This window comes from Carassius gibelio, chromosome A11 (genome assembly GCF_023724105.1).
Source record: "Carassius gibelio isolate Cgi1373 ecotype wild population from Czech Republic chromosome A11, carGib1.2-hapl.c, whole genome shotgun sequence".
Lineage (NCBI taxonomy): Eukaryota > Metazoa > Chordata > Actinopteri > Cypriniformes > Cyprinidae > Carassius > Carassius gibelio.
This window is the reverse complement of record NC_068381.1, coordinates 16,140,530-16,282,790: the sequence shown is the minus strand read 5'-3', so window position 1 is coordinate 16,282,790 and position 142,261 is coordinate 16,140,530. Positions and strand designations below refer to the sequence as shown.

The following is a 142,261-nucleotide window of genomic DNA, read 5'->3' as shown; positions in this document are numbered from 1 at the left end:
GACAGGTTACACAAGGGACAAACCAGATTGTGATGAACTGTGCTGATATAGACATAATTACTGCTTCTTTTGTGCCTGAAGGGGGGGAAGGTGAGTGCCAAACTCTGAAAACCACCCGTAATCCACATTCAGTCGATGTATTTGCTTGACTTCTGCCTGATTGCTGGTTCGACCTGCATTAAATGCTTTACAGCCTGGTTTATTTCTAGGATTAACTGTGCTCATTTTTCTCCCCGTCCATTTAGAAATTAACGCGACGGGATTTAACTATCAGAATGAGGATGAGAAGGTGACCCTATGTTTCCCCAGCATTCTGCAAAAAGGTAAAGACCTCCTAAAGCTGTCCTAGACGGAGCCTGCTGCGGTCATGTCAACAATCTCTGTGTAATTAGTTGCTATAGAGGGTTTATTGTCTCATTGAGGTGGCTTGAACAGCTTCCTGTTAAAAGATGAATGGGCCTTCCTTTCTCTGTCCTTCTGTTTTATGTTCCTTTTTTTTTTTTTTTTAATCATGGGCGACTTGTTTTTCAGGGTCGGGATCATTGAAAATAGACTTTGTTGGAGAGCTGAACGACAAAATGAAAGGCTTTTACAGGAGTAAATACACGACTCCTTCGGGAGAGAACCGCTACGCTGCCGTCACACAGTTTGAGGTAAACTCATATCAGAGGACGCCGTTCATTCATTTGTTTGCTCGTTGGCTTTCTCTGCCACTGTTTGCTTTAGCCCTGTCATTTGTCATGCCCCCCCTCTCATTCCTTTGAGATCTTGACCGTTTCTCTCGACAAAGACGATTTCACATTCACATAATCATTCAGCGTACGCTTTTATACTTGGAAACGAGGAAAAACAAGCAATTTATTCTACTGGAGCTCATAATGGAGACATGCAGAAGTAAAATTGTAATCAAATTAAACCTGTTACATAATGTGTTGCTTGGCCTTTGATATCACGTGTATTGTGCCGTTTTAATATATTTATGTGTTCCACTATGATGCCTACAATACAAATCCATTAATCCAAGTCATTTAGATACACTCCAGTTTTTTATTTTTGTACTTGATAGATTTTAATTTGGAAGGAGTAATTAACTGAAGGTTTAGCCTCTTAACTTGAGCTGAAAGTTAACTTAAAGATGAAGGTAACTTAATCAGGGCTCAATGATAAGGATGTTCCTGCTGGCTCGGGGCCAGCGTGAGAAGGTTGATGGAAAAGTAATTGGTTCTTTCGGTTTAGTGCTGAGTTACCTCTAAAAAATGTACATGCATTGATCTTGTACGTCCATTTTATGCCTTGTCGAGCCTAAATGTTTGGTTTTCAGTGATGTAACCATACATTTTGCTGATTTATTTGTCTGCAAGGTAATGTTATCTAGCTGACTAACAGAAATGGCAGCTTTTTATAATCAGTCTTGTTATTTGTTTTATTTAATCACCTATTGCAAATTTTCTAAAAAAGGACCAAAAAATTATAACCAAAACATTTATATTATAGCAGTAATATATAATAATAATGATAATAATAATAATAATAACAATGATACATGTGTATATATAATTATTGCAAAAATAAAAATACATTTAAAAAGTAATAAAATAACATGTTTTGTCACTGGGCCAGTAAAAATGTTAGCAGGGCAATCAATAATGTTTTTTCTATTGTTTTCAAGAAAAACCTTACCAAAATGTTTTGTGAAACTTACAAAAATGTAATGAATAAAAACAACAACAACTTTGTTATGAATAAAAATGAACACTGAGCCAAGTGAAAACGTTGGCAGGGCAGTGTTTTGGATTTCGGCCTAATGTTTACTAGCAAAAATGTGTGGTTTTTTTTTAGTGGAGTTATATAACAGCTGTATATTTTCCAGCTTGTTGCATTTTCTTTTCTTTTTTTCTTTAAAAGAACTGCCAACCAAAATGGTTTGTGAATTTAATGAAGAATGAAACAAAAATAAGAAATAAAAACACTGCATAAAAATAGACCAAATTCTTTTGTCACTGAGCCAGTGAAAATGTTGGCAGGGCAGGGGAAAATCCAAACGGCTGACCTGACTGGGCCATAATAAAAAAAGAAAGAAAGAAAGGATCTTTTTTTTGTGCATCTTTGTGTTTTTATGCCATGCAAATATCCCTGCACGTGTTTAAATCACTGCACCCCATGCTTAACCCTGAATCGTCTCTTCCCATCTCACTGTCTCTCACCTCCAGGCCACGGATGCACGTCGAGCTTTCCCTTGCTGGGACGAACCCGCTATCAAAGCCACTTTTGACATCACCCTTATCATCCCAAAGGACAGAATAGCCTTGTCAAATATGGTACGTCTCAATTTTCTTTTTTTTTAAACGCTTGCCTCTGGAAACAAACGTCCTTAAATGAGTTGATTCACATTACTGTCAGACGTGTGCATTATCTAACACGGGCCCAGAGGCATTGTGCCTCCCCAAGCTGATGTATATTCTCTGAGTCATGAAGTTTTGACATGGGATGTTCACCAGTCACATTCCTTCTCTCTTTTGAAAATGAATTGTGTACCATTGTATTGATTTAATAACCTCTACTACTGGTTTTGAGCATTCTTTGGAAGTGATTTGTTTTTGTGGTTTCATCGATTTACATGTAAAGTGTCCAACCACAGTTTATTTACATGTCATTCAACCTGCCCCTTCCACACTGTGGCCAAAAAAAGCTGCGAATTGAACCTGACTTTCCTTTTTCTGTGCAGAATGTCATTGATCGAAAGCCATATCCAGAGGATCAGAGTCTGGTGGAGGTGAAGTTTGCCACTACACCCATCATGTCCACCTACCTGGTGGCGTTTGTCATTGGCGAGTATGACTTTGTGGAGAGTCAGTCATCAGACGGTGTGACGGTCCGAGTGTACACACCTGTCGGAAAGGCAGAGCAAGGGAAATTTGCGCTGGAGGTATGAGAACTGCTCTCTCAGTTTGTGACTGTTTGCATGTTTTGGCATTTCAAATGTCAATTGGTTTAGATCTTTGTAGTCCAAACGCCAAAACCACATCAAAGCTGATTGGTTTAACAAAATTTATATTTGTAAAATGTATTTTTTTTATGTTTTATTTCAAAACATCTGATTTGGAAATATGCTCTATCATTCAAAAGTTTGTGGTCGGTACAATATTTTATTTATTCTTTTTTTGTTGTTGTTGTTGAAAAAATGAACGTAAAAAGTTTAATATTGTTCAAATGATGTTGTTTTATACTTTCTATTCTTCAGAAAATCCTGGAAAAATTTATTGTTTCAAAAAAATATTAACATTGATTATAGAAAACAGTTATTTTAAAATGTAATATTTCCCAGTGTTTTACTGTATTTTTAAATCAACCTTGATGAGTAGAACAGACTTCACTGATCCCAGACTTTTGAACTCTATATATTTAAAAAATTATTTATTATTTTTTGTAATATTATTAACAATATGATGTTTATACCATAAGAAGACTAACTATACATATATATATATATATATATATATATATATATATATATATATATATATATATATATATATATATATATATTAATAATATATATATTTTTTTTTTACTTAATGTTAATAACACTTTTTTTCGGAAAGTATTCACTTGTGAATTTATTTTTATTTCTTTTTTTCAGGTTGCCACAAAGACCCTTCCGTTCTATAAAGATTATTTCAGTGTTCCTTATCCATTGCCTAAAATTGATCTAATTGCTATTGCCGATTTTGCTGCTGGTTAGTATCATTTTCTTGAAATATCAAATGGCTCGTAGACCTGGTTATATTCAGTTTTAACCTTTGGTACTCTTGTGTCCCATAGGTGCCATGGAAAACTGGGGCCTTGTTACTTACAGGTGACTTTTGAATTAAATGATTTAATAGAAACTTGAGGGTTCACAAATCAACATGGAAACGCAGAACCATCTGATTTTTGAAAGCAGCCATTCAGCAGAACCTCACTTAATATTTGATCTGTCTTGGTAGCATGTTAATCCCCAGCCGTATCTGAACAATATGAACCACATTTTGTTCTGCACTCTGTTCTTATGCAGTTTTAATTGGCTTTTTTGAATGTTGTGTTCATCCCCTCACAGGGAGACGGCCCTGCTGATTGACCCAAAGAACTCGTGTGCGTCGTCCCGCCAGTGGGTCGCTCTGGTGGTCGGCCACGAGCTGGCACATCAGTGGTTTGGGAACCTGGTGACCATGGTGAGTGTCCAAATGTTCTGTGTGGAAAGTACGCCACATATAGTTTTTGTAGGTCACAGTGATATTTGAATGTCATTCAGGGTGCTGAGAAAATGTCTGTTGCTGCAGGAATGGTGGACTCATTTGTGGCTTAACGAAGGTTTCGCGTCCTGGATCGAGTATCTTTGTGTGGACCACTGTTTCCCAGAATACGACATCTGGACCCAGTTTGTATCTGCGGACTACACTAGAGCTCTGGACCTGGATGCGTTAGATAACAGCCACCCTATCGAGGTCTGCACCAGATGAGTGCATCTCTCTCATTACCAAGAGAGCAAGAAGTTTTGATGTGCACTTTTTTTGTCAGTCTGTTTGTTTACCCAGCCTCATCACTTACAGCATTTAAATTGCAGACCCAGATTTAGCCTGATGAAATATTGACCGGAGTCATGTTTCAGAGCTCGTGTGTTTTAAATCGCAGGTTGATGTCGGACACCCTTCAGAAGTGGATGAAATATTTGATGCCATATCCTACAGCAAAGGGGCCTCTGTCATCCGCATGCTGCATAACTACATCGGCGATGAGGTGAGGGGTCGCGTTCAGCCGGCTGCTGAGAGACATTCACAGTGTAAATCTGTCAGACAGGAGCTTGCACATCTGTCTGTTCAGCAAGAGTCTGTGAGGAATCTGATAAGACGACCAGCCCTTCTTAATACTGACTTATAGATTCATTTACAGTTCTGGTTTTGAATCATTTCTGATTAAAATTATCTTTCTTTTAGGATTTTAGAAAGGGAATGAATGCTTACCTTTTGAAATTTCAGCACAAAAATGCATCTACAGGTAAGTCAACATGACAGTCTTTGTGTAGATTAAGCTTTGACCCTCTAATAATTTTCATCTTGGTGATTAAACAGCCTAATGTCCTTGTAAACCCAATATTTTTATATTAGTGTTTAGGCTTATTATGATTATACACATCACTGCCTCTTCACAATTATTTGTTTACAGTTTTTACATATCTTATAGTTTCTATTTTAAATTAAATAACAAACAAGTCTGAGTTGTTTGATGTAATACATATACCCAAGTCACCATCCTACATTTTTTTCCAACGATCTGTTACACTCAGATGTGCATTAGAAAACATAGGTCACCACTTTCATTTCATCGCAACATTAGATCTGAATAAAATAGATTTTGAAGTCTGTAAGTTATAGGCTTAGACTTTATTTGACATGAAGAAAACTCTATTAAGTTGCTCAGATCAGTTTAAACATCTTCATCTGCATTTCATATTAGTTTGTTTTTTGCAACCTAAATCATTTTAATACATTGTTAGAAATTATACTTGTAAACTTTATAATTGAGAACACATCCTGGAACTCAGCACAATTGTAAGAAAAAAAAAAACTATATATATATATATATATATATATATATATACATACATACATACATACATACATACATACATACATACATACATACATAAAACCATACATTTTCACTTGTGCTTAGTGTATGTAGGAAAATGTCTCTGTGAGGAAATGATTCCACATACAGCGACAGTCTGATCCAAACAACAAGGATTACAGCTGTAGTAATCACATAGTGTGTTACATTGTAATTCTGACACAAAATAGTGTGTGGCTGGAGTGTTGTGGGTGTGTGTGTGATCATGCATCAGTGTTATTGTGCTTTGTTAATTGTTGTGTAGTCAGAAATAACAGGTGTCGTCTCTCTTTCTCTATCCCAGAGGACCTTTGGGAGTGTTTGGAGCAAGCAAGTGGGAAGCCTATTGCTGCAGTGATGAGTTCCTGGACCAAACAAATGGGCTTCCCGATTATAGTAGTGGATCAAGAGCAGGTAACATTTACAAACCCATTCTCATAAACATCATGGTTTGATTTTGTGTTTTGTTTTGATCCGACCCGGCACTGTGGGATTGTGTGTGTGTGTGTGTTTTTTCTGGATGTTTTTTTCCCCTAAAGTTTCAAATATAATTGAAAAACCCATCGGGGTATTGAGAAGTCTAACTGAGATAGACTCTGAGCTTCTCAGGGATCGTCTGGTAGTAACAACTGTTGTCTTGGCAGTGCCAGATTTAATCAGAGCTGAATTATGTATATATTTATTTTTTCTCCTCCAGCATGGCAGTGACCGCGTGCTGAAAATCTCTCAGAAGAAGTTCTGTGCCAGTGGACCACGTAATGGTACGTGCAAATAAGGAGCAGTTAAACTACTGGATCTGCTGACTTTAACCATTTATTTATTAGTCTTTTTCTGACTCCGTTATACCCTAATATCTGTTTTTATGTGCTAGATGAGAACTGCCCTAATTGGATGGTTCCCATCAGCATCTGCACCAGTGAGGACCCGAGCTGCACCAAGATGAAGGTTCTGCTGGACCAGCCCGAAACCACAGTTAACATCACCAACATCGCACCTGACCAATGGATCAAGGTCAGATTGCTGTGTTTTATGCATTTCACGTAAAAGGCGATTTATAATGTAAATAACAATGAAGCTTGAAATGACATGCAGAGATTGATGATCGGTCTTCTGTGCACGTATAAAAATGTGCATCTTCTTCCATGTTGCAGATTAATCCCGGTACCGTGGGATTCTACAGGATCCAGTACAGCTCAGCCATGCTGGAAAGTTTGCTGCCTGGTATCAGAGACCTCACTCTGCTGCCTGTGGACCGCCTGGGTCTGCAAAATGACCTCTTCTCTCTGGTGAGACGCTACACATGCGTCTGAATCATTGATTTGCCAGTCAGAGTAGAGGCTCAGATCTCCACCTGGAGTCAAGTCTCAAGGATTGATGGTTAAGACTTGAGTGAAGTGACTTGTGGAAGTCATGTTCAGTGTTGCTGAAATGTTTCTTGAGAAAAGCAATTTCAACAGTATCAGTATTGGTTTCTGTTTGTCCTCCCATCCGTCCGGTTTTGACAGTGTTGTGCTGTGTCTCTGTCTGTAATGCCCTCAGGCTCGAGCAGGTATGATCAGTACTGTGGAGGTGTTGAAGGTGATGGAAGCCTTTGTGAATGAGCCGAACTACACGGTGTGGAGTGACCTGAGCTGTAATCTGGGTGTTCTGTCCTCTCTGCTCTCACACACCGACTTCCACGAGGACATCCAGGAGTTCATCCGAGATCTCTTCACCCCTATCGGCATGAAGCTGGGCTGGGACAGCAAAAGCGGAGAGGGTGAGAGCCAGAACTCACAGTTCATGAAGGCATATGAACATTCTGCCGTAAAGAGTCACGCTCATGTCATTCCAAACCTCTTTGACTTTCTTTTAATGTGTGGAACATATGTTATTTTAAAGAGGCTATTGACTTCCACTGTATTGACTTTTTGAGTGAACTATTCCTTTAAAGGTTTCATACTCTGCACTTTTGTGGCATGTTTTCCACTTATACTAAAACAGATTTGACCAGTTTCTTGCCCTTTTCTATTTAAACAGGCTGTTTTTATATGTTCCCTATGTAAATGAGCTCGGTTATGAGTGCAATGAGTGACAGAGCTCCTGTCAAGTTATTAAAAATTGAAAGGTGTTGGTTATGTAAATGTGATGTCATAACCATGGCGATTTCACAAGCCAAATATTAATATATTTTAATAATCTGCTTTTAATATATGGTTGGGATTACCAAAATACAAGTTTTTTTTTTTTTTTTACTAGAAAACAGGAACAGTGATATTGCACTGTGCATTTTTTTTTAAACCAATTTTGATACTAACTTCAAAATAAATATGATTCGTATAAATATTAATATAAATATTAATAAATAAATGTAAATAATAACCATGAATAAATCTATTTTACATTTAAAAATGACATGTAGCATTCAAGCATTTCTTATTTAAATATATAAATATAACTATTTGAAATAGGCATCAAAATTGCATGTATTAAAAGATGTGAGGATGTAATGTTAAAGATAAGCGCTACAGATCATGAGAGGCATTGACACATATCTTATATTGTATAATATCATTGTAATCCGTGGTTGCTCTTCTCCCCATGTCTCTCGTTCAGGACATTTGGACGCCCTGCTGCGGGGTCTGGTGCTGGGGAAGCTGGGTAAAGCGGGGCACAAGGCCACTCTGGAAGAGGCCCGGCGGAGATTCAAAGAACATGTGGAGGGTAAACAGATCCTGCCCGCAGACCTCAGGAGTCCAGTGAGTCGTCTCGCATTTCTGTTTATAATACGGACACTTTTGCATCAGTGTGCCAGTGATGCACCAACATTTGGACAACTGACGTTTTGGTGATTAAAAAATACCAAGCGTTTTTCAGAGGGTGCGTGTTGGCCGTCTTATTGTTTATTTTGCGCTACACATGGATAAACTACAACAGGTGTACATGTCAGCTGTGAGGACGCTAGTGCTGGAATAACAGTATCTAGTTCCTATCAAACCGTCCTAAATGTTTGGTGGTTTGCTTTCAGCTGACAATGTTTGATTTGGTGCATCGCCAGGACATGTGGTTATACTTATTTTAAGGTGTGCTTATTACAGTGTAATTATGCATTGAAGTACTGAATACTATTACTTAACTACATGTACTTACTATATGGTTAGGGTTAGAATAAGGGTTACTAGCATGTAATTATGCATAGATAATTGTTATTATATCAGTAAGTGCATATAACATTAAATAAAGTGTAACTGGACATGTTTTTCAGCTGATTTTGTAAATGTTGTTCCTGGAGTTTTTATTAGTATTGGCTCGACATGTTCCTGTTAAACATAGGTGTTTCTGCATTTCCTCTAGGTGTACCTAACAGTTCTGAAGCACGGAGACAGCACAACGCTCGACACCATGCTCAAGGTGATAGTTAGCACGTGTCTGAACATCACACAGCGACAGCCTTGAAGGTGCGGATGAATAAACTGCATCTCTCGTGTTCTGTGTTCAGCTTCATAAGCAGGCAGACATGCAGGAGGAGAAGAACCGCATCGAGAGAGTGCTGGGAGCCATTCCCGCCCCTGACCTCATCCAGAGAGTGCTTAACTTTGCCCTGTCGGTACGAAAGCACACCCACACACTTACTGTAGAAAAGAGGACAGACTGTGGGAACTTTTAAAGCACCAGAAACACACTTGTTTAAAGCTGCAAAGCATCAGTTTGCCTCGGGAGATCGATAAAGCACCATTTTCATCTCTCTCAGCATTCTCACTAGAAACCTTATCTGACACTCATTCTCTGAGCTCTAATCTGAGTCTGTGGGAATTAAAAGTCTCCAGAAGTGTGAACAGTGACGCTGAGTGTGGTTGTGGTATTTTTAGGAGGAGGTTCGTCCCCAGGATACGGTGTCTGTAATCGGGGGCGTAGCTGGAAGCAGCAAACAGGGGCGCAAAGCTGCATGGAAATTTGTTAAGGACAACTGGGAAGAACTTCATAACCGTTACCAGGGCGGCTTCCTCATATCAAGACTCATCAAGGTGAAAGAAGTACAGTACACAATTAAGATGGGAAATACAGTAGCAGACCGAGTTTATTGATTGTGAATCATGAATATATGTATACAGTTTTGATGTGTGTTCATTTTGTTTCTTCACTGCAGCTGACAGCAGATGGGTTTGCAATAGATAAAATGGCTGCTGAAGTTAAGGTGAGCATTGCCACTTACAAAATCATTTTAGACAGACAAGTGAATGTAATGTACATTTTCTAGTTATTTTTTGCTCTAAAATATAATGTAGACTGGATAGCGCACTTGGGGAGAATAGAACTTGCTTGCAAAACCATAAGGTTATAAGCAAATTGTTTATTTGTATTGGATTTGTGTGTGTGTGTGTGTGAATAAGTGGAACCAGTTAACAAATAAATAGTCATTAAAATTCATTAGGAAATGATTCTAAATTATTTTATTTTTGGGAGGCTAATTAATATACATTTCCATTCAAAAGTTGGGGTTTTAAAATAAATTACTGAGCAAAGATACATTAAATTGATCAAAGTGAACATAAATACATTTCTAATGTTAAAGACATGGTTCACCTTTAGTTGCTGGTCCCCATTGATTTTCATAGTATGGAAAACTATGGAAGTCAATGGGGACCAGTTTATGGAAGAGGATTAGGACCAAGCAATAATAAAAAAATAAAACCATCTCGAAAGTCATTAAATTTTGAGAAAAAGTCGTTCAGTTTGAGAAAAAAGTCGAGAAAAATGTTGAGATTAAACTCATTAAATTTCGAGAATAAAGTTATGTTTATGTTATGCAAGACGCAAGTGTTTATTCTCAACTTTTTTTCTCCCAATTCAATAACTTTTCTCGTAATTTATTCTGAGGCCAGGGGAGTTAATTAATCTCGTTGGATGCGTTGGATTAATTAACGTCTTCGGTGGGGTGGGTTGGAGTGTAATGCGTTGGGGAGTAGCGACTGATGCGATCGACTGGGTTCATCTTTTTCCAAACTCGCTTTTCTTCATCAAATATTACATCGGAAAATTTTTAATCAATTGCTTATCTTGTTTTTGAATAATAATGTATTATTTAGGTAGGTTTAGTGTTAATACAGTAAATCCATTGTAAATATAAATTTGTGGATTGAGAAGTATTCTAACTGCATCTGACGCGTCAATGTTGTTGAGAATGGCACAGAGGTTTCATCTGGTTGTCACTCATGTTTTACTGATACATCTGGGCTAAAATTTAGTGGTATCACCTTGTGTTAACTTTGTGAAACATGTGGTGGGCCAAATATAATAGCCTACAATTCAATAGACAAGCTGCGGGCCATATTTTGCCTGCGGCTAGACTTAGGACACCCGTCAGTTGCTATTTACAGTGGAAAAAGTTATATGTACTATTTACACTAAGTGACAACGGCAGCATTTTAGATGTGTGGTATTTACACTAAGTGTAAATAGCCATTGTATTTGTGTTATGTTAAAGTAGCAGATCTTTGCAATAGGCTAAGTGTAAATAAATAGTAGCTAATTAGATGCTTTTTATACTTCTAGTGGCAGATACAATTTGCACCTCAGTATTGTTGTAAATTAACAGGATGCAATAATAACATTGATTTATAATAATTTTATTGAAATTATTAAATAGATGCTGCTATATTAGGACAACAAAGCCCTCCCTATAGCCTACCCCTTATTAATACATTACTATTAAACACTTGTTAAGCAACGGATTTCCACTTTTCTTATGTGATATTTGATGAAAAAAGGACGAAGAGTGAGTTTTGCAAAAGTAAAATACACTACTCCCCAGTAAATTACTGTCTAACCTCCGACGCTGAATAACACTGTCCAACGAGATGAAATTAACATGAAATCAGTGTTTATTCTCAGATTATTTTTGTTCTATTTCAAATCATTGCTGTTCTTTTGAACTTCCTATCCATCAAAGTATCTCTCAAATTTTTTCTTGAAATTCAGTGAGTTTATTCTCAACATTTTATTTATAAATTTTTTGTCGAAATTTAATGATTTTTTTTTCTCAATGTAATAACATTTTTCATGTCATTTAACGTGTTTATTCTCAATATTTTATATCGACTTTTTTCTTGAAATTTAACAAGTTTTTCTCTTATTTAACGAGTTTAATCGCAACATTTTATTTTGACTTTTTTTCTCGAAATTTTTTCTTGTAATTTAATGAGTTTAACCCTAACATTTTACTTAGACTTTTTTTTTTTCTCAACTATAAATAGTTTTTCTCAAAATTTAAAGACTTTAATTTTGAGATGGTTTGGTTTTTTTTATTATTGCGTGGCCCTAATCATCTTCCGTACCAGCTACTCAAGGTGAACTATCAGATTAAAAAACTTTGGTTCTATTTCAAATAATTGCTGTTCTTTTGAACATTCTATTCATCAAATAAACTGCAGAATCATGAAAATAAATTGCTATATTTACATTTTTTATTATATTCAAGTAAAAATTTTAATTTCAAGTATGTCATTTTGAATGATATTAATATTTCACAATATCACAGTTTTCACAGGATTTTTTGAAAATATAATGCAAGCAAACATTTCAAACAAAACCTGAAATAGGTTTGTTTGGTTTTAAATGATAAAAACAATATATATCATGATCAATGTACAGTGATCCAGATGATCTGAGTTTGAAGAGAGACTGATAACCAGCACATGTTGCAGTTCTTAACGAGAATGTCGGTGGTTTTTCTGTTTTCAGAGTTTCTTTGAAAGTCATCACGCTCCAGCGGCCGAGCGCACGGTACAGCAGTGCTGCGAGAACATTCTCCTGAACGCTGCCTGGCTCAAGAGAGACGAAGAAAACATCCACCAGTACCTGCTGCAGCGGAAAGCACCCCCCGTCTGACCTCTGAACTCTGACCCCTCCCTGACCTGCTCCCTCACTCCAAAATGAGCATCATCTTCAGCGAAAACCGAAACGATTACAAAACTGCAACTCCATCTTAAAAATTACCCAAGAGTCAGTACAGAGAAGTGAGACTAGGAAACTGTGAGACTGTGATTCCCCTAGTACCCCATTCTGCAAGTGCACTCGAGCAGAGCTGTGACTGAAACACATGTTATTTTATGAGCTGGTAATGCATGTACACACATGGTTTCTCCTCTCTTACAGTCTCCTACAGTGGAATTATTACACAATCATCTCACTTTCCTTACATTCACAGATAGAAAAAAAAACAAGCATGATGTTGAATATCCTTCCGTTTTAAATTTAAGTTTTCTTTTGTTCTGTACAAATGACGATCTCCACCTCTTTTATTAGTATTTGGCTGTATATGCATTTTACCCATAATCCTCTGTGGCGTGACTGGGCAGAATGGGGTTTAAAGGTTGGGATGCACTACTGACTGAACAGACTCTGAATCCCATCGTTAGTGACGGTTAGGACTGAAGACGCATAAGCATGGTACTGTGTGTATATTGTAAACTGCGAGCATTAGTTCCGAGACCTTCAGTTAATCTGAAATGTGATTATATATACACAAGCGTATTATCTCTGATCTTTGCCCTTGTCTCCTGTACGTCACTGTCACCTTTTCTGCGGCACTTCCAGTGGTTTATACCTCCAGAACCTGCAAAAGAAATGAACCCGATGGCTGTTCAAGAAACATTTCATAAGATGTATTAAATGATTAACTAATGTTGTTAAAATCAAAAATAGCAATCTAGACTAGTTTGCCCCCCCCCAAAAAAAAATCATGATTCAACCTGGTTTCAAACTCAGAGGCCTTAAATTGGGGAATGATTATTCGCTGACAAGCCGAGACGCAATGGGCTCATATAATCATTGTTGAACATCAAACCAGGAGAATTGAATATCAGATATGCGCCCAACGCAGGGTTCGTGATCATCAAATTCTGTCTAAATCTGTCCCTGAAATGTGCTTTTGTTTTAAAATACGATTGATGTTCATTAAAGAAGATGAGAAAAAGAGAAACATTGGGCACAACTGCATTGTGGGAAGGCTTTGTTGGGTTGGTACATGTACTGTATGACTCCTCGAGCTCTTATATTTCATATTTGTGTGCATTTTTTAAACTATATACAGATGAGCATGTAACCCCATGAGGTTCACACTGTTCTGATAAGTGTTTCAAAGACACATAACTTACAAATATACATGCAAATAATGATTTAAATCATGTGCAGCGGGAGGAAAGACGAGGACTTTGGTTTTATCAGAATCACAGGTGCTCCGTTTTGGGACACTGAAGCACAGATGTAACGATGAAAGTTTTCTTGTGTGTGCACAGATTTTCTGTTGGGAGCTTGTGTTCACTGCAACATGCGGCCTGCCTGGGGTTTGCATGAGTGAATTTGAACGGCAGACTTCAAACAGCAATGATAGTGCCAGAATATGATTTCTCAAGATTTTTATTGCATTATTGCCGGAGATGACATAGAAATAAGGCAATCGCATCCGATGCAAGACAGAAACCTTGTGCAATGGATTGCTTGCATATGCAAAGCTAATTAAAAAGACAATTTACAATTGTCATAGTTAAATCATATAAAATGGTTAATTCCTTTATGAAATATGTTTTTTTTAGATATGCTCAGGTATGAAATATTGTATCAGCTGTAAATTGTTTGAGGGTATAAAATGATATTGTAAAATCTTAAATCTGCCCGGTTTCAGAATCAAATCACTTAAGGTGCTCTACTTCTAATTTGACATACTGTATATTTTTGTCCCATTCATTGCTATAGTTACTCTATGTCAGTCATTTCAGATATGCAGAGTGGATCCCGCGAGAGGGTCCGATACTGTACGGTGCACGGTAGGGGTGTCAGACTCAGCTCCTGGAGGGCCGGGGTGCTGCAGAGTTTCGTTCCAAACCTGCTCCTACACACACATCATGTGGTGCTCGAGGTCAGTTAGTGTAGTACATCTCCTCTCCACCGGAGAGCGATAATGACAGATTCACAAACCGTCGCTGTTTTTCATTTACAAGAAGGAGTCAGTGACTTCCATATGTTTTTTTTTTTTTTTTTTTTTTTTTTTTTTTTTTTTTTATTCAGTTCCATCACACAAAGAATTAATGTGAACGGAAAAACATTGCACATCTCAAAGCATGCAAAATAACTGCAGCAACAACAAAAATTACAATTGAATACAAACGTATGTTGTGTTCTACCATTAGGTTTTCGGGGGTTACGAAGGGGTTAAGTTTTGCCTGCTGTTTTTACGCATGCGTGTGAGTGAGTGGGAGAACTAGTAAAGTGATTATCCGTTCAGCCGTGTGTGCTTCATGTTTAATGGCTAACTGAAATACCAACATAACATTGGCGACGAAGATGGCTGAGTTTAGCTTACCACCGCCGGCCCCTTTTCTTCCCGTGCCTGGTGAACCGCCTATTCCATGGGCGAGCTGGATCGATGGCTTCACGGTGTACCTCGAGGCCATGGACTATGTTGACATACCAGATCGGAGGAAAATCGCTCTGCTTCGTCACTGCCTCGGGGCGGAGGGACAGAGAATATATCGCGCGCTCGGCGAAGCTGAGACGTATGAGGAAGCGGTTGCTCTTCTCGCACGCCACTTCACGGGCCAACAGCGAGTCATACTCCGCCGATATAAACTACGCAAGCGTCTTCAGCGACCGGGTGAGTCCGTGCAAGATTACGTGACTAATCTGCGTGACATGGCGCGCTCATGCAATTATGGGACACTTCAAGATCAGATTGTTCGTGATCAGTTTATTGAAGGCATACTATGTGACAAGACTCGAGAAAAACTGTTATTAGAACCTGACGAATTAACACTAAACCAAGCAGTTGTAATTGCACAGCAAGTGGAGGCTGCTCTGGAATGCTCAACACTACTTGCTGACGCGCGCCTCCCTGTGGACGTTTCCACGCAACAGTTGCGATCTTCCTGCCATTCAGGCCACTGCCATTTACCCACAGAAAAGACTGCAGATAGCAATGAAGGTTTTCCAGTGCAGCTTGCACAATTACAGAGAAACCAACGCAGTTTGAGCTTCTGTGGCAACTGTGGCTCCAGTTTGCACAATTCAAAAGCCCAAAATTGCCCTGCACGTGGACAGACATGCAGGAAGTGTCTTAAAAAAAATCACTTTGCCAAAGTTTGCCGGTCAGCTCCTGCTACACAAGCAGCACGGAGGAGACTCTCACCTGTCCGTAACGACTACACTGAGATAAGGCATGTATCATCTGGCCAGGTAGCTTTTAGGACGTGTACTGTGCTGCTGGAGGAGGTAAGCCTTCCACTCCTGATGGATACGGGAGCAGCGGCATCGTTGCTTAATGCCAGTACGTATCACAAGTTTTTCTCACATCTGCCATTACAACAACCCTGCACTTCCCTCTGTGGTTATGACAGCTCTAAGATTGTGATGCTCGGCGTTCTACGGGTCTCAGTACGTTATGGCTCTAAACATCTGCCATCATTTCCCTTCTACATTACTGAGCGGGGAGCCAACCTTCTTGGACTTGATCTATTTACAAGCTTGGGATTCACACTTCGAGATGAAAAGGGCTCTGATATCCACCATGTCACCTCCACCTGGCAACAGAGATGGCCATCACTGTTCGACGGACTGGGCTGCCTTACAACATTCACCCATAGGCCTTTGGTTGACCCTGTTGTGCCGCCGGTCATACAGCCCCTGCGCAGAATTCCCCTAGCCCTGCGGGATGAAGTTACTGCGGAGCTTCAAATGATACTGGACATGGGAATTATTGAGCCGGTCAATGCATCTCCCTGGATTTCTAACCTGGTCATTGCAAAAAAAAAATCAGGAGGAATACGAGTATGTGTCGACCTGCGCTCTGTAAATAAGGCGGTTATCCCAGATAAGTACCCCTTACCCACAGCTGAGGAGCTCACTGCTTACTTCTATGGTTCAACAGTCTTCTCAAAACTGGACCTGCGCCAAGGTTATCTGCAGGTGCCACTTCACCCTTCTAGCAGAGATCTCACAGCATTCGTCACACACGCTGGGGTATTTCGATATACTCGTATGCCGTTTGGCCTAAGCTCCGCCCCCAGCTGCTTTCAAAAGGTAATGACCACCATTTTGGCTGGAATTCCCGGAGTTGGAGTATTCCTGGATGATATAGTAGTCCATGCGCCAGATGTCCAGACCCATAACGACCGTCTCAGCAGGGTGGCCAGTGCTCTCATGGCACATAACCTTACATTAAATGGAGAGAAATGCACTTTTGCAGCCTCAGCCATAGACTTTGTTGGGTACCGCCTCACGTCTAGGGGCATCGCCCCTCTTCAGTCAAATATTGAGGCGATACACAGAATCCCAGAGCCCACCTCTTCCTCACAGGTGGCCTCATTTCTTGGCATGACGGCCTATTACCTTCGTTTCTTGCCTCAGTACTCCCAAACCACGGCACCCCTTCGCCAGTTACTAAAGAAAGAAGAGCCATGGAACTGGACTAGTGCATGCTCCGAGGCCGTCAGAACACTAAAGTCCCAGCTTACCACTCCTCCTGTCTTAGCTCACTTCAATCCTGATAGTCAGCCTATCGTCACCTGCGATGCCTCTACACAGGCACTGGGAGCAGTGCTGTCGCAGATGCAGCATGGAGTGGAAAGACCTATAGCATTTGCCTCCAGAGCTTTGACACCCACTGAACAGCGCTACTCTGTAGGTGAACGTGAGGCCCTTGCTTGTGTCTGGGCAACTGAACGATGGCATTTCTTTCTCTATGGTCGGCATTTCACTCTCCGCACGGACCATCAGGCTCTGACCACACTCTTGTCGGCCTCTGGCTCAGGTCATAAACCCCTGCGTCTGCACAGATGGGGTGAGCGTCTAAGGCAGTATGACTATCAACTCAAGTTCACGCCAGGGAGGGACAACGTTGTTGCTGATCTGCTATCTCGATCAATTGAGGCACCCACACCAGCAGCCTCGCCAGGAAATTATGACATGGAGTCAGACCTCATTCAGATGCTTCACACACCTCTGCAAGAATCGGTCTCCTTGGAGCAGTTGCAGAGGGAGTCCAAGTGTGACCCCACACTTACAACACTGCGCACATACATACGCTCAGGATGGCCAGCACGAGTGCCCGAGGAGCTAAAACCTTTTGCTAAAATACAAAATGAACTGTCATGTTGGGGCGATGTGTGTGTCTCTAGAGGCCTGTGTACAGTGGTGCCACGCTGCCTGCGCGCACGTGTCTTATCAATGGCGCATGAGGGGCACTTGGGTATTGTAAAGGTTAAGCAAAGATGCCGGGACCTGGTTTGGTGGCCAGGCATTGATCGTGACATTGAAGGACTGGTCAGAGATTGTGAACCATGTCTACTCAGTGGAAAGACTGGACAACCGGTCTCACCCCCTTTGCAGCCTGTTCCATGGCCATCTCACCCATGGGAGCACCTTCAACTTGACATCTGTGGGGAAATTCATGGCCATGGCGTTCCCCACCATCAGCGCTTTCTGGTGGTCGTGTATGATCTCCATTCTAAATGGCCTGAGGTAATACCAGCCGGGACAGTTACCACACAGACCATCACTCAGATACTGGAGAGTCTGTTCGCTCGCTGGGGCATGCCCGTGCCATCACTACTGACAATGGGCCGCAGTTTACCTCTGCAGACTTCTCCAATTTCCTGTGCAGTAAAGGAATTAAGCATTTCCGTGCCGCACTCTACCATCCCCAGGCAAATGGTGGGGTTGAAAGATTCAATCAAAGCCTTAAGAATGGCATTCGTGCACACCAGGCCCAGGGGTATACATTCCAAACAGCACTCAACTTAACGCTTATGCATTACAGAGCTAGCCAGCACACCACCACTCAGGCCTCTCCTGCTCTGCTTATGCTTGGCCGAGAGATGGACTTGCCATTGGACAGACTGAGACCACAGGAATTGTCAGCTACAGCCTCAGACGGCACCTGGGCAGCAGCCAAAGCTGCTGTAACTTCAAACCAGAAGCGAATGAAGGCCAACTTTGACAGAAGACACAAGGCCAAACCTAGTAATATAACAGTTCTAGACTGGGTTCGGGTCCGGAGACCACACCGTAGCAATAAAATGGCATCGTTTTGGTCTGAACCCCTCCAGGTGGATTGTCAGTTAGGGCCTGCCACATTCTTGTTGAGCGATGGTTCTCGCTGGAATGCTAGCAGACTGCGGAAAGTGCCAAACCCTTTCAACTCACACATGTGCTCACAAACAAAGGAGCTTAGTGGAGGGCCAACACACAGCTCTGTTTTTGCACCACCGCCACCGCTGCCAGTACAACCACGGGCAGACCGAGTGCATCAAGGTTCCCCTGTCAGGGTGGTCCCGCATCAATCTCCACCAGCTGTGGGGCCTCAACCTCTTTATCCACTGCCTGATGGGAATCAGGAGGGCCAAGCAGTGCCGCAGTCAACAGTAACTGAGAGTCGGCCGATTCGAGCAAGAGCTCGTCCCGCATACCTAAAGGACTTTATCACAGAGTTTAATGCTTAGGTGTTTGGTAATTTCCTATGGTTACAGCTTAAGAGAGCACAGTTTTGTTCTTTGAAAGGGGGGGGAAATGTTGTGTTCTACCATTAGGTTTTCGGGGGTTACGAAGGGGTTAAGTTTTGCCTGCTGTTTTTACGCATGCGTGTGAGTGAGTGGGAGAACTAGTAAAGTGATTATCCGTTCAGCCGTGTGTGCTTCATGTTTAATGGCTAACTGAAATACCAACATAACAACGTACATATAAACAAAGACAAAAATAAGATGACAAAAAAAGATACAAATTAAATAAAAACTGCATTAGGGCAATTACATAAATTTGAAAAGCTTTAGAATTTGTATTGTTTTTAAAAGCTGCTTATTTTGTGATCTTATTAGAAAGGGTTTCAAAATATATTTTAAGATCAGTGTTACAAAATGTAATATATGATGGTTTCTTTTGAAATACTTTTGACTTATGAATATAAAACTTCGGTTGAAGGTATTTCAACTTCCTACATATGGAGGTCGCGTCTATTTCTTTTTGGGTTGACTTTAAAATAGACATAACAAAAAAAAAAAATAAACAAAGTCCTTAATTTAGAACCTCACGATATTTTACTTTGTTATCAAAACCCATCTTTTTCTGATAAACGAATTAAAATTTTATTCCAACAAGGAATCTTTCACAAATATACAGTGTAATTTTTTTTTTTTTTTTTTTACGTTTTCCAATGGAAAAGCAGCATAAAAATAAATTGATTAAAATATACATTTAATCTACACTCGAAACGTCTCCACGATCACGCAGAGCTCCGCGTCGTTGCTGCTTCCGGTCCGCACAAAGAAGCGCTACTTCATTCCTCAGCGGGGGTGGTGGTCCGGCAACAGTACATAGAGAGAGCCATCTCATGCACCGGTACACAGGTCTAACTACTGCCTGAGCATTACTATGCAAACTCCTCCAGTACAAAGTCTGGGCTCACCTGCTCATTCTTTAGTTATACATTTACTTATACTAATAATAAGAATATACTTTTTAATCAAATAAAAAAAAAAAAAAACTATTTTTTTTTATATTAGTGCTCATTCAGCCATAGGGTGTTTCATTGTTTCATTATAATAGTGTATAGGATAAAGGACAAAATGTTGAATGTTATAAGCTTCTCACCATCTTACATCAGGATTCAACAGATTGTTTTGATTCCTGGTCCTATGCTGAAGCCCGAGGAGGAGTTCGAGGATCTGCATTACCAGGTACCAAAGCCAACGGCAGTGCAGTGGCACAAGTAAATCTGAATGTGATGCCTTACTCCATCCGACACAGTTACACTCTGTACAGACTGATTTCAGATAATCCAAATAAATATTGCTGTATTTATAAAAATCTCGGGTTGTTGGTTTTTTTAAACACATTTGGCTTTAGCAGAGTTAAACTCAAGTACTCTCAGATACCTACAAATGTAAATATTGATTTGTTACATGCAGTGATCAACATGGTTTTACTTTAATTACACATGAAACTTGATGAAAATCAACAACTTACAGTTGAAAATTTTATTTCCGAAAGCTTAATGGAAAGTTAATGGAAACGTCCTTTGGCTACTGTTGAAAATTGACAAGCAGTCTTTATTTTCCTGGTTTCAAAAGCTAATGTTGCAAGTACAACATTTAAAACTTAACTTATTAACTTGTTTTGTTATTCCCAATAAATGCCTTTATTTTAATACAAGCGAAACCTGCTACAAATGCTGTTTATCCTGGTATGTTTGGCTAGACCATTTAAGTAGGGACAGAAACCAAAGAGCTTTTTAACATGTACAGCGTTTAAAGAGTAGCGACATGGATGTGTGTGTGTGTGTGTCTGTGTATTAAGCAATCCACGACAGCTTGTCTCTTAAAGGGGACGTCGGATGCTAATTTTCCACAAGTTGGTATGATTCTTTAGGCTCTTCATGAAATGTCTGTAACATACTTTGGTTAAAATTCCTCAAAATCTTGTAAAACAACATCCTTTTTTCCTTGTCAAAAATAGCTGTTCACAGCGACCCATTTCGGTGTATGTCTCTTTAAATGATAAGGAGCTACTGCTCACCCCGCCCCTCTCTTCTGTTTTTTTGTGTACTAGTTGGTCTGATGTCGGGAGAAAATGAAATCTCTTGTGTTCACTTTTACATGCAACTTCAAAACTCCTGCAGTGCTTAAAAGGCCTGTCACTATAGCTGCTGGACGCTTCTACGTGCTTGGAGCAGTCGAATGAGGCATATATAGGGAGAGAACAGCATGATTTTTCTTTTTTTCTTTTTTTTGCAATAAGGCTTTGTTTCTTGGGAGAAGGAGAAAACGATAGGAAAGGGGGTATATCGGGAGATAAAGAAAGCGTTTTTCTAGAGAAACTGCTGGACATCAATAACATCGACCTGTATGACCTGCCAGCTACAGAATGGACAAAAGACCCGGAAGCACTACCACCTCTCTTATGAATTAAGACAGTGATATTGAAAGTTAAAATTTTGGGCCCATTTGTTTTTCTGCACATCCAGTAGTATGCTTTATTGGTAAGGTGTGCACAGAATGTGGTCTTTTAAGATCTCGATTAATGAAGCATTTTCTTTATTAGAGAGGAAAAATGCTTAAAGTGTAAATAAACACAATGCGTTCACATTTTGGGTTTCTATATACGTATATTATGCTTAACATTTTTGTCTTTATCACTGTCTTGGTACATTAAGCCACATTTTTAGAATGTCCCTGTTCAAGTTCTGCTAATTCACAAGCGAAGTGAGAGTCAAAATAGCTAAACATAATGTTAATTATTAAACAAAACAAAATCTAAATGTTCAAAAACACCCAGCAATGTGATTATTTTATTGAGTGATAGGCAGTGGGTTTAATCAGTGACATTATTAATAGATTTACTATCCGAAGTCATCTCCACAATCTGCATACCTTGGTGTTTTTACAAATAGAAAAGGTGAAAAAACGTATTGCATTGAGTTATTGTTGCAATTCTCGATGCAGCATGAATGACATACATTGGCAATGACATTTTTTACAATCACGACAGAAAATCTAAATACTACCCTAAACTTAATAGTGGATTTTTATCATTGTAGGGTAGTTTGTCCACACACTGCTACAACACATTTATATGCAAAGTGAATTTTGCATCCGATGTCCCCTTTAACTTGCAATAATTTTTGACTGACAATGTGTGAAATTGAACATTCTAAATGTTCCACCCAGGGTGTATTAATGATGCAGGTTTTAATGACAGTATAAGCTACATAGCCATATGAACACAAATACACACAAAACAATACTAAATTAAACAGGGAGTTTGTGATAATGTAAGGCCAAAGGGGAATATGCACAGGAGAACAGTCTGTCTTGACGTCAGTTTTTCGATATGGTTTAGTAAGCTGAGGAAAGAGAAAGCTGCCATACAGTAGGTGCAATCCTTTCTTAAAGGGTTAGTTCACCCAAAATGAAGGTGCTTTCACACTTGGTTCACTTGCCTGGTCCGAACCCAAGTTCGGTTGCTCCCCCCTCCCCCTGCCCCCACTAGACTGTGTTCATATTATAATATTTTGAGTCCGAACCGCAGTTAGCTTGCGTCATCAAGCCAGCAGCTGTTTACCCCGTTGCTTGGTAACGACAGCACAGGAGAAGGCGGCAAATGCATAAAATTACTCTCTGCACTTTTATGTATTAGGTATTTGAACTGTTCGTTTGGTTGATAAAGCTTCGGTACATAACGGCACTTGCGTCAGTCTTACGAATTTACTGAAAATGCTCCAAAAAAACGTTGAAGACGAACATAAATGAGATGTACAGCTCTCTGCTTGCAGCGTGTCAGTCACGCTCATCAGGAAAGTGAGTGAAACACACACACAAACACACATTTTCATCAAATAATTTGTCATTAAAAGCGATTCACTTCCGCAATTTGGTACGATTGTGTTCACATGAGCAGCGAACCGTACCAGAGTTCACATGAAGTGTACCCCAGACCACCGTTTTTAAGCTCGGGTACGGTTCATGGGTGCGCATCTGAGTACGGAAGACAGCATTCACATCATCCAAACGAACTGAATTCTGACGTCAATTGACCCCGGGTGTGCACCAAAAGTGCTAGTGTGAAAGCACCCTGAAAATTAGGTAAAAACATTTTGCTCACCCCAGAGTAGGGCTGCACGATATTGGGAAAAAATGACATTGCGATATTTTATTTTTCTGCGATATATATTGCGATTTTTTCTTACAAACAAAAATGGGGTGAGCACACTTACATTCTCATTTTAAATGATTTAAACATCGACACCATCGTGTCAATTGATTAATATGCGCGAGGGAGCGAGAGCAAGACGTGTGACCTCATACGTCATCAGCCCAGAATTGCTTCTGTGTAGAACTGTTGGCACAAGCTAGATTAAAGTGATTATGACATTTTGAATATGGATATTATTTTTTTTTCAAAAATGCATGGATTCATTACAGGAGGCCTTTGTTCACCCCCTGCAGCCATGTGAGACACTTTTTTATATGGATAGGTGCCTTTCATTTCACATCTTTTGGACTGAAGCACTGCAACACCCACTGACTGCAATGATAGAGCTTGGAATGGCCAGGACAATTTTTTATTTAACTCTGACTGGATTTGTCTGAAAGAAGAAAGTCATATACACCTAAGATGCACCTGGGGTGAGTAAAATAGCCTAATTTTCATTTTTGGGTGAACCAATCCTTAAAATAACAGTATATGTGAAGTGTGCTGATGACATTGGAGTGGCATTCTGAATAAACCTGCAAAGTGTGACCAGTGATGCATTTTGTCACAACAAGTCTTTCAAGCCATATAAAGCACAGTGATACTGCCCTCACAGTTCACAAGTCTGGTGGGAAGATGAAAGCCTCTGCAGCAGTTTCTGCATCACCGTCATCTTCCTCTGGTATGGTCTCCTCCCAAGTGAAGACATCTGAATTATCATGCACAGTTATAGATTCCTGTCTGCCCCCTCCCATTTCCCAAGCGCACAGTGCATCATGCCGAACCAGAGGAGGGTTAACTCTTATCTCTTCTGCTGTATGTGTGCATGTGTCTGAAGGCTGTAACTCACTTCTACTTGGGACAATTTGACTTGTACTGCTTTCTGTTGTTGGTTGTGCTCCCATGTCATTTTCTCTCGGACAGACAGAGTCTTGAGCACTGTCTTGCCTTTTCAATGGGAGAGCATGAGTGCAGTCTTGTAGCACAGATTGTTTGAGTGATTGTTTTGCCTCCCACGGACAGACATCTGAGTTGACACTTTCTTGTTTTTGCAAGGTCTTGACTGGCTCACCTGTCTTCCATGGACAGATATCTGCATGGACACTTTCTTGCTTTTGCAAGGTCTTTACTGGCTCACCTGTTTCCCATGGACAAACATCTGCAAGAACACTCTGTTCAATCTGCATTGCCTTTGTTGGTTCCCCTGACTCCCAAGGACAAACATCTACATGGATATTTTCTTGCTTCTGCAATATTTTGACTGGCTCACCTGTCTCCCATGGACAGACATCTGCACGGACACTTTCTTGCTTCTGTAAGGTTTTGACTGGCTCGCCTGTCTCCCAAGGACAGACATCAACATGGACACTTTCTTGCTTCTGTAGGGTCTTGACTGGCTCGCCTGTCTCCCAAGGACAGACATCTGCACGGACACTTTCTTGCTTCTGTAAGGTTTTGACTGGCTCGCCTGTCTCCCAAGGACAGACATCAACATGGACACTTTCTTGCTTCTGTAAGGTCTTGACTGGCTCACCTGTTTCCCATGGACAGACATCTGCACGGACACTTTCTTGCTTCCGTAAGGTCTTGACTGGCTCACTTGTCTCCCATGGACAGACATCTGCAAGAACACTATCTTGTTTCTGCATAGTCTTTGTTGGTTCTCTTGTCTCCCAAGGACAAACATCTGCATGGATACTTTCTTGTTTCTGCAAAGTCTTGACTGGCTCTCCTGTCTCCCATGGACAAACATCTGCACGTATACTATCTTGTTTCTGCAATTTCTTTGTTATCTCTTCTGTTTCCCAAGGGCAAACATTTTCAAGACCTTCTAATTTCTGTAAATGTTTGACTGATACACTTGTCTCCCATGGACACACATTTACATGAACATTTTCTTGTTTATGGTCTACTTTTATTGGTCCCTTGTTTGTAGAATCCTGCCTCTCAGAATCCTCTGTTTCCAATGGACAAACAGTTGCTTTCTTAATCATTGGCTCTTTTAAAGACTTACTTGTGGCGTCTTTTGTGTCTGGCTCCCAAGGTCTTACATCAGTTACAGGAGGGGGTGGTTCAGGAAAATCACTTTCTTCTTGTTTCAGTTTATGACTTGTTTCCTCTGAAGCTGCATCTCCCTGGGGAAGTTCTTGGTCTATTGGACTTTGTTTTGAATTAACATAAATGACCCTTTCACCAGGTTTTATTGTGTCATTAGGGTTTTTGATCGATCCCTGTCTACCCTGAGAGATATTTGTGTCAAGTACAGAAGAGCATGCTTCACCCTTCACAATTACCTGCTTCTGGGTGTCTTCAGACATAGGTTCTTCAATATTCATATTACATATATTGTCTTCAGTGACTCTTGATGGGTCACCATCGGTTTCCCAAGGACAAACATCAGTATTTATGCACTTGGTTTGCAATTGCTCTACTTCCACAACCTCCCAAGGACAAACTTCAGAAATGCTGGTTTGATGAAAAGGTTTTGGGACATCCCATGGACACACTTCTGTATTAGGAACAGCCAATAATGATATAAGTTGGGGTTTGAAGACATCATTACTTACTGTCACAGATAGTTCTTGCTTGCCACTGTATTGTCTTTGTAATACACTGTCATTCACAATCTGCTTCTTGACCTCCAAGATCACCTCCTCTGACTCCCATGGACAGATGTGAACTGGAGCAGTTTGTTTGGGGCTCCTTTCAGGAGAGTCAGTAGATGGCAGCCGTATTGCTATTTGTTTGACAAGGCAAGGTTTTGTGCCTACAGTAGTCATAGCCCGTCTGTGTGTCTGTGGGGTACGCTTGTCTGAAGCTGCACTGCCTGGGAACAATCTCATGGATGTGGACAGGGATTTCTGTAGTGTACCCTCCTTAACATTACTCTCTTGTAAGCTTTTTTCTTTGCTCATACTTCTTCCAACTTCCACAATGCCCTTTGCTGTCAGGAGACTTTGGGTAGTGGAGCGGAAAGAGAAAACCCGAAAGTCCTTTGGCTTGCCAGAGATTGTATGTGGTGACCCTGGAGCGCTACAGGAGATTGGAGGCTTAGGTTTTGTGGACTCAACATCTGACTGTATACCATTCCCAGTTTCTGTTGCAGGAGGAGTAGGAGGTGGCAAGAATTCCCATGGACAAACATATAACAGCGTTGGTGATGAGGTAGCACCAGGTGATTTGGGTTCTTCTTGTTTTGAAATAGAATATGTGACATGTTTTTGATTCTTGTTTGCTGGCAGTTCATCTGGAACCTCCCATGGGCATACTTCGGCCTTGTCAAACGACTCCGAGAGCAAGGCACTTGAAGTCTGCCTCTTTATATCAACATCCACAATTGGCTGGGGCTTTTCTGCTGGGGCAGCTTTACCAGCAAGTGACACATTTTCAGTGATCCTACAAGGAGACACAGAGCGATGGTCATTGCGTTCTATGACACTAAGTGACTTTTGAAACCTGGTGGGCTCTGGAAGTAGAAGGTTAGTGTCTAGCGATAGATTGTGGGCACTTGCAGACTTGCAGACTAACAGTGTTGCATTGATGGACCCTGAGTCAGAATGCAGTGAAACCCTTTTCTCAGTGCTTCTTATGGAAGAGTTTAATAGGGAGACCTCTTGTTCTGGGGTACAATCATAGGCACTATGGGACTTCCGTAGTTTTGGAGATGGCTGCATTAAAGTTTCAGTCATCTTGTTAATGCTTGTGGTTTGATGGCATTTGTAATAAGATCCTGATCGGGTTATACTTCCTATTGCAGCATTGACATCCTTATCTTCACGACTGCATTGCCTGCTTAAACTTTCTGGAATCTCACTGATCCGTTTTATAAGGGACCGTCCAATACTGAGGCGAGAGCTGCGCTTCTTCGGAAGGTGGGGATTACTGTTTGCCATCCTCTTGGTCTTGTGGACTTCCAGCTGAGAATACAGTTTCTTCAGCTCACCCTGGCACAGAGGAGAAAAAGGGTTTCAGTTGGGGAAAGTACAGTGGGATGTTTTTTTTTTGATGGTATGTCACATGATGTTCAAAAGGCACCAAGTTAGAGGGAAATATTTCAAAAGAGGGCAAATGGAAGCAGAGGAGGAGATTAACATCATTAATAATTCTGTAATTCTTTTTAAGTTGATTTTTAATAATAAAATTGTTCAGGCTCATGGGTAGGGTGACCAGACATCTCATTTTTTCCCGGGGACAGTCCCGTTTTTCAGCTCTATTTTTATTGTTCTGACTTATTTTGGAAAAAATCATGTTTTGTCCCTTATTTCAAAAGATCAGATCAGAGTTAGTAGGCTAGTGTTCTGTTACATGAGAACAGCCTAATCAAAGGTAACCAAGCTCATGGTAAAACAAAATTTCCATACAATCACAATTTTTTTTGAAGTTCAAAAAAGGTTCCCAACCCCTAGTATATTACAGTCATTCGGTCTTAAAGGGACAGCAGCCTAATTGAATACCTGTCTGTCTCTTTAATGTTAATCAAACAACAAAATATGTTAAATAAATATATTCATAATAAATATTTACATGTTAAAACAAGTTTATTTATTATTTAATATGTATCTATTGTATTTGTCTAATGGTTTGTAAGTTTTTATTGAATAAATATATGGTCATTTCTGGTACATAACGTGGTCATATATGACGCAGCCCCACCGCCCCATCCCGTATTGAACAATGAGAAATCTGGTCTCTTGTCATTATTTTGATATGTTTGATGTTTATGAAAGTTATACTGGAGTTTAGACTTAGTTTATATTAGTTTATATACTAATTTACTCTATTTGAAAAAGTCAAATTAATGCTATTTTATTTAAATTTGTCAGTATACATTGTCATAAAATGTTAGTGTGTGTGATTTTCATAATATGGAAGTGAGTTAGTAGGGCTGCTGCAGATCAAGGTGTTTTACCCGAATGTCATCAGCGTCCAAGCTCTGGTCACTCCAGCAGTTAGAGTTGAAACTACTGTTGAGGTAAGAACATGAGCGTCGCAAGTCCACTTCATCCTCATAAACCTCTGCAGCTATTTCCTCTTGGCCAGTCGGTGACATGTGGAGAAACTGCAACAGACACCAATGCTGATTACTTGGAACAGCCTACATAACATAAATGTGAGAAATGTGGGCCCTACAATCTAATGCAACTTTTTAAGGTTTAGGCTGCATCCATTTTGAATACTTATGCTATTTATTGAAAATATGTATGTATATAATATATATGTACGTACTTTGCTAAAATATGTACATACTTATAAGTGTTTCATAAAGCTTCAAATTTGGACGCAGGAGATGTTTTAATGTGTCATTTACATATCTAAATTTATATCAGGACTTGTTCAACCACTGATGTCATTGAAAAGGCTAAAATAAAAAAGGTTAAAATAACACTGCAATCTTACACAATACCTTAGGTACAAATAGAAGGCCAAGTGTTACAGTAATTGTCACATGCGTGTGAGTGAAGAACAGCAAGAGCATCCAGTCAGGATGAATTGATGGCCTAGCGAATCTGAAAGTGACAACGACGAAGAAGTCAATAGAACAGCCTCTTATGATTAGTTTTAAATCAGAACAACTTTATTCCCCCACCTGAGAAGATGAAACACTGAGGAGAGCAGTAGCTCATTATGGATAGCGATGCTGATGTAACGTGGTTCATGAAATGCTGAAGGTACCGTCTTCACTGCACTGCACAGGAAAGTGCCCCAGCACAGAAATAACAGCTCCGCTGATAGAGAAAAAACAACCAGTTTTTAACTTTAAAGGTTTTATTTGGCACGTAAACAAATTTACACATAAGGAAGTGAAATGTTTTATAATTTCCTTGTCCTTTTTATGATGAAAAAAGGTGCAAAAACAACATGATTTTCTTTTTCTTTTCTTTTTTTTTAAAGAATAAATATCAAGTTTTCTTAAGGTTACTCCATTTGATATGAACTAATGTTGCTTTTTTTTCCCAAGGAAAAAACATTTCATTCATAAAATAAAAGACATTGGCATGGTTATGAGGGTTAATAGAAGTTCTCTCTGTGATATTATTTCCTGTTTTATGGTTTTCTTGTCTCATGAAAATTGTTTTGAATTAGTACATGGCAACTAACAATAGTCTTTAAGTGAGATTTTTTTATTTGATAAATATATAATCAATTCAATAATTACTTAAAATTAAGATCTCCAGACAGTTACACCAGCTATAACTTTGAGCCCTACAAAAATATTGAAATTATTTTAACTTAGGCATTTAAAACATTAATCATCGAAGAGATGTATTTAAGTTCTTGACTATTTTATATTATTGTATCTTAAAAAAATCTAACACATCCAGGTCAGACATTAAGTATCACATAATTAACCCTTGACAAAATCAAAACTAAAGTTATTTATGAACAACATAAATATAAGTTACAAATCAAAACAAACAAGAAGGAAGAAAATATTCCATGTTAAGTACTATAGTGTCGCAGTAAATGTTGGTTGTGTAAGTTGTCTTTGATTCTGAATGTGCCAGAATGATTGTGTAAATCTATTTTATCTCCCGGTGTCATTTCAGATTAGTCCCTCATTTACTTACTCTAATTTATGACATTATAGCAGTAACATTATTATTATTTATTGTGGTATGTTATTAATATGGTAGGTAGCGGTTAATGCTGATTCATATCCAATGACAACAGTTAACAGTGTTCAAATCATCAGCTAAATGCTTCAAAGAACATTAAATTATCCAGGACCATTCATCCTTTCATTTGTCTGATCTACTAATGTGCCCCAGTTTCAATTAATCTCTCTGCCAGACACCCAAGAAAACCAATGGACTACTTCCACCGGTCGAAACTGACATCACTCACCCACAGCCATCATGTAGTCCCACCGGTCCAGGTCACACACCCTGAAGCCTTGTCCTTCTGAGGTGGAGGAAATTATCAGAAGTGGAACATTTCGGTCTCGATTCTGCAGGACGCCCGCTGTCCATGCACACAGGAACCAGCTGACAGTAAGCACTATAACTCCCAGCATCCTCAGCACACCTGTGGTAGTAATATATGGCACTCTCTGGGCTGTTCGGGACAGGAACACCCTCAAAACCCTGGAAACACACATAATCGTGTAGACTGATACATTATGGGAGTTTAATTTGTTTGCAGATTATAGAATTCTAGGTGCAGTCAATATATATATAGTATAATATAATATATAGTGCAAGTGTATTGGAAGGGAAGGCTGACAGGACTGAAGTGATACAGACCGGTACATCTTGAGCAACAGAGTCCCATAAACGATAGCGAAGCCAAGCAGACGGACCCAACGGAGCAGAATACACCGGAAAGTGCTGGGATTGAAGTATAAAATGAAGACCTGAAAACACAGTCAAGAACAGTCTTAGAAAGAGCTGGAAAAAAAATTATTATGTCATTACATTTTTAACTGATGTCATTTTAAGCCCATGTGTTTTTTCTTGACAACATGAAGATAATTATTATGATCAAATGCCATGTGTGAACTACACTAAGTTTGGGTCATTTTTAATGGTTTTGAAAGAAGTCTCTTCTCCTCACCAAGGTGCGTGTATTTGATCAGAAATGCAGTAAAAACAGTAATATTGTGAAATATTATAACAATTTAAAATAATACATTTGATGTATTTAAAAAAAAAAGTCTTTTATTCCTGTGATGCGAAGCTGAATTTTAAGTATCATTACACCAGTCTTCAGTGTGACATCATCCTTCAGAAATCTTTATAATATGCTGATTTACTGCTCTAGAAAAGCTTCCTATTATTAAGAATATTGAAAACAGTGGTGCTTAATATTTTGGTGGAAACTGTGACATTTTTGGGAATTCTTTGAATAGAAAGAGAAGGTACAGTGTTTATTTGAAATAGAAAGCATTTAGAACATTATAAATGTGATCAAATGAGTGCATCTTTGCTAAATAAGTCTAAGTTAATTCACTGACCCAAACTATTAGAATATTAGAAATTAGAATGTTATTATTTGTTAGAGTAGGTACTGGTGTCTTAAATGTGTGATTTGTAGCATTAGCATACTAACCTCACTTATATCCTAATTCACATTTGTAGCATAATTACTAATATAGTTAATTTGTTAGATGTTATTTTGTTATTGCAGTTGGTTATCTCATTAGTAAGCACTAAGTGTGTAATTTCTTGATCATTTTCTGCTTCCTAAGGGGCAGTGATGATTTCATCTGTAGTCCAATAATCTGAAAAGAAGATTTGATTCACACACTCACCGGGAAGTAAAGCAACAGAGAGCCACACAAGATCATCTCCAGCAGCAAAAGCCCGGATGATCGGATCCGCTGAGAGATAGAAAGACGGAGATCGGAAGCAGAGGTGAAATTACTAAAGCTGTCAAGCATGCATGAAGTTACTACACCTGTGGGACCTGTTTGAGAGTGTGTTTGAAATCATGCATCATAAAACATAGCAAGATATACCATTAAATTTAAGATATATAGCCTATTTGCTTAATCGGGTGCTAAATCTTACCTTGGTTCTCCTGCACTGATATGCCATCAGCATGCTGAGAAGAACAAGGACCATGAAGAGGCCCTGCACAGCCAGGACGGCCGTCCTCAGGAGCCAGTCTTCCTGCACCCAACACGGGACCCCATCCTCACACTCATCACAGCCGGGCCAACAGGGCAGACACACAGGGACTTCTGGGTAACAAGCTCGGGTACTATTCCCTGTAACACCATATATCACAATAATACTTCATATACTAAAATCCTTCATATAAAAACATTCTAAATTTATTTAAATTTATATTAAAATATATATATATATTAATAAATAAATAAATGGAAGCTGAACTTTACAGTCAGTGATTGCCATGCAGTTTTTGATTTTAATTTAATATTTAACATTTGTAACCCTGGACCACAAAACTAGCCTGAAGTCGCTATTGCATATTTGTAGCAACAGCTAAAAATACATTGTATGGGTCAAAATTCAAAATCATTAGGATATTAAGTAAAGAAGTAAAGATTTTGTAAATTTACTACCGTAAATAGATCAAAACGTAATTTTTGATTAGTAATATGCATTGCAAAGAACTTTATTTGGACAAATTTAAAGGTTTCAGATGTTCAAATAGTTGTATCTCGGCCAAATTTTGTCCGATCCTAATAAACCATACATCAATGAATTGATTGTTTATCCAGCTTTTATATTATGTATAAATCTCAATTTTGACAAATTTGACGTTTTGTGGACCAGGGTCACATTAAATTTTAAATTAATACTTTCACCTATAATAATAAGACAGCTTAATTATGAAATTATGAGTATAATAGTTTAAGCATTAATAATTAACTTATTGTCACCCGTCCCTGAGAAAACAGAAAACAAGTAGCATACAAAAATATGTCAAAGCTAATATTTTACTGCCTTTCTACTATAACTTTGACTCCTGTCCGATCAATCATTAATAATAAATAAACAAATCAAATCTAAACTGCAGCTGAACGTGACAGTCAGTGTTGATAGCCATGTATTTGTTGATTTTAATGTACATTTTTAACATTTAACATTTTAAACAAACTTCCACCCATACAGCTTAATTAACAAATATACAAATAACTTCAGTTTAAACATTATTTCAGATACTATCATATGGGATCATGTTAGATATATATTGACAAATAAAATAAGACTGAACCCACTGTATGTGACTGATTCTTGATCGTTTCAAGATTCTTACTTTTGTTTTCCATGTCTGGATTTGGACTGTAGTAGCCCTTCTTACATCGGCAGCAGTACTGACCCATCCGGAAGCCCTGCTGCGGGATGGACTCGCACTGAGAGGATGAGAAAGAAAGAGACACAAAGTCATGAGTCTGCTCAAATGTGTACATGAAAAGCTGTGTAAGAAAATATCTTGCTCTCAGAAAGGGGAACTCCACCCTGATTTTTCTGCCAGCAATTGTTTGATTGTGTTCTCTCTGCTTTCTGCCATTAATTGCATGTGCAGTCCCTCATCAGCAGTTTATCGGCGAGAGTCGGCTGACCCACACATCAGACTCACTCTTGAGTTAATCTAAGCTAAATCCTAAATGGAGGGGTAATGCCTCTAGTGACAGAGCTTTATCTTTTTTATTCATGCAAATCCAGCACTGTTCACATACAAGATTTATGTTATATTCTTAATGTAATTCTACCATTATTTAATAAGGCGAGTCACTTAAGAATAAGAATCTTAATTATAATCAGATATTATTAGCACCAAGTTGTTCCAAATCTGTATGAGTTTCTTTATTCTGTTAAACATAGAAGATATTTTGAAGAATTGTTAGTAACTAAACAGTTGTTGATTCCCATCGACTTCCATGGTTTTTTGCTCATAATAAACAAGTCAGTGGAGACCAGCAACTGTTTGGTTATCAACGATCTTCAAAATATCTTCTTTTGTTTTCAACAGAAGAAAGAAACTGATAGAGGTTTGGAACAACTTGGTGTTGAGGAAATTACGACAATGTTCATTTTTGGGTGAACTATTTCTTTAAAGGTTTGTGTTTATTGTACTGTTGTTGACACTGTATCTGACATGTAAAAGTTTGTGAAACTATACATTTATGTACAGCAAACAACAACAATATTTTACAGATCTTTACAGTATCAAGTAATTGTTAATTAAAACCAGCATTCATTCTTCTCTCTGTCATTGTACTTAATGTCTGTTTAAATCAACAGACAATAAACAGAGTTTGTATCCAACATCAAATGTAATCATCAAATTCAAATATGAATGCATCATGTCAATCTAATGTTTCATGCAATTAATGCATCATCATGACACTGTTCTATTAATATGCTGCTCCTTTCATTTAAAGGCGGATCAACTCAATTCTCATTAAATTCATTCAGTGTGCCAAATTCTGCAATTGCTTAACCTGCCAACACCTGGGATCTTGTGCTCTAGCAGGACGGGATGATGGTGGGCGGGGGGGGGTTCTGGGTCTTGTGAAAGGGGGCTAAATTAAAGGGGGTGAGATTTGGGTGGGGGGTGAGTTGTTTTGTGGTGTGTGAGCATCACAGGATTATCAACCTAATCCTTCAGATCATCCTGCACCCAGTGCTTACATCTTTAAATAGAAGGTCTGGATAGAAGTGGGAGGATGATGATGGAAAACATATATAACAGTGCAGAAAAATAATGGGTAAAGCAGGTGATGTATAGAAAGCTTTCAAACTTAAATCCAGAAAACAAATAGAGAGATGTGCCAGATCTGAAGGCGACAGGCATTATAAAACAGTGGGTGGTTTAAAAGTCAAAAGATTAATTAATCCAATGAAAGCTCATCATTTATTTCCCCTCGTGTTATTCCAAGCATGCTTGATTTTCTTCAGCAGAGCACAGAAGAAAATATGGTGGTATCCGAAACTGACTTCCATTGTATGATTTATTATTATTTTTTTTTTTAAAGAAAACCTGAAACATTTCTTAATGTATCTTTTTTTTTATATCGAAAGTCATACAGGTTTGGAACAACATAAGAGGGAGTAAAGTAAGTGCCCAGGTATACAAATAATATAACTGTCAATATTTAAGAAATGTTAATCCAAAAAAAAAAAAATGATCCTGGGATGTAATTTACAGGAACAATATTAGACGAGAGCATGATAACAAAATTCAAATGCTAACATAATAGATTACAGTGGAGAATAGAGACGCATACAAAAATGAATCACTTCACCACAGATGTTCTCTTAGCAAGTGTTTTGAGTGGCTCTCTGCTTTGGCTCTGCTTGGCCCTGGGAAGTGAAATCTTCCCATGCACAGCCTTTAATATATTGTTGTATTCATTGTGGGTTAAAGTTCCTCTGTGTTTCTTATTCCAAGTGATACTAACATTTCATCCTAAACATGTATAGAAGAGTGTACAATGTAACAACAACTTTTATGACCGTGGAAAACACGATGAACTAACAATCCTACAGCATTTTATTAATTTATGTTATGTTCATTTCTAAACATACTAATACATTTTTAATCCTAAACACTGATACATTCTTTAAAATGTATATTTTTCGCAGAAAAGATAAAGTGTTAAAGGTTAGGAATGACGTGAGGGTGAGTAATTGTTTCCATTTTTACTACTATCATTTTAAATAGTGTTAAGAAATTGAGCTTTATTGTAAAGTAGGCTTGACATTGGAATTAAGCCCAGTGAGGTGCCTGCTTTTAGTCCTATTTGGAAGAATTGAATCTGATGTCAGTGTACACTCACCTCCATGGTGGTCCGATTACACTGATGTGTGTTTGCAAACCAGAAGTCTCCATTGGCACACTGATCCAAATTGAACCCCTGGATGTTGGCGTCGACACGGATCACACCCCTACCAACAGAGAGGCAACAAAGATACAGTAATGACAACAAAATAGCAGTAATGATTGAAGACTTGAAAGAAGTAATGCAATTAATTGAATAATTCAACCAAAGATGAACACTCTTGACTTCCTTTCTTCTGTGAAATACAAAAGAATATATATATATATATATTTTTGTCCATAAAACAAAAGTCAAGGGTTACGTTTTAGAATTGTTCCTGTTCTAAAAAGTTCATCTTTTGTGTTCAACAGAAAGTAATCAAGGTGAATAATGAATAAATTATTAACAGAATGTCATTTTTTTTGCTGAACTGTCCCTTCAAGAGAATGGACACTGAGAGATGTTTTGAAAGACGTTATGAGTACAATAACTTGAACACACAAAAATGAGAAACCACTTCGAGAAGAAAGTGCACTGACCTGAACTCTGGGCTGAGGTCTGGCTTCAACCCATAAAATGGCATTGACAGACTGAGTAACCACCCTGGCAAAAACCGGCCATCAACGCACTCAAGAAAAGGGGCTTCACCCCACTGAACTCTGCTGCTATTGATCACATAACTATCCCCACGTGCCCACTTTGGAGTGTCTAGAGTGCTCAAGTCATTTAGAAGAACCCGTTTAGACAAGGCATGGAGGGGTGGAGAGCTAAACTTAAACGTATCAAACCAGCTTTGGTCAGGAGCCGGTGGACGGAAGCCGCTCCAGGCAGATGTCAGGTCCTGCAGGATAATGTCCTTGGTTGTGCCTTTGGAGGCACGGAGCACCAGTTGGGGGTGTTGGATCGCGGGGTCAGCGTCGAATGTTAGAAAAGCTCGTCTGACCAGGCTTGGCGTGTCCCCTTCGAGCATGGCCCGCACCAGTGCATGGTACCACTCGATATCTTCTTGTACACTCGTTTCTCTCAGCTCACTAGCTTGGAATATCAGGTTGAGAAAGTTGGCAGCATTGGTCAGAGAAGCTATGGCTTGGTGCAGGAGAGGGAGAAGGTCTCTAGGTGGAGATCCCAGTCGAACAGGCAGCTGGAAACTCTGTGTACAGGTAGAGGCAGCCAAAGAGGATGAATTGCCAGTGTAGAGGTAGTTCTCTGTGGCAGACCGGTCCTCCTCCGTGCTCACTTTTACTGGAGCCAGACCGGTGGGTAGAGCACTAGAAGACAAGCTCTTCCCTGCTGTGGTGTTTGGGTCAGTAGGACGAGGAGTTGGGGTGAACGCCAAGCTGGAGGTGTCCTCAAGTTCTGACACAGTGGTGAGCTGAGCAGAAAGCAGGCTAGGAAGCAGCTGCAGTAGAGGCAGCAGACCAGCACACGGGCCCATCCTTATTACAACTGCTCCTCCAATGCTTTTTGTGAAGGAATAGGTCAGATTCCTGTTTTCTCACATCCTGAAAGATGCTTTCAAAGTGCGGGCCGCCATGTATTTTCTAGACCTGGCTTTGTATCTCCTTTCCTCTTTTTGTTAACCGATTGACAGGTGTCAGCGGTGATAGGCAACCTCACTTTGCTGCCAACAGCGATGTTGATGTCACGCAAAAAAGTGTGCATTCATAGTTCATACACAGACTGACAAGCACTGCTCATTTTCAAAGCTCAAAGAGGAGCCAGCGCTAAAACTCCTGCAGTCCGATAAGTCTGATTTGGTCAGGTCCACCCTTGATGTGATGCTGCTGAAACCGCGAAGACTTTGATCTCCAGCCAGTGTGGAGTTAATCGGCCTGCAAGAAACTGGAGTGAGAAACAGAGATCAACAAGAACCGACAACATGCGTAATACCACCGTTTCGCTCCCTGCTTACCTCTTCACTTACTCTCCAGCCCTCCTGTAAAACTCCCATCTCTTTCGCCCCCTCTCCCAATCTCCAAGTAATGGTGAGTGCTGAGAGAGGCACATCTGTTAATGTTGGATTGTTATGATGAGTCTATGTGCATGAGGTTGGGTTGATGGATGAGAGGATGGGAGGGTAATCCTCTCTGTTGGGGAATGAATCAGAATCTCGCCGCTTTGTGGATTAACCCAACACTCTCCGAGTGGGTCAGTCGTGAGTGGTCTTTTATGGACTGTGTATGTGTGTGCCACTTTGTGCATCTGTGAATATGTGCATGCAGAGGTTTACAAGTCGTCTGCATCTTGTAAACCTCTAAAGTGCACTGAAATGTTAATCTCTGATAAATAAATTGCGTTAAGAACTGCCAACGTTTTATGCAACAATCAGGGAAATGAAAAAAAGTAAAGGAAGAAGAAAACATGCTCCACATGTGTACTACATGAATGAGTGTGTGTGTGTGTGTGTGTGAGAGAGAGAGAGAGAGAGAGAGAGAGAGAGAGAGAGAGAGAGATGATTCAGACAAATCCTGTCATACTGGGTAATGCAGGCGAATCCTTGTTTTGGTGCCATGGAAACAGGGTTTGAGATTCAACACTCAGGACTGCAGAGGGGGCTGTGTGTATCCCCTTGTACACTTAAAAGTGCATCTATATGCATGCACACAGTTGTCAAAACCTAAACAGTGTAAATGTTTTTTTTTATGGATGAATATGTGTGTTTATGTGTATGGTGAGTTCAGGTATGGTCAACAATATTGTTTCCATTTAATGGGGGAGGATGTTGTCAATGCATGTAATATTTCTCTGATGACATACTGTAAAAACACATTTTCCTTGACTGTAATAAACTCCGCTTTTTGTGATGTGAGATGGCAGGTTTTAAAGGTATCCGTGTGTAAATGTTTGTGTACAGCGACAGCGTTCGGTCCATCAATGAAATTGCATGTCAAAAATACAGCGCAAATGAAAAGTCTTGACCACAGAACAATGGGAGAATGTAAACAGTAACTGTATTTTATCTTTATATGCCTTTTAATGTGCATATACAAACCGTGCGGTGATTTAAAAAATATCTATGGGAGTAGATGACATGAAACACTTTTGGAAAGTTGTCGAGTCCTGCAGTTTGACATGCCATGTTCCATATAAAACTAAACAGATTTTTTTTTTCCACATTCTTTAAAAATTATTATAACATATTAATTTAAATGCATTATATGAAACGGTTACCTTTTACATTCCTATAAACCTTGTTGGTTAAAATTTCCCATTTTATGCGTCAATAATAGGAAAATAAATTATATAAAAAATAATGTTTTTTTTGTGTTTTTGTTTAAATAAGTAATATTTTATATATTATTCATAATAAAATGTCCTTTATTATGATGTTATCTCTCTTGGTTGTATATAGGCCTTGTGTTTGACATAATGCTTTACATTTTAGTAGGCTAACCTATATGAGGATGAGAGTCATTATTCAGATGATGATATCATGCAAGTCATTTGTCTTTGACTCATAACGCAACCGATTTGCCACAACAATTGATGCATCATAAACATCAGTTAGTAAGGCCATCTCCCAGATAACAGCACGGTAAATGACATGAAAGCTGCATGGTGCACGTCACTAGGGGACAGCACATATCCTGCAGCCAAGTGGACAGCAATGGCACCGATAAGACCAAACACGAAACGCATCGAATTTGCGGAAGTGAGCGGGCGGGTGGGGCCTCGACGGTAATGTGACCACAGTCGCCGTTAGGATTGCGTGGAACCAAGCGTTATGTATGACCCTACAAAGCCCCGTGGAGATTTTTAAGGCCGGACGCGAAATGAGACGAGGACGTGCGCAATGTTGAAGGAGCGACTGAAATAGGGTTTATATGCTCTAATTGTCTGGCGCTGAGTGAGGGAGCTAAGAAACACCAGGAGGATTTACCATCATCATCATCATCATCATCATCACACAAGCGAGATCTCATGACTGGAGCAATGTGAAACGCTGATATCGCTCATTCCTTCAATATATTGAGGAATAATAATGAACAACGCGCAAGATATGTCTCCCGATTTTGTCTTGATGCGCCTGGTCTCCGCGGCCGAGGATGACCGCTTGGACGAGGAGAATGGGAATCTATCGTCGTGCACTGGACTGACGGTGGCTATCAAGGGGAACTATGACTGCACGCAGAATCACGGCCACATTTCGGCGGTGAACAAAGCTCCGCAGACCAGCGGAACGGAGGCACCTGACGCGGGAGTGATGGCGACTAGACCTGCGCTGTCTATGCCGCCTCCTCCTCTTCATTCAGCCGAGGCCCACGGGTACGATCTCACCCACCGAGGTGGAATGGGGCCTCAGCTGTTGGTATTCAGAAACATATCGAGAGACTCTGAAGGATTTGCCGAGAACAAGACGGAGGATCAGCGCAGGGCTTTTGAGGACCAAGCGGTACTCGCTTCCGAGCCCGGCGCTATGGACGCTCAGCATCCGCCTACATGGACGCTGCATCCTCATGTTGCTACGGACACGGATGGAGGCGAGCTGTGCCACCGGCATCGCTTGATCACAGACAAACAAGACTGGCCTCCGGTGGTGGATCACAAAACGAGCTCGATGACAGAGCCGGGCTGGAGCTGCACGACGGCGCAGCGGCAGCTCCAGCTGCCCGACGGTCCCGTGCTGGAGCTGGCGAGGAAATTCGGCGAGCTGGGAGTCGCTCCGGTACCCGAGTTTCTGCTCAAGGATGGCGAGCTGCAGCGCTGCTCGTGTCAAAGCGTGCTGGGCTCGGCTGGAATCAGACAGGGAGAGGACCCGACCGAGACCAGTGATGCGCTGCTGGTGCTGGAGGGCCTCGGGTCAGAGGAGGTGAACGGCCTGGGCATCAATGCCTGTCAGAAGGCCGAGTCTCAGAACGCGGAGCCGGGGGCGTTCGCTCTCAAGTGTTTCCCGTCGGTGCTGTCTGGACAAGCTATAGGGGTGTCCGGGAGACTTTGCTCGCCGGCGTGTTGTTTGTTACGAGACTCGGTAAACACCAGGCCTCAGGCTCCTACCAGCGACAAACTGTCTCCCGAGGTCCTGTCCCAAGCCGAACCCAGCCAGAACACCCCGTGCTCCAGCCAGGCGTCCACACCGAAGGCCCGGCCGGACAGGAGCACGACCCGGGCGCATCTTTCCGCTGCGAGCGGAGGAGAGAAGACTCTGAAAGTACCGGGGAAATCCAGGAAGGGCTCGCTTAAAATCCGCCTGAGTAAACTTTTCAGAACTAAAAGCTGTAGTGGCTCTAACAACATTTTGGACAAGAGACCTTCAGTCACATTCTCCATATCCTCAGCGGGCAGTTTAGTGGACATGTCTGGAGCGAGCGGTGGGGAACAGGACACGGCCAGGTGAGGTCTTCTGCCCAAACAACACCTATTCAAAATCTAAGCTTGAACTTCTTGTATAGGGCTACACATTTTTATTTCACACACAGGCTACTACACAGACATACCGCAAACTTAAAACAGTTGGTAACAACTTGTTAGGTAATGAACAGGACACCACTGTAGTCATAATTGTTGTAGAACAACACAGACCTTAACTTATTAATAAATCATAAAACTTTTTCTACAAACCCATTGGAAATTGCATAGGGAACATAACACTTACGTTTACCTAAACCATAGCCTTCAACCGACGACTTTTCAGCATGTTGTGCTTCTTTAAATTTGACCCCGAATTATTTAAGATTTCAATGAAAGATTTAGCCTCACATATGCTGGTGATGAAAATTTACCAGGAAATGGAGCACTTTTTTTCATGTTTCTTTTAAATATAAATTGTGTTACTCCATAAATATTGAGTAAAAAGTGTACAGTAAAGTTGTAATAGTTTTCAATGTTTCTCAATGTCATACTTGGCCCAAGGATCACAGGTGAATGCAGTTTATTCATGATGTGATTATGTGTGTACTTCTATATATTTTAGACTAAAAATGAAAAATAACCTTGAAATACACAACAGAATGAATGTAAATTAATTTGTTGTCTTTCTGCAGCCAACCTGGACTAACAAGGGCACAAAGTGCTTTTTCTGCAGCCTCTTTTACTCCCGTTTTTACAGGTAAACAAAGATTTAAGGGAACATAATGGGGCGGAAGCTAAAGGAATCCTTGGAATACATGAAATGAAGGCACATTTGCAAACCGCTAATGAGTTTACACAGTTTATGGAAAATATAATGACACAGGCAAATGATTTGGATGAGATTAATCTTATTTGAAGACAATCTTTGTAATTATTCTACGTTATTGTAATGAATATTGTTAATGTTGTTCTTATGGCTCTTCTGTTTTGTGGCTCTGGGTACAGGAGAGACTGTGTCCTTGGTGGATGTGGACATCTCTCAGAGAGGCGGGAACTCCCCCCACCCTCCCACTCCTCCACCTCCCCCCCGGCGGAGCCTCAGTCTGCTAGGTGAGCCCCACTACAGATCTTCACACACCTCCTAGATCTCCTTCGTTTCTGCTCTCCTTCATTCATACCTATCTGTTTTTCCACAGTAACCTCCTCCCGGTACATTCACTTTATCCTTTTCACTGACACTTCTATCTTCTGTATCTGTATATGCACATAGTTTTATACGCTACCGTTTAATAAAATGGGGTTGATAAGATAAAAAAAAATAAACATGGCATAGTAAGTAATGTATGTAGTCTTGAAAACAGAGTCCCTCTCCTCAACATCCCATCACAAGAAGACTCTGTTGTATCTTTTTCACTTCACATCTGTGATCGAGCACAAGGCAGATGTTAAAGATGCCGTGTCAGCCTACTTGCTTAATCTTTCACTTTGTCCTTTCATTTCCCTGTTTTACTCATTTCATGGTAACAGGAGTCTCTGATAGCATTCTGCAACTCTAAAATGAAGAGAAGCGCGTGAGTGGGTTATTGTGTAAGTCTAGGTGTGGTTTGACTTCAGCAGTATTTGGCATACAGGCCAGCAGTTCCGTTTCTAATAAAGTGAGGCCTCCTCGTACCCTCTTCCAGTACATCAGCTCAGCGTGGCTGTGTGGTTTGGTAGTGAAGACTGAAATGATCTCAGTATACTGGAGATACAGGTATTAGATCTGAATATTCATATATGAAGAAGCAGTCTTTATCATGAGTGAACGAAGATGATTAGGTAGGTGGATTATTCAGTCTACGATTGTTTGAAGTTGATTGCTTATCGTGTTTGGGGCAGTGTTAATTTTGACACGAAATTTTAATTTAGTTTTAGTCTTAGTCTTTTGACTATAATTCTTTTTAGTTTTAGTCAAGTTTTAGTCATCTGATTTGTTTTAATTTTAGTCTTATTTTAGTCGACTAAAATTGCTTGGTATTTTAGTCGACTAAAATAAGACTAAAAGCTGGTATAGGAAACAAACTTAACCAAAATATATAAAACACAAATTCAACTTTATTTCAACACAACTGTGTCTTTATTTCGATTCAAAAGCTTTTATGCAGCAACAAACACTGTCATGATACTAAGCTGCCAATTGACCATCAATAAAAGAAAAATAAAGTTAGGTCCAGGACCTTAAAGCTTACAGCTGAGCTGAACAATAAGTGCATACATTTAAAGTAAATATTTAATAAGTTGGGTGGATAAAAAAAGTAACAAGATTTTATAAGGTATTCATTTGTCTAGCAATATTGTATGTTTTAAATACTACAATATTAGTATGTATAATGATAGGATGTGAACATTCACGTTTCACATGACTAATATAGAAATATTTGTGATATTGTCAACAAGTAGAACATTATAAAATATACTAAACATTAGTATTAATCAAGTGTATGTATCATAATATTACGTATTAGTATTGTGCTCTCATCTAACTTGAAGAAGGGGCTATTTTACAGTACTTTTCAGTTCGTAATATTTAATGCTACAACATCTACGCACTGCAGTTTTCCAATTTTGCTTAGCTCAATAAACAAAAGAACATCGTTGTGAAATTACATTTGAGAAAATGTCCGGGTGGCTCTTCTGTAAATGTCTTTTCAAATTGGTTGTGTTCTTGCCACGAATGAGCGCTCCGCGTGCTTTACACTTTGTTTTGTTTTGTTCGTCGTCAAACGCGAAGTGAGCTGTGGACATTTTGTCGCTCTTTTAGACATCACCTCTTCGAATGCCGTCTTCCCGGGAGCTCATTTAAAAACTGAAAACCTTCGCTTCACGTCTCAATAAGTCAGGCTCGGATTGGTTCTCTTCTCTCATGCAGTCTGTTCTGTTTTGCCGGTTCTTTTGTTCATTCCTCGCATCTCTCCCGTCTGCTGATTTGATTTTCGTCACAGTCTATTTTCGTCTCGTCCTTTATTCGTTGACGATAATGTCAGTCAATTTAGTCATAGTTTTAGTCTCCATCAGTGCCTTCTTTTTTAGTTTTCGTTTCGTTTTCGTCTGCAAAAATATATTCGTGACGAAAATAATGACGAAAATATTTAGTCAACGAAATTAACACTGGTTTGGGGTAGAGGTTTTAAGCTCAACTGACAGCATTTGTGGCATAATGTTAATTGAGTAAAAATAATTTTGACTACTTTTATTAAAAATAGAAAGAAAAGGAATAATGATACTTGAAAATGGAAGTGAAAGAGGCCACTTTCTGGAGAATTTAGAAGCAGAAATAGTAACCTTATAATTTTGATTTGATAAAAATCACTAAAATTATTTATTTGGCTATACATTTTGTTTGATAGAGCTATCGTAAAAGCTGTAAAGCTTTTAAAGTAATCGTTACAGATCTTTTAATGTTTACAGTGTTGTGTTGTCATGGCAACAAAGTTGCACATTTGAATATAACATTACAGTGAAAAGGTTATGTGATTTCTCCACACTGCAGTCTTGTTAACATTCACATTGTTCACATCATGTTGCTGGACTATTGTAACAGTATGCATTTTAACTTTAATTTAGGAAATTTTACATATGTCATTAAAATTTAAAAAAATCTTTGAACCCGGGTTATTTTATAGGTAACTTAAGCTAAAAGCATAAAAAATAATTAGTTAAAATGAATGCTACCTGAAATCAAATAAAATAAAATAAAACACACACACACAAAAAGCTAGCTGCTGAGAGAACATTTCTCATTTTCATTTAACTTAACTTGATGTACTAAACTAACTAAAACTGAAAAAAAATGAATAGAAATGTCTATATTTTATATTATATATACATTTGATGTTAAATAAATAAAAAAAGACAAAAACATAGAACAAAGTGACTTTAACTAAACATAACAAGAAAACCAACAATATAAAATAAAAAAAATCAAAGTATTAATACAAACTACAATAGTATCTCATTGATACCCAAATAACACTTGATTGAACCCCAGAATATTCTTTTATATATATATATATATACTTCACATAATTTCTTCACAGCTGGGAAGAGATGAATTTTCCAGTGTGGTGAGTGTATGATTGAATTCACACACCAGCATGTTGCCCTTGTTGTTTCCCAATGTTGGAGTTCCCCATGTCATACGCTTCCTGTCACGGCGTCTTAGTCTTCAAGTGCTATAAGAGGATCAGATATTGTCACATAATTGGAGGATTTGTCCTGCTCCTTTATGCATCAGACAGGCGAAACCCACGTTCTTCATGCAAAAAGCACAGGTCATTGAATATAATAATCACGTTAATCCCAATACTGCAGTTCGCACGGTATAACCCGGCTGCGTTTTGATTTATGTTCGGTAATAAATGCAAGAATAAATGAAGTGGTCGTCCCTTTGCTCTGAAGCTGAATGGTGTTATGGTTGAATTCAGTCATGTTCTGCTTCCTCTTCATCGTCCGTGGCACCTATCTCATTCTAATAGACTTTTAGCTTCTGTCTACCCTTCCATTGCTTTTTCTATGACATCTCCTCATCCTCCTGGCTCTGAACCCTCCCTCCTGCTCTCTTCCAGACGATATAGGTGGGCCGCAGCCTGGGCCTTTCCTAGTGAGTGTAATGGGGGCCTCCCTGCAGTCTCTCCCTCTGCCTCTTCCTCCTCCTCCCCCTCTCCACGCTACCATCCAGCATAGTCTCAGCCTCAATGGTAAGACTTGGGTGCAGTGGAGAGGGCTGTGTGTGTGTGTGTGTGTGTGAGTGTTTCAGGGCATCTTTCTGGTTCTGAGAGCAGATCCTAACCTCCCCTTCCCTTTTCAGCAGACCAGCTCCTTCTATGCCCTCAGAAGCAGCTTTATTCCTTGAAGCGTGGAGAGAAATGCAATAAAGTGTGAATGTAACTGTGGTATTCTTGTGAAAGGCAAAGGCAAAGACTATACATGTCACCCGCCGCATGTATTGTTTTGCCTTACAAAGGCTTCGGTTGACCGTGTGGTTTCGTTTTTCACTTCCTTTTGCAGTTCAGAGAAAAAAGGCAGTGTGTCTAAAGTTCAGAGAGGAAGTGTGAGCGATGTTCAAACTTAAGATGTGTGTTGTAGCATCTTTTGCTCAGTGCCTCGTGTAGAAATATAACTTGTGTATGAGGAATGAAGGGGATTAAAGATATGATAACTATAAAATCATAACATGTTTATTAGTAGTTGATATGACATTTCATGTGTCCTGTAGTGTGATATGCTATAGGGGAGCTTGGGGCAAGTTGTCACAGAGTGAAGTTGGTATACGGAGAGATGCTTCAGTAAATTAGTAATGGATCTGAATTATGGTTTTATACTATAATCATATGACATTAGAATAATTTTTGTCAAATCTGTTTCCAAACAGAACTTCGTTGTGCTCTAGCTTTTGAGCAAACAAGTGAACACAATATAGAACACAACTGGGGCATGTTGTCACAAAAGGACAATGTGTGTTTGGTACATTAGTACAGAATTTAAATATATATATTTATATTCCTGTCTAACTGCTATAGACAGTTTTATATAGATATATTTTAATAACCTCATATTATTCACTTGGGATATTTGTTTAATTAACAGTTCACAAGTATAACGGTTATAGTCCTGTCATTCTATAATGAAACGTTGGATAAAATGTATAGAAAATTTCAAAATACATTTTAATCTAAAAAGTTGTACACTGTTATTTGTTTTGTAGCATATATAATGGACAAAACGTATTGTGGTTTCCGGAACAATATTAAGGAGCACAACTGTAATTAATAAAAATAAAAATAGATAATAATAATAATAATAATAATAAATGTTTCTTGAGGGGCAAATCAGCATATTGGCATCACATCAATAAATTACATTTCTATTTTAAAATGTAAAAATAAAAATAAAACTTTCTTAAAAAAACTGGGTTTTTTCATCAAATTTTTGAATGGACATTTATCTACTTTTAGATGGAATATTAGTCTCAGCTGATTGCAACTCAGTATTTGCTTTTATATTTTAAAAATGTTGCATTTTTTTCTCAGATGCTTTCTTCCGGGCACTTCCACATTCGACTCCGTCACCAATGGAGACTCCGGCCCCTGGTAGAGTGGCCCCGGCCCCGATCATGTGTCCACTGAGAGGAGCAGATTCCAGCAGCTTCACTGCCAGCTTGAGAGAGCTGGAGCGGGTGAGAGACAACACCAGTTGAAGTCAAGAAACAAGAGAACTTTTTCACTCATGTTCATCTATAGACCTTTTTAACTATGAAATATGACTGGGGTTTCCTGGGGTTGTGGGTTTTGCGTGTTTTTTCTCTAAGCAGCTTTTCAGCATGGTTGTATGGTCATTGTGTGCTTGTGTCTGTAGTGCGGCTGGTATTGGGGGCCGATGAACTGGGAGGATGCTGAAATGAAGCTGAGAGGAAAGCCAGATGGCTCGTTTTTGGTGCGGGACAGCTCAGACCCACGATACATCCTCAGCCTCAGCTTTCGCTCACAGGGAGTCACACATCACACGCGCATGGAGCACTACAGAGGTAAACACACATATATACATATCTTTTTTTGACATATCAGACTCAAAAGTGTAGCCAAACAACAAATGAAAACCTGATCTTAACCACATCCTCTAGTGGTTTACAGTCTGATTAAAAAAGTCAGTGTTGACTGCACTGCCTGAACAAACAGATTAGATTTCACTACTTGCAGAATGACAGTTAGGCCTAAATTTAGATTTGAATAAAGTCAATAAAAAACAATAAGGTATTTCAAAGTCATGTTAATTCATAGTAATTAAAGAAAATGAAACACTGACTAACAAAATGTTGTTGCTTTTATCTTAAGTGAAAATGCTATTTTTATATTATAGCTAATTTAGATATTGTTTATTATTAAATTATATATATATATATATATATATATATATATATATATATATATATATATATATATATATATATATATATATATATATATATATATATATATATATACCTACACTACACAAGATAAAGTTTTCACTCATGTCTAAAGAAATTACATTGATATGGTCTTAAATATATAAATAATATTTTTACTTTGTATAAATGTTTTTGTTTTTGGGAAAAAATATATATGTTTAAACTGAAATCAAAATTTAAGGTTTGAATCAAACCATAAATACAATTTGAAAAAAACTAATACAATTGGCTGTACCAAATTATTTTAAGTGTTTCCAAAGTGTAATTTTTTCCCCATTGTATTTGTTTCCTTAAAGTTTGTTTTTTAACTCTTCAGGAACCTTCAGTTTATGGTGCCACCCTAAATTCGAGGACCGCTGCCATTCTGTGGTTGAATTCATTGAGCGAGCCATCATGCACTCTAAAAATGGGAAATTCCTCTACTTCCTCCGTTCACGTGTACCCGGTAAGGCTACAAATATCCTGCTCAACTTACAAGACATCGCAGAAAGGATTTTCAACAAGCATTTAATTGTTCTGTTTACTGATGCAGGAGGGATAAATAGGGAGAAAAGTGGTTGAAACTTCTTTTTCGTCTTTATTATAGTTGTGAACAAAGGGTGGGACAAAATACATTGGCTAAATATTATTTTTGAATATCAACATGTATTTTCTTCACAGTTTTTATAGGGGTATACAGACATTCTATGTGTTTAAAACTAGCTGCTTTTCATGGCATGCTAGATTAAATTTATGTTAAATAATATTTTTAATGTCATTAAGTCAAATATATATGAAGAGGTTTTCAACAAAAACTTAATTCTTTTTTTTTTTTAAGTAATGGGACACCAATTTAGATCCTGTTTCATTTAGTTACATTTCTAATGTATTATAGTAGTTATTAATATTTTTTATTCGTTTTTATTTTTAGAATTTACTTTTTTATTTAAATTTATAATTTATTTTAGTTTTAAAATGTTTTCGATTTAGTTAATGACAACCAATTTTTTTGTCTAATGTGCTTGTGGTAGCAATATGCACAGAAGTAAAGGGAAGAGGAAAGAAAAGATTTCATTTAAATTGTTTGTAAAAACCAGCAGCAGGTTTGAGGGTGTAAGAGATGAAAGGTCAGTGTAAAGAAACGTGTGGTGTCTGTTTCAGGGTTGCCCCCGACCCCTGTACAGTTGCTCTATCCGGTCTCACGCTTCAGCAACGTGAAATCACTCCAGCATCTGTGCCGTTTCTGCATCCGACAACTCGTCCGCATAGACCACATCCAGGAGCTGCCCCTCCCCAAGTATGACTCCCACACACTTTACATTATTTGCCTTCTTACGATTTCTAAATCACTACAATTCAAAGATTTGAGGTCTGTTAGATTGCTTTTCAAAATTCTCATATGCTCACTTAAGCTGCATATATTTATTATTATTATTATTATCACTGCTGAAAACAGTTGTGCTGCTTAATATTATTGAAACCATTATACATTGCTCGATTAATAAAAAGCTCAAAAGAACAACAGAAATGATCTTTGAAATGTTAGGAATGTTTTTACAGTCACTTTTGACCAATTTAATGCATCCCAGCTGAATAAAAGTATTAATTTCTTTTGAATTGTAGTGTACATGGGAGATGCATGAAATACTGGTACTAGGATGTGAGCACTGCTGACCTTCTGTGTTGCTTACCAATGTGAAGTTTTATGATTAACTCACCCTCAAGGCATCCTAGGTGTATATGACTGTCTTTTTTCAGACGAATCCAGTCAGAGTTATATTTAAAATTGTCTTTGATCTTCCAAGCTGTTTAAGGGCACTCAGCGGGTGTTGCAGTGCATCAGTCCAAAAGAAGTGAAATAAAGTGCATCCATCTATAATAAAAAGTGCCTCATACGGGTCCGGTGAACAAAGGCCTCCTGTAGCGGATCAATGTGTTTTTGTAAGAAAAATAACCATATTTAAAACATAATAATCAGTTTAATCTACATCATCCTCCCAGAGCTGTTTTTGTGTACAACTGTTGGCACAAGCTAGATTAAAGTGATCATTACATTTTGAATATGGATATTTTTCTAACAAAAACACGTCAAATCACCTTTGTTCACCCCCCGGAGCCGTGTGAGACACTTTTTTATTATGGATGGATGCACTTTCTTCCACTTCTTTCGTACTGATGAACTGCAACACACGATGGGTGCCATTAAACAGCTTGGAAGATCAAAGTGAACTCCAATTCAATTAATCTTAAAGAAGTTAGTCATATACACATAGGATGCCTTGAGGTTGAGTAAATAATGGGCTCGTTTTCATCTGATCTATCCCTTTAAATCAACAACACAGTTTAACATATGCAAAGATCATGGGATGCAAGTGCCCTGTTCAAAATAAGTATTTTAAAGTAAATTCTATTAATCAAAATGAATAAAAATATGATTATGATATCAAGGGAAATCATCTGCAGTTATTTTTGTCAATACGGAGCAAACATTTAGTTAATAATTTTCAGGGAGTAATGAGTGTATCACATATTTCTACCCAATGTTATTGAAATGAACGTATATACATTTTTTAGTACAAAAAAATGAAAAATATTTGCGTACAAAGTGCCTAAAAAAATTTACTTTTTTTTTTTTTTTTCTTAGACCGCTCATTGTCTACTTGAGGAAGTTCTATTACTATGATCCAGAGGAAGAGATGTACCTGTCAATCAAAGGGATGCGCCAGGCAGCAGGTGTGGAAAAGGAAGCCGAGTCTGAAACATAGCCAGATCTCTCCTTTTTCACTGTACGTAACTACAGCCATGACTGATTTACATTCATTATGTTGTACTTAATGCCAACTAGTTTAATTAACTAAATGCAAATGTATTCTCTTTTAGGAATTCTATGTGTGGATAATAGATGGACCAGCGCATGGACACTTCCTGGTGCACAGCTCTGCTCCAACTCCCTGCCAGTCTTCCAGCAGAAGCCAGTGAACATCAGCCGACTGGCCCCTCCTCTTTGACCAACACGCGGACAGAGAGTACAGAGGAGTGCTGGAATACTGTCTACGTTGAGCTGGCAAATTAACCCAGAGACTGACATAACAGACAAAGGACTTGAAAGTTCACTGGACAGCAAACAGTGGACTTAAAAATAATAATAATTTAAACAAAAAACGAACAAGGACATTTGACTTGGGGTACTAGAAAAAGCCTTCATCTGTAGGTTATATTACACTGGAGTTTTTAAACTGGCCAGTTTGTGAATCCGTCTCTGTTTGGTTCTTCTTTCTTTCCTCATCAGGACCCTGGGTGGAGTGTGTGACCCCTTTATTTGTCCTTTCCCTGATTGTAACTCCTTCAGTCTGATCAGGCCACATGAACTGTATTTTGAGTAAAAGACAAAGTAAACTTGAAAATAAGTGGTGGTATACTCAATGACTTTTTTACACATTATTTTTGATTAAGGATCATAATCAAATGAATTTAAGTTTGTCTCACCATTGGACATATCTGTTTGTCCTTGCAGATTGCTTTAATAAGTTACCAGGGTTTATATATATATATATATATATATATATATATATATATATATATATATTAGGGGTGTAACGGTTCACAAAATTCACGGTTCGGTTCGATACGATACACTGATGTCACGGTTCGGTTCGGTTCGATACGTTTTAGATACAGCAAAATGTAAAAACATCTCAACTTTTCAGAATGCCGCAAGCGCACCGCGGGTCATGTGACAAGAACCAACCAATCAGCTTCATCCTTTCCCGTAACAACGTTGAGAGCTCAGCCAAGATGAAGGAACAGCTGATCATAGTTGTATATGGATTGCAATTTTGAAATAAATTCAGTAGCAGAGCTACTGCAAGCGATTTTTAGAGCTGCAAATCCATTTATCCTTCGCTGAAATTTCCGCGTCTCATGGAGAGAGCACGTCATTGTTGCTTAGCAAAGACAGACGCCTCATGAGCGCTTCTGCCCGAGCGCTTTGGAAAGGAGGAGAAAGACGCGCTTAGCGTTTTCCACGCGTTTTTAGGAGCGATATGTGAACGGCCCCTAAGGCGCTCGCTCACTCAGCATGCGCTGAAGGCTCGTTGCAAAATGTCTAGTGCATTTAACAGACCAGAAATATAAGATCCTAAAATAACCAACAGGTCTGGTGTTTGGGTTGGATTCCCTGTAAGCTATAGTTTCTAAATGCTGCAGGGATAGTTTGCTGCGTGCATGTTTCTCCTTTTTTTCGTCTTTTCCCAGATAGTACTGACGCATATATCCCAGATATTCCCGCTGGTTTTTTTTTTTTTTTTTTTTGTAATCCCGCTGGTGTACCCTGTCATGTTGCAGATGTGACATACCGTTGTTTTTTTATCCACCACTCTCTTGCCATCACCATTATAGCTTAAAGGGAATCCAAAGTGCACCCAAACACCAGACCTGTTGGTTATTGGAGGATCTTCTCATTTCTAGTCTGTTAAACGCATTGGCTATTTTGCAAGGAGCCTTCAGCGTGTACTGAGTGAGCGAGCGCCTGCTGAGTAGCCTAACATAAACATATAAGATGGTGTTTTTTTCTTCTTCGGGAGTGTCAGGGGCATTGCCTGTTACGTTGTTTGGGTTATTGGGCTACCTTGTTGAACGCATATCATTATATTTCTTTCTCTCTCTTTTTTTTTTTTTTCAAATATAATTAATTACTCCAACGAACCGTTCGGTATACATAATGCGTACCGCGTACCGAACCGAAAGTGTCGTACCGAACGGTTCAATACACTGTAACGGATTTTTGTAATTTGAACAGTATTTTACTGTAATATGTACAGTATAATACTGTTAAATGTGCCAACAGTATAATACTGTAAATAGCAAAGGATTATGGGAAAATATAAGTTTAGTACTGTAATTATTCTCTACTGTAAATCGATTTACAGTAGCGACAATGCCCGCGAAAAAACTGACCAATGACAACGGAGACTTCTTTTCAACGGTTTTTTTTTTTTTTTTCGGTTGGTTGGGACAACTGAGGAAACACTCAACAAAAAGGTTAGTATTGTTTTGTTTCTGTAATTATTTTATTTAAAACCGAGATATTTTCAAATGCAGTCACTTATTAACAGCAACCTAACAAGAACCAGTGTTGCAAATTGAGTGAGTTGTGAGGACCATCCTGTAGTCAAGACTTTTTTTCTGCCTGTTTGTCAAGGCCTGAGGTAATGTTACAATTGTTACTGCCGTTATCATTATGACAACTTCAACGGGGTGAATAAAGTTTACATTGACTGATATTTAGTGACACAGAAACAAAATAAGCTTTTTTTTTAATGCTCCTCTGCCTCTTTAATGTAAATTAGCTAAGCAGGAGGACTCTGTGGAAACTCTACGTTAACAGCAAACGATCTTGAAGTACAAAAAGAAAACGTGAGGCAACACTAAAGACGGAGGTTGTATAACAGTATTTTGAAGTGAATATTTCGTTTTCATTTAGTTTTTTGCTGTTAGAACCGCGGAACGTCGGAGGTTTGGAGTTGCTTGGAGTTCTTTTCTGGCGGTTACCGTCATCTGAAGAAACTGGTAAGCTAACAATAATTCAATGAGGAAACGCTGGTGATTATTATACCAACGTTGACTCTTATATTAAAACGTTAACATAATATGAAAACTGTCATTTCTATCTTTAAAATACTGTTTAAAAAAGCAGCAGTCAAGATGGTTGCGCAGTTTTGTGTGCGAACACTGCAAGTTATCTGTGCGAACGCATTACAGATTTTACCACCGTATCATAATGCATAGGAACCTGTCTAATTTTAGGTTCAATGGTGGTTTGCCGACTTGTCCTTGTAGTTTTCAGATTCTGTCTGCACTAAAGTCACACATGCTTCCTAAGCACACACAACCAAATAAGGTTAACTGCAGACCTGCTCAAACGCATGCTGTGATTTGTCAGGTTTTGGGATGCGAGCACTCTGTACATCCCCAAATTTTCCTAGCTTCTGCGTCCATTTAAATTGGCATATAAGAGATGGGGAAAACGTTACCTGCCCCTTTCCCAACTGTGAAAAACATTTTCATGTAAAATCATCTTTCACATCTCACATAAGCAGAAAACACAGAGAATCTTTGGAGAACCCTGTAATAATAGATGCTGATGCATCAAACTGTAGACATGACAGTGACATCCATGATGACAATGACATCCATGATGACATTGTTGTGCATTCTGAGGTTGATGATAATTGCAATGATAAAGACTAGCATCCGACGAGCTGGATGGCGCCTTGAATGGCAGACACCGCCGTCGGTGTATGAATGAGTGAGTGGATGGGTGAATGTGAGGCAACTTGTAAAGCGCTTTGGATGGCCATGTGGTCTGTTGAAAGCACTATATAAATGCAGTCCATTTACCATTTTAAAGAAACATTTTTGACAGAAGACATATTTCAAGAGGAATTTTAATTATGTGGCACCTGAACAGGTGTATCTAGGTAAAAATTCCAAAGGAAAGGACTGCTTTTTGCAGGATGTTCCCATAAATGAAACCCTCAAAGCACTTTTGAGCCCTTGAGTCAGTCAAAGCACAGTACACTGATGCAAAGACACACAGATCAGATGACCCACATTTACTGGAGGATGTAAGAGATGGCAGGATTATAGTTTCTTAAGACATTTCTAAAAGACTATTACTGTTTTTGTATTCATATGTCATGCATTTGAGGTACACTTTAATTTTCATCATCATTTATGATCAAACTTCTATTTTGCAAGATAGGCAGACATAGATATCACAAAGTGACATATGCTTATAAAGCACTTTGAAAGTATTTTAAAACAAGATGCAAGTATGTTCTCTATATATGTAATTAATTTCTCCCAACCTTATGTTAATTGCTCTACTTTTAGGTCACTGCAACTCCAGCAGATGCAGAGAGAAGCCTCTCTCTGCCCAGTACCCCAAGACTGATTGCACTTGGTAAGTCTATTAAAAAGCTTTTTTATTTGATACTATGGATGAGATTAAAGTTGTTCAACATCTACCAGCAGACAGATACCCGAGAGCTGACTGAATGTCTGCTCTTGTGTCAACACAACATGCATGCATCGCGGTGCTCTTGTGAACACGTGTTGAAGATTAATATTTTGTAAATAAAGTGGTAAATTATGTTTAATTATTTTAGGCAGCAGCCAATCCAACCAGGCTGTACATCACAAGCTCTTATCCTAAAGCTTATAGGCTGCATTTATTTGATCAGAAACACAGTCATATTTTTAAATATGATTGCAATTTAAAATAACTGTTTTGTATTTAAATATATTTTAAAATGTTATGTATTCCTTTTTTCATTACTCCATTCTTCATTGTCACTTGATTCTTCAGAAATCTTTGTAATATCGTACCCTTGGAATTATAAGGTTCTATCTGACATTTTTGTCAAAATTTAGTTATTTACATATATTTATTCTGTGGCCACTTCTTTACATTATGTGATGTAGTTTTTGTTAAGTTATGTACATTTTGGAACTTTTTATTTAGAAAATAAAAGGTGCTTTCTACATGGAATGCAAAAAATTTAAAGCTCAATATCTCAAAACTGCTGAGAACGCAGATAGAACCTTATAATTCCAAGGGGACGATATGTTGACTTTCTGCTCAAGAAACATTTAAATTAAAATTAAAAACAATAATTTAAATTTGACGCGTGTGAGACACTGCAAAAGACTTGAGTGTAGTAGTCATATGTCTTTCTCTAGCACATTTTAAACAAGTAAAATATCCATTTTCAACTTTACATACACATCATGACATGACATTGTGTATGTGAGTGAGTGGCGTTCACACCAAATGGGAAAAGAGCGTCTGGCGCAAGTGATTTTCATGTTAAAGGGATAGTTCACCCAATAATCTAAATTATGTAATTAATAACTTACCCTCATGTCATTCCAAACCCGTGAGACCTCCGTTTATCTTCTGAACACAGTTTAAGATATTTTAGATTTAGTCCGAGAGCTCTCAGTCCCTCCATTGAAGCTGTGTGTACGGTCTACTGTCCATGTCCAGAAAGGTAAGAAAAACATCATCAAAGTAGTCCATGTGACATCAGAGGGTCAGTTAGAATATTCTGAAGCATCGAATATACATTTTGGTCCAAAAATAGCAAAAACTATGACTTTATTCACCATTATCTTCTCTTCCGTGTATGTTGTGTGAGAGAGTTCAAAACAAAGCAGTTTGTGATATCCGGTTCAGGAATTAATCATTCGATGTAACCAGATCTTTCTGAACCAGTTCACCAGATCGAACTGAATCTTTTAAATGGTTCCAATGTGCATAATCCACAAATGACTTAAGCTGTTCACTTTTTTAATGTGGCTGACACTCCCTCTGAGTTCAAACAAACCAATATCCCGGAGTAATTCATTTACTCAAACAGTACACTGACTGAACTGCTGTGAAGAGAGAACTGAAGATGTTTTAAAATTAATTTAAAACAGTTAGAAAATGATTTTACATAAAATAGAATAAAAAAATTGTGAAAATATAGTGCAATCAGTTCGGAAATTGCACAGTGCTCATTCAATAAATGCACAGCTAAACAGATTAGTTTTGAGTCTAGATTTAAATGTGACTAGTGTTTTAGCACATCTGATCTCTTCTGGAAGCTGATTCCAGCTGCGGGCGGCATAGTAACTAAAGGCGAACTCCCCTTGTTTTGTGTGACCCCTTGGTATTTCTAACTGACTTGATCCTAGTGATCTGAGTGCTCTGTTAGGCTTATATTCAGTGAGCATATCTGAAATATATTTCGGTCCTAGGTTATTTAGTTACTTATATACGAGTAAAAGTACTTTAAAATCAATCCTAAATGTAACTGGAAGCCAGTGTAAGGACCTGAGGACTGGTGTGATATGCTCAGATTTTCTGGTTCTACTCAGAATGCTTGCAGGTTTTGGATGAGCTGCAGCTGTCTAATGGTCTTTTTTTTTTCGTATAAAAAAACTGCAGTGTTTTGAACTCTCTCACAACAGACACCGAAGAGAAGACAATGCTGAATAAAGTCGTAGTTTTTGCTATTTTTGGACCAAAAAGTATTTTTGATGCTTCAAAAAATTCTAACTGACCCTCTGATGTCACACGGACTACTTTGATGATGTTTTTCTTACCTTTCTGCTTCAATGGATAGACTGAGAGCTCTCTGCCTTAATCTTAAATATATTTCTCGGGTATATATCTCACGGGTTTGGAACAAAATGAGGGTGAGTTATTAATTACATAATTTAAATTTTTGGGTGAACCATCCCTTTAAGTCAATGCAAAGACGCTGTTTACGTGCATCTGGAGGTCCTGTGGCGCAAGGCGTTTAGCACGGTACGGACGCGCGAATGAGGCGAACTGAGCGTCTGGCGCGATATGTGCGAGTGATTCAAGGGTGAGAGCGTGAAGAGAGAAAGATAATTCTGATTAGTCCTGAGGATATATCGCATTTAGGCTAAAAATAGGTTCAGCGCTTATCGCGGTTTGGAAAGCACCTGCATCTTGCAGTACATTCTAAACATGGAAATATAGCGATTTGGCAAGAAACGTTGATGGAGCAGCAAATAGGGTCAGTACACAGCAAAATTACAAAACATTGCAAAATTACAAAAAAAAAAATTATGGAATTTATCACATTTTGGAAAAGAGCTTTTCATATATAAATTTTGATTTGACTGACTTATAGGGTTGCCATCCGTCCCTTGAAATACGGAATCGTCCCGCATTTGAGAATAAAATAGCGCGTCCCATTTTGAATCAATACTGGACGTGGTTTGTCCGTATTTTCCGAGTTGTCTTCAATGCAGCATCTCATGCAGATCATCCCACCGGCATTCTGTGAAGACTCGTCCTATTCTGCCCCTGATTGGGTAATACTCACTGCCATCATTGGATTGATTGGTTTGTTTCAGGTTCACAGCCAATCAGAGTCAGTGGAGTGTGGGTCTCTTGGCAGAGAGTCGATTTGAAAGAATGGTGGAAGCTGCTCCAGATTATTTTTTAAACACATTTTAAAGTTTTACCGATTTGTTTATTACGGTTAAGGTGTACAGTCAGACACATGAGCATTATTTTAATAAGAGATAGGAGAGATATATTTAATAATTAAAATACAGTGCCTATGTGAAGCAAATAAACAACTTTACTAATTTAAACGATTGCATTCTTCAATAGGCTACAGTACAATTAAGAATAGACTATATAAAATAGATTAACTTACCAATAATAAAAAGAAAATAACAATAATTGTGTGTTTTACATGAATTTAGAAATGTTTGTAGATCAGTTATTTATTATGTGGTTTCACTGTTTGGATGGTGTTACTGTCTGCAAATATTTTATCCAAAATCTGTGTTCACGCCACCTTATACAATTACTAAAGTTCATTAGCAATTAATATTTTTATGAAAACATGTTTTAAGTTGTGATTTACTCTTATTTTTCTGTATTGAAGGTGGCAACCCTACTGACGATTTAAGATTCAAAATCTCTTCAATACAAAAACATTCCCTGTGTGAGTTCCTGTGTTTAACACGAATATCCACTCGATTGCTAATGTGACATTGATTTATACAACAGTTCAACAAACGAAAGGTATTAATATTAAGTGATGTTCATTTTAAACACAGTAATAGTCAGTATTTTTCGATACAAAAAATAGCTCCAACAAAAGCTACTGCAGAACAGCACCACACAGCAGTGTTTGTGAATGAATCTGCGGCTTTGAATAAATTAAGAGAGCCAATAATTCAATGATTCATTGATAATTACAGCCATTTGCTTCCTTACTGAATGAATGAATGCCTCACAAATAAAGATAGTGACTTGTTGCGACGTACTGGGGGTTTTAATTTAATATTTAAAGCATCACTTTGTTTTTACCATCATTGCATATTTCTCTATTGAATTTTTTATATTTTTATTTAAAGCATTATTTATTTTATAAAAGTATTTGTGTATCTGTCTAATCTGTTCATAATCTGTCTACAATGTATAATTAATTATTTATTTATATAGTACATATTGCTTTTATTAACATAAAACTGCATACAGCACCATGTTATGACTGTTGGGAAATCACTGGTTTGATAAATGTGTTTTTTCTTGTGCTTGCAGGTTCATTCTGAGAATAAACCCTGATGGCACCAAATGCCTAAATCACAAAATCAAAATCACAGATCAGCCGGCCATCTGGAAAAAGGGTGCAGAGAAAAATTGCCAGCCTGAATCCTCTTGTGACATCTTTCATCAGAGAGCTTGTTGAATTCGATTGGCCAAATATTGAAAGAAAACACGACTAAAACATATTTTTACTGTTTGATTTGTTCTGCTTTTCAGAATGTTTTTCAGAAATGTTTAGCCATGTTACAAATACACAGGATGAATTCACACACATTTGTAGAATGTACTTTTTAAAGTAAATGTTAAATAATGAAATAGTTAAACAATGAAACAGCACATTTTAATGACAAATGTTCATGAGAACTTATGCATTTTTGGGGGAGTAAAAAACGTATAGTTTACAGCTAGTGGTTTTTCATTCGTTAAACATCAGTTACACCTGTTGTTAATTGGTTCGTCTTTTTTTATACTCTGTGTTTGGTTTTGTTGCTTTGTTTTCTGAGTATTTTGAGTTATATATTAAATAAAACTTTGACTGCTGCGATTAGATCAGTTTCATCCAACTTTATTGCAACCTTACCAGTGACATGTAGATTAAAATTTTATTAATTTTGTAACAGTAAAGCAAATGAAGCTAGACCCAAATCTACAAAAAAAGCCTGAGTAATATGAAATCAATTCTAGTACTGTAAATAAAAATACAGTACTTGTACTGTAAATAATAATACAATATACAGTATTATTACTGCATATTAAAATACAGTACTTGTACTGTAATTGAAAAATACAGTACTCATACTGTAAATAGTAATACAGTATGCATTATTATTACTGTAAATGGAACTACAGTAATGATACTGTAAACTATTTTACAGTAAGTTACTGGCATCCAGCTGCCAGTAAGTTACTGTAAAATTTACAGCAACCTTTTTACAGTGTACGAATACGCGTATCGTTACACCCCTAATATATATATATATATATATATATATATATATATATATATATATATATATATATACAGTACAGACCAAAAGTTTGGACACACCTTCTCATTCAAAAACTTTTCTTTATTTTCATGACTATGAAAATTGTAGAGTCACACTGAAGGCATCAAGGGCTATTTGACCAAGAAGGAGAGTGATGGGGTGCTGCGCCAGATGACCTGGCCTCCACAGTCACCGGACCTGAACCCAATCCAGATGGTTTAGGGGTAAGCTGGACTGCAGACAGACAGTGTTGGGCAAGTTACTTTTAAAAAGTAATTAGTTACAGTTACTAGTTACTTCTTCCAAAAAGTAACTAAATTAGTAACTCAGTTACAAATTTTTAAAGTAACTAGTTACTTAAGAAAGTAACTATTGCGTTACTTTCAAGTAAAATTACATTTTAAATGCTCAAACGTGACCCCACCTCTACCCCTCTTTAAAGGAACTTAAAATACATGTGCATGTTCAATTATTTATGATAAATCTGAATATTATAATGAAATGGACACTTAATACAATACATTATTAACAGAAACATGAAACATTGTACACACATCTAAAAAAAAAAGTTGCTGTGGGACAAAGTGAGACTAGCCTCCAATCAAATGGCATGTATGTAGATATTATGTTTATATAGTGGATCAATGCAAATAACACGATAGATTTTTGGGAACTTTTGATATTTCCTTTTATTGTTTCTTTAATTTCTTGAAGGAAAAAGTAATGTATATACTTCCATTTAGAGAAGGCTACTTTTGGATTATTTGGGCTCGTCGCCATACCTGTCTCTGGTTGACTGACTGGCTTGTGTTGTTCGTTGTGTGTCCTGTCCTGTCCGATGATGGGTCGTTCGCGAATGAGCGTTAGTGATGATGGATCGACTCGTTCGCGAATGAGCTTTTGATGAGTCGTTCGCGATTCGCGAATGAGCCGACTCTAGGAGCCGGCTTTTTTAGTTGAACTTCGGGAGCTGGCTCGCATATCTGAAGAGCCAACTCTATTTTTTCAAATTTAGCCTATAGAAATTAAATAATTATGTAATAAAAATTGAAATATTATAGTCAAAGTCATTTAAAGAGCCGTTTGTGAGCCAAAGAGCCGGCTCTTTTCAGTGAGCTGAGTCAAAAGAGCCGAATTCCCATCACTACTATGCGTGCTTTCGAAAACCCGCCCAACTCTACCTCTGATTGGCTTACAATGAAATTTTACTCTACCTCAGCCAATCGTCAGCATTTATGCGCTTGTCTCGTGCTCTGCCCACTAACCAAGGAAGAATAGTAAAAAAAGTATTTGCCTCTCGCTCAGAGATCTAGTTGGTCTGATGAAAAAAAAAAACAGCTTCATCATCAGTTATAGTAACGCGCCGCATTTTTTGGCAGTAACGGTAACGGCGTTATTAAGATGAGAAGAGTAATCAATTAGATTACTCGTTACTGGAAAAAGTAATGCCGTTAGTAACGCCGTTATTTATAACGCCGTTATTCCCATCACTGCAGACAGAAGGCAAAAGGGTCAACAAGTGCTAAGCATCTCTCGGGGAACTCCTTCAAGACTGTTGGAAGACCATTTCAGGTGACTACCTCCTGAAGCTCATCAAGAGAAAGCCAAGAGTGTGCAAAGCAGTAATCAAAGCAAAAGGTGGCTACTTTGAAGAACCTACAATATGACATATTTTCAGTTGTTTCACACTTTTGTGTTATGTATATAATTCCATATATAATTCCACGTGTTAATTCATAGTTTTGATGCCTTCAGTGTGAATCTACAATTTTCATAGTCATGAAAATAAAGAAAACTCTTTGAATGAGAAGGTGTGTCCAAACTTTTGGTCTGTACTGTGTGTGTGTGTGTGTGTGTGTGTGTATATATATATATATTGGGGTTACTCAAGAACTGCTCAATGTCACGTTGCAGAATCCAAGTATTTTGGTGTTGAGAAAGCAGTTGGTTGCATTAATGAGATGCACCCCAGGCATCTCAGAAAACAGTTTCAGTTTTTTCAGTTTCAGATTTTCAGAAGACAGTCGTGTATGCTGATGCAGCACCTGCTTTCATACTGCAATAGAGAAATAACAAAGTGCAAGCAGATTGATCGATGTCAATTACTTTTGATTGATATGCAGCATTACCCATTTCTAACTGGGCGAGCTCAACGTCAGTGAAATTCAAGCCTGCGTAGTATTGGCTCGGGTTATTATTTTGACTGGGTCACAGACTCACAGTAACGCCCGCCTTCCTCCTGAAAACTCGACAATCTATTGGCCAAAAATACATCCTTCAACTGTCAAAGAAATACTGCATTACCTCATTAGGCGGAATAAACGTCCATCAGACAAATGCTATACTGTGATTGGTCAGGACTGCGAGCTTGCGCTGATTGACAGGTCACCGGATTGGCCAGAGGGCGCTGGTGGGGCGGTCTCTCGTGTGGGCTTCTCGAGGCTTCACGGATAGTGAATGTCGTCATGAGCGGTGGGTAGGAATTATAACGTTGGTGTTTATATTATTATGTTACTTTCTTAAACATTTTCTCGAGCGAATTAACCGATATATATTTCATATCGTAGCTAGCACGCACGGGTTTTAAAAATTACGCGTAGCACGACTGTTCTACCAAATGCACACTTCCGGAATCGCGGTTCTTTTCCGCAGCGAAGAGTTTATCTGGCTAGTTAGCACTTTAGCATTGCTAAGCCAGCAGTTTCCTCCTCCATCAGCGCACTCGACTGTGTCTGCCTGCGGACAGAACAACCCTTTAGCCACGCTCATAGAAAGACATGTAAACATGTAGGCGGCTGATTAAAACATCATTTAAAGTGAGGTTAAATCGATATTTTAATGTATTTCATTTGCATAGCTCAACCACTTGCAGTTATCTGACGTTTAGCCTGTTAACGTTAGCCGCTGGTTTCAGGCTGCAGCTTTAACCAAACTGCATTCTTTTGGCATAAAAACATGATTTCTCCCCTTCAAGCACGAATGTCTCCATAAACACACAAGGCTTGGTTATCAGTGCTTGTGTCCTGATTTTCAGTCTGATTAGCTTGTAATGAGAGCAAATCCTTTATGTAGCAAAGTTGGGAATCCGTTAAATATAATGGCATTAAGATCACTGTGGTGTCATTTCTTGAGACTTACTATGATTTTGACCCCATTCCAGTAAATATGGATAAACCGTTAACTTTGCTAGTTTTGACAGCCAAATATCAGCCATCACAACATCAAGTGTTTATTTGGGTTGGGGTCTGAGTATATGAGCACAGAGCTGAGTGTTTACCATATAGATGTATACACACTAGAGTGGTTTATTACAGCTGTCGCATCCTTAGCTACACTGTCATAAGTGGGAGTGCATGCCATTCATGTTATTGTTTATTTATTATTATCAGTTCATTTGATTTCTTCAGTATTATCAGTTTCTATGCAGACATTAATCACAATGCTGTGGTGCTTTGGAAAATAAGGACACCGTATGCGTGTGCAGTCGAAGCACTGAATTAATTTGCCGTCAGTAGTGCAAAGAACTCCTGCAGCATTTTTTCATTCCCCAATGGAAATCACATTTGGAGAGTTCTGGTGTTTCCTTTGCATAAAAAGATTCACCTTCTTCTCGCAGATCAAAAGGACAGTATGGCCACCACTGTCGCAGTCAGCCCCAGTGAATATCTTCAGCCCTCCACCAACACTTCTCAAGTAAGGCCCCTTCAGTCTGTATTTTTAAACTATGTTTTATGTGTGCACTGTAATGAAAATGTTAACCAATAAACCAATAATTATTTCCAGTTATTGTCAAAATGACCATTACTGCTTATTCTCAAATTATATGTTTTTATATTATGAAATATTGTAATAGTAATTGTGTATCAACACTCTTTCATGTAGGATTCCCAGCCCTCCCCACTGGCACTTCTGGCAGCTACCTGCAGTAAGATCGGGCCTCCGGCTGCCCAGGCCCCAGTCAGCACTCCACCGTCTCAGCCAACCACACGCCGTCTGCACCCCATCAAGCCCGCCCCTATTGCCCCAGCTCCACCCAAAAACTTTGGGTTCCTCTCAGCCAAAGGAAATGTTATCCAGCTGCCCGCGGGACTCGGTTCGTCAGGGGCCAGCCCTATTGTCTTCACTATTCAGAGCCCTTCACGTCCAGCAGGCACATCCACTGCCAACATCCAGTACCAAGTGATTCCTCAATTCCAGGGGTCTCAGACCATTCAAATGATGCCTCAGGGAGGACAGATCCAGATCATCCCTGGAACCAACCAAGCCATCATCACCTCACCTGTCACAGTTCAGACTGCCCCGCCCCCTCTGGCCCCGGCACCGACCCCCCAGCAGAAGAGAGTGATGATCAAGCCATCCTCTCAAAAGCGGCGGCAGAATAATGCCAGTGTAAATACTAACGTTGTACGGCTCCCTAGTGGACTTACGCTCCCACTAAATGTTATTACTAGTGAGGTGGGAGGAGCACAGGTTTTAACAGAGACTGCTGCTGCTCCGGTGAAGAGCAAGAGGGGGAGGAAGAGACAGGTGGCTATAGCCCCGCCCACCCCGGCCCTTCAGCCGGCCTCACCGCCACATGTAGCTGAACAGGTTGAAACCTTACTAATAGAGACCACAGCTGACAACATTATTCAGGTATGTGCATTTTTGTAATTCTGCTTTGGCTTCCTAAAAACCTCAAGTGCTTTAACTTAAAATTGTGAATTTTTTGTCTCATCGGACTGATTTCAAAATGACCTTTATTATGTTTAAACCGTTCTATGTTGGCATGTGTCTCAAGGGAAAATCAAGAGTGTTTTTGTTGCACAAGTTTGCACAAAGCCGTTCTTATTCAACTCAAAATTAAATCATATTAAGAAATTATATTTTGCTGAAAAATATGCTATATTTATGATTTTTTGGATCGTGACATTATTATACTTGATAGCTAGGTACATTTCATCCTTAGTGCAAGACAATTCATTCTCAGCATTAATGAGATGCGAAAAGAAAAAAAAGAATTACAAAGTATATATACACCATATTTGTTTTTATGTTGGGTTTAAATTATTTTTTTTATTAAATAATTTAAAAACTTTTATTAAATCTTAATAATCATTAATATTTGATGATAATTAAAATAATATTGCATTATATTCATTGCTCATTTAGTATTATTTATTTACTATTATAGTTTTTATTAAAACAATCTTTAGAAGAAAAAAACTTATTTAGTATATTTGTGTGTTTTTGATGATTTGTCAATTTAAGTAATTTGTTTTCATTTCAGTTTTAGTTCACTTTTAGTTTGTGTGTTTTTTTTTTTAATGCTTCAACTTTAAAATTCCAGCTCCAAGGCAAAATTTATATTTTGCTTCAAAAGTAATTTCAAGTAATACCAGTGTTTTAATGGTATTAGGTTTAGTAAATTATAAATTAGTGGTCGACCGATATGGGATTTTTAAAGGGGTGGTACAATGGTGTTTCGTGTATTCATATTGTTAAATAGATGGATTCTCATGCTAAACATGGCCAGAGTAAAAATAAATAAATAATAATAATTTGGACGAATGACAGAGAATTTCTGTGCTGAAAATCTTACTTCCGGTTTTTTACAAGTTTCGGATGTTTTTTTTCGATCTTGGATCTAATGACATAGACGATGGTGGAACTCCTTATGTGAGCATTTCTCTCGGAAAAGTGCGCCGTGCACACGTTGACCAGAGGAGAGCGAGACCGCACACATCAACGCGCTTCAAAATCGTCACCCGCACTGCATAGGATTTGTTTTAGAATGTCTCCAAATAAGTGCATTTTTGGATGTGAGGGAAAGTTTACCGTGTTTTCCCAAGAAACCAGCGTTACATGAACAGTGGATGCAGTTTGTTTTTCCGGGACAGCAAAATTTTTAACAATTGTGGTAACAATTAGTGCTACAGAAGGTATTCATCTTTGTTAAAAAAAAATGCAAGTCTTAGTTCATGTTAGCTCATTAAATAATAAAAATTGCAACTTTGGCAACCAACAAAATATTGGAATACTTAAGGTTAAAGAAGGTTCAGAAGAATTTTTCATTGGCAGTTTATGTTAACTAATGAGGCACTAATGTGAAGGGAACAATAAATAATCAAAATGCTTTCAAACAATATCTAGGGCATGTTGTAGTACAGATTAAATAAATGTAAACAAAAGTTTGAAAATAAATAGCCTATTAAGTCATCATAGCAAATCCACAAAATCTGAATGGATATTTAAATCTATTTAAATAAGTTTTAGAAAGTAGCAGCTGCTTTATTTGTTTATATTTTCAGGGTAAGGGCTGCATAATAATATTGTGCATATTCACTACCATGATAAATCACATTACAAAATACCAGCTCTAGCTGTGATTTCTGTTTCTAGAGGCCGCTCTTGTACTGTATAATAACAGTGCATATTCAGTGGTTAGCAGTATGTCCGCTGTTTAGCAGTATTTCATACTGGACCAACCAGACAGTTAAATGGCGACTAGGGATGCCACAAGTACTGGCATTTCACTACCAAGTCGGTGCTGAAAATGTAAAAATGTGATGTTACCAGCTAGGGCTGCCCCCAAATAGTCGACTAAACGTTAGTCGATATGAAGAGGGCTTGGTCGAATACATTTTCATTAGTTGGTTAGTCGCAAAAAAAAAAAAAAAAAATCACGTGAAAAAATTACGCAATCAGGGCTGCGCAGACATCAAAGCAACGAGAGATCAACGAGATCTCGTGCCTCACGGTATACCAAAGCGCACTTGATGAGGAGGAGCATGCAAGAGAAGGATGAACTAAAAATGTACTTGGCAGATAAAACAAAGGTTGATTCGGGACTATTGGCATGGTGGCAACATCGATATCCAAAGCTCGCTAAAGCAGCTAAACGCCTCTGTATCCCTTCCACATCCACTCCATCAGAGCGCATCTTTTCAAAGGCCGGCTTCATTGTGAACAAGTCGAGAAGCTCCCTTCTTCCCAACAATGTAGACAAGCTGGTGTTCCTCTCACATAATATGAAAAAAAAATTAAATCGAATTGAAAGCTTAGGTAAGAATGCTTAATTTCCTTTTTGTAGTGTTTCTGTTTGCTATCTGTTAGGCTATATATAAAAAAACGGGTATTTTTATAACGGTTGGGCTATACAAATAAATAAGTACATATTATTTTTATTTATTCATTTTCATAAAATGCAGAAGTTGTTTTTTATTCTGTAAGAAAAATTAGTCTGATGTTTGCAATTTGACTCGTCGTCTTAATGGCAGTTTGCGGCTCTGCTCTGATATTTTTTATTTGTATTATTGTTCTTTAAATTATTTGTTCCACATTTTGTCTTAAATATAGTTGTTCTAAACAATTTAATCAAATACTTAGGCTGTTGATTTATTTGCAACCTTCTTTTTTATTCTAAGTTTTGGCGTTGTGCGATGTGCCATGTGCATTTATTAAATTGTTCGTTTTTGTTAATTATCCTTTTGAACAATATAAAAATTATATTAATTTTCCACTGTAATTTTATACCAAACAGCGTTTTTGTTACAGTATTTATTTTTTATTTTTTTTTATTTTTTTGCCTTGTTTTGTACTAGGCCTAAGTTGCTAATACGTTTATTTAATTTATTTTAAAGAATGAATTTTAGTTTATTTTATTCAAACTGTTTTTTTTTTTTTTTTGACATGTAACTGTTACAGTTTGTATTTTTGATAAATTATTAAAATGCACAGGCAGTGTGATTGCTGTTTTTATGTTAATTAGCCTATAACGTTCCAGCCAATGATTTATGTGTCCGTAAGCGCTGTATACTTTAAACGCTTTACTATTCTGTTTTAAGCACTTCATTTTCATTTTGAACGGGCTAATATCTTGCTTAGCATATTCTGTCATATGGAAGTGTTAAACTTCAACCTGGACTATACCTTTCCTTGTATATACGCAAGTTTTTTATATTAAGATCTTAAATTAACTATTATTCGACTAATTGCTAAAATGGAGGCGTGTTAGTCGACTAGGAATATCTTTAGTCGGGGGCAGCCCTAATACCAGCGTCTCTGTAGTACCGGTAGTAAGTTACAGACTCCCGAGTATATTCGGTACCCGCAGCTGCGTTCAGTCACTTCCGTGTTAGTCTAAGCGAAGGGCTCCAGACGGTAGCCGAATATATACTAATGTCTGTGAATATTAAACTGCAAAATACTATTTAAATATTACTCCTGCAAATTTTACATCTCTGTGGGTGACGGGTGCAGATGCGCGGGAGCTCGCTGTTTTGTAATCTCTGCCGTGTGTCACTATATGAGGACACGAGCGCATAAACCTTCACTTCATGAGAATTTACCGTTTCATTTGAGAAAACTGTCATATCATAAACACAGACACTCAAAGATCTTCATGGCAACCCATCAAAATAAATGTTCGGCTTAATGGAGTAAATTGAAAACATATTAAGCTACTGTTGTAGCCTACAGTAGATTTCTATGTCTCTATGTAGTAATAATAATAGGTCTCTATTAATAATATTAATTATGCCTAGACGGTTGCTTGTTTTTTACTTGTTTTGTTGTAAAGAGATATCTGATTAATATATCATTTTTTATATTCCTAGACTTATTTGTTGCAGTTATTTACACAGTTATATTGTAAAACTAAAATACTTTTTTTAGTTTGCGGTGTTAAATTTTTGGCTGGATTTTAAGTTCTTTTTCGCTTAAGAAAATAAATAATATTACTGTCAAATTCATGTCAGATAATAAAAACTGTAATAAATACAGTAGTTCACCATGAATTGTTCATGTTTAATAAGGGATAAGTCTGAAGCACACCATAAAATAATTCTAGAAATTTACACAGGGCTAGTAGTACATACAGCTGTATATAGAGATACACACCCAGGTATCGGATCAGTACTCGGTATCGGCCGATACCCTGAGCCCAGGTATAGGAATCGGTATCGGGAAAAGAGAAAGGGTATCGGAACATCTCTATTATAAAGTTGTAACATGTCTCTAGAACAGACATAATAATCGATGATTAGCAAAAACTACTAATAAAGTCGTAGCAAAAACTACGACTTTATTCAGCATTGTCTTCTCTTCCGTGTCTGTTGTGAGAGAGAGTTCAAAACAAAAACAGTTTGTGATATCCGGTTCGCGAACGAATCATTCGATGTAACTGGATATTTTTGAACCAGTTCACCAAATCGAACTGAATTTTTTAAATGGTTCACATCTCCAATATGCATTAATCCACAAATGACTTAAACTGTTAACTTTTTTAATGTGGCTGAGTTCAAACAACGCAATATCCCGGAGTAATTAATTTACTCAAACAGTACACTGACTGAACAGCTGTGAAGAGAGAACTGAAGATGAACACCGAGCCGAGCCAGATAATGAACGAAATTGCTCTTTTTCGAGCAATCAACTATTTGTGCAGATTAATTGGCAAAACCGATACATTGTTTGACCTCTAATCAAAGCTGTGTCTCCCATCGGAGATGCTGCTGGGCTGTGGATTTGATATCTCGCAGTAGATTTGAATAAGACATGCTGTATTTTTGTATGTAACACAACATAGCGTCACGTTAGAAAGTGAATAACGATTGGTAATTTTACTGTATGTCAGTGCTGGCTTAACATCGGAGTGGCTCGTCTTAAAGAGGAAGCATAAGCGCACGAGATGGTGTCATAATTCCATTTTGAAAAATATCAGCCACACGGAAAGACTTGTCGGCCGATGCGGATATTCAAAAAATTCCAAATATTGGCTGTGCTGATATATTGGTTGACCGCTAGTGATCATAATTAAAAGTATGGGGAAAAAAATCTCAGATAAAATGTTCAGAACCTTGTGGAAAATATGTTTGCCAGTAGTCACAATGCAAATACAATGTTTATTATAAAAGGGCTTGGGCTTTTATTTTTTTGTGAATAATGATGTTTTTATCAAATTTACCCTGCAAGTATGTGGGCAGCTGTTTTTGTTGATTGTGTATGTTCCTAATAATGTCTTCCTGAACCAGGCAGGAAATAATCTCCTGATAGTGCAGAGTCCAGGAGGGAATCAGCCTGCCGTGTTGCAGCAGGTGCAGTTGGTTCAGCAGAAACCAGATCAGCAGGTCGTTCAGATCCCCCCGCAGGCTCTAAAAGTGGTACAGGCTGCCTCTGCCACACTCCCCCCTGTACCACAGAGACAGACTGTCACACCCAGTGTGCAGGTGTCCCCCTCAGAGCCCACACAGGTACATCAGGAAACAGCATTTTTTATGGTTTAATCATGTTTAATTTTGCTTCATTTAAAAATAAATATCATTAATTATCTAAAGATGTCATGCATGTGCTCTGCTCTCCCAGTTGCTGTTTAAAACGGCCTCCGGTGAATGGCAAGCTGTACAGATACAGGAGACAACTGTTACCACACCAACAACACCCACCAGCACCCCCACACCTGCGGTGGTCACTAAAAAGACTCAATCAGGGACACGGAAAGAAAGGACTCTCCCTAAAATTGCCCCAGCTGGAGGGGGTCTCATAACACTGAATGCAGCCCAGCTAGCTTCTGCTGCTCAAGCAGTTCAGACCATCAGTATTAATGGCGTCCAGGTGCAGGGTGTTCCTGTAACAATCACCAACGCTGGGGGTGAGTGAGTGAGTGCTTCGTTTTCACAAACAGAAGCAAAAATACAACTTATAATTGATTTGTTACTTAACTCTTTCAAAGAGTTGAATGATGTTAACATGATCTTGGTGGCATTTTGTTCGATGCTCGTGTCTTTTAGGCCAGCAGCATCTCACAGTGCAGACGGTTCCAGGTACAGGTCTGCAGCTGGGCGGTGTGCAGACACAGACACAGACCATGCAGGTGGAACAGACACAGACCCTCGCGCTGGAGCTGCAGAGTCAGCCAGGAGAGAAAAAACGCCGTATGGCCTGCACCTGTCCCAACTGCAAAGACGCAGAGAAGAGGTTGGAAAGTTTGTTTTAAATCTAACGCTTTTTTGATGTTGTTGTTTGTTTAGTGTAAAATAGGTCTGGGCGATATGCTCAAAATATTGTCACAATATATTTAACCCCATATAATTTTTTGCAATGTTCATTTCATAACATTTAAAGAATAGTTCTGAAACTGTCAATTTTCTGAAAAGTGCTCACCCTCTGGCCATCCAAGATATAGAAGACTTTTTCTTCTTCAGAACAGCTTTGGGAGAAATGTATCATTACATCACTTGCTCAGCAATGGATGGGTGCCATCAGAATGAGACTCCAAACAGCTGATAAAAACATTAGCATCACAGTAATCCACACGACTCCAGTCCATCAGTTAACATCTCATGAAGTGAAAAAGCTGCACGTTTGTAGAAAGCAAATCAGGCATTTTAACTATAGACCATCACTTCTTGCCAAAACACGAGTCCATAGTCTTTAATAATTAATAAGGCTTCTTCTAGTGAAAAAGTTCATTCCCTGTTGTCCTCTTGCATCAGAATCCATTGACATATTTTTAGGACTGTTTTCATTTTTAAGCGGTGCTTGATCGGTGCATATTTCTCACTGGAGGGAGTGTTGTTATGGACTTAATATGGTATTTAATCTGGAAGCAACGGTTTGAAGTTATTGATTTGATGATTTTATTTCTTTCAGACGTGCTTCTTTCAGCTTTTTGTTTTAGACTGGAGTTGTGTGGATCTTTTGAAATGTCATCAGTTGAAAATATAACAATTTGCAACAAAATATTGCATTTTTAGTTTTGTTAAATAAAACTAGACTAGACAAGACTAGTAGGCTGTTCAAATGTTTTTCTTATTGATATCATGGATTTATTTTTTCTGATAAATATCAATATTGGTTCAATTCAAATGGTTAAAGGAAATCACTTTTACATTCTTGCGTGCTGTAGGCCGGGAGAGGTGGGGAAAAGAAAACACATCTGTCACATAGCAGGCTGTGAAAAGACCTTTCGAAAGACTTCGCTGCTGCGGGCACATGTCCGACTGCACACCGGAGAGAGACCCTTCGTGTGCAGCTGGGTCTTCTGCGGGAAACGGTTCACACGCAGTGACGAACTGCAACGACATGCCAGGACACACACAGGTATGCAAGCTCCAGATAGACACATGCACTTAATATAAATGTGATGCATCTCTAATATTCTCTAAATTCACCTCATTTTTGGTCGGTTTTCAGGAGACAAGCGTTTTGAGTGCAGTAAGTGTCAGAAACGTTTCATGCGCAGTGACCACCTCACGAAGCATTACAAAACACACATCAACACAAAGAGCCTGTGAACATCGTTTATCACGGGGTTTCAAGACCTTTGAGAGGAGATGAGAACGAAAACGCTGTTCCCGGGGCTTGAAGGATGGGAGGAAACAGAGGTCAACCTGCCTTCAAATGTACAATGTGGGCCGGGAATGTCACCTGTTTTGACCAGCCGTTTCAGGGTAAACTGGCCACATTTTTACTCGCCCTCATCAACTGAGGAAGGCTGGCTGGCCGTAAAATGTGGCCCTCAACTGAGATTCATGAAGGACATGGATGCCAGTTGTGTCTTGACTTGATACCTCTGGTATACGGAGTGGAAAAGATGTCTGTCTCAGCAGAAACAGACGCTTCAGCCAAAAAAAGAAGTTAATTTCCCTCATTATTTACATTTTTGTTTATGTACATGTTTTTGGTTGTTTTAGCTAAACCAAGCCCCTTACATGAAGTGTAGCAGCTAATGGACAGTGTTTCCTGGCTTTTTTTTTGCCTAAATGTTTGTTTTCTTACATACAAACATACATTTGTACATATTATGGCAAAATTGAATAGAAAAGTGACGCTTTGGACAAACTCTTTGACCCAGTTAAATTATATTCAGTTGTTAAATGATTTTTTGGAATTGTAAACTTAAGCTTGAAATTTTGTATGACTTTGGTTGATTGTTTTTAATATTAGTAGAGGTTTGGGAAAATGATATTTTGGCTTTTACGTACATGTCCATATTAGACAATCATGTCTTGTATAGAGGCGAGAAACGAGAGAGTAAATATGTTGGGACTTGCTACCTGTTGAAAGGTTGATCGTCACATAAAATAAGGAATTAATTTATAAAAATAAAAAGCTTAAATTGCATTGAATGTATGCAGGTTGTGTCTTTAAATAAAGACTGCAAATGTGTCCATTCAAAAATGTCGATTAAAAACTCATGTTTATGTTCTCATGTAAAGCAGGAAAAAAATATCTCACAAAATTGGAGACAATGTGATGAAAATGTGATTGTGGTTCCATTATACCATCAGAAATGTTTGATTTCATTTACGGTACGTGTAAAGCGGCTACATGCTGATGGGTTTAATGGTTAGTTCAATTCTGTCATTCCATTTAAGTTGATCTAAGCTTTTGTCCAAGCTCTCTAAAAGAGGCCTTAAGAAGAAAAGAAATCTGTGCTTATGTATGTTTGTATAGTGTCTGAGTTCATACTGTTGTATTTGGGTGTAAAATGTAGGATAATTGTTACACAAATGTGTATTGGCTATTGTTGCCAAACATGAAATCTGTGGACTGTGTACAGTGTAAATGAGAAGGGAAAAAAGCAGCATTGTATAGTTTCATTCCTGTAATATGTAATGATAATAGATTACCCTTTTTATTGACTAAAAGTTGCCTTAGTCTGCTGAACTCCATATTTAAAGAGTCTTTTTCCAGGTAAATACATTTGTAGACCTGCTTTATTTTTCCTTTTATTGTTATTTTTTAACTTATAAATTGTAAAGAAATGTCAATTTATGTGCACTGACCAAATTCAGGGTTTTCGCTGAGTGGATCATTTAATTTTCTGGTTCATGTACCTACATCTGATTTTACAAAATAAAAGTTCTTTAGCTCGCCTTGATAAAAAACCCCACATTTAAAGAGCCCTGACTTTGAAAATCGGTACGTAACCCTGTGTTTGTATAACTTGTATTGCAGAGCTTAGACCAGAGAACTTGCTATCTTTTTCTACAGTCAGACCAACGCTCACTCACCTAATAAAGCATTACAGACTGAGTGTTTCTCTGTTTTTTTAATGAAATCTGTTCTTTCAGCATTCACTCACTCTCATGTTCAAACCCACATGACTTTCTGTCATGACTGTACCAGCCTCAGGAGGTGACCTGACCAAGTTCCCCAAGTTAAACCTTGGGTGTGATAAATTTAAATTAAATTTGCCATCAATTGACTGGTACTTTTGACAAGTGCAGACTAACTCTTGACCATTTTCACAACACATGAAGTTCATAATTCTTTCTTTGATGCTATAGCTTACATTGGGATAAAGGAAAAGTGTATGGAGATTGTGTATAGAACAAAGATTATTGGGGGGGGGGGGGGGGGTGTATGTTTTTTAAGAAAATACAATTTAAAACTTAATACTTTAAATTTTATGTTCATTCAATGCATTACTTGGTGGGGGGGGGGGGGGTTCTGAGTAATAACATTTCAACAATTTATTTCTGTGTATACTGAGGAGAAGGAAAAAAAAAACCTAGTGTCATGGATGTGAATATAAATCAGTTCTTTTGTAAATCCCAAATGACTGCCGTTGGTCAGACACTTATAAAAATGTAGTGACTTAAAAGTATATCTAGATGCAAGTTGGGTCAAATACTTAATTGGCAAAAATCAGATATTGTTTAATAAGATCTATTTAAATGTCAGTATAACTTCAGGCTTTAGCAAACCCAAGGGGGCCTGAAGATGACTTAAAATAGGACTTTTTCTTTGAAGAACCAGGGGAATATATACGAAATCTTAATAAAAAAAAATAATAATAATAATTGTTTTGTGTACCTGGAAAAGCCATATAAATTACCAAAATCTCTTTGGCATTATGGTGTAATATTTATTTGCCATTATGATATAATAATCTGTATCCAGTAAATCACAAATTACTGGAAAAGCCTTGCACATTTGTTTGTTTAAAAAGAGTGGAAACATGGAAGAGCATTTTGGTTCTTAAAATTAAGTCCTAAAATGTAATATACAGAAAATGTTTTTGGTTTCATTCATATTATCATAATTATGTATTTATTTATGTATTATTATGGTATCAGTTATGTACATAGGGAGTTGTTTTTACAAGATACGATCCAGACTTTTATTTTGAAGGGGAGTGACGCTCACGCTCTCTCGCAGTGTCACGCTTCACGCTCCGCGCTGACGTGCAAGATGCCTGGAGAATAACAACATTGCCGGTTAATCACAGGTAGGAAGCAGACATTTCAATAATTTACACCAGATATGTTAGCAAAAACTTCCCACTAAGTATAAGGTTGCAAAATAAGCTTTCAATGAAGACTTAATGCGCTGCTGTCTGCTGAAATAGGAGAATTAGAACATATTCTGACTGACGTGACATTGATTGTGTCTTAAAACCTGCCTTATGCTAAAAAGTGCTGTCTAGGTGGGCTGCTCACTAGGTACACATTCATTGTTTGTTTGACATCCAAACTTTTTTCATCCTTCAGGGTTTTTCAGAAGGCCATGGGGGGAAGCACGGGTGTGTTTGGAGCAGCTGAGTTCATATCAGAGCTCTGTCACACTAATGTGGACAGTCCCTTCCCTGTGTGGCAGAATGGCACCATCAGCCCCTGTGCCAACCAGCTTCTGTTGGGATCTCTGTCACATGCTGTCATCGCCATCACTAGTGCATGTTACATTAGTGCGCCCAGGTGAGTGTAAAGCTATTAGAAGAAGTCCACTCAGAAACATATGCTGAAATACAATTTCATTCATTTACTTAGGAAGGATGAATTTGATCATAAGTGACCGTCAGTGCATAAATTCATGTAACCCACAAAACATTATAGTACATTATTATACCAACTACTTCTGAACATTGCATTCATCAAAAAAATTTTAAAAAATTGTAAAAATGCATCATGGTTTAGATTAAAATCTTAAGCAGCACAACTGTTTTAAACATTGATGATAATAATCAGAAATGTTTCGTGAACAGCAAACCAGCATATTAGAATGATTTCTGTGGATCGTGTGACTGTATGATCATTCATATATATGCTGATTGACTGTAACAGACTGTAATGATGCTAAAAATTCAGCTTTGCATCGAAGGAATACATTTAATTGTCAAATATTTTATTTTAAATTGTAATAATTTTACTGTTTTTACTCTATTTTTGATTAAATAAATGTTGCCATGGTGAGCAAAAGAGACTCATTAAAAAACAAAAATAAATCTGACCCACCTCAAACTTTTGAATGGTAGTGTCTGTGTGAAAATCACAGGTGGAATCAAAATGGACCCGGTTAACATTCATAATACACATTCTTAGTTTATAAATACTGTTTTTGTAGTTCAACGCATTTTAGTTATCTAGCAAAAAGTAGTCATTTCATTAGGAATCCACATAAATGGGAAAGATTCCCCCGAACTGACATCACAATGGGTTCAAGTGGTCACACTGATTCTCCGTGCCAACGAAAGACAATAAACCTTTTTTAAATCACTTTTTGAATTCAGGTTGATAAAATCAAGTGATGCCATTTTTACATCATAATATGGATTTCAACTGAGTTGCATTTCATGTTGACTTTTATTATGTTTATTATCTTTTATATATAATCCTTGTTTTATTACCCACAGGCTTACCCATATTGTATCCTCCCTTCCCATTGGCTGGAGCTTCAGGGCCACATCGACCTTGCTGATGGCTCTCTTGTTTATTGTAGACTTGGTCCTGGTTTTTGAGCTCCATGCCCCGGACATATATCTGGACATCTTAGCTGATGGATGTGGCGTCCTGGCCTGGTTGGTTCATTTTGGAGCCGTTTTGGCGTTACAAAGATCCATGTACAGAAGAACTCGAGGTCCTGCTTTGCTTCCTGTGCTGCTCATGCTCTCCATCCCTAATCTAGCTTTCATCCTCACTGCTTACATCCAAGAAATCAGTCACCTTGGAGTCTCACGGCCTCTGCAGGTTGTTCGTCTAGCTGTGACGGTAACCAGAGCTGCTCTGGTGCTGGTCTACCTGCTGGGTTATATCTTTCCCTGTTACAGAACTCAAAGAGATCTTCTGTCTTGTAATGCAGACGATGTAGCTCCATTAATTGTCTCCTTTGAGCCCGATGGAGGGGTGACTGTAGCCGAGGATGGGTGCAGCTGGCTGTCCAGACTCCTCTACCTGTGGCTGAACCCTTTGCTCAGACGAGGTAAGCGTGGAGAGCTGGAGAGGCCATGTGACGTCTTCCAGCTGCCACATCGACTGCGTACCAAAGCAGTCAATCTCCGCTTCTCCCAGTGCTGGCAGAAATGCCTCCATCCAAAGGGTTTGGAAAGACCTGAAAGACAGGATCGGCTCCCAAGAGGAAACCTGCAGGACAACTCTTGGAGCGAGGCCGAGCCGGAGAGGATGTGTGAAGGCGGAGCACCGCATGATGTCAAGCTCCTGAAGGTGCTGCACAAGGCCTTTGGTCTACGCTACTACCTTCTAGGCGTGTTGAAGTTAGCAGCCAGCATGCTAGCCTTTGCAGGACCCCTGCTTCTCGGTGCATTAGTGAGTTTCATGGAGACCGATGGGGCACCACTGAGTAAGGGTGTGTGGTGTGCTGTGGGGCTCTTTGCTAGTACCTTCCTTGCCGCCTTGCTGAGGAACGTCTTTGTTTATGAAGTATCAAAGGTTGCGCTGGAGGCTCGGGCTGCTGTGATTTCCACCATCTACAGCAAAGCGCTAAAAGTGAGTGCATCCGCTCTGGCCTGCTTCAACATGGGCGAGGTGGTCAACTTCATGAGCACCGACACGGACCGGGTGGTGAATTTCTTCAACAGCTTCCATGAGGTCTGGAGTCTTCCCTTCCAGTTCGTCCTCGCACTTTACCTGCTTTACCTACAGGTGGGCGTGGCCTTTTTGGGTGGCGTGTGTGTGGCCGTGCTGCTCGTGCCTTTGAACAAAGTCCTGGCCTCCCGAATTCTGGAAAACAATCGACATATGCTGCTACACAAGGACGGAAGAGTGAAGGTGTGACTGTTTTGCATATGTTAATTAAGTGATCTGTAATGTTGTCATTTGCTGTTAATAAATCTTTAAGTAAATGCAATATTGTTTAAAACATTTGGGGTCGGTAAGATTATTATTATTATTCTTTTAGAAGAGAGACAAATTAATACTTTTATTCAGTAAGGATGCATTATATTGATCAAAAGTGACAGCAAATATGTTTACATTTACAACGTGATTTACAATTTACAACGTAAACATGTTTTTTTTTTTCAAAAGCATTAAAAAGTTGTACCAACCCCAAACTTTTGAATGGTAGCGTAGCTTCCAGTTGGTAATTAAACATCTGATATATTTTTGTCACCAGCTAATGACCGAGATCCTCTTTGGGATCCGTGTCCTGAAGTACTATAATTGGGAGGAGCACTTCACTCAAAAGATTGCGGAGGCCCGTAAAAAAGAGCTGCATCACCTGAAACTCTTGAAGTACCTGGATGCTGTGTGTGTGTACACCTGGGCTGCTCTGCCCGTGGTCATCTCTATCCTCACTTTCATCACATATGTCCTGATGGGAAACAGTCTCACCGCTGCAAAGGTGTGTAGGCCAGTTTAAAGGAATATTCCAGGTCTCAAACACTGTTTCTTTAACAGGGAACAGAGATGCGCGGTCAGTAAATATTTCAAATATTATTTAATGGCTACATAATGTTCTACACATCCCCTGCATGTAATATGTTGTTTGGCAGGTGTTTAGTACTCTGGCTCTGGTGGGGATGCTCATTCTGCCTCTCAATGCCTTCCCCTGGGTGCTGAATGGAACCCTAGAAGCTAAAGTATCTCTGGACCGTATTCAGCGCTTCCTCACAATACAGGATCAGGACCTCAGCGTCTATTACAGTCAAGGTACCTGCCCACACTTTTTCAAGATAGCCCACACTTGTAGGAATAGTTTATCCAGAAATAAATATTTGCTGAAAATGTTCCAAGATGTGGATGAGTTTGTTTCTTCATCAGAACAGATTTGGAAAGATTTAGCTTTACATCACTTGTTCACCAAATGATCCTCAGCAGTGAATGGGTGCCGTCAGAATGAGAGCTGATAAAGACATAACAGTAATCCACATTCATTGAGGTGTTTTAACTTGAACTTTAATCGAAACTCTCATTCTGACGGCACCCATTCACTGCAGAGGATCCATTGACGAGCAAGTGATGCAATGCTACATTTCGCCCAAATCTTTTCTGATGAAGAAACAAACTCCTCTACATCTAGAAAAGCCTGAAGGTAAGAACATTTTCAGCAAATGCAAAACTGTTGCTTTAAACAAAACCTTTATAATTAAGAATACTCTTATAATTAAGAGTTTCTGTTGATGAAAAGCAATTAATTAAATCATAAAAATGAAAAATCAATTATGAAATAAAACTTAATTTTCACTGAAATCAAAAAAGTGTAACATGCAAATGTTTATTTAAATGTTAGATTTAAAATGACTGAAATAACTGAATTAAAATCAAAATAAAATAACTTGTATAAAAAGGGGTTCAAGGGGTTTGCCTGGAGAGGTTAGTGTTTTTGTGTTCTTATTACTTGTCATTTAAATAGTTATGAAATTAATCTGATGGTAAATGAAACTCCTGTATGACAGATGCCTTTTTATGCATGGCAGATTCTTAAATTAATAGTGTGCAAAAAAAACAAAACACCGATTAGTACATTTAATTAGTGCATTTCATATCTGTCATGCTTTTTTTGCAGTGTGTCCTGAGGACCCTCTGTCTGCAGTAGAGATGAACCGAGCGAGTTTCTCCTGGAAGCAGTCAGAGGAACATGATTCTGACTGTGTACCTGATGACAAGACAGAGGATGGGTCTCCACCATGCAGCTTTTATCTGCATGCACTCAATCTCAGCGTTAAAAGGGTGTGTGTGCTGCAGCGGGAGCAGTTAGCCATTCATTTGTAGTCAAAACTAGTTTTCACATTTGTCCTCTAATATTCTGTTGCTCTTCTGAATAACGAAAAGCTTTCTGGCTCCAGGGCTCTCTGGTGGCTGTGGTGGGAAAGGTTGGTTGTGGGAAAAGTTCCCTGTTGGCTGCCATAACAGGAGAGCTTAGCAGGTACTGATACAGAATGAAACAAATAATGAAATCTATTCATCATGTTACTCTCAAAATGCAATTTTAATCAGAAATACATACATTAATGTTTAAAACGTTTGGGGTCTGTAAGATTTTCTACAGTAAAAACAGTTATAATGATCTGAAACAGCTGTTTTGTATTTTAAAATATTAAAAATATATATGTAATCAATCTTTGTGATGACAAAGCTGAATCTCCAGCATCATTACTCCAGGCATCAGTGTCACATGATCCTTCAGAAATCACTGTGATATGCTGATTTGCGAAACATTTCTGAAAACAGTTATGCTGCTTAATTTTTTTTTTTGTAGAATCCAGAATTAATAATAATTTCTGAATAGAATGTTCAGAAGATAATCTTATTTGAAATATAAATCTTTTGTAGCATTGTAAATGTCCTTACTTACTTTTGATCAAATGAATGCATCCTTGCTGAATAAATCCCAAATATTTGAATTGTGGCATTTATTTGTTATTTAATTTTTTGATGTATAAATATTTATTTATGTTGATATTTAAAACCCTCATTATTTTTCCAGTTTCATTAGGCGCTGTACTGCACCGTTAAATACTTTACTTTCTTCATGATTTTGTGGTTTTGTCTCCTATAGGTGTGGAGGGGAAATATTTGTTCTGGAAAGAGAGCAGGGATTTGGACTAGCCGTCCAGGAGCCGTGGATCCAGCATGCAACAGTGCAGGACAACATTGTTTTTGGCAGAGACTTTGACAGCATGTTCTATCAAGCTGTGATTGAGGCCTGTGCCCTTGCTGATGACCTCAATGTGGGTGCATATCCTTATTATGAGTGCAGATTTGGACATGGATTCCTTGTGTAAAATCCTTGGAAAGCTACAGCTGACACTCATTTGTACTATTTTGATTTAGATCTTGCCTGGTGGCGATCAGACAGAGGTCGGAGAGAACGGTGTCACTCTGAGCGGAGGACAGAAAAGCCGCCTCGCTTTGGCCCGGGCTGTTTATATGGTGCAGTGTTTTTTGATTTGAAAGATTTAGTCTAAAAGATTTGGGCAGGAGTATGATGTGTGGATATCCTGGTACATTCTCTCTCGTCATATTTTAGGATAAGGAAATCTACTTGCTAGATGATCCTTTAGCAGCTGTGGATGCTGATGTTGCCCATCACCTCATGGAGAAATGCATCTTGGGGATTCTCAAGAGCAAGACCAGAGTTCTTTGCACACATCGGGTAGAGTTTGTGGATAAGGCCGATGTGGTGGTTCTGATGGACAATGGGAGGATCGTGAAAACAGGGACGCCGAAGGAAGTCCTTTCTTTGGTAAAAGCCCCTAAAGACTGCAAGAACAACAGCAATGCTAAGGAGAAAGGTACTGATGCTTTTTAAATGAGCGAGAAAACAATATCTGTTTTTCTTAGTTCACTTGAGCTTATGCAAACAAACCTTCTTTCTCAGATGCTATAGGCAAAGAGGAAGACGAGGCCAGTGAGCCGGAGCTGGAGGCAGAGCTGGAGATGTTTGGGGAGGAGCAGAAGCAAATGGGCAAGCTGTCCTGGGCTGTGTACCGTTCCTATTGGAGAGCAGTGGGTGGATGCATGGCTTTGGCTGTTCTGCTCTCTCTTTTCCTAATGCAAGGTAGTAACACCTATATCACTGTCAGCTCAGCTGTATGTACAGTATAATGAAATATTACTGTAAGACAATCACTTCACTGCAATATCTACTTTGATTTGCCTTACACAGCCTCCAAAAACGTGTCCGATTGGTGGCTCTCTCATTGGATTTCCCATATGAAGGACAATATGACTCAGCTGGTGTCCCTGTCAGCCGATTCAGTCTTGATGATGACCCTTCTCTTTCCTGAGAGACTTACGTGAGTTAGACATTTCATTAAATAACTTATTTACACTACTAAGAGCATAAGGCTTTCTAATTCAATAGTTTTTCAAATTTTCCATTACTTCAGTCTTCAGTGTCACATGATCCATCGGAAATCATTCTGATGTGCTGATTGGCTGATTATGACATTGGTGCCACAGTTGACAGTCTTGATTGGATTTTCTCCGTATACTCCTTCGCTCTCAACAGGTTTCACGCGCCCGACAGAGGTTCAGAGACTTCTGGGAATATGAGCGCTGAGCTGAAGTTTTACATGACCGTGTATGGATCTCTGGCAGCAGCAAACACAGTCTTTACAGCCGCTCGAGCCTTTCTCTTCGCTTATGGAGCGATCTGTGCTGCTACAGTCGTTCATAAGAGACTGCTGTCCAGTGTGCTGAAGGTAATCTTCCCTAGCACTGCTTTTCTGTGAGCGAATGCTAACCATCACCTTCGGCCAAGACGGCTAAAAGTCATTGCTTAAACTGAAATAATAAGATGTAGATTTTGTAAGCACACACAACTTTATTTATATGCTTTTTTCTATTCTAGGCCACTATGACGTTTTTTGACACTACACCCTTGGGTCGCATCCTGAATCGGTTTTCCTCCGATATCTACAGTGTGGACGACTCTCTGCCCTTTGTCTTAAACATTCTCCTGGCCAATGTGTTTGGACTGCTCGGGATGCTGATCGTCATGAGCTACGGGATGCCTTGGGTGCTACTTCCTTTGCTTCCTCTGGGGGTGCTCTACTTCCAAACTCAGGGTTTTTATCGCCACTCGTCCCGTGAGCTGAAACGTCTGTGTAGCCTCACACTCTCTCCAGTTTATTCACACTTCTCAGAAACACTCAGCGGCCTGTCCACCGTGCGGGCCAGCGGACACACCGCCAGGTCTGAAAACTAGCTGTACTTCTGCTCAAATCATGTCATTTACGTTGATTCAGAAGTAATGTTTGGTTTAAATAAATGTCCGGCTCGTGTTTGACAGTAAAGGAAAAACAAAATATTTAACAAAAAGAAAATGAGGCTTTTTTTGTTGAATTGTGACGTTATTTTCCTGATTATTATAAATTATTATTTTACTATTTTACAATTAAAATATCTGTTATGTTTAAACGGGACTTTTCTATAATACCAACACATTAACTGTATTATAAAAATTAGGTTTTCTTTTTGAATTTGGAGGAACTTTTTCTTCTTAATGCAATTTTCTTCTGTAATTTGTCTTTTTTTTTCTCATTTGACTTTGAGGCCTGACACTGATTGTAATGCTGAATAAAACTGTTTTTGAGAGCAGGTTTGAGGAGGAGAATGAGAGGCGCCTGGAACAGAATCAACGCTGTCTCTTCAACAGTAACGCTGCCATGCAGTGGCTGGACGTCCGGCTGCAGATGATTGGTGTCACTGTAGTAACCGGCATCAGTGTGATCGCTGTGATCCAGCATCAGCTCAAATCCGTCGACCCAGGTTAACCTCTTTGTGAGATAAGAGTATACATTCTATTGGAGTATTGGTTTCTGATGGGACGTTTAGGAAACTCAACTCAACAGCACTGTCCGGTTTTAAAAGATCATTGTCTAGTTCAGCCATAAGGCCTTTAAAACAGTTTAAAGTGACTGAAATACCTCTTGAAACAAATCTTTTTTCTTCTCTTTTCTGTCAGGTCTGGTAGGTCTGTCTCTGTCCTATGCGCTCTCCATCACCAACCTGCTTTCAGGCCTGATTTTCAGCTTTGCGCAGACAGAGATGCAGTTGGTGAGCATTGAGCGTACGGAGGAGTACTCCACCAACATCCCGCAGGAGCCTCAACAAGCCAGCACTGAGGTTAGAGGAGCGATGTTTACCCCAAAAACTGAATCGGGATTAAGTGTTATTAAAACAGTTTCACAACCTGTTTGTTAGGTTATTTTAAAGGAATAGTTTGTGAAAATGTACTTACCCTCAGGCTTTTCTAGATGTAGAGGCAATTGTTTCTTCATCAGAACAGATTTGGAGAAATTTAGCATTACATTACTTGCTCACCAATGGATCCTCTGCAGTGAATGGGTGCCGTCAGAATGAGAGTTCAAATATTGCAAGTCTACAAGTAATCCACACCACTCCAGTCCATCAGTTAATAACTTGTGAAGCATAAAGCTGTGTGTTTGTGAAAAATAAATCCATTTAGTTGTTTTTTAGCTTCAAATTGTTGTCAAAAGTATGTGGTTTTATCATGGAACTGGGCTACTTTAACACTGTTGCTTCAGGTTGTTTTCTATGCCGCAGGTTAAAGTGACCCCCCCCCCCCCCACCTCATATTACTTGTAGATTATTGTGATGTTTTAGCACCCATTCACAGCAGAGCATGTAATATATTGATGCATTTCTCCAAATCTTTTCTGATGAAGAAACAAACTCTTCTATTTCTTGGATGGCAAGATGATGAAAACATTTTCAGAAAATGAGAAGGATGAGAAACAGGGTGTAAAAGATCATGAATAGCTAATTTTTAAAAAGTTTTTTCATCCAAAAAAAAAAACTTATAATAATAAGTTTCATAACAGAACCAAAAAAAAAAGTATGTCATGATCAGTGTTGCCAAGTCCACGGTTTTCCTACAGAACTGGGCTAGTTTGGAATTGCAAGCGACCCAAATAACATGATATTTAGCTCCTAAAATAGAAATTTTACCAGGGGAACCCCCCCCAATAAGATGTATTTTACATCAACCGGAATACAAGTTTTTCCTGGGGATCCCCTCAAAATGTGATATGACTAGGTTTGGGTTTTGAGTTGCAATGGGGTGGGTTTTGCTGTGAAAACCTGGCAACCCTGGTCATGATTCCTTTAAATACTGTATATTGAAAAAAATAAAATAGAATTGCACAGTTTTGTTTATAGGATCAGACTGAAGTGTTTAAAGTGTTGGAGTGAAGTATATTTACTGTTTTCTTTTCATATATATTTTAATTAAAATTTTGAAAAACAAAGTGTCTTTTTTATTTTTATTTAATTGTCTTTTAAATATCCATTCATTCATTCATTTCACAAAAACTGCCTGTAGTTCTTTAGCAAAGCCCAGGTTGTGAAACCCTTTATGTATCATGCATAGTGTCCTTAATATGAAACACACAACCTTATCCTGAAACTCTCCATCTACAGGTTCCAAATTCCTGGCCTGAAAAGGGCAGAGTTGAGTTTATAGGTGCTGTACTGGCATACCGACCGGGCTTGCCCAATGCTCTTGATGGGGTCCACCTGGAGGTATTACCTGGAGAGAGGGTGGGCATTGTGGGGCGTACAGGCTCCGGGAAATCCTCATTGTTCCTTGCCCTGTTCCGTATGGTGGAGCTGAACCAGGGTCAAATCCTGCTGGATGGAGTTGACATCAGCTCGGTTAGGCTTAGTAACTTGCGGTGAGGGTTAAGTCACTTTTTGATGCTTTGCTATTTTGTTAGAGAGATTACACTTAAATGTAAAGGTTTGGATTATCAGTAAGATTTTTGTATTATTATTTTTCAACAAGGAGGATGCATTCAATTTATCAAAAGGGACAGTAAATGTGTTTATAAAATTACAGAACATATCTATTTCAAATAAACGCTGTTTTTTAATAATCAGTCTTTTTTTTTTTGAGCAACAAATCAGCATATTACGGTAATATGATTTCTGGATCATGTGACACTGAAGACTGGAGTAATGATGCTGAAAATTCAGCTTTACCATCAAAGCAATAAATTACATTTTAAAATTTATCAGAATATAATAAATACTGCTCTGCTTAAATTGTAATACTATTTCAGAATATTACTGTTTTGTATTTATAATCAATTAAATGCAGCTTTGGTGAGACTTAAGAAAAATGACGGACCAGAAACCTTATAAACATTGCTAGGTTATATGCTATATTATATTGAATAGTTTTTTCGTCATTGTGTTAATTTATTAATTATGTAAGTTAACATAAATTTCGCTTATAGGCCTATTTATTCCTTATATATGTATATAGCCTTATGTTTTCATCGTTTACAGAAGCGCTGCAGGTGGATGATGTGACCACCTGAATTCTCATGTTCTGTTTATGCTGCTTTTTGTGCATGTAAAATATAAGTAACAAATGTAATCATTTTTTTATTTAATTCTAATTTAACATAATTTTTTCGGTTGGCGGTAAGCGTTTTATTTTTCGCACTTATGTTGTGAAATGCATAAACGTTTTGTATCGTTTTTAAATTATTTGAAATCCTGAAACTTCTTCCAGATATAATTTCCAGATGTTTCCGTGTGGTTTCAATGTGTTTAATATGGTCTCTGCATATAATAAGAATTTGTGTGGCCCTCCATAGATCAAAGCTGGCCATCATCCCTCAGGATCCCTTCCTCTTCTCCAGCTCCGTGCGAGAGAACCTTGATCCTCATGGACGTCATCCAGACTTCAGTTTGCTAGATGCTCTTGAGCAATGCCACCTGGGAGATGTAGTACAGAGGATCGGTAAGGGTCCATCACTTTTGATTGTGTTCGGCTTGTTCAATTCAAATTCATCTTACTTAAAATGATTTATCTAGGACATGAAAAAATACTTTGTTTTTATATTAATTGAATTTTTTCCTCCTATTACAGGTGGCCTGGATTCAGAGGTTGGAGAGAGAGGAAAGTCTCTGTCTGTGGGCCAGAGGCAGCTGCTGTGTCTTGCCCGTGCTCTGCTCACAGAAGCTAATGTATAACACTAAAGTAGAACATATACAGCGTCAAACAAGTATCTGTTATTCTTATCTTAACGATGTATTTTGTTCATTTTTGCATTAATAGATTTTATGCATTGACGAGGCCACTGCAAGCGTGGATCATCAGACTGACATGCTTCTACAGAAAACTATCAGAGAAAAATTCAAGGATAAAACTGTGCTTACCATCGCCCACAGGTATGTCCCTTTAATTTAGTTTGTGGGTGTCTAGCTGTTTGATTGACACCACACCACTCAAAGAAACAAAACCTAGAAGAGACCATATTTTTTCTTCTACATCTACTTTTTAGCATAGCATGTTGTTTAGTTTAAACGCCTGTCAAGAACATCTGTGTTCCAATGCAAACCCAACGAGTCTTCCTTATCCCACAGACTGAATACGATCATGGACTCTGACAGAGTGCTGGTGATGCATGCTGGGAAGGTGGTGGAGTTTGACAGCCCTGCTGCTCTGTGCCAAAGAGAAGACTCTGTTTTCCAGAAACTCTTGCGTGGAGGGGAAGAAAGAGTTTAATGTACTTTTAGCTAAGAATGTAGTTGGAGTCCTATGCTTGGCCACTGCATATGTGCAAATACCTGCAGTTTGTATCATGAAGAACAATGAAAAACTTGTTAAATGTTTTTATAAACGGTCACATTTGTATGGATAAAAATGTTTTTTAGAAGTACATTTTTTTGTATTTGTTTGTTTGCAATTATTGGTCTGTTTCCAGATTTCAATTTTTTTTTACTGATTAAAGGGGTCATATGATGCGATTCGGGATCTTTGGGGTGATACAAGCTCTTGGTGCATGAAGAAGATCTGTAAAGATGCAAAGACTAAAGGCTCAAATCCAAAGAGATATTCTTTATAAAAGTTAACAGTCAAACACGGCCTCACATGTCTACGTCATGATGTGGGAAGATTTGCATAACGCCACCCAAATGTTCACGCAAAGAAAGAAGTCGTAACGTTTATTCTCGCAGTTGCCGCCGCAGGCGCCATGTTGTGGAGAAGCTGTGTGTTTTGTTGTGAAAGCGATACTACTTTGTCTGGTCTTCCAAAAGAGGACATAACTAAAAATCAGTGGTTAAGTTGTAATATTGTAATAATATTTCAGAAAGTGGGACAGTTTCAACTTTGCAAGGACAGTTGCACTTCTGACTCACAGTCTGTAAGTACATTTCCATATGTAAAGAATTTGCCACTGATAATTCAAACGTGAGTTTTGAGCAGTGTAGTGTAGCATTTGTTGTTTCTCCGATCACAAATGCAGACATGGTTTTATATTTATGCAGCGGGATATGCAATGTAACGCATAAAAACACAGTATAAGTCGTTATGATCTGTAATTATGTCCCCACTGGATGCAACGAATGCATAATTTGTAATGGGTTTTATTGGTTTTGTCTCTTCACCCTGGGACACACGGATCACAGTATGTTAAGGTGTGTAACATTTCCGTCACATGCTTGTGGTATTCGGCCAATCACAATGCACTGGATCGCTGGCCAATCAGAGCACACCTCGCTTTTCAGACTGATGAGCTTTGTGAAAATGGATGTGTTTCAGAAAGCCGGGGCATAGAGGAGAAACAATAATGTACAGTATATGGAAAATAATGTGTTTTTTTAAATAGATACATTTTTTGTAATGTCAGGACCCATTTTTTTATATATATATATATATTTTTTTATTCTCTCATTCCTGCAAACTAAGGTGCGAGAGTCAAACTGTTCTAATATTTATTCATGTTGTTTGAATGCTTTCTCTCTTTCCCGAGAATTCACAGTGCATGACTGGTTTCAGTGATCGCTCTGGAACAACCTGGGGGAGAATGACTACGCCTTGTACAGGTGCCCGTTTCTCAACTCGAGTCATGTGGAAGTACATGTGTGCATACTTTAATCTTTTTTTTTTTTTTTTTTTAAACATTCCTTTCGATATCCTCCCATAAATCTAGAATTAGGGAGAGGTTTGTTATTGTTATGTCACTCTGCCTCCAGTGCAGATCATGCAGTGATGCTAAAGCTATATGAGGTATCTGTTTGGCCTGGTTAAACCAGTCGATCCACTCTTCAAGTGTATCACCTGCCGCAGTGAGAATTCCACAAACAGTGAGAAGAGAACCGAGTTAAACACAGTCACATCAAGTGAAAACTCGTCAGCATGGCATGTTATCACTGCTGATATTGAACAAGGATTTAAAAGCTCATAGGATACAAGGTAAGTCGTTTCATTCCTGTGCAAATTTACAACAGTACTTTGAACTGTGCTATGTTGCGTGAAACAGCCCGTATGGTATTGAAAGTAAAGTCTGGTGTCTAGCAAGCGCAGGTGTTCAGCTGTATTTGTTATGAATGACTATATGCAGCACTCACATGGGTTATGCTGATTTCATTGTATTTTTAATATAATTCAAGAGTGGTTGAATGTATTCATATTACAAATTGCACTTAAGTTGTAAATATTTAAGTACAAGACATTTAAAATTGTAAATGAGTACATTAACATTATTGTTTTTTTTGTTTTTTGTTTTTTTTGGGGGGGGGGCATGTTTTCTAAATCAAAAAATTCTGAAGCATGTTTCAGGTCCTGTACCTTTCATTTGTTTTTATTGTAAATATACAGGTTAATAAAATGATTTTGTGCATGTTAAATAGATCATATACTGTAGATAATACTTACTGATACTAATTTTAATATATTTAGTATTAATACTAATACTTACTTAATGTTTTTTAAATCCGTTTCAATGAAATGAAACAGATCATTTTAATTAAACAGATGAACAGATTATCAAAATATGTGCCCTTACAGATGATTGTGGGCGGACCTACGCATGTTTAATGAGGAGGATGTTGTTAAAAGGCAATGTCTGTTCATAGTTTCCTTCGTCTGGCCTAACCTGTTCCTAACTCCTTCTTGTTACACTATGCCTGAACAATTCCTTGAATACCTCACAGTTTCGTCTGTGTGCCATTAGCAGAAATGCAGAATTTGAATTAAGTTAGTGCTGTCTGCTCAGTCTTGCTTCACTCTGAGGCAATTACATTTTTTATTCAATGATTGACCCATATGTTCATAGTTCACAGATTCAGGTCTGTCATTGCATTTTAACCAACCATTAACAATTACATATATGTCAAGAATAACTAACACTGAATTTTGGGTGTCTTGCTGCTGCTGAATAATTTCATTTGCATTAACAGGTTTGAGTTTTGGATGCTTTTCTTCAATGTAAATACATACTAGTGAAATGGTATGTTGTCCTTTTTTATATTCAATCTATATCTGAATTATATGTGTTTGTGTGATCTATCAGATATTTTTTATGTGTATGTCATTATTTGGAATATTATTTTATTCTATGCATCCATTTAATTTCATGAAATATGACAATAATAATAATAGACCATGATATTATCTAATTTGCAGGCTCTTCTTCGTAGAAGCCTGTCTGACAGCCTGCTGCTTGAAGATGACAATGACTCTGTAGATGGTTTGGAATACACAGACATGCTCTTTCAAGAAGGTGCACTTTCATGACATTTGAATAAGAATATTTTTATGCATATCATTGTATATTAACTGATTTGGTTCTGTTAAAGAAACTTTTACTTTGGAGAAAATGGCTTTTGCCATGAACCTTGATATGGTGAAAATTATAAGGAAAATTGTTTATAATAGACTACAATGCACATTACATTTTAATTTCAGATGAAGAAATTGTGGGTGCTAGTGGTCTGTTTGACCTGAAGAGGAACGAACAAAAGAAGGATGAAGCTGTGGACATTTTGAAGTTAATTGATAATGACAAGCAGTTAATGAAGCATGGTTTGAAATCCAGCAAGAGCTTGGAAAGTCTGGATATCAAAGCTCCTAATGAGGTCTGTGTACATCACATTTACAGTTATTTTTCAACCCTGAATCATAAAACTCCCAAACAAATTAATTTGTAAGGATACAAATGTTTCAACAGGTGTGGAAAGATTCATATGACAAGCTCTTCAATGATAAAGTCAAGAAACACATGAAAGGAAATAAAGCTGTAGAGGAAAACAGACATGGCATACACAATGGGGCAGTGATTCCACCAGATTCAAGTCTTACACTGCTAGACAACCAAGGATCTCCGGGGATGCACCTCACAAAAGGACATTTTAGAGGTCCAAAAGCAGTGCTTAATTCTTCTGATATGGACATGGAAGTACCATCGGTTAATGTGAAAAAGCCAAAATTTAAAATGCCAAGGTTTAGCCTCTCTAGAAACAAGAATACTGACATCAGTTACGGTGGAAGCATGAAGGGGTCAAAATTGGCATCGTCATCCCCTGAAGTAGCTGCAGGGCTCAATGGTTCTAATATACAAACTGATGGACCAAAGGCTGACTTCAAAGGTCTAAAAACAGACCTTCCAGACATGGACATGTCATCTGGAAAACTGAAAGCACCCACTTTCAGCTCCCCTGATTTTGGCCTGTCAGGACCGAAAATAAAAACACCTGACTATAATTCAAAATCCCCTGAAATTAATCTGTCTGCTCCTAAGTTTAAGGCAGGCTTTGTTTCACCAGACATCAACATCAGAGGTCATAAGCCAGATATTACAGCACCTGACATTGATGTGAATATCCCTGAAGGGACATTTAAAGGACCAAATTTCAAGGAACCCAGTCTTGACTTGGATGCACCTGACCTAAAAATCAAATCTCCAGACCTGAATTTCAGCAGCCCCAAAATAAAGGGAGGAATCGATACCCCAGATATGGATCTGAGACTGCCTCAAACTAATTTAAAAGGCCCAAACCTAGATATCAAATCACCTGATATTGATGTTAATGGCCCTTCAGGTAAACTGAATATGCCAAAGCTAAAGATGCCCAGTTTTGGTCAGTCAGGTTTGAAAGGACCACATATGAATGTGGATGCAGACATTGATCAGCCCGACCTTAATCTGAGAGCATCAGCTCCCAAACTAAATGCAGATATAAATAGTCCTGATTTTGATGTACATGGACCTAATGTTGATCTTAAAGGTCCAAAGACAGACCTTACTCTTCCAGACATGGACAGGCCTTCTGGAAAAATTAAAATGTCCAATTTAAAGATGCCTAAATTTGGTGTTTCGGGACCAAAAATAAAGACGCCTGATTATGATCTGAAGACTCCTGAAATGGATCTGTCAGCTCCAAAGTTTAAGGCAGACTTTGATTCCCCAGACATCAACATCAGAGGTCACAATCCAGATATCACAGCACCTGACTTGAATGTTGATTTCCCAAAAGGAAAAATGAAAGGACCAAGTTTCAAGAAACCTGATTTTGATGTGAATACACCTGATCTCAACATAAATTCCCCTTCAGCTAAATTGAAAATGCCAAAATTTGGTCTCTCAAGTAGCAAGCCAAAAGGACCTGATCTTAAAATCAAATCTCCAAAGCTGAATCTCAAAAACCCCAAGGTTAAGGGAGGAATCGATACCCCAGACATGGATCTGACTCTGCCTCAAACAGATTCAAAAGGCCCACACTTAGATATTAAGTCACCTGATGTTGATATCAATGTCCCTTCGGGTAAATTTAATATGCCAAAATTAAAGATGCCCAGTTTTGGCCTGTCAGGTTTGAAAGGACCACATATGAACATGGATGCTGACATTGATCAGCCGGATCTTAATCTGAGTGCATCAACTCCCAAACTGGATGCAGGGATAAATAGTCCTGATATTGATGTACATGGACCTAATGTTGATCTTAAAGGTCCAAGAACAGACCTTAAACTTCCAGACATTGACAAGCCTTCTGGAAAATTAAAAATGCCCAATTTAAAGATGCCCAAGTTTGGTGTCTCAGGACCAAAACTAAAGACACCTGACTATGATTTAAAGACCCCTGAAATGGATCTGTCTGCTCCAAAGTTTAAGGCAGAGTTTAATTCCCCGGACTTGAATCTCGAAAGCTCCAAAATAAAGGGAGGAATTAATACCCCAGATATGGATCTGACTCTGCCTCAAACTGACTTAAAAGGCCCAAAACTGGATATAAAATCACCTGATATTGATGTCAAAGGCCCCTCTGGCAAATTTAATATGCCAAAGTTTAAGATGCCTGGTTTTGGCATGTCAGGTTTGAAAGGACCACATATGAATGTGGATGCAGACATTGATCAGCCTGACCTTAATCTGAGTGCATCAACTCCTAAACTAAATTCAGGGATAAATAGTCCTGATATTGATGTACATGGACCTAATGTTGATCTTAAAGGCCCAAGAACAGACCTTAAACTTCCAGACATTGACAAACCCTCTAGAAAATTTAAAATGCCCACTTTAAAGATGCCTAAGTTTGGTGCCTCAGGACCAAAACTAAAGACGCCTGACTATGATTTAAAGACCCCTGAACTGGACTTGTCAGCTCCAAAGTTTAAGGGTGCTTTTAATTCCCCGGACCTGAGTCTCAAAAGCCCCAAAATAAAGGGAGGAATCGATACCCCAGATATGGATCTGACTCTGCCTCAAACTGATGTAAAAGGCCCAAACCTAGATATCAAAACACCTGATGTTGATGTTAATGGCCCTTCAGGTAAACTGAATATGCCAAAGCTAAAGATGCCCAGTTTTGGGCTGTCAGGTTTGAAAGGACCACATATGAATGTGAATGCAGACATTGATCAGCCCGACCTTAATCTGAGAGCATCAGCTCCAAAACTGAATGCAGGGATAAATAGTCCTGATTTTGATGTACATGGACCTAATGTTGATATTAAAGGTCCAAAGACAGACCTTACTCTTCCAGACATGGACAAGCCTTCTGGAAAATTTAAAATGCCCAATTTCAAGATGCCTAAATTTGGTGTCTCGGGACCAAAAATAAAGACACCTGATTATGATTTGAGGACACCTGAAATGGATCTGTCAGCTCCAAAATTTAAGGCAGACTATGCTTCCCCGGACCTTAATATTAAAGGACATAAGCCAGATATCACAGGCCCAGACATGAATCTTAAATTCCCTAAAAGTACATTTAAAGGACCAAACTTAAAGACACCCAATACTGACATGAATGCCCCTGACCTCGACATCAATTCCCCTTCAGGTAAACTGAAGCTGCCAAAATTTGGCTTCTCAGGTAGCAGGCCAAAAGCTCCAGATCTTAAAATCAAATCTCAAGACCTGAATCTCAAAGGCCCCAAAATAAAGGGAGGAATCGATACCCCAGATATGGATCTTACTCTGCCTCAAACTGATTTGAAAGGCCAGAATCTAAATATCAAATCACCTGATATTGATGTGGATGGCCCTTCAGGTAAATTTAATATGCCAAAGTTAAAGATGCCCAGTTTTGGTCCATCAGGTTTGAAAGGGCCCAGAATGAATGTGGATGCTGACATTGATCAGCCTGACCTTAATCTGAGAGCATCAGCTCCAAAACTAAATGCAGGGATAAATGGTCCTGATTTTGATGTACATGGACCTAATGTTGATCTTAAAGGTCCAAGGACAGACCTTAAACTTCCAGACATGGACAAGCCTTCTGGAAAATTTAAAATGCCAACTTTAAAGATGCCTAAGTTTGGTGTCTCGGGACCAAAATTTAAGACGCCTGACTATGATTTGAAGACCCCTGAAATGGATCTGTCAGCTCCAAAGTTTAAGGCAGACTTTGATTCCCCGGACCTGAATCTCAAAAGCCCCAAAATAAAGGGAGGAATCGATACCCCAGATATTGATCTGACTCTGCCTCAAACTGATGTAAAAGGCCCAAACCTAGATATCAAAACACCTGATGTTGATGTTAATGGCCCTTCAGGTAAACTGAATATGCCAAAGCTAAAGATGCCCAGTTTTGGTCAGTCAGGTTTGAAAGGACCAAATATGAATGTGGACCCAGACATTGATCAGCCTGACCTCAATCTGAGAGCATCAGCTCCAAAACTGAATGCAGGGATAAATAATCCTGATTTTGATGTACATGGACCTAATGTTGATATTAAAGGTCCAAAGACAGACCTTACTCTTCCAGACATGGACAAGCCTTCTGGAAAATTCAAAATGCCCAATTTCAAAATGCCTAAATTTGGTGTCTCGGGACCAAAAATAAAGACACCTGATTATGATTTGAGGACACCTGAAATGGATCTGTCAGCTCCAAAATTTAAGGCAGACTATGATTCCCCGGACCTTAATATTAAAGGACATAAGCCAGATATCACAGGCCCAGACATGAATCTTAAATTCCCTAAAAGTACATTTAAAGGACCAAACTTAAAGACACCCAATACTGACATGAATGCCCCTGACCTCGACATCAATTCCCCTTCAGGTAAACTGAAGCTGCCAAAATTTGGCTTCTCAGGTAGCAGGCCAAAAGCTCCAGATCTTAAAATCAAATCTCAAGACATGAATCTCAAAAGCCCCAAAATAAAGGGAGGAATAGATACCCCAGATATGGATCTTACTTTGCCTCAAACTGATTTTAAAGGCCAGAATCTAAATATCAAATCACCTGATATTGATGTTAATGGCCCTTCAGGTAAATTGAATATGCCAAAGCTAAAGATGCCCAGTTTTGGTCCATCAGGTTCGAAAGGGCCCAGAATGAATGTGGACCCAGACATTGATCAGCCCGATCTTAATCTGAGAGCATCAGCTCCCAAACTAAATGCAGATATAAATAATCCTGATTTTGATGTACATGGACCTAATGTTGATATTAAAGGTCCAAAGACAGACCTTACTCTTCCAGACATGGACAAGCCTTCTGGAAAATTAAAAATGCCCAATTTAAAGATGCCCAAGTTTGGTGTCTCGGGACCAAAACTAAAGACACCTGACTATGATCTGAAGACCCCTGAAATGGATCTGTCAGCTCCAAAGTTTAAGGCAGACTTTAATTCCCCCGACCTGAATCTCAAAAGCCCGAAAATAAAGGGAGGAATTAATACCCCAGATATGGATATGACTCTGCCTCAAACTGATTTAAAAGGCTCAAACCTAGATTTCAAATCACTTGATGATGATGTTAATGGGCCTTCGGGTAAATTGAATATGCCAAAGTTAAAGATGCCCAGTTTTGGCCTGTCAGGTTTGAAAGGGCCACATATGAACATGGATGCTGACATTGATCAGCCGGATCTTAATCTGAGTGCATCAACTCCCAGGCTAAATGCAGGGCTTAATAGTCCTGATATTGATTTACATGGACCTGGTGCTGATTTCAAAGGTCCAAAAACAGAACTTACTCTTCCAGACATTGAAAAGCCTTCTGGAAAAATTAAAATGCCCAATTTAAAAATGCCTAAGTTTGATGTCTCAGGGCCAAAAATAAAGACACCTGATTATGATCTAAAGACCCCTGAAATGGATCTGTCAGCTCCCCAGTTTAAGGCAGACTTTGATTCACAAGACATAAACATCAGAGGTCATAAACCAGATGTCACAGGCCCAGACATGAATGTCGATATTCCTAGAGGTACCTTTAAAGGACCAAATTTCAAGAAACCCAGTCTTGACTTGGATGCACCTGACCTCCACATAAATGCACCTTCAAGTAAATTTAAGCTGCCAAATACTGGCTTCTCAGGTAGCAAAGCAGAAGGACCTGATCTTAAAGTCAAATCTCCAAAGCTGAATCTTAAAAGCCAGAAAATAAAGAAAGGAATTGATACCCCAGATATGGATCTGACTCTGCCTCAAACTGATGTAAAAGGCCCAAACCTAGATATCAAATCACCTGATATTGATGTTAAGGCCCCATCAGGTAAATTGAATATGCCAAAGCTAAAGATGCCCAGTTTGGGTGCGTCAGGTTTGAAAGGACCACATATGAACATGGATGCTGACATTGATCAGCCTGACCTCAATCTAAATGCATCAACTCCCAAACTAAATGCAGGGATGAATAGTCCTGATATTGACACTCATGGACCTAATGCTGATTTCAAGGGTGCAAAAACCAGCCTTGCATTTCCAGACATGGATATACCATCTGGAAAACAGAAAATGCCCACCCTCAAGGTGCCTGATGTTGGTTTCTCAGGATCCAAAATCAAGACACCGGACTTTGATCTGAAAACCCCTAGCATGGATCTGTCAGCTCCAGAATTTAACGCAGACTTTGATTCACCAGACATCAACATCAGAGGTCATAATCCAGATATTACAGTCCCAGACATGAATGTTGATTTCCCAAAAGGTCAAATTACAGGACCAAATTTAAAAAAAAACAATCTTGATTTTAACACTCCAAATATTGACAATGACGCACCTTCAAGTAAATTTAAACTTCCGAAGCTGGGCCCCTCAGAGAGCAAGCCAGAAAGATCTGATCTTAAAACCAGAAAGACCATGAGGCATCTGCAAATACATGCAATGGATCTGGAGGTTCCAGAAAGCACTTTGAAAGGGTCGAAATTTAACGTTCTTAAACTAATATAGTAGGATAATTTAAAGAAAGGGATGTGGAAGACAAGAATGAACTTGTCCTAGGCAATCATGTTTACAGGGCTGATGAGAACTAATAGCATATTAATAACCTGAAGATATTGTAAATGAGCATGAGCAAACTTTTTTCTACTCTATGTCTTAAAACTGATGAACAAACCTTTCCATAAATGAGAGATGTTAAACTTGCACTTACAGTATTATAGATCATTATGCTCATATAAATAATGTTTTTATATATAACTTTATGATAAAATATGTTATAATATTATGTGGATCTTAAATAATTAAATATAGTAAATCATATATATTTTGTACATTATGTAAAATGCTACAGTAATGTATAAATGCAATGTGGATCAGAAATACACATGTGAAAAGTTTTGTCTGAAAAGCTGTTTGTCTTGAGAATGAATCTTGTTTCTTTAATTTCTAATTTTTTAAGTAACTTATCTGATAAAGTGAGGTACACTGGGTGGGTGGGGAGGGGCGGTATATGGAAGATTTTGTTATGGAAAATGTAGATTTTGTTATGGAAGATGTATCTAAATATTTTTTTTTTTATATTCCTAGTAACGTTGTTTCAACATACAAAATAAATGGTTGTTGTAGAATATAATTTTTTTCTGTAATTCATAATGCTTGAATTTGAAATTGAATACTTCAAATGTTATGTAATTTAAATAAACATATACCTTTTCTGAAGAGGCTATTGTGAAAAAAAAAAAAAGTATTTACTTGAATGTTACTTATTTGAAAATTATAACAAAATCTGAATATACAGTCGTGTGAAAAAGTTAGGAACACTAGATTGAATGGCAGCTGTGGTCTAATGGTTAGAGACTTGGACTATTTACCCGAAGGTCACACGTTTGAGTCTTGGTGCTGGCAGGAGTTGTAGGTGGGAGGGAGTGAATGAACAGTGCTCTCTTCCACCCTCAACACCCATGACTGAAGTGCTTTTGAGCAAGGCACTGAACCCCCAGTTGCTCCTCGGGCGCTGGATCTATAGCTGCCCACTGCTCCGGGTGTGTGTTCACTTCTCACTGCCGTGTGTGTGTGTGTGTGTGTGTGTGCACTGGGATGGGTTAAATGCAGAGCACCAATTTCAAGTATGGATTACCATAATTGCCAAATGTCACGACTTTCACTTTTCCCTTGAATTGAATGGTTTTCTGTATCAGGACATAAGAAAAAAGTAATTAAATATATATAGGAAAATAAAACCTTATGAACAACAATACATGATATTTCACACTGTCATAATTTATTTAACAGAAATAAAGCCATTGCTTTACAATGATTTGTATAGTAAAAAGCGCTATACAAATAAACTTGAAAAGCCATGTGTGACAGTTAAGACACCTTCACTGTTAACAAGAGTAAGTTTTAAGGGATAGGTATTGCTAATCAATTGCATTTGATTAACTCATCATCAACAATTGTGAGTGTTAACACAATGCCAAAGAGAAAATACATCAGCTATGATCTTACAAAAGCAATTGCTGTTGCCATTAATCTGGGAAACGTAATACAGCCATTCCCAAACAATTTGAAGTCCATCATTCCACAGTGAGGAAGATTATTCACAAGTGGAAGACATTCAAAACAGACACCAATCCTCCCAGAAGTGGATGTCCCAGCAAATTCACCCCAAGATCAAAACCGTGTAATGCTCAGAGAAATGGAGGACAACCCAAGAACTTCACCGCAGACTCTACAGGCTTCAGTTAACTTGTTAAATGATAAAGTTCATGACAGTTAAACTAGAAAAATATGGGTCATGTACAGGATGCATAGAAGGCTTGCCAGAAAAAAAGCCTCTTTTCTCTAAAGAAACATGGCAGCACGGTTTAGGTTTGCAAAGGTGCTTCTGAACAAACCATAAGACTTATAGAACAATGTCCTTTGAACAGACAAGACCAAAATTGAGATGTTTGGCCATAATGTGCAGTGCCACATTTGACGAAAACGTAAAGAGTGTATCAGCACAAACACCTCATACCAATGGCATGCTGGTAGTAGCCACAGGACCTGGGCACATCACAGTCATTGAGTCAACCGTGAACCAAAGTATTCCAAAGTATTCTAGAACCAAACTGAGGCTGTCTGTCCAGCAGTTCAAGTTTGGCCAAAATTGTGTCATGCAACAGGACAATGATCCCAAGCACACCAGCCAATCTACAACAGAACGGCTGAAAAGAAAAGAATCATGGTGTTGCCCAGTCAAAGTCCAGACGTCATCCTGTCTGAAATGTTGTGGTGCATAAACAAATGCCCACAGACCTCAATAAACTGGTTACACTGTAAAGAAGAGTGAGCCAAAATTCCTCCAGAACGATATGACAGACTGATAAAGCCATTCTGAAAAGTATTACTTCAAGCTATTGCTGCTAAAAGTGGACATACAGGCAAGTTAATCATAGGGTCATAGGGTCCTAACTTTGTCACTCATGGCCTTTCAATCTTGAGTTTTTTTATTATATATATATATATAATGACGGTGTGATACATCATGTGTTGTTGTTCATCTGAGGTCTTTTACATAATATTTTCCCAATTTTAAGACCTGCTAAGGACCAGATATTGTTTTTATTATTATTATTATTATTATTATTATTATTATTATTATTATGTCCTAATATGGAAATCCATGAAGCTCAGTGTCTTCTAACTTTTTCCCATGACTGTACATAAGAGTCTATTGTAGTCAGTCATGATAATTTAAAGGCCAACATGGAAAGCTGTTTTGCATACAGCACATGGACAGCAGTGTTTTTATAATTTAGAAACATTCCGGCCCATATAATAATTGACCAAAAAGCATTGTGTGAGGTAAAAATCCCAAAAGATTAACATTCAAGAGAGAGCAAATTAGAGCTAAGTAATATATGATTAAAAGTTTGAACATTTCCCATGGACTTATTTGCATACTAAATTGTGATTGGTCTTCTGTCGGTCATCTATTTGCATGTCCTACTGACTGGGATTTTGTCAAGCACATTCTGTACTGTACTGTGTAGATTGGTGTGTGTTGCTGCTGACGCTGATGTTTTGGAGCTGTGGCCTGGAGGATGGGTGTGCTCTCTGTCAGCTGCTGTTGTGATCGTGGCCATGTGTTTGAACCCTGTTCTTATCTTATACATCTCTTACCTGAGATACCAGTTTACATTCTAACTATAATTTACATAAGTGATGTTGAAAATACTTGTAGGCTAAAGTCATGGAAATTCATTGATCAAAAAGTGTGAAATCTCAGAATCAAGAATAATGTGTAATATGTTAGCCTATATTGAGTCTAAATGAACGAAACGGTTTTAAAATAAGAAAGAGCAAAGCGACTTTTATAACTTTTGTTGTTCAAAATTACTTGAAACCATAAACCATGGTTATTGACAAGTTAATAACCATGTTATTACAAGCAGTGTTGGGCAGTAAGTACTAAAAACAAGTTACAGTAACAGTATTACCTTTTTGCAGTAACTATAGTGTAACTAATACGATTTCATTAATAATATTACATTTACCATCTATAAAACAGTTTTTTAGTTACTTTTGAATTTGATGCCTCAACCCCTACTGATTTGAAATCCAACAATTCAATAATTCCTTGATTTATTTTCATCATTATCACAACTCACACAGGCACATGAAGTCAGTGCATCAGGAAAGATTGGAGTATTGAAACATTTACATTAAGGAGATGGAAATATTGCCAGTACAGTATTTTTGTCAGGAGAAAATGTGAAAGGGCTTGCCTTCCCACATCCATCGCATCCCAACATAAATTATATTACTAAAATTACAAATCTTATTAACTTGGGTGATTTCTTTTGAAAACTATCTTAATGAAATATAATCATATATGAATAACAGAGAAATTGTAGCTACAATTAGCTTCAAGCTACACATGACAATTAATACAACAGTTTTACTTAAAAGTCACTATCAATCACCATTGAGTGTTTGCAATAACTTCTGAATGCGATCAAATGTTGATTTTGATCAAATCATGAGGTGGAGACTTCTTTGGGGCGAGAAAGATAAGTAATGTAGCTCAGTAGTGAAACTAGCCTAATTAGCCTACTGTTGCCAGAAAGTAAGTAAAGTAATAATATTATTTTTGAAAGGAATTGTAACGAGTAATAAATATTTTTGGGGGGTAATGAGGCTACTGAAAATGGAAACATGTAGTTCCTTTAGTCATCATTGTCATCAAATAAATAAATAAAATAAAATGACAATGTGTTTAACGTTTTTTTTTTAATGGCTTTATAGCATTAACAATAATCTACTGTTGCGTTTTGGCAGATGCTACAATGATCATCACTGCAGCGTGACGCAAGGGGAAAAGGTTAGCTCCTGCTTATCGGATGCAATCGGATTTTTTCGGCCTCCTGCTTCGTGATTTCCGGGATTTCGTAGAAGTGGGTTCACAAAAAGCCCATGGTCCACGGCTGAAACAGTATCGCCCTCAAACATTGGGCAGCGATGTTAAGAGCAGCAAGACATCCGGTTTCGTGAATCTTTGCCTTCTGTGCTTTCGGTTGACGCTGTGAACTGGTCGGAATGAGTTTACAGAGTTGGTCAGTATGACAGCAGACCACAGTAAGCTCTCGTCCCAATAGTTACTTTAGTCACCACTTGTTGTTTTTTTCCGTTGGCCAGTCAAACAGCGGATCATCGGCGAGAGTGCAGCCGGTTACTTTTGAACATTAATGCTGTTTGGGACAAGACCGCACATTGACGGACAGGTAAGATTTACCAACGTCTTTTACAGTCGTTAGAGTAACACGTTACCTAATTGAACTGTTTGTTATGTAGCCTAACGTTACCTTTTAATGAACACACTTATACTTTTTCACTTGGGTTGTTTATTAATCAACGAGTCGTTTCGACTGGTTTCGTGAAACGATTCATTTGAAAGATCCGACTCAAAATGAATGAATCACCATCATTTGTAGTGTTCACGACATCGGTAGTATTTCAAGGTTTTGGTTTTAGCTCGAACCTGTATCACATTTCAAGATTGTTCAGGATAATAAGTAGCCTATGGTCGGTTCAGTCACTGACTGTTTAAGTGCTTGTTGACTCAGTGAGGCATAATAATGTTAACAAACATACACAGCATCAATTTCACAAGCTGGTTTGACTTCTTCCAGTATCCATTTCCTTCTTTTTGCTCTAAAATGACATGGATTTTAAGTGTAAAAACACATTGGTCTGATGTGACGGCAGTTTATAATATTAATCTTTAATATTAAATGCTCCAAGTATGGTATTTGAGTGTCTGTTATGTCTTTTAGAGGCTAAATATTTTAGATGGCCAAACTACCAACTGAAGGACATTTTTAGAATTACTCTAAAAGGCCTTCTACTTAAAAAAAAATATCAGTCAGACAACAGAACGCATGTGCAACACAATTTTCCTCAAAGTTTTGATCACGTGGATAATTTCGATTCTTAGTCGTTGAGTCATTTACATATCAAATATGATACTGCAGGCTTAGATAAGGTTCTGTCACCTCTGGTCACAAGACATTTACATTTACAACCAGCAAACAAAAATGTGCATACGACATCAATCTGCACTTTCTTTGCAGTTGACAGCTGTGTAAAGGACATCAATTGCTTATTGGATTAAATGATAGACTTATTTGACCCCAGACATTGTTTTTGTGGTCTTGATGTGAACTTTGTGTTACAGATCAAATGTAGTCTGCTGTCAGTTAAAGTGCAGAAACTTTAAAGATTAAACTCCTACTTCCTAACAGTTTTTCACATGTGCTTTTATGCGTGCCACAAACAGATTCTTTCTACAGTTTGGTGTTATAAACAAGGCCCTTGTCTGATTTGGTAAGGCTGATTAGAGCTTCGGCAGTTGTTTTTATTCAAGTTTGGCGCAGTGCTTGTGCTTCACCCATTTTTTCACATCCATTAGTCGGTGTGTGCCAGAAGATCCTGCTCCGCAACATTCTGGTTAGTCGGCTGTGGACATGTGAGCAGGCACTTCTGCCTGAACTGGTAGGGAAGGAAAATCAAACTGTCAGTGGAAATATTTTAGAAATGTTGTATAGTTACTATGTCCTGTCCGCCGCTGAGTAGTTCCTGGAACAGTCAGGTGGTTTGGGAGGTACTGTGACGCTACACTGATGACGTTAACCGCTGATGAATAGGTCACTGTGATGAGTCGCTAATACCTTTTAAAGCATTTCATTTAATTACCATACAACCATCTCTTGATTTCCCTGAAGCTTTGCATGGAAGTCTGATGGCTGTTGTTCTTTCACCTTGCAGAGTTTTTGTGAGAACCTCAGACGAACTGCTGAAGATTGAGGTGACTGTCGACATCTTCCAAATTTGCCAGGATGCCTATTCCTCCTCCTCCCCCTCCGCCTGGACCTCCACCAGCCCCCACCTTTAACCAGGTCAGTGTACAGCAAGGAGCAGCTAACATGGGTCTCGTCTCACTTCAGTGATTTATCCTCCTTGTTGTTTCCTTGACTCATATTACCTTTTTCCAACTCATATTACCTTTTTTATATAACCCCCACCCCCCCAAAAAAAACATGACCAATACCAACAATTATTAATTTAGAACTATAATAATTAAATTTACTTCCTAAAGTATCATTTATATATTTTACATAAAAAAGCTAATAATCTTATAGTTTAAGACACTGACTTTTGCACAGAGGCATGAGGATCTGCAGAGGTCCTCTCTTTTATATAAGTGTGTGATATATATACATATGTATATTTTTTTTGCATGTTGATTTCACTACATGACTTTCATTTTCTGGACCTTTTTAATATTATTAATAAGCAGTAAAGCATTTTTTCCTTTTTTCAATACATAATAATAAAAGATTATGCATTCTTGAAAAAAAAAAAATAAGATTAGGATTTAAAAAAAATGTATTCATTCTTTATGCCCCGCAAAAAAATATCATAATGAATTTTAATTCAGAAATTACCAACAAATCTTACCTTGGAAGAGAAATTCAATGAATTGCATTTTTTAATAAATGAAGAGAGCACTTTTTCAACATACTAATGTATTTATTTTCAGGCAAACACTGCAGCTCCGAAACTTCATCGAGATGAAGCGAAAGGAAGAGGAGCTCTGCTCTCAGACATCTGCAAAGGCACCAAACTGAAGAAGACCAGTGTGGTCAATGACAGAAGTGCACCTATAATTGAAAGTAAGTCATCTGTAGTGCACTACAGCTGAAAATACCATTAATGTTTGAGTGACCCAGTTAACCATTCAGTGTTTTTGTTTTGGCCTGAAGCTCGAGGTGGCAGCAGTGGTGGAGGTGGAGGTGGTGCTGGGCCAATGGGAGGGCTGTTCAGTGGAGGAGTGCCCAAACTACGACCAGTCGGAGGTATGTTCCCCTTTCACAGTAGTGTAGTGAATGGGTTTTTTTTTAGGGCTGCTCAATATGTAAAAAAAAAAACAACAGTGTCTATATATATATATATATATATCCTTTAGCATTTTTGGAGTAAAGTTCTATATACACACGTGCAGTTCATTAACTTCTTGGTTCATTTACTGTGAATCGAACCGTTCTGAAATGTGGATATCATGGGCATCAGAAGTGTAAATGAACACACAGAGACAACCTTCAGGCAGAAACCAATTGCTGTCAGCCCTGTAAAATAAAATATTGATGGTTTACCTTTTGAAAATAATGACAAAAATATTTGTAGTGTAATTTTATAGTTAAATGAAATTTTTATTTAAATTACTCGATTTTTATCTTGATTTTTAGTTTTTATTTTACAGTATTTTTACAATATATTTTTTATTTTTAGTATTTTAAATTCAGAATAATCACAATAAAAATAAAAATGTTATGGTCATATTTAATAAATCAAATGCAGTGGAAATGTGGCCTGGGAAACATCCAAGTTTTCTCAAATTGTTGATTGCTAAAAGGATTTCAAAGTCAAAACAAATCTTTAGAGTTTGAAAAAATGTACATTTATTTTTATTTTCTATGCAGATGCACTAACCAACAAAAGCACCCTGCTAACTCTAGAATGATTAAGGCTACGTCCACACGAAACCAGAGCTTTCCCTGTCCTGTCTTTATCTTTTCCCCTCATCTCAAGAAATATCTGCATCCACACAAAACCAGGAAACCGACACAAAATGATGTAGTATACATGCCAGACCAGTATGTGGCGCTGTAATTCTGCTACAGATATATGCTAAAAACAGAGAAGAAGACTTGGACTATGGTCATAAATTTTGCGCGTGCTATACAAACGAACATGGAACAATACATTTATTAATCTGTGTTAATGTTAGTTAATAAAAAACAATCGTTCAGTGTTTGTTCATGTTTTGATGCTGTTACGTGATGGAGCGGTGTCTGACTAGGGCCGAGACGTGGGCTGATGATGTCATCGCTTCAGGAATTATAGGTATTCTCTGTCCTGACGAAAACGCAAGGGCGCCGTTTTCAGGTTTATCCACTCTGGGACCCGGTTTAAAAAAAAAAATCTGATTCGCTCTCCCAAAACGGCGGATCCGTGTTCATGAAATGCCTATACGATAAAAAATGTATGTGTATACAGCTAAACCATTCTCCATGTGAATGGGTCCTAATTCTTTCCAAATTAAATAATCTGGTGAAAATCCATGCATTTCATAATTTGTTTCCATATCGCCATATATATATATTGCTGGAAAGAAAAATCACAGTGTTATTTTTTTCCAATTTTGTTCAGCCCTAATTATTATCTGAAGGTGTTTTATGAATGTGTCCACACAGACAGCTCCGTAGGAAGGTCAGCGGTGCGACCGCCTGCCTCTAGACTTTCAGTACCTCGAGCTCCAGGTAATTCTGAACCAGCCAGCTCCAGCCGCGCCACACCTCCAGAACAGGCACGAAATCAACGTCCCTCTCTGCCAGACTTCTCCAAAACATCTGCTACCAGCAGCTCCTCAAAACCCACTACCTCTGCTCCACCTCCACCCCTACCATTCAGTCGTGGTGGCAATCGCGGACCCTCCCCAGGCCAACAGGGTTCTGGGGCACACAGTCGTGAGAAACCCTTTCCAGAACCACCTGCAAGCAAGGGGCCTACACTGCCACCATCTTCTCCTCGGGATGGGCCTTCAAGACATCCCCCCGTTTCATCTCGCTTCTCTTCATCCTCCTCCCCTTCCTCAAATGCACCTCCTCCTTATCGTCAGCCGACTAATGCTGCAAATGGCAACTCGGCCCCTGAGTTGCCACAGAGACGAAACTCGCTGAACAAGAGAAGCCATGCCAATGCTCAGGCTCCCCCTCCTCCACCCCCTGCCCACCAGAACAGACGACCTGCACCACCATCACGCGATCCAGTGGGGCGTAGCACAGGTAAAATCCAAGTTGTGAGAATTAAGTGATCTAGGACAATTATATAGCGAATGCCATTGTAAAGACTGTAAATCTATCCAATACAGCCTCATTTTCATCCATGTTAAAGGAACACCCCACTATTTTTGAAAATATGCTCATTTTCCAACTCCTCCAGTTAAACAGTTGAGTTTTACCATTTTCGAATCCATTCAGCCGATCTCTGGGTCTGGTGGTATGGGTTCGAAAACGGTAAGACTCAACTGTTTAATTCTAGGGGAGTTGGAAAATTAGCATATTTTCAAAAATACTTCTTCAGCGGCCTTGGTTCCTGAAACATTTTTTTTCGCATAAGGATTTTAAAATCTTCGTGAATGAAACAAAGTCTCAGCTTTCAAATTTTGTCATTTTTTTAAAAGAAATTCAAACATAAAATGCTGTTTTGTGGCCCTTTAATGTGTCATGATAGAACGCTGTAGCGCCTCAGCTCAAGCGGCACATGAACCGATCATCTCTTCCTCTTCAGTTATAGCACGAAATGAAGATGAATGAACGTCAGAAGATTTCTTGTTTCAACTACGGAAAGACATCAATACATTTTACAATCATTTTTTGTTTTCAAGTTCAAGTCCACGATGTTAATCTACTCTCCTGCCTGGTTTGTTTGTCTGTCAGACAAAATGGCAGATTCTGCGTAATGATTTATCAGATCACCTGTCAGTCAAACTCGCGGTGAAGGATAAATTGCTCTAAAACCAAATGAACAAGTTTTCAAGTTTGCAGAAATGTAAGCTCTGCAATGAATGAAAAGGCACCATAAAATCTGCAAAAATATTTTAACATTGGTCTTGTACACTGTAGCTTTATGATAGATTTGTGTAAGAAACAGAATGAAATTTCGGTCACACAAAGCTGTCGCAAGGCTTCTGAAAATTTGAAATTTAGCTAACAAGTAATAAATAACATATTTGTAGTGATTTTATGATGCTGCTTTTTTTAATGCTTGACAAAAGTGACAAACCAACATTTTGACAACTGAAAATATTATGCTGAAAAAAATGTTTTTTGGTTTTGGAAAAAATAGTATCGGAGGACCAAAATTATTGACTGAAAATTTTAAAGACATTTTATTAGCTCTTCTCTGATGTGTTTTGATTTTCATCATCTATTTAATGCACACAACATGGATAATCAAGACGTTAAAAATAGCAATACGTAAAATTTGTTGGGCTGAAATATAGAGAGGAGGTTTGTTAAGGAATAATATAGTAAATGTAGACCTCTTTTAAAATGAAGTGTTCATTCAGCTCCTCAGGTTATTCCTCATACATCTCATAACGGGGTTCGGCAAATGCCACCCCCTTACCGCGGGCCACAAACATCTTCTGAACCTCCTAGTCGAGGGAAGCCCCCTCCTCTCTCCTCTACTGGACGCCAGTCTTCAGGACATGCACCTCCTCCTCCTCCACCTCTCCGCAATGGACATGCGTCATCTACCCCCAAGTCTTTTTCTGGTGAGTTCCATCAGTTCATTCTATTAGTTCCTGATTTGTTTGCATGTGGGAAGCACTCTTAGATCAGAACTTTGATTTTGGTTGTGGATCTGTAGTCTACTGTGCATCAGCACATGAAAATAACCCAGAAGTCAAATGAGCTCTCAGTAATTCAAATGCGGCCCACTTATTTCCTCGTTACACCTGTCAACAAAGCCTTCTTAGAACACGGAGATGTTATACCAGATAAGTAGTTCTGAAAAATAAGGTCGTCATTTTACCCAGTGGCCTGATCATTACTTTACAAAACAGAGTTTTAATGTAAATCAAACAGGTGGGGATTCATGATGGAATTCAGGCACGTGCAAAGGGGGGTGCGATGTGTGCCTGAGCACCTGCCCCTTCCCCTCGATGCCCAAAGTGCCCTTTTGCCAAAGCAAATGTTTTAGGTTTTTTTAGTAATTAAACACTTTTGTGAAGGGCTTTCCAATCTTAACTATTAGTAAAACGAATGAATAACAATTTAGCTGTAAATAAAATGATTCACTTGATGGCCTTTGACCTGACGATCTCATCCGGGACGATTCCACACGTTAGTCATTTAGCACACTACACATCCGCGAGTGGTGTGCTGCTTGTATATTTATAGTATTAAACGATTAGTATTTTACAAGAACGACGTGAAGAGAGTATGCACAGCTGTTGGTTATATTGCTGTTTTTTGATTGGTTTATAAAGGCTACTACGAACATTCTTCCCCATTTTAATCACAGAATGAAGCAGGAAATATATTTTATAGTTTCTATACTAAATTATATGTCAATCGGTACTGCATTATTCATGTAGTTTATTTATTTATTACCTGGAGATAACTTGGAAAAACACTCATAAACCATACATTTTCGCAACGTCTTCACGTTTCATCAGTAAAAACGTTTCTGCTATTTATTCCGCTCAGCTACAGTGATTTTGTCCATATTAGGGATTTCCTGCATGGCATAAGTTATTACTTCTATGAGTTTGTTTTGGACTTTCTTGCGCAATAGTGCCCTCTGTCTTCGTGTATGAATGAAACATGCACTGCATTGAGAGAGTTCAGCACTCCTGATATTCACATCTCCTATTGATACTGTCTCTTTAAATTTAAATCTAGATTTAAATCTAAAAACCTTGTGAACATAACAGTCTGAATTAAGTCTGGGGGACTTAATAACATTTTATTAAAATGCAATATTTGTATGTTATTTGACAAACTATTCATACTTTGAACTATTATTATTATTACAGTATTTTTTCAGATTATAACGTTTCATATCATCGCAAAAACATTTGTGGAAAAAATGGTTCTAATAGCCACATTAAAAATTAAATGAATGTGCTAATCTTGACATGGTAGTTAAACATCTTCATATACAAAGCTACTTGTCCACTAGATAGCGCATAAAATAGTTCTGTCATTGATTGATAAAGGTTTTATATTCATTAAATTTCTTTCTCTTCTCAGATGATTTTGAGTCCAAGTATTCCTTCCACCCAATAGCGGACCTTCCCCCGCCTGAAGAATACAGACCCTTCCAGAAGATCTATCCCAGCCAAAACATCAAGAGTAAAGACCTTACTTTTAACTTTGACCTATTATATATCCATAAAGATAAACCTTTACAGATTGTGTTGTACACATTTCCTCAGGTCCTCTGTATCTTTATTTCTCCAGCTTTAGTGAGAGGTGTTCCTCCACTGCCTCCAGTTGGAGGAAGATGAACACTGTTCAGAGAAGTGAAGGACCACGAAAAGCTGACGTATAAACACATACACAAATACGTACATGCGTACACAGTATGCATTTATGTGTGTCTGCCACACAAACATTAATTACACTTTCAGATACATCTCAAAATGTGACATCTTTCAAAGGGCAGCACTATGAACACCTACATGATCTCTGATTCAGACCACTCCAGAATGCTGTACCTCTAGACCTAAAAACACTGTGCAATATTCCTGTGCTGCCTAGAAATGCACCTTTCAATATTTTCTCAGATGACAGCGGCACAGCAATGTGAAAGCACACAACTGCGGTTAACATGAAGCTTGATGTGTACATTACAAAACAAATATTTTTTATTCAATGACAAAATGTGTAGCACTTGTAAATTATTGATGGCTATGGATATCAGACAGTCATGTCGTTTTATATATTTTTATTCTTCTTATTTTCCTTTTATTTCCAAATCAGTCAGGAATGAGTTCAATTCTGAAAGTGTTTGCTTACACTGCAAAGGCCATGAAACAGCCTTGTACCTTGTTCATTCCACAGCTGTGTTTTCCTCCTCACACTACAGAGTAAGAAAATACAACGGCCAGTATGGTCGCGTAGGTTTTAAGAGAAGCTGATTTTAAAATAAATAATAATAATATTCTTTTTGAATCTAAACGACAAAGTGCCTTTGGATCTGTTGGAGACTTGGTCTTGTTGGAGATCTGTGTTTTTGAAACCGTACACAAGTAGTGCAATCTTCTGGCTCTTCTGCACACTTCCACCTGCTGGAGACCAATGTTTCTGGGTCATTTATAGACTGCATTTTCATTTCAGGAAATCAATTTAAGTAGATTTTGTATAAAACACTACATGTTTTTTAATGAAGAGACCAAGTACTTTAATAATGTTATATAGGATTTTAATAATGTTATATAGGAGTATAGAACTGTATAATTGGGATTTGGTGAACAATAATTCTGACTTTTTGAATGTCTTAAAATATGTGTCATTGTTATTCTGAAATAAAAGGTGGGAATGGGTATTAAATTGTGCTTCTTTAAAATAATGACGATTCGGCGATGTATGTTAATACATTTTGCTTTATAATTGGTCTTTCAATTATCAAGTATTTCAGAGAGTCCTAGAATTTTTCAAGTCTGGGAATGGTTGAGGGCTTGGGGTTTTCATAGGACAATGAACAGGGATGAGGAGGCTCAGACAGGAACCTCTGGGCCATGAGAGGATCTTCTGGGATCACAGTGACCATGACATGGAGCTCTTCCATTAAATCAGTTGTGACCGGGCATTATGGGAATGTCCAAAAACAAGCAATAACATTGAATACTAATATACCACTTAAACCCAAGGTGCTAGACACTACATATGGTACTAAGTGAACTAAGTGAATTTTAACTGTTTCTTTTTTCTTATTAGGTGACCTGAAATAAAAAAAGAAAATGAAATGAGAGTTATTTTTTACATATATCACACTTAAAAGAGACTTTATTTGACTTTAAATTTCTACCCATGTCACAAACAACATTTGTGACCCTGGAGCACAAAACCAGTCTTAAGTCTCTGGGGTATATTTGTAGCAATAGCAAAAAAAAAAAAAAAAAAAAAACATTGTATAGGTCAATATAATTGATTTTTCTTTCATGCCAAAAATCTTTAGGATATTAAGTAAAGATCATGTTTCATGAAGATATTTTATCAAAACTTAATTAATGTTTAGTAATAAGAATTTCATTTGGACATCTTTAAAGGCGATTTACTCAATATTTAGATTTTTTTTTTTTTTGCACCCTCAGATTCCAGATTTTCAAATAGTTGTCAAATAGGCCAAATATTGTCCCATCATACATTTACATTTTTTCGTTTGGCTGACACTTTTATCCAAAGCGACTTACAATTGCTATATATGTCAGAGGTCACACACCTCTGGAGCAACTAGGGGTTAAGTGTCTTGCTCAGGGACACATTGGTGTCTCACAGTGGATTCAAACCCGGGTCTTTCACACCAAGGGCATGTGTCTTATTCACTGCGCCAACACCACCCCATCATAACAAACCATACATCAAAGGAAAGATGTAAAAATCTAAGTTAACCCTTATGACTGGTTTTGTGGTCCAGGGTAACATATAAAAACAAATACACAAAACAACAGGGAGTGTTGAAGATGATCTAAGGCTCAACCAGTAAACCATGAATGGTAAAGGATTTGCTCCAAAGCAATCTGCTGGCAGCATTCGGTAGAACGATGAGAGAGAGAGAAAAACACGAGACGGATTAAAACCTTGAACTTTACAAATTGCACACCAGCTCAAAAGAAGACCATGATCCACTACATTTTGATCTAAAGCAGGAAATATCAACCAGACACATGATTCAGCCAAATAATAATTAAATATTATATATGGATATAACAATGATTCTTCAGTTTTGATAAGGTTTAGGGTAAATTATATCTCCATGAATGGACAGTCATCTACTGAAAGAAAGATAACATTTTTTTTTTCTTCTGGTGGTGCACATAGTTTCATCTGTTTAAAGATTGGACAAATGTCTTGGAATTGCTTGTACTGCTAACTCTGTGGCATAATTCATGTTCATAAATGTAAAATTACTGACTGTATGCCCAATTTTAGGCTTTTTATTTTTTGTATTGATCTAAAACTGTTGCTCATCACTTAAGAAGAAAGCTGCTAAAGCAGCTGTACTGATGAAAAAAAGATAGATTTCACAGCATGTCTGTTAGGTTCTTATTTGTTTTTCTGTTCATTTTTTTTCTTTATCTATTTGTTTAGGCCTAATAATTTTATTAGACTACCTAACACTGTTTTGTATTCTGGTTTTATATATACTTTATTGCTCTGCATCAGTTCAAGTCATATGTTGTTTTTTTAAATACTATTTCTGTATGTATCCCCTGTGAGTGTTATATGTTAAATTAACTAAAAAGAAAGAAATATGCATAACATCCAAGCCAGTTTTTTAGATGAGTAAATACAAAATGGGCATAAAAGACGAAAAACTTTCAATGAATAGGAGCTAATACTAATAGTATGTCACATATAAGGAACGAGAGAAACCATTGTATAATCGAATATTTCAACATTTGTTTTTTTGAGTGCGTGCGTTTATGAAACAGAAATGAGCCTGTCACTGTGAAAATCTGGTCTATACACCTGGATGATTAAAATAAATTTGTCGAGAGTGGATAGTGATGGTAGAATACCTGTCTTCTATATATACACATCAAAACTTTCTTAATAACTCCCGGGAAATTCTTTGCGCCAAAATACCAACAAAGAAATACCCGCCATTACAGTCAAGTCAATGTGGGAAGGGACTAAGAATCCTATTGGCTCCTTAAAACCAAAAGGAACCCCAACAACCAATGAAATGCGCTGTCATGAGAGCCACGTCACACGCCAGCGCGTCAGCTGTTCAGAGAGGAGGTCAAGGCAGCAGATTTGGCGCTAGTTTGACGTCGGGTGAGAGTGTGCGGTGAGGAGCTTGTTCCCAGAGATCTACAACTTGTGATCATCGTAGCGATTGTCAACACAAATTCAGGTTTATTCAGGTAAGACATTAAATATATTCGTTCTATAGTTCTTAAAAGATTATTGTGCAGTATTTTAAAATAGGATTTTTCAGTGTTGTGCGCGTGAACAAACAGCTTGGCGCCAAATACTCCCCACAACAGGCATGGCTCGCTTAACTTATAATTTACAGTATTTGTTGAATATACTGGTTCTAAAACATTTTTTGTTAATGTACTTATTTTTGTACCGTAAAGCATTTAACAAAATAAGTAACTTAATCACAATGTGCCTGTTGGTTCAGTCAATAAATTGATGGTTATCGTTTGAGCTGTGTGATTCTGCACAAAATGGGTTAACCTTAAGTCTTTGTTTTTTTTTGTCTAACTTGATACGACTACAAACAACCCCCAACAGCTTTTAGGTTAGTATGGCTATGTTAATGACTTTTGCACCTCAAGTGTCTCAGTGGAAAAACTACTACACTTACTTGCTAAATTCTTGATGGGTTATCTCGGTTTCCTCCTCAAGCCATTGTGCATTAGAGGTTATTCATCGCTGATTTAAAATAAGTCACTGTGCTTTTTCTTTCAGATCTGCTTTCTGGTTTAAACCTAAAAATGCCCAGCACTCGCTCCCAGAATCAGCCCACCATTCAGTTCCCCCGAAGGAAGTCTTCCAGATTGGGTTCTCGCCCTAAAAACTCCTCTGAGAATGCAGTGGACGTCCAGGCCATCCCTCTGTCCCCTAGAAAGTCAAATGTGGGCGATTCGCTCACTGTCTGTCGGTCTCCCAGGAATTCGGTGTTGAAAAACACCTCTTCGTCTGAGAGGCTGCCCTTGAGCCCCCGCAAACGTACAGGTGTGTAACTCGTCACCTTTAAGCAACCTTTATGATTGTTGTTCTTACAGTAACGTGTTATGCCTTGAATCTTGGTTTTCAGGTGACGAGAACGGCTGTAACCTCCCGGCGTCTATGCTTGGCTCTCCTCCGAAGCAGCGCTGTGCTCCTCTGTGCTCCCCTCGCAAACTGTCCTTTAATGAGAACACACCGGTCCTCTCCTCACCTCCACGTCCCACACCGGCGTCACCCAAGATTCCCCTGTCTCCTGTTTCACGTCCATCGCCAAAACGGCTGCAAGAAACCCCCTGCACAAACCCGATCCCCCGAACAGAGGGAAAGCTCCCTGTTACCCGACTCTTTCCTGTAAAAAGTATGTTCTACGTGTTTGTTGGCTAATTTGCTTAAATATATTTAAATCTGTGTCCAGTTGTTGATATTTGATAGGTAAACTGTGTCTCTGTTGTGGTCTCTTTCCTGCAGAGTCGGGCTATCAGAGTATAAAGCAGGCTCTTCACACTGCAGTCCCTGAACGTCTTCTCTCTCGTGAGGCAGAGAGAGCTGCCATTGTCTCCTTCCTGGAGAACCATGTGGTGGCGGAGAAACCCTCCAGCCTCTATATCTCTGGAGCTCCTGGCACAGGCAAGACCGCCTGTCTGAACTGTGTCCTCCAAGAACAAAAGGTGAGCTCAAGAGAAAATATGCTGGTTTCTAACTCTAAAATCACTTAAGAATACACTAGTGATTTAAAAGTTTGGGGTCAACAATGCCCCTGTCACACTGCGATTCTGGAAAATCGCGGGTAATGTGTCCCGGCAGGCGCTAGGTTTTGCACTTTAACCCGGAATCTGTGCATGCGTTCACACACAACCCTTAAAGACACGTGACATAAGTGTGTGACCATGTACGAGTAGAAAACGCTAGGCACGTTAACTTTCACTTAAGCTGGCGAACGATCTCGGTGTCAGCGTAGAAAGTGTGGAACTAACTGATCTCTGCTTCATTACAGTTTGGAGATTTTTTTCGGCGCCATCGTTCATCAAAAAGTTGTGCGATAAAGTGTGTCATTACTACGACACGGCCTTTACTGCATTAGTTCTGGCTTTTGTTCACACAGCGCTCATTCCGGGACTGAATCCAGAAGTGTTGCTGGGTCCCCGACCCGGGATCAATCCCAGGACGTGTTTTCTTTCACACAGAAGGCGACCCGGTAATTTTCCGGGTCCGACGTGCAGTGTGAAAAGAGCTCAAGACAAGCAAGATGCATTAAAACTGATGTTTAAAATGGTTACGGTTTTAATGACATGCAGTTCTTGTCAAATGTATTAGTTTCCACAAAAAAATTAAGCAGCACAACCGTTTTCAACACTGATAATAAGTGTTTCTTGAGCAGCAAGTCATTTGATTTATTATTTAAAAAACGTCGTCATTTCACAGTAGGAAATATTTTACTGTAGGTCTTATTATCAGCATAGGAGATTTCTTTTAAAAAGCATTTCCAAAGGAATCTTCCCAACCCTTAAGTTTTGAATGGTATTGTAACATGAACTTACAATTAAAGTACACACAAAAACCATGGTACTTATGATCCACTGTCTTCTCTTGTTTGAAGGCTTTGCTGAAAGGGGTTCAGACTGTGCTCATCAACTGTATGAACCTGCGGAGCTCACACGCCATCTTTCCACTGCTGGGAGAGAGATTGGGCGTTCCAAAGGGCAACAGCGAGGCTCGGCTGGAGAAACTCCTGACCAGCTCTGGGCCCACGGTGTAAGTCAGCTTGGGCTCCTCTTCCGCTAAATTGCATGAAGATCAGTTTTGTAGTCTGATTCAAACCGATCTTATTCTTTTGAGTAATTCCTGTGGTTTTTTGTGTGGAACAGCCTGTTGGTTCTGGATGAGATGGACCAGTTGGACAGCAAGTCTCAGGAGGTTCTCTACACCATCTTTGAGTGGCCTTACCTGCCCAACTCACGTGTTTGTCTCATTGGTACGGCTGTCATGCGTTTATCTTCCCAACTTAACAATCTTGGAACGCGGACTGTTCTGAATGTCTGCTTACTGGTGAACTTTGACCCCTTAGGTATTGCTAATGCATTGGACCTGACGGACCGTATTCTGCCCAGGCTTCAGGCGAAACCACACTGCCGACCCAAACTTCTCAACTTTCCCCCCTACAGTCGTGAGGAGCTTAATGCCATTGTCCAAGACCGGCTCACACAAGTATGCCTAGTTGCATATTTCCCTGTTATCCGTACTTCTCCAAACTCACATTCTCAGGTAATAATACATAGCTGTGTGTGTTCAGGTATCAGGTGAAGGTGTTCTGGATTCAGCGGCAGTTCAGTTCTGTGCCAGAAAAGTGTCAGCTGTGTCAGGAGATGCCCGCAAAGCTCTCGACATATGCAGGTGAGAGAACCGGGTTTAAACGGCTGAAACGAGAGTGTGACCCTTAGTTTTGAGAGGTCCTCACACATTTGTGTCTGTCCATCAGGAGGGCCGTGGAGATCGTGGAAGCAGCTGACCGGTCCAAAATGGCATCTGATCCCGCAGCCGGCCCTAAAGGTAGGAATCGCTGCATATTTTCCAGAAAATAAGATTGCATCAATACATCGGCGTGTAGGTCCTTATGTTATCACCAGGATAGATTGTCTATAGAGAAAAAGAAATGAGGGATTTGTCTCTCTTTTCTTGTTGCAGTGTCACGGGTGAGCGTTCCTCAGGTGGCGCGGGTTTTGACTGAGGTGTATGGTGACCGCATGGCATCCAGCAGCGGGGATGGCGAGAGCTTCCCTTTGCAGCAGAAGCTTCTGGTCTGCTGTATGCTTCTAATCGTCCGTAGCGGCAAGAGCAAAGAGGTCCAGTTGGGCAAGGTGAGTCAAACTTTGATCGTCTCTGTATTTTAAAATGAAAATCGTTTCCAAGCACTGTCACTTCAGTGTTCAGAATCCAGAGAAGTTATCCTGTGGGTGATAACCTTGTGTGTTTGTCCAGCTGTGTGAGGTGTACAGTAAGCTGTGTAAGCAGAGGCAGGTGGGAGGAGTCGGACAGACCGAGTGTCTGTCTCTCTGCAGTCTGCTGGAGAGCAGGGGAATCTTCACACTCAAAAAGGCCAAGGAGGCGCGATTGACTAAAGTAAGAGCAGTTCTGAATCCTGAATAGTATGGCCTTTGTGAAATCTTGATTTAAGCTCAGTTATGCTTTAGCTGTTCACGTTCTGTGAGGATCTGTGCACTGTCCACGTGCAGATGTCAGTGCACAGCCCTGTTTTGTGTCCATACATCAGCACATGCACGAGTCGAGTGTTGAGACAGATTGAGTCCACTAGGTGGTACTGTGCATGTGTCAAACTCTAGTATACTTCTGAAAGCTGTGCACGAGACCGAGCAGAATGTGGATAAAGTATGCCTTAAGGTTTTCAGTGAATCAGTATCTTGGTTCATTTCAACTTAATGATGGATTTTAATTTCAGTATGGCTTTCTCTTTTCTAGATCTCCCTGAAGATTGAAGAGCGAGACGTGGAGAATGCTTTGAAGGATCGCACTCTGCTTGGAAGCATATTAGCGGCTGGTCTGCCATAAGTTCCCTGATTTTAACTTTTTTAATTCATTTTACTTTTTTCACCTCATTTGTCTATTTTATATTGCTTAGATGTGAAAGTCTTGTTTAAAATGAAATGTGCCGTTTTATAGTGATTATTTGATCCAAAAGGGTTGATTTCTCCATTATGTTTGTGTCAAACATTTGCCTGCCTTTTTAAGTGTATGGATGTTTTTTTAATATATGCATTCATAGATTGGCATAAACTCTTCCGATTCAAAACAGAAGATATTGCCTTCTATATTAATTTGTACATCAGCTTTGTAATGATTTTTTTAGGGGGATGTGCAGTTTTAATAAACCAGAATGTACACACGTTTGTTCCCGAGTCGATTGTTTTTTTTTCTTTTTCTAAAAAAAAAAAAAAAACAAAAGCTCTAAAATATTTTTTTAAATGACATTAAAACAAGCCAGTCCGAGAAGTTCAGTATGTAAATGTTATGATTTGCCTACCTTTGCATGATTGTGTAGTTTGTGTGTATTATACTTTTTAAAATCTGTGTTTGTAATAAACAAATCCTTTATTTTGATGCTTTGAACTTTTAGCCATTACTTCTGGTCAATTTACAAGTCAATCCATCAACATATTCAAGAACTGGTTTCACTTGCTCTGTGCATATTTCTCTCCTGACTGGAGTCCTGAGGATTACTTGTAAATTATGATTTGTATCAGCTGTTTGGACTCTTACTGACGGCACCCATTCACTGCAGAGGATCCACTGGTGAGTAAGTGATGTAATGCTTTTTTTTTATCTTTTTTTCCAGAAAAACAAACTTGGTGAGTGAATATCCAGCAAAGTTGAGCCTTTTTTATTTTTAAACCATTTGAAATGACTCGTAAACCCTTTGAATACTCTATATCAACACTCTAGTACTTGTCAAAATGAAGTGCATCACAAAGCAGTAGATAACATGATTTTATTTCATTTTTTTGGACAAAGTGAAGTAAAAATGCTACAAAGAATCCCTTCGTTCAGCTTGCCTGTTAATACCTGAACAAATGTGAAGCTAGTTTTAAAACTTTTAAAGTTTGTTTGGTTAAACATTAGTCCCTTTCAATCAGCACAGCATTTATCACGCAAATAATAATAAAAAAAAATATCCATACACATAGCAATTCAAAAATAAAATCAGTATATCCTTGGCTACACATTAAGACAATTTCAGCAAAACAAATATATGTGATGAAAAAAAAAAAAAAAACAAGTGGGGAAAGGTTACATGTAACTCCAGTATTTGACTTGACTCTGTAAGGGAAGAAACATGGAAATGCACTGTATTGAGTTATAAGAGCTGTAGGAACTATAACAATGATTACAGATCAGCTCTGACCACCCATCTGACTAAAACCACCGTGAACGAAGCTATTAAACTGACTTCGGGTCAGTAATTGTGAGATCACAAACCTAAAACAATCGTATTTTCCAAAATCTTAAGTATAAAAAGCAATGTGATTATCATTATAAAATATTATAATAAAATCTCTTTGGCATAGTTAACCAGTCCTCTTACCAACAATGTATTAATGCACCCATAAGAAACGATAAAATATAATATTTCCTACAAAAAGAACATGCTGTCTTCCTTGTATGAAGGCAGCTTATCATTGTGCTTGATTCTGCGTCTCCCAGAACAGTGAGAAGAGAATTGCATATATTACAGCAGTGACCGTGTGTTTACTGAGAAATGGACCACAGGCACCCAGTGATGAAAAAAAAAAAAAAAACTCTGCTAAGAGCTTCTGTCTCTTGTATTTTTCATTGGAGCTCAGTTCATCATCGGGCTGTAAGACAAACAAAAACACTCAGTTAAACGCAATTTCAGCACATTAGACCAATCCTATTTGAGTCTTTGAATGACAGCTAGTGTATCTGAGTAGTACTAACCTGTTAAAAATCATTGTAGTGTCTGGGCATTTGGTTGTAACCCATGCCTGGCCCAAAATCTTCTACCATTTCTTGATCTAGGGTCATACCATCCACGTGCATGCCATCACTGTATCCTTGAAATCCTGCGTGGCCGTAACCATCCATCTCTGTATTAGACAAGACAACACTGCAAAAAGTTAGCCATCTGCATAATTTTACAGTCTCTGCAGAACCAACAGTGTTTCATATAGTCACTAGACACAGATCTAGCAATAATGGAGATAATTAGCTGCCAAATCATTGTGAGAGAGAGACGCTATACTAACCGTCCTCTGGAAGGCCAGGTTCCACCATGTTGCGTGCCTAAAATGTAACAAGGAAACTGTCAAAACCTGTGCTCTATGTTCATATTTCTATGACAAATGTATAACAGACATCTAACATACTGAGCCTAAATGAGTTTAACCAAACAAAATGATCCTGAAATGCCAAATAATAAGCCTAATAAATAAATAAGGCCAAATAATAAAAGGCAAAATAAAAAAATAAGGCAAAAAAAAAAGCCCAATAAAAAAATAAGGCAAAATAATTAACCCAAAGAATAAATAAGGCAAAATAACATAAGCCATATTTATTAACCCAATAAATAAATAAGGAAAAATAATAAATGCAAATAATTTCTGAAGGGTCATGTGACACTGAAACTTCTCTTTGTTAACAACAACAGATTTATAAATGAATCTAAAGACATTTCTTGCATTCCCAAATTCAAATGAAAGCAATTTTAACCCTGCTAACATTTACAGTAAGTCGAAACTGAAAACACAGTACCGTTACAGCATCAGACTATATTTATATAAATACATCGCAGCTAATGCGAATTTTATGAAAGTACTAAGCTTTAAACAGGCAACAGTTTTCAGTTATATCTGATCTCAGGACTAAGAAAAAAAATTGGGTCACCTTACTATAAAGACTACTTTTCAAGACCAAATATGGAAAAATAATGTCTAAATTTGGTTTTATTGTAAAATATACTCCGAAATGTCACATTACTGAGGTAAATTTGTTTGCAAATGGCATTTCATGTCAAGGTGTGCAAAATAACACACCTCCACACCACGAGGGGCCGAACTTACCATTTCCCAAGAAGCAGGGTCGTGTTTGAAGAGTGAGTGTGTGAGCTCCACTGAAACTCGTTTCTTATAGTCGGGGTTTTTGTCCTCGGAAATTCGGAAGAGAACTGCAGCAGCATAGGTGGCTGAAAGAACAACAGAACCCCTTTGTTACACACTTAAGCTTTAATTATACTTCAGTACTGATGTGAATGCACAGAATTTCAAAATTCAATACATTTGATAGTGTGCTAGAGAGTTTCATTCTTGTCCAGTGTCTGTGCCTAGAAAAATTTGGCTATGCATGTATACTATTTGTATACTCCCCTGCTGATCGTTTTTCGCTCTCACTCACCGGTCCCTTCGTTGCTGGAGTGGAGAAGCTCCATGAGAGGAGCAGAGGCTCCTTCTGAATCAATGATCTCTGCGGACTGTTTATCAAGAGCCAGTTCACACAGAACACCAGCTGCCACACGCTTGACGTTATCCAATGGAGAATACAACAGCTGCAGGGACAGAAAACAGGTGTCTATTATACACGGACCATGCCACATAGAGGGCAAAGACTGTACAAACCCGCTCCCAAAACACCCATAACACAGTATTATCTGTGGAGAGGATATAATTAGAGTCACCTGAACAAAGAGAGGAATGGTGTCCATGTTGGAAATGGTGGTTTTGTTAATATGATCTCTGGCCAAGATATGCAGAGCACCAGTGCAGCCCTCCACGATCTCCTCCATTCTCACCCCATCCTGAGAGAGAGGGAGAGGAAAAAGGACATTTTAGTAATTCGGTGACAAAATAGTAGTCTGTACATTGTATGGTGTACATAAAAATGTGACTTTAACAATGCTGGTTTTGATATCTCTCGTACCTGGTATGTTTGTTGAGCAGCTGAACCAGGTTTCTGTGCATCCTGATGAGCTTTCGAAAGCAAAGTCACCAGTTTGGGAATGGCATCAGCGTCTCTCAAAGGAGCCTGATTGGCTTGACACAGCGCCAGGTTACGGATCAGACCAACCACAGCCTGCGATGAAGAGAAATGTGGGGTCAGCTTAACATGGTTATACTGCACAACAGGAGGCCCAATAATGCCCTCTATGAGACAGAGACCACTCTTAAAATATAGCTCTGGGCCCCGTAAATTTAAGCAACGGCGTGGTTACAAAGTTACTAAACCTAAAAAATGACAAGTTTTACAATCTGTGGCTTAATAAAAGTCGTTTTCCTCTACATATGGACCTCGCAATTGTTTACAAAAAAATAAAACAAAATTGAAAAACCAAAACTTGAATTTTACTTCCTTACTCTCTATAACCCGCCTATTTTTGGACACTTTCATTTGTGTAATGCTTCATCCACACCAATAGGTGTCAGTGTACAAATCAATGTAGAGTAAAATAAAATTAAAATAAAACAAAATCAAATATGATTAGTGTAAAATGTTTTTAGAAATGAATAAAAGGTTAAAATATTTTTCTCACTAAGGTATTAATTTGTCAGTTTTCTGTTTTTCTTTCACTTACCTTAATGACTGGCCAGTAGTAGGGCTGATTGAGTAATTTGACAATAGCGGGGATGCCGTAATACATTCGTACAGCATTCTGTGCAGACTCCGCCTCCGGGTGCCGGCTGGTGAGGTGGCGCAGGGCACAGACAGCTGGCTCGATCACGTCCTGTTTTGAATCGGCCCTCACGATGGTGTGAATCAGAGCCTCCACGCCATTACTCTGGGTCACCTGTGTTTTGTTGCGTGTGTTGTTGCAGGTGAGGTTGGACAGGATGCCCGTGGCACAGGTCAGCATGTTGATGTCATCAGAGGACAGCTGGCCCACCAGCACTTGGAGCAGATTTTCCAGTCCGTCCTGCAGGGGGCGAGAGAGTTAGCATGTGTCGGCACCAAAACATATTACACATAGAAACAGTTTCCAGTGTTTCTGTTGTAATCATGAAAATATGGGTTGTTTTTGTATATTTTTTTTAATATTTCAAAGGGACATCGGGTGCAAAATGTACTTTTTTCATGGTGTTTTTTAATCCCCCTAAAACCTAAACTGTCTCAATTATCAAGCCGTTTAGTTTTTCTAAGCAGTATTATGTAATATTGCACAGGCCCCGCCCACGACCGCTGATGGACCATCCCGTATTAGCATATTTTCTTTGTAAACAATGCAGGTGTTTTGTATCTGGATGTTAAAGTGAACATAAGAGTCTTAATTTTCTCCCGACATCAGAGCCACTGAGGCGGCAGTTTTTGCTTTTGATGGTGATGTGTCACTGAATACACCAAAAACAGAAGAGGGGGCGGGGTGAGCAGTAGCTCATTATCATTTAAAGAGACATGCACCGAAACGAGCCGCTGTGAAAAGAGCTGTAATAAGGGAAGAAGGATGTTTTTTACACGACCAATGAGGAAGTATTTTGCAGACATTTCAAGAAGACCCTAAAGAATCATACAAGCTTGTGGAAAGTGGGCATACGACGTCCCCTTTAACACACATAACATAAACATAATTTAGTGAAGGAAAAAGGGGCCAAAATTCAGTCTAGCTTTATTTTTTTGCCTTATTTTTTTCCTTGGGTGTGTGGAAGACCGTGAGATGGTGTTAGATGCATAAATTAACCTGTTTGGTTGCAGCATCTGACAAGTTTCTCAAGGTCCACAGGCAGTTTTGATTCAGACGTTGAGTAGAGCCGTTCAGATGCTTACCAAGAGCTTGCATTCCACCTGAGAGAGAAAACATAGATACATTTGTGAGAGGCAGTGTTATTTTAGTTAACTAAAACTATATAGACTTACTTAAAAAAAAAGTCATAACCAAAAAAAATCTGCCTTAGTAATATTTAGAAGAGGGGTTCTAATTTGCCTTACCAGCATCCACAATAGCAGGTTTGTTACTAGGACAGACAGAGAGCACTTTGAGCACACGGCTAGTGGTCCAGAGCAGCTTCTCATAGGTGTTAGTCCTCATGATGTGCACTAGACCCTCAGGGCCACCGTTAGCCAGGATAATCAGCTGAGAGACAATCAGACAGACGTTAACATGACACACCATCAAACACGAGAAACAGAACTTCTGCGACTATTTGTATTATTTTATTTATTAACGGAATAAACACCTTGCTCTCCTGGTTGCCATAGGAAAGCAGCTGTAGGCAGTCCGTGGTGATGGCCAGGAACTTGGGGTTGCTTTTCTTCAGCAAGGGAACCATCCTCTGCAGACCATCAGCCAGACGCACTGCCATCTTGGCTCCCTCCTGATGCAGAAGCAGGTTGTGCAGGGTGGTGATAGCATAGAAAAGAACTGAATCCATCGGAGAACTGCAAAAGAAATGGGTTGGAGGGTTCATTCAAGTAATAGTTTAACCCAAAAATGAACATTTGATATAATTATGCTGTTAAAATGACATGAGGGTGAATAAATGACAACAATGATCTAGTCCTGTTCTTCAGTAGCACTCTCTCACCTCAGCAAGCGCACCAGAGCGGGAATGCCTCCTGATTTAAAGATGGCGAGCAGCCCCTCGCGCTGGTGCGAAAGGTTGTGCAGGATGCTGGCTGTGGCGCGGGTCGTCTCCATGTCGGATGTGTTCTGCATGGCTCTCACCACAGCGGCCGCCATTTGTGGGGACTGCATCATAGCCCGACGGGACGCCTCCTTGCGGGTCAGCTGGTTCACGATCATAGCTGCCTTATTCACCACGACCTAAAGTCAAGAAAGAGGGTCAAAGGTCAGGACATGACGCTACTGTGCGTTTGTAAAGCAGAGACTGAATGTTTAATACGAGCATTCAAGGTACCTGGTCTTCATCGTTGAGGAGTTTGATGAGCTCTGGAATGGCGCGTGTGGCGAGTTCGGCGTCGTCCTGGTAGTTGATGAGATGAATGATGGCGGCTTTGAGCTGCTGAGACGGTTCGGCCAGCTTCTGTACATTGGTTTGCTGGGACGAATCCATCTGAGTGGAAAGGACGGACGTTCCCTCCATCATGGTCTCAGGAAACATGGCCGCCCTCACACGCTGGGAACGAGTCACATTATACTGAGACTCCACATCTATAGGAGAGAGTGACACATAGAGAATTATAAATTGAAACTTTCAAACAAGCTTTAAATGGTCACAGTTGCCATATTTCAAGAGTTCTAATCCCCCAATCAGAGCTTTTTTCTTAAATCGATACATTTTTGGTTTACTGAATCTTCCCATACTGGCAACCATGTGCACATGTTCTCTCTACATTACAGACAATGTGTTGATGAGCTGAGAACACCGGCAAACATTTAAGTCAGAGTTTAGAAATCTCCACTTTTTGCGCTGTTTACTGTGACTACATCTTGATCTCTTGCTTCTGTGAAAGTGCAATGATTCTGATAAAATGCCAAAATGTTAAATGATAACAATTTTGCTTAATGATCGTGATCATATTTTGGAGATGAATAATCATGATGAACCGTTAAACCGTTATCATGCAGCGCTAGTTTAAGATATGTTCTTCACCTGCAGGGTTCTCTGTGAATGTGGCGGAGTAGGTGAAATTCTTGTTGCTGTACTCTCTTCCATCTTGATCTGAGCGAACCGTAGTGGCTCCTGACTGGATGCCTGAATCTGTCCCGTAATATGACTGCTGCCATTCTGTGACCTTCACTGAGCCTGGGGCCTCTGCAACTGATGCACAAATACACGACAAGAGTTTGAGTTGATCGATTGCCTCGGGTTCCATCAAAACTATATAAAACACCAATTAAAGTTACTCTTACAATCACACAAAGCATCATGGAACATGGAAATCAGTAGAGACACAGGGTCGAAGCTAATAAACATGAATTTAAAAAAGCAGAAAACTCCTTTCCTTTAATTTGAAAGAACTATTAAACTGATTGGGAATTTTATTAGGGATGTACAATGTATTTCCACTATATCAATTATCAGAAGATATGAGAGATTTATGAGTATTGGCCGATACTGGATATAACAATTAAAAATTAATCTTAAAATCATTTACATAAAGAAATTTAAAGAAATTAAATGATACAATTTAAATCAACTTCAAATGTCAAAATGAATATCCATTATAATGTTGTGATATCTAATTCACTTTTATAATTATTTATTTTAATTTCCAATCTTACATAAAATAGTAAATATAAATATCTTTACTCCTTGCCATTAAGTAGTTATCATTCACAATATGAAAATGTTAATTGGATTATGGGCTCAACACTTTTTTTCTACTAGCCCAGTAGGACGAATGGTTCACATTTTTACTTGCCCTACCAATATTTTCACTGATACTGCCATCAAAAAATAAATACAATAAAATAAAAAAAATCGTTGCAGTTATCATTGTTTTTGACCCATGTTATCTTTTATTCTAATAAATAAACTTATATGAGACCAAAAGTTTAGATACCAATTAAATTATTCAATTCCCAGGTCCAATTTCGATACCAGAGCAAAAATTACTAGCCTAACAAATGTAAAGTTAAAAAATTATTAAAGTCAAGTGAACAGTCAGTAAATAAGAACAAAAAAGAACAAATTAAAAGCAATAGCAGAACTGAATATACAGAACAAAGACGCAAATGAAATGACGCTTTATGAATAATGGGCTGAATGAGATGCAGATCCACTCTCTGACAGCAGGTGGCGCTTATGGAACAGCAGTGATACAGCGTTCCCTTGTTACTGCTTATTACATTAAATGCATTATAGAGAGGCAAATGAAAAAAAAAAACTATGTAAACTTTTCTGAAGACAGTCAGTTCCCCTCAGAAACACATTCACATAAACACCCAATTTAATATTTAGGATTTTCTTCCAATATTTTGTGCATCATGAACAGTGTCTTCTACAGTATTTTCTTCTCTTTGCGCTCATTTGCAGTATCTCTGGCCTCTTACACATTGCATTTACACACTTTGTAATATTTTCTACACATTTGTAATTTTGGAAAATTACTGAATTGTATGCAAGGTGGGAACAGAGATCAGCTGAAATAAAATAAAAAATGCCCCGTCGACGGGTGCACATGTGCTCCACTGTAGAATTTATATATAGATTAATCATTTATAAAGCTAAAAAGTTACTTGCCTAGACAGGTATTTTGACATACTTTTGTATGTATTTGTATGTTCAAGTGCAAGAATACACTGTACACTGGAATTTTCTTTCGCGTCTTGCTAAAATGTTTTTAAATCTTTTCTTTTTTATTATTATTATTTGAAATAATAATTTTATTTTATTATTCACTCTGGCCCCAGGACCTCAGACAATGTTGAGCCCTGTTGTAACAATTGCATGTATACTTACAGTGCATTTCCATTTTGGCCTCCTGGACTCAAACCAAACAGTCCAAAAGTAAAACCTGCAAAACAAAATGATCATATTAATCAGAAATATTCAAACGTATTTGTGCCAAACAGAAGCCAAAGCTTGTTAAAAATATTTTTTAAGTCCTGCTGCAATCTTTTCTTGATCAACAAGAAAGAAAAAAAAAACAGAAAAACAACGGGTGCAGAGGATCATGGGAGAACTGGGGCGACAGCGATGGGGGAATGTCAGCGGTACTTTTTGACACTTGGCGTCTCAAAACAAGGCGTTTGATGAAATGGCTTGATTGAAAGCACAATAAACTCACAAAACCGGCTCTGTACATTTACACACCCCTACACAACAAACCCCTCCCCTTTCTCCAGCTCTCACACATTTAAAGACACAACCACACTTTACTTTCAGACAACAGCTCAATATTGGAGCAGTATTGTTTCTTAAAATCCATTCATAACTTAAAGCAAAGCAATAAGAAAACCTTGTTCTCAAAATAAGCAAGAACGGACCAAATGTATCTGGCTGCCATAACTTTCTACTTTCAAATTTATCTGCACCTTGTAGTGTCGATTTACTTTCTCCCTCTTGGTTTTTCTTGAACTCCTCCTCATACGTTATGAAAATATCAGTATGGGGGAGTTAAAAAACCTCCAGATGCATTTACTCTTGATCGAGTCAGGTCTTGAACGCACCTCAAATAACCTACTGAGGTAATTTGATCTGATCTAGAAAATGTCTTGAAGGGCATTTGCACATGGTCTTTTCATAAATTAATTGCTCTAAATGCATAAAATGACCAAGTGTAAATAATCAACTTATAATGATTTTGATTTTTTTTACCAATAAATAAATGGATTATCTATGTAATTAAGTTTATTATCTTTCAATTAAGTTGATAAAAAAGCCTAACTTTATGTTCAGCATTAAAAATATATGTAAGCCTAATTATATATTATTATACTGTTATATACGTATTTATTTATCTATGATAAAGTCTAATATCTGATTAAATGAATAAAAATGCTTAAACATATGCTTAACATACAAAAACAAAATAACATTTTATATATATTGTTATTTATATCTATAACAAATGTTTATTTTCTGTTTAAGTGAATAAAAAGCCAACTTTGTTCGTCATAAAAAAAAAAAAATTATGTATATAAACAAAGTAACAGTAATAACTGTAAACAAAAGCACAAACACACTATATTTTGTTGATGTTAACAATAATAACCAAAAATCCGAGCATCCCAGCACTCAAGACATTTGTTCTATTCTGGTTATATTCCTAAAAGAGGTGGGAATGATCAAGAACAGGAACGGGACATGACATAACCTGATTAGTTGATCAGAGCAGCCAAAGACCACCAGCGAAGACTTAATGCCACAATTGAATTATAAAAAAAAAGTATGAATTAACCAAGCACCTAAATGCACAGTGGTTTGATGAAATTCATTCTAAAAATGCACACGATCAGAGAGTAGACATTAACCAACCAGCAGGAATGCCTGACCACAGCCTGACAAACAATCGCGTTCTGAAACGAAAGCTACATTTTAGACATGCTGTACTTTACAGAACATCACGAGAACAGACTGAACATATTTTGGATGCCTTGCATGTCGACACTCGAAGAGAGGGTGAACACACGCACACACGTGGTGTGTGTGGCTGCGAGTTTTTCAGCAAACTAAACTGCTCAACAGCAACACGAAGCAGATTCTGTCGGTTTGCAAAACTTGTGGCTGTTTATTCGTGCTGAAATATGCCTCATGCTGACACAAAGTCTTTCTCTGTGTTAATATACACATTACTGAAATGGTTCCTAAGAACTTAGAATTACTTATAAAGCTAGTTTTTGGCGTCAGTGTCAATGGAGTCAGGAGGACACACCTAGCTGGGTGTATCCAAGTCAAAAACCTGTCTAAACGCATAAAATGCAACACTCTGCGACTCTTGCAAGCCCTGCAGGTGAACGATAGCAAGTGTCTGTGTGAACACTGGGTGTGTGTATTTTCTCAAGCTCCCATTCTAGTGAGCTAAAGAATCAGATTTACACACCCACTTTGGTACGTCCGTACACTGTTCTGCAGTTTAAAACAAAAAAAGCAATAAAACATAGCAGATTATAACAGATCAGGAGATAGATCACTGAAGATCATCTTTACACCTTACTGATTTTGGTCACAGTCCAAACTATTACAGTAAGTGAGTTTTACTAGTGCATACTTGCATGAAGACACAAGTTGTTTTTTAAAGGGCGAGGTCAATCACACAAATACAATGACACACCCATTTAACACTACATGAAAAATCACCAGAAACATTTTACGCCTAAAAGAACCTGAGGCATACATTTAAGATTAAAGGTGGGCTCTTCACTCATGGCAGTACGCATAAACCCAGTAGAAATGGGGTACTTGGAATGCAATTATGTATGAACCTGGACTTGGGTGGACTCATTTTTCAAAAGTATGGACAAATCCATATCAGGGAAGATCTTAAAATGAGTGGATCATTCGTAAATTCATTAGACCTTTACCTTACACAAACAGAAGACTATAAAAGGGCAGAGCTACATAAAGTCCATAGCTAAGAAAAACGATATCTACCACTGTGCAGTAGGGGTGCGCGATAAATATTGTGCAATAATTAATGCGCATCTCGTCAGTAAAGCCGGTTCTCGAATCAGCTGTAAATTCCATCAGGTGTGTGATTTCACATAGAGCAACTGTTACTACACAGAGTCGTTGTTAACTGACTAGCTGCACAAATAAACGCTGAAAATTAACGTGGATTTGCGCAGCTAGTCAGTTAACAACGGCTCCGTGAAGTAACAGCTGCTCTATGTGAAATCACACACCTGATGGAATGCCAGGTTTTCACAACAAATCCTGCCCTGTTGCTTCTCAAAACTAGTCCAAAACTAATCGCGATTGCAAGAGGTTCCCAGATTTTTAAAAAATTGCTTCCCGGGGTTAAAATATACGGGGTTTTTTTTCTTGGCATGGTTGTCTTGGTAAAATTATCATTTTATTGGTATGGGGTTGCTTCGAACCGCGGACATGAAAAACAACCGCAGACTTGGCAACACTGGTTCAGGTGGAGCGGCAGTTATTACACAGCCGTAGTCTACCGACAACTAACACAAAATCGCTTTCAAAATCGACAAAGAATCGCCACCGATCTCAAAATCGATTTTGTGTAGATTGTCAGTGAATTACGGCTCTGTGTAGTAAATGCCAACCAATGTTGCCAAGTCTGTGGTTGTTTTTCATGTCCGGGTCGAAAAAACAATACCAATAACGTGATATTTATCCCCTACAATGCGAATTTTACCAAGGCAACCATGCCATAAAACATAAAACTTTAACCCCGGAAAGCAATTTTTTATCGGGGAACCTCCTAGGAACGCGATTGGGCTAGTTTGGACTAGTTTTGAGAAGCAACTGGGCAGGATTTGTTGTGAAAACCTGGCAACCCTGATCTGAACGCACGTGCTGGAGATATACTTCTAATTACAGGGGCGTCTTTACTGATGAGATGTGCATGAAAATCACATTTAGATTTTTTGCACAGCCCTACGCACACCCCTACTATGCAGTATGAGGAGAAATGACTGATGATCCACTGATTAACTGCTGATCTGAATTGTGTACTGTTGTCTCTACTTTGGACTTCACATACAGTTGGGATGAATATTAGTTAATGAGTAAAAGTGTATTACTGTGCATTACTGTGCAATGTGTGCATTAGAATTCACACTGAGAAAACGAGCAATGAATGTCACACGCCCTTCAGAATTATCACCCACCCGCTCCACCTACAGTCCCTGCCTAACGGACCAAGCACCTCTGTCAGCTTTGATTGGATTGTGGATAATGACACATCCCAGAGCTGATTCCCAAAACTTTAATCCAGGCGTGACATTCCACAGAAGTCCACGGAGTGCTTACTGTGCTACAGCAGTCTAGTCTCCCACCCACTTATTCTTATACACACCCTCTCAATGACTTTCTGTCATGTACTGACATATATTTACAAAATCCAGCCCAACAGTGACTACGTGAACAATGGATCTGGTGTATTCTGCCCATTATGAATTATGAATCACAATTTCAAACTCTGCTTCAAAAATGCAAATGATAAATAAATTGAAGCATTACATAGGGTAAAAACTGAAACAAATAGCTCTAAATGCTACAAGTAAATTAGACATCACAACATTCTGCAATACAGTAAGGTAAAGAACCATGCTATTTTGCCATTTGTTAAAGATTATAAATAATATTTTCATGTCAAACATATGTCAATCTTTATTTACAACTTTAAAAAAAACTTATTTTTCAGTGTATGTGACACACAAATCTTGATACTCTTGCTTCTTTTGGAATAATATATATATATATATATATATATATATATATATATATATATATATATATATATATATATGCACACCTGGCCAATTTCAGAATCATCAGAATCAGAAGACACATGTTACTCAATATTAACTTCTTATTTGCAGAACCCCTACTGTATCCTTTTTAGGACATGTACACAAAATCACTCACATTTCCGTGTGTCTCTCACACTCTCTGACCTGACAGCTAAAGAATGTCAGAATCAGATGTGCTGACGGTGCTTATTCATTAAACAATACTGAGAACAGTACAGTGGCCATAATCTCTCTCTCAATCTACCCTGCCCTCAGCACAGACAGGGAGCGCCACTGATATGACTCAGGTGTGTGCGGTCTTCTACTCCGAGACATGATATGTGAAGCTTTTCAGTAGTGTTGCAGAATTGATCATGTGTGTCAATGCCATGACATTAATTTATATTAATGCATTCAAAAATTCAATAAAATGCAATTCAAACATGCAATGCATTTTATGCATATCGATTTCATCTTCTTTTATTGTCATTATAAAGTGGATTTCACCTGTAATCATTTATTAACTAAAGTATTTTTATGTGAAGAGGTGCTTATTGTACTTGGTATAGTTTACTTTAAAACATCTGGGTGTGATAAAAAGGTCTTAATATCATCATAAACAAAAAAAGTTTCAATATTCATATATACATATTTTTAACATTTCTAAATTATGAAAGAATTAACACGATATTTGACACTATTTTAGGGCAAAAAAGGAAAATACATCACAGAGTGATCAATAAGTCTCCACAATGAGCCATTACCATTTACATTTGAATTACTGCCAGAAAGCAGCCATATTGGTTTAGGAGTCAGTCTCCAGAGATTATACAGCTGCTATGCCTCATAGCTTTAATTCAGAACAGTAGTATGAATGAAATCCAAAGCCACCCACACAGTAGAAGACACCCACACACCCACACACACACACACTGTTAATGACTTTGTGACCTGTCAGCTACCAGCTGAGCCCATACTGTTAAAAGCCTGCAGTGTTTGAGATCTCCCCAGACACTCAGATTGCTTCCGATAGAGTCAGCAAGTGGGCGAGCAGGTGGTCTGCACTGACTAGGGCCCGCGAGTTTCTTTAAGCCCAAACAAAATGCACACACAGGCCTCTCAAAATGCAGATCCATCAAACAGCACATCCAATTACACAGTTATCATAGGAGCTCAAATGAACCGGGTGAGTTGTAATGTGCATTTCTGATTATGGCTGCACACCCTCAGAATAATGGATAGCTACTAGAGAGGACTGTTTGCATTTTGCAAGGCATATAATGAAAAAAAAAAAAAAAAAGTGTCATGTTTTGGTTCACAGAAATTTACCACCACAGAACAATATATAGCTTTGCTAATGCAATGTAACAGGAAATACATAAATATATATCTTTTAAATTACCTATCAATAAAACAAACCCCTGCATAACATTTTTCTGACTGCAAATGCATTAAGATTGCATCGGTACCCATTTATCTGAATTGAAACTCTTCATAATAACTTTCCATTGCACTAGAACAGTACAATCACGTGCTTCAATACATTTTTCATTTTGTGGCAAATGGACACACACAAAAAAATGCATATTCAACTCATGTTGCACAGCACTGCAGTAGAGCACACATCTCTGAAGTTAATTGATAAACACATAATCATGATTATTTTGCATCTTGAAGCAAAGCTATCCAGGCAAGCTAAACCATTAGCAGCAATAAATGACATGCAGGTCTAGAAAAGAAAATGATTAATGATTACAAATATATGTGATAATTAGGACCAAAAAATTAATTTTTAGGGGGCATGAGGAGAGTAAATTAGCATTAGCATGCTAATAAAAGTATTGTGGCTAAAATATCTAGACTAACTAAGTGGTTGTTGGGTGTAAATCATTCTTAATGCATAAATGCAACAATGCATGAAGCTTCACTGATACACTGCTGCAGATGCTCCATACTATTCCATTTATATGGTTTAAAAACTAAACGGTGTGCATTTGGTCATGAGTGATACTTGCAATAAGTGCTTAGATTAACACAGACAGGAAGAGAAAGGCCATTAGCAAACGAGCGAGTATAATGCTTGCGCTGCATGCTTGTGTCTATATTCAGCTCGGCATGATAGATTAAGAGATATGCGATAGGAGCAGTGAGTACCTGTACGTCTAATTTCCAGTATCATGTAAATATTCAAGATGTCCGCTATCCCATAATCCCTCTTCTTTTTTAGGCCAGATGAGATGAAAGAGGTCATGAACGTGCACAGCTGTGTGACTGCCTGTGGCTTGATGGACTATCAGAAACAATTCATGTTATTGTCATTAAAGTCATTAGCCAAGGCATAAACGGTAAGTGGGGCATTATCCGAGACAAGAGTTTCCGCCATTTTACCAGCATTTTCAACAAGTTTCAACCCCTCTTGGTTTTTAAAATGCATCATTAGAAATAGACGAAAGCCAATTAATCAAGGTATCTGTGATTCTCGTAAATTTCGTCATTTTAGACCATTGTGCAATTTCTTCCTGAGAAAGGAGGAAAGCTACTTCGTCATAGTTATGCATGAGTTTGTAGAGCACAACTGAGCTATGCAATGTGATAGTTGTTGAATATTTCATTAGTCTGAGATGTCATGGGGCAAACCCTGCTGGGTGTGCATAAATCTGAAAAGATTTGGAGGAATACTACAGTATTCTGGAGCAAGTTTGACTCAGGAAGACAACCTGGTTAATGTTTGATGGGAGAAGAAGGCTACTGCTTTATGAAGAGTCAGAGTACAAATAGGCTTTAACTAGAAACGAAACAGAAACAATATATAGACAGATGCACAATTTAACTAACATACTTGTTCCTGGCTAATATTCGCTAATATATATATATATATATATATATATATATATATATATATATATATATATATATATATATATATATATATATATATATATATATATATATATATTTATTTATTTTTTTAAAGTACATTACGTTGTGATGCAAGTTCCCTTGCAGCCAAAAATGAACTTAATCAGCCAGAAGATGTTGTTGACTCGCTGGTATAATACTAAACTCTAGAGACTTTGGCTTGAAAAGGTTGTTGCATCTTTTATACAGGTTATTTCAACTTCTAGGGGTCAACTGAGATCAAATCAACCATTACAAAGGACTATGGGAAGTTTCTTCATTACCAAATAGAATTAAATGGAGGGCATTTTAGAACGATTATTTATTAGCCTGAGATTGTCTCTCTGGCTTGCGAAAATTCCCTTCCAGTTACACTACACCTCCTGAGCCCTGATTTAAGGAGTGGAGATGTTCTGTCTTGATGATACATGTCCAGAACCTCCCACAACTTTTACTCATGTTGAGCAAAGCTGCTCCCTCCTTTACAGGAACAGTGGACAGGATTGTGTTTTTTATATATATATATATTTTGCCCAAAACATCACCCAAAAGCTTTTAAACGGATCAAATCACACTTAATTAATACATTTTGAACTTCCTTTCTAGGGTTTGCAACTTCCCTCTTCTAGCTACCAGCACAGGGACATTCAATTATTCATGTTATGCAGTGTTAAACTCACTTTTCTCACTCCGTCTGTCAGGATATGAGGTTAGTTGAGGTTAGTTTTATATTGAGTGGAATTTTACTCCTCAAATTCCACTCGATATAAAAACGAAGGGGAGGGGATAGAGGGCCTACTACACTCCTTTGTGACTCCTCTGTGTTAATTCAGTAGGTCCGTGCTGGTGTCGAGTTTTAACTGACATCTTAGGAGAGCTTTGTTAAAATTTCATGAGAGCTCAGCTGACCGCCCACCGAGTTTTGGAAAAGATACCAGTGTGCAAAGAGGTCTTGGAGAGAGACCATACGACCATATAATTAAGTGAGAATCATACTTGAGTTATTCCATTGCTACTCAATATATCAGGCAGAGTATTAAGACAGATTCACACCAAGAAATATGAGAATAAAGATAACTCTGTTAGTGTCTCTACCAATGCAAAAAAATATGTTTAATTAATTAGAAGCGCAGTAGGCATGCAGTTTTGTTGTAAATGCTCCAGCTCTTTAAATTCGGACAGATTCTGATTGGCTGTCAATGTTTTTATTGTTTGTCAGCTGAAAAACCACTTGTTCAAACAATATTGTTCCTCTGTGTCATCGTATAGTTGTGTCCCAGTTTTAATTCGATTAAATGATTATTATTACTTTACAGATTCTTGCAGGGGCAGGATATATATTTTTGTTGGCCAAAACATGGAAACAAGTTCGCATTTTTTCACTTCCGGTTCTATTGTCCTGAAATCAGCAGGGGTTTTTTGAATGGGTTTTTGGTTAAATACCTGAAATGAAGTCTATGGTGGTATCGCAAGATCAAGATATTTTCACGTTTTATTCTACGATATAAAATACAGCAATAATACCCCATGCACAATTTTATAAAAATTGCAATTGCTAACAAGTGGCTAAATGGGACTACAGAGGTTGTCCATGATATTAATTGTCACCACACCAAACACATAAACTTACCTACTAACTAGTGCACTTTTACAGCCTTCTTGTGTTTATAATCTCACTCTTGCAAAACAAACCTTCAGTGAAAATGTTTTTTTTTTTATCATCACTGCAGCACTCTATAGTTATCTTTATCATTATCGACCTTGGTGTGAATGGCCCTCTACAGTGAGATTCAAGTCTATAACACAACTAACCTAAAAAATTCCTCAAGAGCTATTAGCTTGACCCTGTACAGATTGTGAAACAACCAGCCCATCTTATCCATCTCAGCCAGCTGGTCATTCACCTCAGATGTCATATAGCTACAGATCTCACTCCACATTCATTAAAGATATGTTTTATACAGAAAGGCAGAGCAGTAGAAATTGAGTAATTAAGATGCTAATCGATCTCAAATAAATAAATAAATAAAACCTGTGAAATATAAGCAAACAGACATCCTGAGCAAACTGTGCTTATGGGTAATCTCCTTAGCCCCCTCTGAAGTGTATTTATGAAGAGGGGATCAAGCTGCCCCTTGCTGTCCTAATATAGGACAATATCAGGGATTTGTGCCTGTAGGGAGATTAATGGCTATGTGTGAGCCCAAATGCTGTAAATCTCATCTTAAACCAACTCCAGTCAGTCGGTAAAGCAACCAGCTGGCCTCTGACTGCACTGCTAATGTGCACAACTCAGGAATTCCCAACAAAGAGCAAATGCCACGTCCTGTCTGTGTTAATATCTTACTGCACCTGAGCCATACAAATATATAAATAGACTATTTGGTCCTTCATCTGTCTGTATTTATTTCAGATTCTGTAAGTGAGAAAACACACATCACACTCATCCTCTTACTGAGAGCCAGCAGTGCATGTCGATGCCGTTCAGAAACCAAATGAAATTCAGCTGGCCCAAAACGGCTTGCTAAATCCATGTCATTAAACTCTGTGGAATTTAGTTGCTTCTTTAAGTGATAAACCACTCGCAGAGAACATGGCTTTTTGCTTCCTTGCTAAACAGACAAACAGGAAAAGGACGTATGATAAAGGAACATCATTTCCTCTGAGGCAGTTTTAACATTTGACACTTTGTATACACTCAAAATTAGCGGTAACTTAAATATGAGAAAAATCTGATTGTATCTTATCTCTCAGAATGAAACTAGTGAAGATAAGTCAGCTTTTCAATAAAGCATGATACAGCCCTACTTAGACACATGCATTCATGCAAGACCCTGACTAATAATGTAACAGACAGAGGCATGAATAACTTATGATTTAGATGTGTTAGATTAACTAGGTTTTCTTTAGTAGTTTATGTGCATAAGACTTTACCAGGCTCTTTAACACACTTCATTTGAACAACCTGTGTCACAGGTGTGGCAACACCAGTATTTAAAACATGCTTTTGTTTTTGTTTTGTTTTTCAAAACCAGTGTTTATATGTCAACAGAACGCATCAATATGAACTGTTTGAGGTTATACTTTGTATAATGTAACAAAATAATTAAAAATACAAAATCACATTAGAGAAAATATGAATTTCTCTGATAGTTCTGCCAATATCTGTCATCATTTCTGTCATTTAAAGTGTCAAATAAAAAGTGTTGGACAATATGTATACTTAGTACACATAAAGTTTAATACTATGCTCACAAACTGTTTCAGTAAACACAAAAGTTAGTCTATAAGGCTAAATGCTAAACGCTCATAAACAGAAATCATCTTTGCATGAGGAAAATGTATGTAGGATACTGTCATTATTTATCAAGTTATCACATATTTACACCTAAAAAGTATTTTGTTTAAAATTGATTTAGCTGACAGGCGCATGAAAGACGAAGCGATTGAGAAAAGAAATTTATTTGGAGAAATTATTTTAGAAAGTTGACTCTTTTTTTTAATACAGTGAGGACGACCAGTAACTGAGACCGTAATCTCCCTTTTGCATTTATTGCACATAAGAAAAGGTTTTGAATATGAGGTTGAGTAAAGAACAGAATTTTAACCACTGTATGAATTATTCCTCCAAGTCTATCGTATGTACTTTAATGTTTAATATATAATTTATATGTCAGATTGCGAGCAGGCGTGTTATTAACCTTATGTTTAATGCCAACAGTTGACTTTTGCGAATGTGGGGCGTTTGCTTGTGTTTCTTTGTTGTGTAATAATAAACGCACCCGAGTAGTTTATATACAGCTGAATGTTTATAACAACTATGATGTGTACGATGAAATAGCGAGCATTTAACGAAATAAAAGGCGGATCAGCAGTAACCGGACACACGGAAGTGAGAGCGAGTATCGCACAGGTTAAGTAAACCAACACCGACAAAACAGCTCACTTTCCCAAGAGACCCAACTACGAATCAATGGCTGCTTTATACGGTCGATCGGATAGACTGGATAAAAACAGATGAGGTTTTACTAACTACGAAGGTACAAAAACAAAAGCGTCTTCTTGAATAAACTTAGATTTGCGTTTACCTCTAAACCCTCGTCTCCGAACAGCGATCCGAGAGTCTTTTAGTTTTCCACCGCGGTAACAGAGTTCCTGGGAGTGTGACACTTCTCTCGCTTTCAGATGAGGGTGAACTGTGTGCGATGGGGAGAGGGCAAAGTCTCCTCCAGAGCTCCGCCCCGATACTATAGAGTCCCGCACCACACCCAAACCCACACCCCCGCACTCTCACTGCGCTTCAGGACACTTAAACACTCCAAAAACACTTCAAATCGACACCTGATTGCTTTAGTTGAGCATCATGGCGTAATATGCAACACACACACACGTTTCAAAACATGCATAAGATATTACTTTTATTGTACAATAAAATAATAATAAATAATAAAAGTTGAATCCTGTATATAGGCTAGCCTATATTATTTATAAAACGATTAGTTCCATATATATATATATATATATATATATATATATATATATATATATATATATATATATATATATATGATGTAAATTTCAAAGTGCAAAGTATTTGTATCAGCGCTAATTATTTTGCATACAATACTGTCAAACATCAATACACTCAGTAAAAACATTTGCTGGGAATTGGTGTCAGAAAAAAAAAAATATATACTGAATTCAACATTCATATATCATGTAGCCCTATATACAATATTTCTTATGTATGCCATGTGTCTTTTCTTGTCTGTGAACATTTATAAGGATTCGTCTCCTTTTTTTTTATCTCTTATGATTTATAGAGATACTTTTCCAAATCATTTTCTGTCATATGCTTCTCAAATGTGCTTCTACATGTGGGTCTCAAAACTAGTGAGATATGGAGTCAAAACTGGGCCACATATACTTGCAAAAGAAAATAAAGTTTTGTAAAGGAAAATTAACCCTTTAGGCACCAGAGGTTTTTTCCTAAAACGTTCGATTTTGACATCTTAATTTCAAAAGGCTATATCTTAAAATGTATTAAAGATAGAGACTTTCTGTCAATTATAAAAATATTAAGGATGACCCAATGTTTATGTAGGGATTTTATTTTCCCATCTAATTTGCATATTATGACGTCATATGGGGGTGGTCATCTCGAATTATAGAATTTTCATGAAAAGTCACGTTTAAATAATAAAATGCAGCACTTCTTTCCCCCAAAAAATATTCCCTCACCTTCTGTGTGCTATATTGCACAATACTGAATGCTCAGGTAAATAGTAAGTAGTAAACAAACTGTGTAAATCATTACTAATAAATGGTAAAAAAACAAACCGAATGCATGTAGCGGTTGGGATTTTCAATTTACTACATACAGCAGGCACTCTGATTCCATGTATGGGGCACATATATATTATTCACATGACACACAAATACAAGTAGACAAGACCTGTTTAGTTCAAAAGCTATATCCCCGTGTCACATCGGCATCGCCTCTGCTTCTGCTGTGAACAGCGAGGCCAGATCTGCCTCGCGCACGCACAGAGTGTGCACATCTCGGACTAGTGTCAGTGTCATTGCGACTCCCCACCTTGCCTCCTAACTGTCTCATGAATACTTTGACCTTGTCTAAAATACCCAGTGGCATTAGACAAAGTCTCCACTACAATACTCTCCCCGCGATTGCGGAGAGGTGCGGTCAGAAGACAAATTATACATGTCTAGCGTGGTAAAAATCTCCCGCCTCGTCCCCGCAACAATAACACGCCTGCTAATTTCGCAATGAACACTCTAACCCCTGCAAACATTGTTCACACCTCTGAAATTTGGCAAAGGACCATTTACATTGGGCAAAGGATTCACCGTTTGTGCTTGGTGTAGGGCTATACTTTCACTTTCAGTATCACCGTCATCTTCTGAATGCAGATTCCCTTCAGAATTGGTGTCCGCGAATAGAAGTCCCAACACCTCATTGCGGCTTTATTGAAGCTTTATTGATGCCATAAGATAATAATGATAATAATAATCTAATGCCAATACTCGCTGACGTTGACAATATTGGTCAGATAAAATGGCTTACTCTCACACTAGCTCCGTTTTTTTCGCACTGATTCAATGCGCTCTATCTCTAAGATTTTGTATAGGAGCATGACTTTTTCCTGAGTCAGAGATGATGTATTACATGTCTGCTATCTGGTGCAGGGTAGGTTGCATGAAATTTGACACCCTATTTGACAAAATCGGCCGTTTTATTCAGTCTTGTCGAGTAAACTCGACCGTGGCGCCAAGAGGGTTAAAGTATTGAGAAATAATAAATGTGCTTTTTGCAAACAAAAACAAAGAATTGCAAAATATAGTCTAAATGAAACAATGATTTTGCAATATATATTTTCCATGGCCATATCTATTAATTTATTTGCTTCGCTGCCTTTATTTTGTATTGCAGTCAAGTTTGAGTGTACAATACTGTTTTTCGCTTCACATTTCTTTGCATCTCAATCTCTGAATTTCTGGCACTGTTTTAACACAGGGTGGAGTCAAGGGAAGGGGCGTGTACAACAGGCCTGGGCACACCTCCCTGGAAGTGATGTCAATGGCTAAACCAAAATAAGAAAAAAATAAAAATTCTTGCAATGCTTCATTTTCTTTTGCAATTATTTTTGTTTAGCAAAACTCTTTTTCCTCTCGCGTTCCTGAATTTTCTTTTCCAATTCTTATTTTTATTTGAAAAAAATCGCATTTATTTTTTCTCAATACTTTAATTTTAGTTTGCAAAACTTTATTTTCTTTTGCAATACTTCAATTCTTTTGGAAGTATATATGGTCCTGTTTTGACTCCATAGGGAGATCTTCTACCTTAAGGGCATATTCATGTCAGTGGCCACACCTTGGCAGGCATTACGACATACAAGGCGCTACGTCGTGACTCATGTAATTCTCAGACAACGCAATATGATAAACTCTGTCTAATCACCTTTGAAACTATACACTCACCCAATTCATTTAAAGAACTTTTAATTTCAAATTACACTTCTAGGATTCAACAAATTCCACATTCAAAACACAATCCCCAAAAGTGAAACTATCATTTTTAATATTATAATTATTATAATTATTTTTAATTTCAAGTGTGTTTGTTAACTATCTAATTGTAAGAGTGTTAAGAATCAATAATATTGTATATAAGCAAATATCCCTATACATCTTAAAGATCTTCTGCAAGACTAAATGATCCTGATTTACCGGTATAGATCATATAAGATATTTGTATACTGAAACACTCGCTCAGTTGTAGTTCTGTTACATCTGAGAAGGTTCTCAGAAAATGTTACATTTGAAAATTGTGACGCATTTGGCAACGTCTTAATAGCTGTGGAGTGAGTGATCCTTAATTACAATAAATTACTGTTTACAAATGTGCAAAACATAGTTCAGAGGAAAAGGAGGGAGAGTGAAAAACGAGAAAGGGGTGGAGGAGGGCGAGGGTGTGGCTGGGCCACTCCTTTATGCTCAAAGAATGACAGCAGTAACAATAAGTCAAAATAAATTTGGAAGTTTAGCATAAGATAAGATTAAAAGTTCATGTTGGATCAGTGTAAATTACTTTAGATTAAAAACAGCTTCTGCTTTTTGACATATGTAGGTTTCATTCCTAAATCAATACAGATGCTTGGGATCTATTCATGATGATTCAGAACTGGACAGTGCCACACAGATATATATAAAAGCAGTTAGATCTTTGTTGTGCATTAACAATGTGTATATTTGCACAAATAAAGTATATATTAAAAACCCAAAATAAAACAAATACAAAATCTCTGGTTTGTGGTCAATATTACAGAAAAGCCTTATAGTCTGAATGGGGATCAGAGGTCAGCATTCCCAAGCTGCCTTTCATGCTTAGCTC

The 142,261-nt window shown here is 38.3% G+C and overlaps 9 protein-coding genes and 1 long non-coding RNA gene across 16 annotated transcripts in view; 8 read left to right on the top strand and 2 right to left on the bottom strand.

Moving 5' to 3' along the window:
* Nucleotides 1–13,606, top strand: part of LOC128022467 (puromycin-sensitive aminopeptidase) — a 16,425-nt gene extending 2,819 nt beyond the window's left edge. The window contains exons 2-23 of the mRNA XM_052610086.1: nt 6–90; nt 246–323; nt 532–653; nt 2,211–2,318; nt 2,726–2,926; nt 3,641–3,737; nt 3,823–3,856; nt 4,097–4,211; nt 4,320–4,484; nt 4,672–4,776; nt 4,974–5,034; nt 5,951–6,060; nt 6,344–6,407; nt 6,518–6,657; nt 6,798–6,932; nt 7,186–7,405; nt 8,242–8,384; nt 8,980–9,036; nt 9,125–9,232; nt 9,495–9,650; nt 9,773–9,820; nt 12,367–13,606. Coding sequence (XP_052466046.1) covers nt 6–90; nt 246–323; nt 532–653; nt 2,211–2,318; nt 2,726–2,926; nt 3,641–3,737; nt 3,823–3,856; nt 4,097–4,211; nt 4,320–4,484; nt 4,672–4,776; nt 4,974–5,034; nt 5,951–6,060; nt 6,344–6,407; nt 6,518–6,657; nt 6,798–6,932; nt 7,186–7,405; nt 8,242–8,384; nt 8,980–9,036; nt 9,125–9,232; nt 9,495–9,650; nt 9,773–9,820; nt 12,367–12,513 — 2,499 coding nt within the window. The 3' untranslated portion in view covers nt 12,514–13,606. The remainder of the gene's footprint in view (nt 1–5; nt 91–245; nt 324–531; nt 654–2,210; nt 2,319–2,725; nt 2,927–3,640; nt 3,738–3,822; nt 3,857–4,096; nt 4,212–4,319; nt 4,485–4,671; nt 4,777–4,973; nt 5,035–5,950; nt 6,061–6,343; nt 6,408–6,517; nt 6,658–6,797; nt 6,933–7,185; nt 7,406–8,241; nt 8,385–8,979; nt 9,037–9,124; nt 9,233–9,494; nt 9,651–9,772; nt 9,821–12,366) is intronic.
* An 8,372-nt stretch (nt 13,607–21,978) lies between these two features.
* LOC128022465 (probable G-protein coupled receptor 179) lies at nt 21,979–37,031 on the bottom strand. Its single transcript, XM_052610084.1, has 12 exons — nt 36,136–37,031; nt 35,615–35,723; nt 33,060–33,184; nt 31,872–32,064; nt 31,613–31,681; nt 30,606–30,715; nt 30,208–30,446; nt 28,949–29,087; nt 28,766–28,868; nt 28,271–28,420; nt 24,500–27,305; nt 21,979–24,433 (listed from the first exon to the last, which is right to left on the bottom strand). Exons 1-12 carry the CDS (start codon nt 37,029–37,031, stop codon nt 23,979–23,981), a joined length of 5,394 nt encoding a protein of 1,797 aa, XP_052466044.1. The 3' UTR covers nt 21,979–23,978.
* A 2,186-nt stretch (nt 37,032–39,217) lies between these two features.
* On the top strand, nt 39,218–51,256 carry LOC128022468 (suppressor of cytokine signaling 7). 2 transcript variants are annotated; one of them, XM_052610087.1, is made up of 10 exons: nt 39,218–40,927; nt 41,578–41,642; nt 41,891–41,995; nt 45,490–45,621; nt 46,954–47,099; nt 47,279–47,447; nt 48,187–48,315; nt 49,011–49,146; nt 50,494–50,635; nt 50,730–51,256. In XM_052610087.1, exons 1-9 carry the CDS (start codon nt 39,579–39,581, stop codon nt 50,612–50,614), a joined length of 2,352 nt encoding a protein of 783 aa, XP_052466047.1. In that variant the 5' UTR covers nt 39,218–39,578; the 3' UTR covers nt 50,615–50,635; nt 50,730–51,256. The 2 variants fall into 2 exon arrangements, with proteins under 2 accessions (XP_052466047.1, XP_052466048.1); XM_052610088.1 differs by lacking the exon at nt 45,490–45,621 and having other exon boundaries at nt 39,223–40,927.
* Nucleotides 51,257–52,917: 1,661 nt separating this feature from the next.
* On the top strand, nt 52,918–59,629 carry LOC128022485 (uncharacterized). Its single transcript, XR_008185933.1, has 3 exons — nt 52,918–53,417; nt 54,744–54,813; nt 58,990–59,629. It is a non-coding gene; the product is annotated as an uncharacterized LOC128022485 (long non-coding RNA).
* A 370-nt stretch (nt 59,630–59,999) lies between these two features.
* LOC128022471 (transcription factor Sp2) lies at nt 60,000–74,008 on the top strand. Of its 4 annotated transcripts, none has more exons than XM_052610097.1 (8): nt 60,000–60,208; nt 63,601–63,677; nt 63,867–64,619; nt 69,998–70,216; nt 70,329–70,614; nt 70,754–70,940; nt 71,872–72,065; nt 72,159–74,008. In XM_052610097.1, the coding sequence occupies exons 2-8, from the start codon at nt 63,615–63,617 to the stop codon at nt 72,257–72,259; spliced, it is 1,803 nt and encodes a 600-aa protein (XP_052466057.1). In that variant the 5' UTR covers nt 60,000–60,208; nt 63,601–63,614; the 3' UTR covers nt 72,260–74,008. The 4 variants fall into 4 exon arrangements, with proteins under 4 accessions (XP_052466057.1, XP_052466055.1, XP_052466058.1 ...); XM_052610095.1 differs by lacking the exon at nt 60,000–60,208 and adding an exon at nt 62,370–62,456; XM_052610098.1 differs by lacking the exon at nt 60,000–60,208 and adding an exon at nt 62,449–62,474.
* Nucleotides 74,009–75,101: 1,093 nt separating this feature from the next.
* abcc10 (ATP-binding cassette, sub-family C (CFTR/MRP), member 10) lies at nt 75,102–87,436 on the top strand. Its single transcript, XM_052610085.1, has 21 exons — nt 75,102–75,201; nt 75,464–75,667; nt 76,603–77,974; nt 78,321–78,548; nt 78,700–78,856; nt 79,713–79,876; nt 79,993–80,072; nt 80,706–80,877; nt 80,981–81,079; nt 81,177–81,441; nt 81,528–81,707; nt 81,816–81,945; nt 82,161–82,353; nt 82,503–82,846; nt 83,253–83,422; nt 83,619–83,779; nt 85,097–85,350; nt 86,281–86,426; nt 86,556–86,653; nt 86,745–86,857; nt 87,053–87,436. Exons 2-21 carry the CDS (start codon nt 75,480–75,482, stop codon nt 87,192–87,194), a joined length of 4,656 nt encoding a protein of 1,551 aa, XP_052466045.1. The 5' UTR covers nt 75,102–75,201; nt 75,464–75,479; the 3' UTR covers nt 87,195–87,436.
* A 150-nt stretch (nt 87,437–87,586) lies between these two features.
* On the top strand, nt 87,587–97,589 carry LOC128022464 (neuroblast differentiation-associated protein AHNAK-like). Its single transcript, XM_052610083.1, has 5 exons — nt 87,587–88,886; nt 89,873–89,922; nt 90,099–90,195; nt 90,381–90,550; nt 90,643–97,589. Exons 2-5 carry the CDS (start codon nt 89,920–89,922, stop codon nt 97,096–97,098), a joined length of 6,726 nt encoding a protein of 2,241 aa, XP_052466043.1. The 5' UTR covers nt 87,587–88,886; nt 89,873–89,919; the 3' UTR covers nt 97,099–97,589.
* Nucleotides 97,590–101,468: 3,879 nt separating this feature from the next.
* Nucleotides 101,469–110,778, top strand: LOC128022476 (WAS/WASL-interacting protein family member 2). 3 transcript variants are annotated; one of them, XM_052610106.1, is made up of 11 exons: nt 101,469–101,690; nt 101,773–101,858; nt 102,914–102,960; nt 103,046–103,128; nt 103,402–103,532; nt 104,177–104,309; nt 104,400–104,492; nt 105,891–106,481; nt 107,768–107,974; nt 109,458–109,559; nt 109,668–110,778. In XM_052610106.1, exons 5-11 carry the CDS (start codon nt 103,473–103,475, stop codon nt 109,712–109,714), a joined length of 1,233 nt encoding a protein of 410 aa, XP_052466066.1. In that variant the 5' UTR covers nt 101,469–101,690; nt 101,773–101,858; nt 102,914–102,960; nt 103,046–103,128; nt 103,402–103,472; the 3' UTR covers nt 109,715–110,778. The 3 variants fall into 3 exon arrangements, with proteins under 3 accessions (XP_052466066.1, XP_052466065.1, XP_052466064.1); XM_052610105.1 differs by lacking the exons at nt 102,914–102,960; nt 103,046–103,128 and having other exon boundaries at nt 101,470–101,690; XM_052610104.1 differs by lacking the exons at nt 102,914–102,960; nt 103,046–103,128 and having other exon boundaries at nt 101,470–101,858.
* Nucleotides 110,779–113,132: 2,354 nt separating this feature from the next.
* On the top strand, nt 113,133–118,011 carry cdc6 (cell division cycle 6 homolog (S. cerevisiae)). The gene is made up of 12 exons (XM_052610099.1): nt 113,133–113,299; nt 113,853–114,119; nt 114,202–114,471; nt 114,582–114,781; nt 115,711–115,865; nt 115,979–116,085; nt 116,179–116,318; nt 116,404–116,504; nt 116,590–116,660; nt 116,796–116,968; nt 117,090–117,230; nt 117,588–118,011. The coding sequence occupies exons 2-12, from the start codon at nt 113,879–113,881 to the stop codon at nt 117,675–117,677; spliced, it is 1,689 nt and encodes a 562-aa protein (XP_052466059.1). The 5' UTR covers nt 113,133–113,299; nt 113,853–113,878; the 3' UTR covers nt 117,678–118,011.
* A 589-nt stretch (nt 118,012–118,600) lies between these two features.
* LOC128022470 (junction plakoglobin-like) lies at nt 118,601–138,592 on the bottom strand. The gene is made up of 16 exons (XM_052610094.1): nt 138,438–138,592; nt 126,992–127,046; nt 125,180–125,347; nt 124,484–124,737; nt 124,151–124,389; nt 123,803–124,004; nt 123,555–123,699; nt 123,307–123,410; nt 122,209–122,547; nt 121,557–121,709; nt 121,315–121,434; nt 121,035–121,185; nt 120,704–120,825; nt 119,891–119,927; nt 119,583–119,731; nt 118,601–119,479 (listed from the first exon to the last, which is right to left on the bottom strand). The coding sequence occupies exons 2-15, from the start codon at nt 127,002–127,004 to the stop codon at nt 119,586–119,588; spliced, it is 2,193 nt and encodes a 730-aa protein (XP_052466054.1). The 5' UTR covers nt 127,005–127,046; nt 138,438–138,592; the 3' UTR covers nt 118,601–119,479; nt 119,583–119,585.
* Between the last annotated feature and the right edge of the window lie 3,669 nt (nt 138,593–142,261).

Coding starts and splice junctions, on each gene's coding strand:
- LOC128022476 (XM_052610106.1), top strand. CDS start 103,473: ATGCCTATTCCTCCTCCTCCCCCTCCGCCTGGACCTCCACCAGCCCCC. Junction 104,493..105,890: donor CAAACTACGACCAGTCGGAG/GTATGTTCCCCT, acceptor GTGTCCACACAG/ACAGCTCCGTAGGAAGGTCA. Junction 109,560..109,667: donor TCCCAGCCAAAACATCAAGA/GTAAAGACCTTA, acceptor TTATTTCTCCAG/CTTTAGTGAGAGGTGTTCCT.
- LOC128022464 (XM_052610083.1), top strand. Junction 90,196..90,380: donor AGACATGCTCTTTCAAGAAG/GTGCACTTTCAT, acceptor TTTTAATTTCAG/ATGAAGAAATTGTGGGTGCT. Junction 90,551..90,642: donor ATATCAAAGCTCCTAATGAG/GTCTGTGTACAT, acceptor ATGTTTCAACAG/GTGTGGAAAGATTCATATGA.
- LOC128022471 (XM_052610095.1), top strand. Junction 70,217..70,328: donor CCCCCTCAGAGCCCACACAG/GTACATCAGGAA, acceptor CTGCTCTCCCAG/TTGCTGTTTAAAACGGCCTC. Junction 70,615..70,753: donor AACAATCACCAACGCTGGGG/GTGAGTGAGTGA, acceptor CGTGTCTTTTAG/GCCAGCAGCATCTCACAGTG.
- LOC128022465 (XM_052610084.1), bottom strand. CDS start 37,031: ATGGGCCCGTGTGCTGGTCTGCTGCCTCTACTGCAGCTGCTTCCTAGC. Junction 31,682..31,871: donor ATCAGTGCAGGAGAACCAAG/GTAAGATTTAGC, acceptor TCTATCTCTCAG/CGGATCCGATCATCCGGGCT. Junction 28,421..28,765: donor GCCTTCTATTTGTACCTAAG/GTATTGTGTAAG, acceptor TGTCTGTTGCAG/TTTCTCCACATGTCACCGAC.
- LOC128022468 (XM_052610087.1), top strand. CDS start 39,579: ATGAACAACGCGCAAGATATGTCTCCCGATTTTGTCTTGATGCGCCTG. Junction 40,928..41,577: donor GGGGAACAGGACACGGCCAG/GTGAGGTCTTCT, acceptor GTCTTTCTGCAG/CCAACCTGGACTAACAAGGG. Junction 45,622..46,953: donor GCATAGTCTCAGCCTCAATG/GTAAGACTTGGG, acceptor TTTTTTTCTCAG/ATGCTTTCTTCCGGGCACTT.
- LOC128022470 (XM_052610094.1), bottom strand. Junction 124,738..125,179: donor ATTCACAGAGAACCCTGCAG/GTGAAGAACATA, acceptor TCTCTCCTATAG/ATGTGGAGTCTCAGTATAAT. Junction 121,186..121,314: donor CCATTCCTCTCTTTGTTCAG/GTGACTCTAATT, acceptor CTGTCCCTGCAG/CTGTTGTATTCTCCATTGGA.
- abcc10 (XM_052610085.1), top strand. CDS start 75,480: ATGGGGGGAAGCACGGGTGTGTTTGGAGCAGCTGAGTTCATATCAGAG. Junction 75,668..76,602: donor TGTTACATTAGTGCGCCCAG/GTGAGTGTAAAG, acceptor TATTACCCACAG/GCTTACCCATATTGTATCCT. Junction 81,946..82,160: donor CTCTTTCCTGAGAGACTTAC/GTGAGTTAGACA, acceptor CGCTCTCAACAG/GTTTCACGCGCCCGACAGAG.
- cdc6 (XM_052610099.1), top strand. CDS start 113,879: ATGCCCAGCACTCGCTCCCAGAATCAGCCCACCATTCAGTTCCCCCGA. Junction 116,319..116,403: donor TCCAAGACCGGCTCACACAA/GTATGCCTAGTT, acceptor GTGTGTGTTCAG/GTATCAGGTGAAGGTGTTCT. Junction 117,231..117,587: donor AGGAGGCGCGATTGACTAAA/GTAAGAGCAGTT, acceptor TCTCTTTTCTAG/ATCTCCCTGAAGATTGAAGA.